Source organism: Elephas maximus, chromosome 4, assembly GCF_024166365.1.
Source record: "Elephas maximus indicus isolate mEleMax1 chromosome 4, mEleMax1 primary haplotype, whole genome shotgun sequence".
In the NCBI taxonomy this organism is placed as follows: Eukaryota; Metazoa; Chordata; class Mammalia; order Proboscidea; family Elephantidae; genus Elephas; species Elephas maximus.
Window position 1 is genome coordinate 73,479,482 of NC_064822.1, and position 144,179 is coordinate 73,623,660.

The window sequence follows — 144,179 nt, forward strand, 5'->3', positions numbered from 1 at the left end:
AACTGGTCTTTCTTGTAGGTGTATGGATATTATCCTATCACTGAGAGCATTGTACTTTATGATGTATCTTGAAATGGTCTTTTTGACGATGAATGCGATGCCATTCCTCTTCAAGTTGTCACTCCTGGCAGAGTAGAGCATATGATTGTCCTATTCAAAATGGCAAATAGAATCCATTTCAGCTCAATAATGCCTAGGATATCGATGTTTATGCATTCAATTTCATTTTTGACAACTTCCAATTTTCCTAAACTCATACTTTGTACATTCTAGGTTCCGATTACTGATGGATGTTTGTAGCTGTTTCTTCTCATTTTGAGCTGTGCCACATCAGCAAATGAAGGTCACAAAAGCTTGACTCCATCCTCGTCATTAAGGTCAGCCCTACTTTGAGGAGGCAGCTCTTCCCCAGTTGTATTTTGAGTGCCTTTCAACCTGAGGAGCTCATCTTCTGGCACTATATCAAACAATGTTCTGCTGCTGTTCATAAGGTTTTCACTGGCTAAATCCTTTCAGAAGTAGACTGCTGGGTCATTCTTCCTAGTCCGTCTTAGTCTGGAAGATCAGCTGAAACCTGCCTGACACGGGTGACCCTGCTGGTAGTTGAATACCAGTGGCATAGCTTCCAGCATCACAGCAACATGCAAGCCCCCACAGTACAACAAACTGACAGACACATGGGGGTATAACCACTATAGGGGTTAGAATTTACAATACATGCTTTTAGGGGACACAATTCAATCCATAGCACATATCTCCTGGGATGTTGTAAGATCTAATGAGTTACTGTATGCAAAAGAGCTTAGAAAATAATAAAATACTCATTATTATGTTAATATGATAATAGTATAAGTTATACAGCACGTATTATTATTATGAATCTTACCATTTCAGAATTGGGTGTTCACTGCCAGGCAGGAATAATCAGTCAGCCTGTTGTTTGGTCAGCTGTGACTGAATACAGTTTATGAGGAGAACACAGTATTAAGGCTATAAAGAGAAAAGAAAAATTGATTTACAATGGCTCTCCTCAAAGGCCTTACTACAGAATATATTAGGCAAGCTAATATACATTAAAAAATTTAATCAAAAATATGAATTGAATAAAATTATTTTACTTCACTCTTTACATAAATGCTTGAGGGGCTGGGTGATGGCTTGAGTAGTGCCTTGAGAGCTAGGTGAGTTTGATCATCACTGTGGTACAGTGGTTAAGAACTATGGCCGTTAGCCAAAAGGTCAACAGTTCAAATCCATCAGCTGCTCCTTGGAAACCACATGGGGCAGACCATGAGTCAGAATCGACTTGACAGCAATGGGTTTTGGTTTTCATAAAGTACATGAGTTTTGCACAGGTTTTTGAAGGAGTAGAAAGATACTACATAAAGGAGATGGAGGCAGTGGGCTTACCAGACGAAATGGATGAAATAGATGGGGATGAATAAGGTATTATGGTAGAAAGGGGCAAGGACTGATTGGGATTGAGAAGTCCTGGGCTATGTCCCTAATTACCAACCATGAAGACTCTTTGAGTCCCATTTTCTCAGAAATCCTGGCCTAAGGGAACTCTAGCATCCTATCTGGCTCCAAAGTCCCATGACTGAATACTTTTTCATCTCTGTTGATTGTGAAGGCACACAGATTTGCTTGGTACAAGTAAGAGTCCAGACTGTGGCATTTAAGAAATGATTGCATTCAGGTGAGGGTGATAAAGTGAATACAGACTCTGGAATCCACAAGGAAGGAATTTAGGGGCTACTTAGAGTTTTTTTTTTTTTTTTTTTAGAGTTTAGGGGTAGAGAAATGATATGATTAGTCATCTATGATGCTTAAAAATCCCAGAAAGCATATAATAGGAAGAGATTATTCATTGATCCCAAGGTAGTGAGGGCCTGGAGCAGTGATGGCTATATGAGTGCCTTCTAAGATTCATGCTTCTACTCAACACTAGATACCCGATTAACAGAATCTCCTATACTGGGTTAGGTGGGCCGTGATTTGAATATCTCAGCATTTTCCCAGAAGAAATCAGACTTACAAAATAAAAGTATTCAATCAGAAGTTTATTATGTAATAATCACACATCTTAACCCCCTCTGCCCTCCACCACACTCCATTTTCCTTACGTATCAAATATTCTGGGGGCTGGGGTGAAACTGGACAAGAGAACATGTAGGAAACAAGCAATGTGTATACTTCTATATGTTTCAGTGATGCAAAGGCAAGGGCATAGTAAACCAGGCCCCAGGCCCCAGAATGAAGGAGGCCTTCTCCAATTTCATTAGGTTCCTCGGCGCTGCCTGAAAAAGCGATTATAGGCAGCATTGTATCCATAAAGCATGGCATAGCGTTCGCAAATCCCAAAGTCCTCACAGGCTTCCCGGTTAAGCTCATGAGCAGGCTTCCTGAGCTCTCGGACCCTAAGAAGTGGAAAAACAGAGAGGTCAAAATTAAGAAGCATAAAGAGAGAGGAGAAATAAGAAAATGTGAAAAAAAAAAGAATATGAAAATATTGAAGAGACCCCCCCCCCACCAAAATAAAACAAAACAAGCAAAAAAATATCAAGAGATATTTGAAGAACAAGGAACAGAGGCAGACCATGAGGGTTTTGTGTGTGTGTGTGTGTGTGTGTGTGTGCTTTTTTTTTCAATTGAACTTTAGATGAAGGTTTACAGAATAAACAAGTTTGTCATCAAACAGTTAGTACACACATTGTTGTATAACATTGATTAACAACTCCACAGCATGTCAACACTTTTTTTTTTAATGAAAATAGAAGCATTCTTTCTACCCTCATCTCCTTCTCTTGTCTAGTCTTTCACAAAATAGTTTTCCAGAAATTCAGTTATTTTCTGTATATTGTTTTTCAATTTTTTGATGTTAGGATACATTTAGAAATAATATATATGATGAAAAACCTATTTCTCACTCCATTCAGATCATGGATGCTACACTGGAGAAAAATTACTTCCCCCATCAAATTTCGTTCCCTACCTCTCCTGGGCTTTAGCTCTCCATCTCTCCTGTGGGGATATAAAGCTGTTAGCGTATCTCCTGTTTAAGAAGGGACCTTAAAACAGAAAATAAAGATACACAGTTTAAGGGAAACAGTAGCTGAAAAGGTTTCCATGACTGTTCTCTGACACAAATGTACTTGAAGGCTCATTTATTCATGCATCTCATAGAACCCAGAGATCTCTGAAAATCAAACAGTTTGCCATCAAGCCAATTCTGACTCATAGCGACCCTATAGGACAGAGTATAACTGCCCCATAGGGTTTCCAAGGAGTGCCTGGTGGATTTGAGCTGCCGGCCTCTTGATTAGCAGCCATAGCACATAACCACTACACCACCAGGGTTTCCCTGTGAAAATCAAAGGGGGGAGGATAAGGCAGATTTCATAAACTGCCTGATCAAAAGAAATCAATAACCCTCATATGGGTCTTAGGGACTTGTCACATGGGCCACAGCATTTTTTGTATCTTGTTTTGCTTCCAGGCAATCGTTTTGCCTTTCTTAATTTTGGTATTGCTACTTGGTGTTTCCTTAATGCCTTTGAGGAGAAATTCTGTCTGTCCCTAGCAATTGTAAAGCATAACTATAGATTGCCAGTGAATGAACAGTTTAAATATTGTAAAAAATAAAGTATGAGTTAAAAATGAGAGTGAGATGTTATTTTCATCTTTGCTTAGTCTCTGTAAGTGCAAATATTCAATAGCATTTGATATAATGTGGCCTACTAGCTGATTTGGCCTCCAATGCTGCATTTTGCCCTTTGTCATTACCTTGTTTTCCATCTCTGTGGTTGATAGGGTGTCAACTTAAAATTTCCAAAAGATTTTATGTATGTAGAATGCAGTATGCAGTTTAAATCTATCACACCACTATTGAGCTTAAACAATTGCTCATTTGGTGATTTTTATAATTATTGGATTTTTAAATTTACTTTAATTTTCCCGAAGAGGCCCTCTTTTTCCTCTTTGCCATGTGCCTTATCGTTTTGTCTGTATAAGAATAAGGGGAGATTCCTTAATGCATGAGATTTAAATATGGAAGACAAATATTCACTTACTAAGTTCATGGGATTCCAGGCTTTCATAAGATTCTGGAATTGAAAAAAAAAAAGATTCATTTTATTGTTACATATCGCACACTATGTTAGTCTAAATATGGGGAGGGAAGGAGAGGGAAGAGTCAAAAAAATGTGAGGAATGTATTTAGCAGTGTTGTTACCGCAAATTTCAGGAATTTAGGATTTACGAGTTGTTTTTCTAGCTCTGCCCTTGATAGGGAGGTCTCTACACTTTTGCTTATCAGATGTCAAAGGAGCTAATGGCCAGTCTCCGCTAAAATTTCCCAAGGGCTGTGAAGTCTTCAGACTAGTGAAAAAAGACAATTTAAGTGCTGCACAGAAGTCCCCAGTGAGGGAGAGAAGCTCTTTTGATTCAGCTGGGGGCTTCCTGAGAGCAGGGTCCAGGAGGAGGGTCCAAAAGACAGCCAGGTTTTCCAGGCAGGCTGGGCAGCTGCTCAGCTGGGCTTTACCAGGACGGGTTTCTAAGAGGTTCCAAAAGCCTCTTAAAAACCTGTGTTAAACTGGCAGCCACAGAAACCACTGGCTCCAGCTGAATGACTCACAGTGGGCACAGTGCCAGTTCAGAAAGCAAACCGAGACAATTTCAAAGCAGATGTTTTCTTCTATCACTCTTCTGAAGGCAGCAGGTAAATTTAAGAATAAGGGACTTAAACATTTGTAAGCCAGTGAATTTGCTTGAAAAGTTAAAAAAGGAGGTGAAGAAATCAATTTTTGTATCCCCTGAGACAGAAATTTTGTGAATAATTTGGAAATCAAGGAGTGTAAGACATACAGTTGTTAATATCATTTAGGCTTAAAAACAACTTAAATTTTTGAATTATTGAAGCATAAGGCCAAATTATTTAAATAATTTTGCTTCAGATTTTCTTTCGTAAGCTTCCAACAGACACAGATACTTAACAACACCTAGAAACAAGCAAATTTCGCCTTTTGGCAATAGAGATCATGCAATAATCTATTTTTCTCTGAAATTTGTTAAATGTAGAAGTTCAAATTAACTCATTCAACAAATGCATTAGGTTCATGAGCTTGTTCTGTCCCTAGAGAGGCTATACTTAACACTTCATATAAAAATGGATTTTCTTAATGGTAAGTAATTCAACCAATACCTTTAAACAATTTATACCAAAGTCAAAATGAACATCCTTAAAAATGTGAATGCAGGGGCTAGAAATTTGGACATCTTTCAGAAATATCTAAGTTCCCTAAAAATGAGAATACAGGGGCTGGGAATTTGGATGTCTTTCTGAAATATCTAAGTTCCCAGGTGTATATCCAATTACCCTGAGTGACTTACCGTTAAAAGAACTTGGTTTTTTAGTTGTATACAAGCATCTGGATATCAAGGATGTAAAAAGCCTTGATGGAAATATCAGTGTCCATGGGAACTGGGAACTGTAAAATTAATGATAATCTAAGGGTATAGCAGAGAAAGGGGAAAAAGGAGGAAAAGGGGGAGAAAAAACCAGAGTAAACTGAAGTTAGAGGTGGAAAAGAAATCTGAGAAACGGGAGGGAGAAACGTTTCTCACCGTAACACAAAATTGCCACTGTGAAGGCAGCCAGAATGGTGAGAAGGAGCAGGCTCTTCATGGTGTCTCTGTGGTGGTTGTCCTGTGGGCAGTCTCACTGTCCTGGCAGCGGTAGGGAGAGAGGTCCTACAGGCTGTTAGTAAAAGGCTGTGGAGCTTTTATAAGACGTGGAGCAGCTGGAAGGGGAGGAACTAGTGGGAGGGGGCCGGAGAAGGTGGGGGCTAGTTGGCACTAAGCTAGCACTGGGACTTTTCCCAAATAGTCATTCCTTCCAGATATTATCTACTCTGGGTGGGCGGTTTTCCCCCACTTCTGGATGTGATCTCTGCTGCAGCAGGATGCTGTCCTGGTACAGAAGTTGTGGGCACCCCGTGTTGGAGGCCAGACTTGGGCAAAAGTTCACAGAGAAGGGAGTTGCCACAAACTCGTGTTTGCCTTTCTAATTCCTTCTCTGATCTCCCCTCCAGGTTCTGGCTGAAGGCCTTACAGTTTGGGTCCACGGACAGAGCCGTAGTGTTTTACTTGTTCATCTGATGGGTGGATGAGAAATTCAAGGGGAGAAAGGGATTTTACATTTCACTTTCTATGCTGGTTAAAATTTAGACTCATCTTCCCAGTGGGGCTGAGATATAAATCCTGAGCCAATCAGGCATTCACCTGGTGATATGCACCCTTTGCATTTTCCCAAGGGCTCCTGAGGGTCAAGATGTCCAGTGACCCCCAGAATTCTGCTTCCTTGCCTGGCTCCCTTGTAACTTGCCCATCCAGTTTTGTGAAGTGAGTCCAAACCTGTGCCATTATGCTCTCTTAGGCTGGGTATCACTGTTCTAAAGTGCAGCAAAGATAAGAGGGCTCTAAGCTCTCATTTTCCAAGTGCAACGTTTTACAAATTAACTAATTCAACAGGTTTTAGTGAGTGGCAGATAAGATGAAAGGTACTATGCTAGGTGCCATGGGGAATCTAGAGACAAATAACACATGTCCCTAAGGAGGTAAATAATAGCTACTTACTATTGACTTGGAGCCCTGGTGGCTCAGTGGTTAAAGTGTTCGGCTGCTAACCAAAAGTTCAGTTGTTCCAATCCATCAGCCACTCGGCAGAAGTAAGACGTGGCAGTCTGCTTCAGTTAAGATTACAGCCTTGGAAACACTATGGAACAGTTCTACTCTGTGCTATAGGATTGCTATGAGTCAAAATTGACTGGATGGCAACAGGTTTGGTTTTGTTTTAGTTTACTCCTCACTTTTTTTTTTCACTTTGCTCTTTAGTGGTAACGTATCCTCAAACACACATTTTCACAAATATCCACTTCTACTATACCTTGATGAAGCACTTACTAATGAAGATCAAAGACCACAGCCTTCAGTATGGAGTGCACCTCAACATAAAGAAAACAAAAATCCTCACAACTGGACCAATGAGCAACATCATGACAAATGGAGAAAAGATTGAAGTCAAGGATTTCATCTTACTTGGATCCACAATCAACAGCCATGGAAGCAGCAGTCAAGAAATCAAAAGATGCATTGCATCGGGTAAATCTGCTGCAAAGTACCTATTTAAAGTGTAGAAGAGCAAAGATGTCAACTTGAAGACTAAGGTGCACCTGACCCAAGCCGTGGTATCTTCAATCACATCATATGCATGTGAAAGCTGGACAATGAATAAGGAAGATGGAAGAAGAATTGATACCTTCGAATTGTGGTGTTGGCAAAGAATATTGAGTATACCATGGACTGCCAAAAGAATGAGCAAATCTGTATTAGAAGAAGTGCAACCAGAATGCTCCTTAAAAGCAAGGATGGCTAGACTGTGTCTTACATACTTTGGACATGTTGTCAGGAGGGATCAGTCCCTGGAGAAGAACATCATGCTTAACAGAGTACAGGGTCAGTGGAAAAGAGGAAGACCCTCAACAAGGTGGGTTGACACAGTGGCTGCAACAACGAGCTCAAGCGTAACAATGATTGTAAGGATGGCTCAGGACCGGGCAGTGTTTCATTCTGTTGTGCATAGGGTCGCTATGAGTTGGAACCAACTTGACAGCACCTAACAACAACAACACTATACCTTGAATATCAGAAGTGCTATTTTTATAGTATTTCCGTTTGGTAGCTCTGATTACTTTGTAGAGAGAGGTCTTTTTGTTCTGCCTCTTAGACAATTAGAAAACCTTTTCTACCGGTTGCTGTGTCTCTGTTGGCTACGTACCCAAGAGTCTTCTCGGCAGGTAAATTGACTTGAGTCTCAGAGTGGCAGATTGCAGAAGAGCTATATTGGCATTGAGTTGGACCCCAACTCATGGCAACCCCATGTGTTACAGAGTAGAAGAGCTCCATAGGGTTTTCTTGGCTGTAAATCTTTGTGTTAGCAGATCACCAGACCTTTCTTCCATGGCACTGCTGGGTGGCTTCAAACTGCCAACCTTTCAGTTAGCAGTCAAGTGCAAACCATTTGTGCCACCCAGAGACCTTGACCCTTGGGCCAGAACAGCAAAAATGCTGGGGTGGTAGTGGGAAGTTGTACTTATCGATACTGATTTATTTCAAGGAGCAATGATGAACAAATAGGTAAGGCCTCATGCCTCATTCTTCTTACGTAATTGGGGTGGAATTTCCCTCACACATCCACCTTTTTGAAGAGATTTATGAATACTAAGGGATTCTCTGTTAAAGGAAATAGTTCAATTGTAATCTGAAAGATGAATGGGTTCTAAGGAACCAAAGAAATCCAGGGTTTCTCTCCAAATTTCTCATATTAAGAGCAAAATTCTTTGTGATAAATCTCACAGAAGACCTCATAAAGAAGACAATGTAAGCTCATCCGTGATAAATTCAACCATCACAATTTCTACCCACAATATTGGTAGTTGTTCTCCTCTTTAAATCACATCTCGCACTTAGTCTGATTTTCTGTGCCCTTTTTCCTGAATGTGTCATCCAGATCATTAGACCGACAATAAATCATTTAAAGTACAAAATCCAGTTTACTATGTTGCTTGGTTTTAGGGGAACAAGCTAGCTATGGGTAGGCATTTTATAGGTACTCAGTCACTAACCACCAATTAATGTGATAACAAACACGTTTATAATTAATACCCAATATGTTTCACCCTTACGGAAATCCTGGTGGCATAGTGGTTAAGTGCTATGGCTATTGACCAAGAGGTCGGCAGTTTGAATCTGCCAGGTGTTCCTTGGAAACTCTATGGGGCAGTTCTACTCTGTCCTATAGGGTAGCTATGAGTCAGAATAGATTTGATGGCAGTGGGTTTGGTTTTTGGTTTGGTTTATGTTTCACCCTTAAGATGTGTAGGTTATTGCCTCCTCCTCCCTTCCACCATCTCCAGAATTAAGGAGAATTCTGTTTTTTTCAGCTCCAAACATATGTGTTGTAACGTATATGAGCTTGGTCTTTCCCAGGCGAGTTCCAGATGTCTCCTCTACTTCCAAGTTCAAATGGTAGCTGTGCCCTTTCAGCCTTCTTATATCAGGATTGTTTGTTTTACAGTCTCTGAATCCAAACTTGAATATCTTATGCTCCTCTTTCCAACTTAAGGTTTACCTTGTTCCACAAGTAGTTTTTCTCCCTGTTTCCACTGGATTCCCTAAATTCTTCAGCATTTCTTCTTATCATCTTGATTTTTGTATGTCTAACACTTTCTGTATAGAGCTGTCTCTCACTGGTCCCTTGTCTTTCCTTTCTACTTCTCTCCACCTATTCCAGGGTTTACCCATGCCAAATCCCAATTTAAATATGGTTCATACAAAAATGATTAATGTGTGAGGACCCACAGCCCTCCTTTTTTTCTTGTCCCAGTTCACGTTTCCTCTCAAAGACAATTTTGCATGTGCCAACTTTAGTCATGTTAACAACAAGAGGACTTGGACTAACTCGTGAAGCAGGGTTAGGGCATTGCATTGAAAAGAGCCAAGACTGACTCACCTGAGAGAGGAGAGAAGAAAAGAATTGAGGCAGAAAAAGACAGACAGGAGAATGAGAAGAGCCTTGCAGATTTGGTTTTCCTGAAGAGTGTTAGATAGAGAGTGAGATGTAGAGAGAAAAACTTTGAGGCAGCTAGAGGATATAATATTTAAAAATCAGACATGGGAAAAGATGAATAAAAGAAGAGTAGCTTTGGGTTATGAGTAGGATTGTTTGAGATTCTAAAACATTGTTTGAGAATTGCCAGTAAATATTCAAACTGTTGCCAATTAATTCCAACTGCTAGTTTTTGTTTTCTTGACTGTGGCATCTTGTAAAGACCAGATCACATGAAGTTCCAAATTATATTTGGATTTTAAATAACTATGAAAGGTATTTATATAGTTTTCCCTCTTAAATAAAGTGTTATTAAAATGGATGTTGTGGGGGGAATATTTCAAGACACTCTCACAAGTGACAACAAAGATATGAGAAAGACAGTGATGTGATTGCCAACGTTTTCAGATTGTAGAGGTGTCTTCTCAAATGAGATACTTTGGCAGTGCGGTAACCCAGACAACAGAAGCCACAGAACAATACATGTTCCGCCTACCCTCAGGAAACAAATAGAAGTATGATCATGCCTTCTGGGTAAGAAGCAGCCTCACAGCTTCAGTCATTTTTTATTCATCTACCCAAGTCCCTGGGTGGTACAAACAGTTAGCATGCTTGACTGCTAACTGAAAGGCTAGAGGTTTGAGTGCCTCAGAAGAAAGGCCTAGTATCTACTTCTAAAAAATTAGCGATCAAAAACCCTATGAAGCTCAGTTCTACTCTGATGCACATAGAGTCACCATGAGTTGAAGGCAACTCATCGACAACTGGTTGTTATTGAGCATCTACTATATGTCAACTGAGGGCTGGAAATACAGTGGGAAAAAAAACAGATATGGGCTGTACACTTTTGAGTCTCATGTGTGCTCTTAGACCACAAATTTAATTAGTGGCTCTTTGTTTTACAATTTTGTTTAGGCAGCCGACTGGTCTTAGAGAAGACCAAGTGACACGCATTCTCGTTGGGCTGACATTTTCATTGGGCATTCAAGAACATTTCTGTTGCCAGAACAATGAGAAAAATGCCAATGTTGAGTCCAGAGAATTCTGAATTCAGAGAGAGTATGTAGGAGAGGAAAGTTTGGCCGAGCTGTGTGGGGAGAAGCTTCTTAGAAATGTATATCACTGGAGGATATACCTCAAGAGTTATCTCCTTCTTATAGTATTTCTGTGACAAAAGTAATGGCACAGTAATGATAAGGTAATGTATTTCCCCATCACTTCTACCTCCTCCTCTCTGTGCCCTTGCCTCTTTTCTAACTCTCTTGTAGACTGCGAGGCATTTGGTCTCTTTAAGGAATTTTCTTGGCTCCAGTTAGATTTTTTTTTCCTGATCCATGGTATTCAGCTCTATTTACAGAATGTTGGTTTTATGAGTTCATATTTATTATTTTACTGGCAGCTCTAAAACCCTTACCCTTTCCAGTAAAGGAAAAGGGCAAAGGAGAGAAGAGTTAGGAAGCAGCAGCCCTGAAGATAAAAACAGGAATCACTTTTTAGGGACATCAAAGGATAAGGAAACAAGAGACAGAAACCCAGCCAATTTCAAGGAAGCGTGCAACCTCTTAGTTCTGTTCTTTTAAGAGAAGCCCCTAGAATGGATTTTAAGTCTCAGATGTCTTAATTGACTTAGCTTCCTGGGCCCAGAAGTCCTCATTCCTTTTATTAATTTGTCTTAGCTAAACTAAATGAAATGTCAACACTCAGGCATGGGAAGATCATCTGGCAATTATAGGTGGAAACTTCTGGGGAAAGGTGGAGGCCTGGGCATTAAGTAAACTGAACTCCTGGTTCGTAACAGCTGTGATTTTTCTTTTCTTCAGGTACCAATAATTTCTTCCACCCTTTTCCATTTCATTAAAAGTTTTGATTTTTAAAATAAGGTAGTAAATATAAAAAAAATCACATAACTATCCAAGCAATGTTATTAATAAGTGCATGCTATATACTAAGTATGACAATAAGTACTTTTTATTCACCGTGTTATTTTCTTCTCACAATAAATCTGCAAACTGGGTATAATTACTCACATCTTATGGATGAGAAAATTGAGGCTCAAAGAGGTTAAATAGTTTATCTGAGGTCACAAAGCAACTAAATGTCATGGCAGGATTCAAGCACAGGGCTATTTGATTTCAAAGAATATGATTTTAACCCCTGATGTACCATGAAATATTCCCCAAGGTTCTAACACTTCCTTAAATAATGCTGTGAGTATATTTGCAGCAATCTGTGCGTCCCCAGTTTCAGAGCTAAAGATGAAACTATACAAAGATATATGTATTTGAAATGATAATTTCTTCAATGTCCTTTGAAGTAGGACAATAGGAACTAAGGATTTATGTATTATCATTTAAGCCCAGAAAGTTAAATGACTTATAAACTCAGAGAAAGGGATGAATTTACTATTGAAATCCAGGTTCTGCATTTCTCTGTCCAGTACTCTGCGAACTAAAGTTTCTGCCCAAACAAACTCCAATTCAAATATGTTGCTTTCCAAAGCCTTTCAGCTTCAGGAATCACCAAGTCTCATCCCAGTTGTCAAACAGTCATGCTTGTTGTCATCTGACACTAACTCTGTTTTGGTATATTGGGATACAGGCTCTCCAGTGTCTACACAGCCAGTTTCTACAGATACTTAACTCCAGGCAAAAAATGGAAATATAGGCTCAATTTACAAAATGCTCTTTCAGCTCAAAGCAAAATAGTGAGCAGGCTCTATGTCTTCTGTCTTGGCCTGGAGATGAAGTTAGGAAAGGCTGGCTGTTTATTCATCAGATTCTGGTTTCTTCTGGATGAGGATGTGCTGAAGATGAAGTCTGGGAAGATTTCTCCCACGGTACCATGACCTTAGCTGGAGAGGAAGGAGCCCTTTCAGAGCTATTCTACTGTCATCCCACACTGTACCACATCCTTGTTTCCTCCATTTATTATTCCAACATACCAAAATAAAAATACTTCTTTCTATATTCAGGAAATTTGCAACCTCAAGAAATGGAGCCAAGTGACTTGTAGGCACTGAAGGAAATATTGGTGACTTTCAGAAACAGGAGACTTGAGTAGGGCTGGTGAGGAGAACAGATATGAGAAGGTTGAAACGGCATCTGTCTGAGTGAGATGGAAGCAGAGCGGAGTTATGTTCAAAACTTGTGAAGACAGGAGGGGGAAGGAGAGGGTGATAGCTTTGTTCACCAAGTCACAGTACACAAGAATTTGAGAGCACAGTTACAAGTTGTAAGAAGTAATTTTATGGAAGATAAAAATAATATTTTAAGCAGTAGAGAGTGAAGGTATAAAGTTTATTACTATAAAGACAAGGTTAAGAAGATAATAAAATCAAAGGTCAAGAATAAGTAAGCATAATAATGATAACATTAGTTATTAAGAGAAGTTAAAAATAGTTGGGAATACTTTCTATTCTTTTAGAGGTGACTTGAGAGATGAAAACATGCTGTTCTTTGAAATCCTCTGGTCAGACGTAGATATCTGGATGGACCTTGTGTCTAATCCAAGAGTACTTCACTTAAGTAGAAATTTAAATCTTTTTTAAGTTGATTTTTTAACTTTAGGCAATAGATTGTTTGGAATAAAATCTGGTAGCTGCATGAATCAAGTTACCAAATTCCTTCTCTGAGCACCTCCCGGCTTCGTTCCATCTTGATATTGCTTCCATACTTTTGGTCCCTTCTCAAACAAACAATCATCATTTTAAGCTAGAAATTTGGGACTCTGAAGGCAGGATCTAAAAAAACTAATGGCCTTTCTGGCAGAGGCCTGTGGTCTTTGGAATAAAAAAGGCTGGATTTGAATTTTGGCTTTGCCACTTACACTTTGAGGGGCATTCAGCAAGTTGTTTGAACTCCTGAGCCTCGCATTTCCCACTGGTACAATTAGGGATTATAAAACCCAACTCACTGAACTGTTGGGTGGGTTAAATGAAACAATGCACTAGAGCCTTGTTTTGGCTGGCATGTGATATCATGGAGTATATACATACACAAAAGATGTTATTTTCAAAAAGATTGGTTTAACACCATTGGTTTAGTGCTACTTCGGTTTTTCCCAATAGCCAGGGAATAGCTCACTGGTGAAAACCAAAACAAAGAATGCAAAAAGTGGGCAGGATAGAATCAGCAATCTCTAATCCAATGAGGACTAAAGTGAGAGTTGGAAGAGCTCAGCTTAGTTCTGATGTTATCACTAAATTGCTGGGTGATTTTGAGAAAATCATTTAATTATCTACGTAAATGAAGGAATTGGGATAAAACCAGTTATTGTCAAGTTGATCCCAATTCACGGTGACCTCATGTATGTCAGAAGAGAACTGTGCTCCACAGGGTTTTCAGTGGCTGATTTTTCAGAACTAGGTCACCAAGCCTTTCTTCTGAGGTGCCTCTGGGTAGACTAGAACCTTCAACCATTCGGTTAGCAGCAGAGTGCTTAACTGTCTGTACCACTTAGGGATAAGCAAGCAAACGAACAAAAAGCACCAAACCCATTGCTGTTGAGTAGATTCTGGCTCACCCTCTATAATTTTGTGCTTCTAGATTATTTCATCCTGGAAATGTACAAACAAGATAGAGAAATTATTATATAATCCTGTGTTTGAAGGAACACTCAGTCCTTAATGTCATTTTGCAAGTGGTGCTCACAGGGCTGACTTGTGTTTGGATGCCACCTCTGGTCCTGCAAAACACTAACAAGATGTCTTGTAAAAGCCCCACCTCAAATCACTGGCTGCCAGTAAGCCTGTCTGCTGTTATTTTCCCATTGTAGCCTAATAGCTTTATTCATTTAAATTGGACTTTGATATGCTTTGAAATTCTTGGAATAAGAAAGGCAATCTTTTCAGCCAGAGTCTGGTCAGTGAGAGAACAATCTCCTCTCATGGAAGAAATTTGAATTTCTGTAATATTCTTCTCCTTTGTTTTCATCATATAGTCATTGCAAACCCTGGAAATAGGGTGGAATTTAGAAAAAGAAAGGTAAGCGAGGACACAAAGCAAATTGTCCAGGGTAACATAAGGGAGACATACCTTCGCAGACCAGCTAAAAAGTGAACAGGCTGTAAAATAAGAGACTCTTTCCACATCTGATTTCTCCATGACAGAACTGTGATGGATAAAAATGCACAGAAATGTGGGTTGGGCTGACCTGCAGAAATTTCGCTCAATTCTGCTTCCTGGCATTTATTTAAGCTGTCCTGTAACCAATACTTGTTTGAATCTTGTTGGCCTCACCCCTGACTCTGATTCTCCCAATTTATCATTCTCTATGTTTCCTGTCACATAATCCTCCATTATTTATTTCCTGCCACTGTGGAATTTTGAAAGAGAATTTTACTTTGTTGAGGGAATAAAAGGACTTTATAATGGGGGCTCTTTGGATAGGAGATAAATGAGTGGGAGTAAGAATTGGATCCAATGGAATGGAAGATAAACTGAAGGGAACCAGATGTAATTTTTGGTTTTGTTTTGTTCTGAGAGAGCAACAGGAGGATAGGTGAAATGGATATGGGAAGGGAGTGCGGGGGTAGTAAGCCTGAGAGTCTGATCTGAACACTTGTTTTTCTTTCTCTTCCACCGATTGAGAGTTCTTTGAGGTTAGCCTCTGGCTCTTATTCTTCCTGAAACATACAACTGCCCATTGGTTACTGAATTAAGACTATATTCCTCCTACAAGCGTTCAAAATTCTCTGGTGACATAATGAGATAGTAGAAAAAAGCTTGGGCTTTGGAGTCGCCAAGACTGAATATGAATTCTGCTCAATCTGGTGCTTACTGATCTCGGCCATTTCTCTAATCCTCATTTTCTTCATCTGAAAAATGGGGATGATAATGGCAAGTAGTTTATAGGGTTGAAGTGAGAATTAAATGAGATTATGCATCTCAAGCACCCAGCTAGAAAAGGGCTGGCAAATAGTAAATGTTTCCTGAAAGCAGCCGTTATTGTTATTAGTATTATTTTTGACTAGCAATGTAACCCTGGATAGGTCATTTCATCACTACAGCATGTGAGTGATGCTAATTGTTTCATAAATTGTTGTAAGAATTTAATGAGATAATTCTTGTAAAATACCCAGCAAGTGCCTGTGGCATAGTACGTACTCATTAAATGTTAGTTTTCTTCCCTCTATTTTCATCTGTCTTTCCCATTCTTTTCTTTTACCATTTCCTTACATGTAACCAATGCTTTAGTCAAACTAAGTAACTTGCTCCTAACATGTTGCTTAATATTTGCCATTATGCCTTTGCTCATTTTATTGTGTCCCTTTTTTTTTCTGCTTTTCATTCTCCTCTCTGTTTATAGCAACCTTGGGCAACTTTTACACTTATCTCAAATACTACCCATCTCATGACGTCTTACTTAGGCTTTCAAAAAGGATATTATTTCCCCTTCCTTTGAAAACTGTCTTAGCACTGTGTTTTATTTTATTTTTTTATTATCGTGCTTTTGGTGAAAGTTTACAGAGCAAATTAGTTTCTCATTAAACAGTTAATACATAAGTCGTTTTGCGACATGGCTTGCTAACCCCTGGATGTGTCAATGCTCTCCCCTTCTCCACCCTGGGTACCCTGTTTCCATTCGTCTAGTTTTCCTGTTCCTTCCTGCCTTCTCGTCTTTGTTTTTGCACTGGTGAGCCCACTTAGTCTCATATGCATGATTGAACTATGAAGCATGTTCCTCACATGTGTTATTGTAGGCCCTATAGACCTATATAATCTTTGGCCGAAGAGTGAGTGACTTCAGTACTGAGTTAAAAGGGAGTCTGGGGCCATACTCTTGGGGTTTCTTCAGTCTGTCAGACCAGCAAGTCTGGGCTTTTTTTTTTTTTTTCTAAGTTTGAATTTTGTTCTACATTTTTCTCTCACTCTGCCCAGGACCTTCTATTGTGATCTGTGATCATTAAGGTTGTGTGTCAAGTTGGCTGATCCTTGTCAGAGCAGTAGGTGGTGATAGCTGGGCACCATCTAATTGTTCCGGGCTCAGGCTGGTGGAAGTTGTGGTAGTTGTGGTTCATTAGTCCTTTGGACTAATCTTTCCCTTGCGTCTTTGGTTTTCTTCATTCTCCTTTGCTCCAGCCAGAATGGGACCAGTAGATATTACATCTTAGATGGCCTCTTGCAGGCTTTTAAGACCCCAGACACTACTCACCAAAGTAAGATATAGAACATTTTCTTTATAAACTATGTTGTGCCAATTGAGCTAGATGTTCCCTGAGACCATGGTCCCCAGTCCTCAGCCCAGTAACTCGGTCCCCCAGGGAGTTTGGATGTGTCTTTGAAGCTTTTATGACTTCTAGGCTGAGTTGTGCTGACTTCCCCAGTATTGTGCCCTGTGTTACCATTCAGCAAAGTTACCATTTATCTCCTATCTAGTTAATGTTTTTCCCTCCTCACCCGTCTCCTTGCATTTTATTTTTTAATCTAATACATATCTTCTTCCTCTTTGAATTACAGGCATTTCTGTCCTTCATCTTGCCACCTACTCTGTCTGCAGCCGTAGATGGTACAATCACTCACTTGTCCCCTCCTCCTCCTTATTCCATACATATTTACCCACTAGACTCTTGATTCATTATCTAGGAAATTTTCATCTCTAAAAAGGCTGCTGAATTTGCATATTGAGGTAAATATCTCTGGTATGGTCTCATAGTAACACTATAGCGCTATTCCATAGATCTTAGTATGTTACAAAATATCAAAATCATCTACTTACATTACTGTGTCCTACAGTGGATTTTAAACTCCTCTAGGGAAGCCAGGGATTGTGTTTTATTCATCTGCATGGTCCCAGGACTTTACACATTGCCAGCTCATTTATGATTCTCAAACTGAACTGCTCTGCAAATTTAGTGCAGTGCTTGAGCACCATAATAGTTCAATGAAGTTGCCTTTAGCAATCCACAACAACAGTCTCATAACTTTTACTGCTGCAAATATCCCTCCTTTTTAATTGAAAGGGAGCCCCGGTGGCACGGGGGTTAAGAGCTACAACGCACTATGGCTGCTAACCAAAATGTTGGCTGTTCGAATCCACCAGCCGCTCCTCAGGAACCATATGGGGCAGTTCTACTCTGTCCATGGGGTTGCTATGAGTTGGAATCGACCTGACAGCAACGGGTTTGGCTTTTTATTGAAATATAAATTCAATTCTTTGTGAAAGTAGGAAGTTGCTGTATTTTTAAATACTAAATAATTACACCTTAGTCTTCAGGGTGACATCTTTGCTCTTCAACACTTTGAAGAGGTCCTTTGCAGCAGATTTGCCCAATGCAATGCGTCTTTTGATTTCTTGACTGCTGCTTCCATGGCTGTTGATTGTGGATCCAAGTAAAATGAAATCCTTGACAACTTCAATCTTTTCTCCTTTTATCATGATGTTCCTCATTGGTCCAGTTGTGAGGATTTTTGTTTTCTTTATGTTGAGGTGCAATCCATACTGAAGGCTGTGGTCTTTGATCTTCATTAGTAAGTGCTTCAAGTCCTCTTCACTTTCAGCAAGCAAGGTTGTGTCCTCTGCATAACGGAGGTTGTTAATGAGCCTTCCTCCAATCTTAATGCTCCGTTCTTCTTCATATAGTCCAGCTTCTTGTATTATTTGTTCAGCATACAGATTAAATAGGTATGGTAAAAGAATACAATCCTGACACACACCTTTCCTGACTTTAAACCAATCAGTATCCCCTTGTTCTATCTGAACAACTGCCTCTTGATCTATGTAAAGGTTCCTCATGAGCACAATTAAGTGTTCTGGAATTCCGATTCTTCGCAGTGTTATCCATAGTTTATTATGATCCACACAGTCAAATGCCTTTGCATAATCAATAAAACACAGGTAAACATCCTTCTGATATTCTCTGCTTTCAGCCAGGATCCATCTGACATCAGCAATGATATCCCTGGTTCCACGTCCTCTTCTGAAATCGGCCTGAATTTCTGGCAGTTCCCTATCGATATACTGCTGCAGCAGTTTTTGAATGATCTTCAGCAGAATTTTGCTTGTGTGTGATATTAATGATATTGTTCTATAATTTCCACATTCGGTTGGATCACCTTTCTTGGGAATAGGCATAATATGGATGTCACCCTGCAGATGAAGGTGCACCTGACCCAAGCCGTGGTATTTTCAATCGCGTCATATGCATGTGAAAGCTGAACAATGAATAAGGAAGACCGAAGAAGAGTTGACGCCTTTGAATTGTGGTGTTTGTGAAGAATATTGAATATACCACAGACTGCCAAAAGGATGAACAAATCTGTCTTGGAAGAAGTGCAGCCAGAATGCTCCTTAGAGGTAAGGATGGCGAGACTGTGTCTTACATGCTTTGGACATGTTGTCAGGAGGGATCAGTCCCTGGAGAAGGACATCATGCTTGACAGAGTACAGGGTCAGTGGAAAAGAGGAAGACCCTCAATGAGGTGGATTGACACAGTGGCTGCAACAATGGGCTCATGCAAAACAATGATTGTAAGGATGGTGCAGGACCGGGCAGTGTTTTGTTCTGTTGTGCATAGGGTCGCTATGAGTCGGAACTGACTCGACGGCACCTAACAACGACAACAACAACAAATAATTACACAATGTACTCAAAGAAGGAAAAAATGCTATTTCGCTCATATTTTTTCTAACTTTGCCTTATGTAGCAATCCAACTATTAAGTTAACTCTTACTGTAATGATATTCTTGAAAAATTTCCAGATAATAATATTGTAAAATTAAATTATAGTATGCTCTTTCCTTTAAGGAAAATCACAGTGAAGCCACTTGAATAGCAAGAATTCCTCTGTAAGAGTTAAAAATAAATGTTCCCTTACTGTGTTTAGGATGAAAAATCTCCTCTTACATGTTTTTCTTTAAATCTAGGTTTTCACATACCTACTACTACAGCAGACCAGTGCCTGCAGCATACAGTTGTATAAAGAAGCTGACTTTATGTAGAACACCAAACTTCTGTAGATTGGGGCATAGAAGAAGTTCAATGGAAAGAAAACAAGAATATACAAAAGCTTGCCAAAGGGACATAATTAATTGATTTTATAATTATCTTTTCATTAAGTTAATATGAATAATTAATATTTATTAAGTAGTGTTTCATTTCTTTTTCATCTCTATTTTTTTTCCTGGCCCACCTAAACAAGGCCCTCACCTATGCCAAATAGCTTAAAACAAAGCACAATTTAGATGGTAAAGGAAAAACAATACAAGTGTATAATCTATAAGTAATACACAAAGTTAATTCATAAAAAGCTTCTCCTCTCTCTATATGTGCCATTTTTTACACTCACCGAATATTTGCTGACAAGCTAAAAAAAAAAACTTTTATATAATTTTCCCTTTTCCCAGAAGCTGTGCTGTATTTGTTGGAATGGATCTCAGTGTTTTCTTCTCATCTTCAGTTGTCAATGACATATGAGCTTTCTCATAAGGTCAGCAACCAGAGCTGGAAGATTTCTGGGGATAAGTGTTTTGAAGCCAAAGATTCTTGGGAACAAGTAGGGACTCAGATATATTGGCTGTTCTTTGTACTGTGGACTCTTGAGAAAAGCAGTGTTTAGACACTTAATTTTTATGCCAGAAATAAATCAAATGGATAGTGCAAAAGTAAAAAATGCTCCTGGAACAACTGGAGGTCGATTTTAACCTTAGCTAATCTGGCAAATTTAACTTGGATTTCTCGGCCCCCACATTTGATCTTCATTTTGTACTTGGTATCTGGACTCACCCCTTCTGGGGCCAGGCACAGTTCATCTGCCTGGGATGTAGGTTCAAAGATAACTAAAGACACTGACTCACCCCTCTTCTTGCCAGTGTGTCTTTCTGTTGCCCAAAGAGAAACCAACAGCATAGGCTGCCACGGATAGGTTTGGCAAGCCTGACTTGTAGGAATGGGTTCCATATGGTGTAAGATTAGAAATAATTACTGAAGCATAGGGCTGTTGGAGAATCCTAACACATTTCAAGTGTCCTGAAAGAAAAGATCAAGAAAAGGAAGGGGACTAAAACATTTCTCTAAATTTACCCTCTCAAGGTAAATTTAGGTCCCTAGGTGGCATTTTTTAGGTGGCATACAGGGAGCTGGTGGTGCAGTGGTTAAGAGCCACAGCTGCTAACTAAAAGGTTGGCTGTTCAAATCCTCCAGCTGCTCCTTGGAAACCCTATGGGGCAGTTCTGCTCTGTCCTATAGGGTCACTATGAGTTGGAATCGACTTGATGGCAATGGGTTTTTTGGGCTTTAGGTGGCATAAATGGCTTGCACTTGGCTACTAGCCTAAAGATCGGCTGTTCACACCCATCCAGAGGTACCACGGAAGAAAGGCCCAGCAATCTGCTTCTGTAAAGATCGCAGCTAAGGAAACCCTATGGAGCAGTTCTACTGTGTAACACATGGAGTGGCCATGAGTTGAAAATGAAGGCAAAAGGTTTGTTTGTTTTGTTTAAGATACATTTAGATCTGCCAGGGCATATGGCCTATTATGTCAATTATCTAGGACTTAAATGCTGCTTTAAGGAAAGAATTCTCACTCACAGTGTGCACTAAAAAACTAGTAATAAGACACATGAGTAAAAAAAATGGCAATTCTTATTACTCTTATATCAAAAATAGGCATCTTTAAAAAGGGCAAGGAATAAAAAGTATGTGAACAACTGAACAAATCTGTAAGAAAATTCACATATGGATTTGAATACAAAATACAGTTTAAAATATGACCTCAGATATAGAAAATATATTTTATTTTTAAAACAATATTCTGGTAGGGAAATGGAGGCTCAGAGACATCAACTTGCTTGTCCAAAGGGACCCCAAGGGCTCGTGTGCCTTGTGCTTTACCTGATAAAGAGCTGTTTTCTGTGTGCATATTTATATGTCTGTGTATATATCACTTGTACTAGATCACATATAATTTATATTGGATTGCAGATATGTAAAGAGTGAAGTTTGTGCTCATTCATACAGGCTACATTTTCTGGATATAATGAAATAAAATTAGAAATTAAAGTCAAAAGGATAGCTAAAAACTCCAAAGTATTTGGAAATAAAATATTATATTACCAAATAATCCCTAGGATAAGATGAAGTAAAGGATAAAAGGAGATAAAGAATAATTAAAAAAAATTTTTTTTAGATATAAATATTAATTAGGAAAATTTGTGGGAGCCAGTTAACTTAGTGTTGTGAGGGAAATGTATAACTTTACATCCATTTATCAGGAAATAAAAGAGTTTCAAAACAAGTGTGCTAAGCCTTCAACTCAAGAAGTTGGAAAAAGAGCAACATAACAACTCAAGAAAAGAAGGAAAGAAATAAGTAATCAGTGAAATAGGAACAAGGTATAGAAAAAAATTTATGGAAACTTATTGTTTAAAAGATTAATAAGAGAGATATCTCTGCAAATACAAAAGTATTAAACCCAAAATGGGTACCAGAAGAAATAGAAAATTTGAACAGTTTGATAAACATTAAAGAAACTAAAATGGTAGCCAAATATCTCTTCTTCAAAATTCCCCAAGTCCAGATGGCTTTACAGTTCAGACCTACAAATCTTTTGAGAAACAGTTCTTATTTTATACAAGTTATCCCACAAAATATTTAAAAAGTTAGAGGTGGGTAGTCCATTTTATGTGACTAGTGAGGTCTTGATTTTTAAACCACATAAGAAGTACTGGAAAAAAACAAAATTATAGACCTAGTTCAATAATGAATGTAGATTCTATAATCTTAAATAAAATAGTAGCCAAAAGAATCTGAAAAAAATATTAAAAATTATACATACTGATGAGGTAGGTTTATCCCAGGAATGCAATAATTTTTAACATCAGAAAATGTATCAATTTATTTACCACATTAATAAAAAAAAATATATAGATCAAAAGAAAAAAATCATATAATTATCTCCATTAATGCAGGAAAAGCATCTGATGATATACAACATCTTTTTGTTTTATATTAAAAAAAAAAAATTAGGAGTAGAAGGGAAATCCCTTAAAATGGCAAAGGTTATATGTCAAAAGCTTGCGGAAAAGAAAAACTTCAACTTAATGGAGAAAGTTAAAGATGCATTTTCTTAAAGGCTAGGGATAAGAAAAGGACACCCACAATTAACACTGTTATTTACCACAGGACAAAAGTCCTGAATGCTGTTCTACAAAGAGAAAAGAAATAAACGCTGTAAGGACAGGCAGGAAAGAGAAAACTAACCAAGAGTTTTTGGAGACAATATGATCTAAAGAACCTTAAAAAATAATCACCCAACTAACAAACTGTTAGAATCATTTAGAGAGTTTAGCATAGTTGACCATACAAGATCAGCTGGCAACAATAACTACCTACTATTATACCAACAATAACTACCTAGAAAATCTAATAAAAATAGGATACATTTCACAATACCAACAAAATTATCAAGTGTCTTTAAATAAGAATGTGTCGAATCTCTATGGAGAAAACTTTGAAACGTATCTTAATGGATGTTAATATCTTTCATGTTTGTGAATAGGATGATTTTATATTATAAAGATATCCATCTTTCTGAAATTAATCTATAAACTCAATAAAATTCTAATAAAAATTCCAGTTTTAAATTTTGAAATGTCACAAAGATAATCCCTTAAATGCTTTGCTGTTCCATTTTTCACATTTATGTCTTTAACCCACCTGGAAATATTTTCATATGGTGTGAGGAAGGGACTAATTTTATCTTTTTCTATATAGATAGCTACTTGTTCCAACACTTTTTAGGGAATAATCCATTCTTTCCTCATTGATTTTAAGTGCCCTCAAGCTCCCGTATAAGAGATCCTCCATCTGCAACCATTACTAGTTAATGCTGGATCTTCTGATTTTATCCTTCATGTGTCTTAATATCTCTTTCATTTCTTCATCTCCTTGCTGAATTCTGGCTAGTTTGCTAGAATCCTTTTTTGTATTCACTAATTTTCTTGTTTTTTTTTATGTCTCTTGATTCATACACTTGATAATAGTTTCCTCATCTTTTGTAATTTTGGATAAATAGCTTATCTTATTTGGGTATTATTTGTGAGAATCCTAAGCACCAAGTTATTACATTATCTTTCCAGAGTTGTTTTATCTTTCCCAGGTGCCGAAGGGACAGAATTTTGTGTCATTTTGTGAATTTGGTAGCTCCTGGACTGCAAATGTAATATGAATTCAGCCTCCAAATCTGTGTGAGGATGAGGCTAACTTTATGATTTCTCATGGGAAACATTTTTTTCTCCAACCTGATATCTACAAATGTCCATGTAATCTCTCTGTGGTGGTGTGTGAATTTTTTTCTTATCATTTATTCAGCAATGTGCATTGTGTATTAACCGTGTGCCATACACTGTGATATGTGATTTCTGCTTGTGATACATAGAGGTATCTGACACAGACCTCAAGAAACTTACAGTGTAAAATAGCTCAGTTAATTACACAAGTGTCAGAGTAGCAAAATTGTAGGAGCTCCTGCATCTGTAGGCATTAGAGCCTCCTCAGGAATTAGCCACGCCCCGTCTGTGCCGATCCAAGCAGGCTGCACTGCATTCTTCAGATGTAAGAACCAGGAAGTGCTCTTTGCTTGGTTACCTCTTCTATGTTACTTCTAATCTTTATGAAAACCCTCCCAGGTATGTGTGTTATCTCCATTTTAGGCTTAGGAAGGTTAACCTGTTCAAAGATAGAATTGGTAAACTCTGGGGTTGGAATCAGAACTCAGATTTGAGCTCACCACTACTCCAGGCTTCTTTGGAATGTCTGTTGATTTGGTTAATCTGAATTGTTAGTTTCATAGTTGTGATTGTTAAGGTTGTGTGTGCCAACTTGGCTGGGCCATGATTCTCAGTGGTTTGGCAGTTATTATATAGTTTGGCAGTCGTGTGATGATGTGATCACTTCATGACGAGATTTAATATAATGTGATCACCTCCATGATGGAATCTGCTGTGAGTATCAAATCAGTTGAGAGGGAGTTTCTGTGGGGGTGTGGCCTACATCCAGTAGAGGTAGACTTTCTGGCAAGGCTCATGGGCTTTTGCTCACTCTGGGTCCTGCAGCTGGCTCCTGTTTGTCTGACCTCCAGTTCTTTGGACTCGAGCCAGCAGCTTACCTACCGTCTTGCCTGCTGATCTTGGGACTCATCAATCTTCACAGCCTGTGAGAAAGGACCCTGCTGTCTGACCCGCTGATCTTGGGTTTACCAGCCCCTGTGGCTATGTGAATCAGGAGAAGCCTCCAGCCTCACCCATGAACCTGGGACGTTCCAGCCTTTACAACCACGTGAGCCATTTCTTTGATATAAATCTCTCTAAATAGATATTAATATGCCTTATTGGTTTTGCTTCTCTAGAGAATACAGCCTAAGACAGTAGTTCATGTCCCCCAACTTGTGGGGCTTTTGTGACTATTTCCAAAGCCAGACTACACAGAAGCCAACTCAGAGTGGGAGAGAGAGAAACTCACTGTGAAGAGGGAGGAGGCCCACATTTTGTGCCTCCTCATTTCACATGGGAAAAGTGCTAGATTCTTTCTTCTTTTTTGTTTTCATTGTTTTTCTTTTTTACCTTTACTATTCTTGGCCTGAAAACCCTGGTTGCAGAGTGGTTAAGTGCTACAGCTGCTAACCAAAAGGTCAACAGTTAGAACCCTCCAGGAGCTCCTTGGAAACTCTATGGGCCAGTTCTACTCTGCCCTATAGGGTCGCTATGAGTCAGAATTGACTCGACGGCAGCGGGTTTGGTTATTCTTGGCCCTAACCTTTTGTCCTAGCCATTTAGTGCTGCTATAACAGAAATACCACAAGTGGATGGCTTTAACAAAGAGAAGTTTATTCTCTCACAGTCCAGTAGGCTAGAAGTCCAAATTCAGGGCGCCGGCTCCAGGGGATGCTTTCTCTCTTTGTCAGCTCTGGAGGAAGGTCCTTGTCATCAGTCTTCTCTTGGTCTGGGAACATCTCAGCCCAGGAACCTCAGGTACAAAGGATGTTCTCTGCTCCCGGCACTGCATTCTTGGTGGTACGAGGCCCCCAACTCTCTGCTTGCTTCTCTTCCCTTTTATTTCTTGTAAGATAAAAGGTGGTGCAGGCCATACCCCAGGGAAACTCCCTTTACATTGGATCAGGGATGTGACCTTAGTAAGGCTGTTACAATCCCACCCTAATCCTCTTTAACATAAAATTAAAAGCATAAAACGGAGGCCAGCCACACAATACTGGGAATCAGCCCTAACCAACTGACAGGTATTTTGGGGGGATGCAATTCAATCCATGACAGCTTTGTTCATAAACATTCATTTATATAAAAGAAAATCTAGGGTTTCTTATATTACACTTTAACCCTTCATCCCACCTTCCTGATGTAATTTCCCATTAGTAAAATGCCTGGTTTAACCTGCACAGTGTGGTTTAAAGTCAGGAAAGTTGTGCGTCAGGGCTGTATCCTTTCACCACGCTTATTCAGTCTGTATGCTGAGCAAATAATCTGAGAAGTTGGACTATATGAAGAAGAATGGGGCATCAGGATTGGAGGAAGACTAACAACCTGCATTATGCAGATGACATAACCTTGCTTGTTGAAAGTGAAGAGAACTTGAAGCACTTACTGATGAAGTTCAAAGACCACAGCCTTCAGTATGGATTACACCTCAACATGTAGAAAACAAAAATCCTCACAACTGGACCAATAAGCTACATCATGATAAATGGAGAAAAGATTGACATTGTCAAGGATTTCATTTTACTTGGATCCACAATCAACAGCCATGAAAGCAGCAGTCAAAAAATCAGATGATACATTGCATTGGGCAAATCTGCTGCAAAAGACCTCCTGAAAGTGTTAAAAAGCAAAAGATGTCACTTTAAAGACTAAGGTGTGCCTGACCCAAGTCATGGTGTTTTTAGTCTCCTCATATGCTTGCAAAAGCTGGACAGTGAATAAGGAAGACAAAAGAAGAACTGATGACTTTGAGTTATGGTGTTGGCGAGGAATATTGAATATACCATGGACTGCCAAAAGAACGAATAAATCTGTCTTGGAAGAAGTACAGCCAGAACGCTCCTTAGAAGCGAGGATGGCAAGACTTTGTCTCACATATTCTGAATATGTTACCAGGAGGAACCAGTCCCTGGAGAAGGATATCATGTTAGATAAAGTGGAGGGTCAGCAAAAGAGAGGAAGACCCTCAATGAGATGGTATGATACAGTGGCCGTGATGGTGGGCTCAGGCGTGGTGGCAGTCGTGAGGATGGCGCTGAACCGGGCAGTGTATCTTCTTTTGTGCATGGGGTCTCTGTGGGCCGGGCTGACTTGGTGGCAGCTAGCAATACAACAACAAGCTACACCTACAATATCTCAAATGCTTCCTAGGCGACTAGCTAAATTTTAAGAGATTAATTTATTCGAAGGGTGCTAATTTTATGGTATTTTCCTAGGGAAAATACACCTTTTCCTAGAGAAAAAAACACAGTAAGTTCCAGCCAGTTTATTACTTGAAGGTAACCAAGCTAATTTTTTAAACTAAAAAGCTAAATCTCTTGAATTGCTCTTATCGAGTCCTGAGGCTTAAGGTCCTCCTTGTGGTCCTCCAACCCTGTGCTTAAAAATTTCTCTATGCCCCAGGAAGCTTCTGTGTTTTCAAATTGGTCACTGTTACATGCCTGCACGCTTTCAGATCAGCATAGACTAGATGGTGGAAAGAAACTATTGAAACAGGGTTTTGAGTCCCCAGTATGTGCTGTAAGTTTTTAAAAAAATTTTAGGCAAATATATAAGTTGGAGCCCTGGTGGTGCAGTGGTTAAGCATTTGGCTGCTCACCAAAAGGTCGGCAGTTCAAATCCACCAGCTGCTCCTTGGAAACCCTATGGGGCAGTTCTATTCTGTCCTACAGGGCACTTAGAGGTAGAACTGACAGAAACAGGTTACTTTTGGTTTTATACAAGTTAATATTGGTAATAAGATATGACCACTGCTATGTTAGTTGAAACCTATACGATGTGCTAGAAGAGTCCAGAGGCCTGAGGAAGTTTTGGATATACCCATTTGAGTGGAGCTTTGATGGTTGATAAGAGGCCGCCAAGTAGAGGAGGTGGGATGGATACTCAAGTAGAATGAACGGAATGAACAGCTAGTACCCCAGCACAGACCAGGACAAAAAAAGAAAAAAAAAAAAACAAAACAAATTCTGTGGAACTGTGTCAACTCTGACCACTTCAGGATATTCTTGAAGTGTAATAACTGATGCCTGCTCTGTGCCAAGTGATAGTCTAGGTGTTTAAATTGTGTTAGTCCATTTAATCTTCAAAAATAAACCTATGAGGTTAGTTCTGTTATTATTCCCATTTTACGTTGTGGAATCCGAGGCACCAAGAAATTAAAGAACTTTCTTAAGTCCACATGTAGCATGTAGTAGAATAAGGCCATCTGACCCCAGAGGCTGTGTGCCACATCACCATGTTATATTGCCTTCTACCATGTTCTTCCAAGAGCTTGTTGAATGGGAAGTGTTTATTTATGCGGCTTCCTTTTACAGGCATGTTATTCCAAGTGTCTGTTGAGGAACCAGAAGTATTTATTCATGCACCTTCCTTTTGCAGGCAACCAATGTGCTTTGGTAATCATAAACCGCTATATTTTAATAGCACTTCACAAACTCCCCTGGGGAGAAAAGGAACAGGCTGACCCAAAAGGGAAGGGGAACCCTAAAAGGTGGAAGGAAGAAGGCTGAAAACAAGCTTCACTCTGAATTTAGTTATAGAGCAGAATACCCTGTTGGGACGGGAAGTGATGAAGGCCATCATGCTTCATTAAATCTAGAAGGGCAGATTGTGCCCAAAATCATGGAATGCAAGATTCAGACAAAACTGTGTCTCATTCACTGAGATTAAAGTGCCAGCTTTTAGAAAAGGAAGACAAAAGATCCTACCAGGGTTCAGGTAATTAATTTTTGTATGTTCAACTTATATTACTGTAAGCTGCCTTTAATAACTTCTTGTATTCTTGGTTTTATTGTTCATGAAGAGGTCAGGTGTCCTACATGGATTTGGGGCAATAATCATATACTGGTGCCCTGGTTCCAAGGACTTCTGGGAGCAGATTGTGAGGAGAGAGTGAAAAGGAAGCTAAAAAGAGGATGTTTATATTTAATAAAAATAAATCCCTAACTTCCTGGGCTAAAACCAGTCTAGACTTGTTTTTTCCATTTTGCACAATGTCCGCAACAACAGAATAAATTTAATAAAACCAAACAAACTGGGGGTTGAGTTTTGGCGTAGAAAGTCAGACAGAAATAGAACGGTCTACTTTTAAGTTGAGCCTAATGACTGATTTACAAACCAGTGGTAGACTAAGGCTGCATTGGCCTTAACTGAACCAAAGTTATTTTCATTATGAGAAGACAATAGAGAGGCAGAGTCTGAGGCCTGGTGCCTGGCACATGAACGAGTCAGCCCATCAGTTTTGCTCTCCTTTTTTTTTAATTTTCAAAACTCAAAATTTTAGAGTTGGAAAGAACGCTTAAGATCATTTTTCCAGCCACCTTAATTTGTTTGGAGAAAAACGAGACTCAGAGGAGTTAAATGTCCTCTCTTTCACTCAGTTAGGTAGAACAATGTATCACTAAATTATGAGACCACCAGTGCAAGTTGCTGATGGAGTGGATCCCGACTCATGGTGACCCCATGTGTGTCAGAGTACAGCTGTGCTCCATAGGGTTTTTAATGGCTGATTTTTCAGAAGTAGATTGCCAGGCCTTTCTTCTGAGGCACCTCTGGGTAAACCCAAACTTCCAAGCTTTTGCTTAGCAGCCAAGTGTGATAACAATTTGCACCACCCAGGTACTCCAATTATGAGACCACATCTTCTAAATGAGGACGTTTAGTTTTAGTGCTATGAGCTGGGAAAATAAATGTGGAAGCAATTCAATTTACACACACTTGAGCATAAATTAACAGCATCAGCTCTTATAAATTGGTGGACTCTGTGTTTGGGGATTAGCTGGTATTCTCCTCTCTCTCTTTTTTATTTTTTACTATTTTAGGCTGCTTTTTGTAGTGCCAAAACATCTAGACAGAGGTAGGGTGTGTTTGTGGCATGCGGCGTGCTTGTTCATAGGAGCATCTGAGTCTAATCCAAAGACTATGTGTATTTTTATATTTCAAATGTTTTCTATTCCTCATCTCATTTTATTTCTATAATATACTTGTGAGGAGATAAATTGAAATACAATAATGTTCCTAAGATTTCATGCTGAGTTTAATGTGGGAAATCAGGATTAGAACTAAAATATCCTCTCTCATTTCAGTTTTTCTTATAACAGGCTGCACTCTACCACTAATCCCCTCTGTTAAAATGAATTAGAGAAGCTGTACAGTAAATGAAATACTGAATGGTACATATGCTTCTATGTTTATTTTTACAAAAGATGCTCCTAGTTAATTTCTTTAGCATGTTGTGCTAATTTTGGAGAGAACATGCCATTTGGAATCGTGACACGTGCGTCTTCCCTGGACCCCATTGTTTTAAAATTTAATTCCCCATGGTGAGACTAAAGAGATGATGGTTCAGTGGTAAAATTCTCACCTTTCATGCAGGCGACCTGTGTTTGATTCCTGGCCAATGCACCTCAAGGAAAGCTGCCACCATCTGTCAGTAGAGGCTGTGATGTTGAACAGGTTTCAGCAGAGCTTCTAGACCAAGATGGGCTAGGAAGAAAGGCCTGGCAATCTACTTCCAAAAAAACCAGTCAATGAGAACTTGAAGATCCCAGCGGTCCAGTCCCCAGCTGGTCATGGGGATGGGGCAGGGCCAGGCAGCATTTTGTTCCTTTGTGCAGGGGGCTTCCATTGGGGTGGGGAGGGTGACTTGAAGGCACCTAACAACAACACTGGGCTCTGGTGGTACAGTGGTTAAGAGCACCACTGCTATCTTAGTCATATAGTGCTGCTATAACAGACATACCCCAAGTGGATGGCTTTAACAAAGAGAAATGTGTTCTCTCATGGTTGACTAGGCTACAAGTCCAAATTCAGGGCATCAGCTCCAGGGGAAGGCTTTCTCTCTCTATCGGCTCTGGAGGAAGGTCCTTGTGATGCATCAGTCTTCCCTTGTTTTGGGGGCATCTCAGCGCAGGAACCTCAGGTCCAAACTACATACTGCGCTCCCGGCGCTGCTTTCTTGGTGGTGTGAAGTCCCTGTGTCTCTCTGCTCGCTTTTCTCTTTTATATCTGAAAGAGATTGGCTTAAGATACTACCTAATCTTGTAGACCTCATCAATATAGCTGCCACTAATCCATCTTATTACATCATAGTGATAGGATTTACAACACATAGGGAAATCACATCAGAAGATAAAATAGTAGAGAATTGTACAAGGGAATCATGACCTAGCCAAGTTGACAGATATTTTTGGGGGACACAATTCAATCCATGACAGCTGCTAACCAAAAGGTTGGCAGTTCGAATCCACCAGCTGCTTCTTGGAAAACTTATGGGGCAGCTCTACTCCGTCCTATAGGGTTGCTATGAGTCAGAATCGACTCGATGGCAACAGGGTTTTTGTTTTTTTTTTTTTTAAAACAACAGACTAAGAAGATGTTTTGCAGGCCTCTTTGTGGTGAACAGCACTCCATGCCTGACTCTTCTCATGGCCAATTATTTTCCTATTTCTTATCAGAAATTAGACAAACCGAACCTTATGACGGTCCTATAAATGCTGAGCCAAGAAATAACTCTGGCAGAGCAAATAGCTGCTTGAAGTTCTGATATTTCCCTTAAGTTTTCTCCTCTTCATCTAACTGTGGCCACTTTGTTCAGGTCTTAGAGGTCAATCTCTTTACGGGAAAAAAATAAACTCTTTTATTGTGAGGAATTCTCGAGTGTTTATTTAATGGGTGTGTCCCTTGCAGAAACACGGTCAGGAATTTGTAGAGGTGCATGAGAAATGAATATGAGCTCCACAAATAAAACAGACTTTGCTGCGGTTTGGGTTCTCTCCAGTTTTTGATTACTAAGGACTGTAACTAATATATGTCCTCTTCCAGATAGATCCCTTTTAAGATCCTGCTTGATGATTATCAGTTTTCCTTCTTCATTCGTCAGTTATCCAACAACAACAAAGCCCTTTTAAGTTTATTCTTCAAATTTCAGTCTCGGCTTGGAATTTGAAAACATTGTACATAAAACCAGACATTTTGAGAACTATGTGGAAATTGTGCTTTGTGAACTTGAGCTTTTTGGAAAAGACTATGTGAAGATACTAAGTAGTAATCACATACCTTATTCTGTCCTATAGGGTTGCTATGAGACTGAATCTACTTGACAGCAATGAGCTTTAATCACATAGGTCGGAATCACTTAGGTTGGAAAATGGTGACTTACTCCTCGAGAGAGCCCTGATGAACTGAATGCATCAGAATGTTATGTCATTTAGCGAATTGGAAAATGAGAAGGTAGAAGGAGCAGTAGAGAATCATAAGCTGATGACAGATCTCCAGACGTAGCCATTAGTAAATTGCCATTTTAACACTTGGTCTGGCTTCAATAATTATGACCACCCTTAAACTTACTGGCTACCATTTTTTTCCAAACGCCTGCTGTCCTCAAAAGAATAATGATTCTCTGACCCTTCAGCTCTCACCTTACAAATCAACATCACATAAGTAGCTATTACCATCCTTGTATTTCACAATCATGTAAATACCCTGCCCACAAACCACCTTGCCCTCCCATGAACACCTAACATTTCTGCTTGTTGACTGACTTAGCCTCTTCCCTTCTCCAGCCCTGATGTATTATTAGTGGTGTTAAGGGTAAAGAGCATGCGGAATGAGCAGAATGAGTCAATCCAAGAGAGTCTGCAGGTCTAAGGAGTTAGATCATAAGTAATTATTTCCCATTTTCATTCTGTGGCATGTTTGCCAAAGTGTGGTGGAATGAAGTTTAGATGGGCTACAAAGGAATATCATTTGGGACCAATACGATTCTGATGATCATGGTGTAGAGCGCAGAGGTTATAGGACAGAGCCAGAACTTCCAACATACTCGTCAATGTATATCCACTTCCCTCCAGGTGCTTCCTTCCCTGATTGTTCCCCTTTGTGCTCAGCCCTGATATTGTAAATCAGTGTGCCTCAAACTTTGCCCCATGTAATGACCTGGAGTCACATCCTAGGAAAAGGAGGAGATGGAGGATGAAGTAGAGACAGAGGCCATGAGTTGGTAGAAGAGTAGTGAAAGATTGATCACGAGGTTGGTAATTATTAGCAAGAAGGTACCACATGGGGTTGCCATGAGTTGAAATCAATTGAACACCAACTAATAACAACAACAACAGTCAGATGAAATAAGGAGCAGCGAGCGGAGACAGGAAGTTAAGGCATTGTTGACTTTGGACATAAAAGGAAAAGATAATTAGCAAAAAATATTATAGGCTCCATGAAATGTAGACGGTATAAGTAAACTTTATGGTCAGAATTTAGAGTTAAATTTACCATCAGTTTTTGTTCACTCACAAATTACTGCTTACCTCTTTGTTTTCTCTTTATTGAAGAATCATTATCGTCATCATCTTAAAATATTTGAATATCCATTAAGTACATTAGGAATTCAGACCATTCCTCAAATCCTCAGTGAACTTCATATTTGTCCTACACGAGGGAACCAGATGGCTGGGGATGGGAAAAGGTGGAGTCAACATTGTGCTATGTGTAGTCTGATATATTTCCTGGTACATCCTCATCTCATGGCAGGTGCTTCACAAGTGGTTGATGAAGGAATGTGTGAGGGCATGACTTGGAGACTTAACACTCTTGTACTGCCCCCAGAAGTCTGCTCTAATCCTTTGTGTGAAGACAACATAGTCATATGTTCGCCCCCAACCTCAACTCAAAGAGGGTGTTGTATATTTTATTGGATAAAATAAATTCACTCTTTCCTTACCCTTTTGCATAGCATTGGTGCAATGATTATGATAACCTGAAAGAAGATGCTGTCCTAGAGCTAGGCATGTGTAGTAGATGCTGTGGTGAGCCATGCAGATTAACAACTCTCCCCCCACCCCCTCAACACACACACTTTAGAACAGAAGCACTCTTCCCCTAGCTATTCAGAGTGATGGCAAATGATAGATCTCATCCACCCAGAGACGGCTCATATTGCATGCCTCTTTCCTGGGTGCAGCACATCCCACAATCAATGTCAGAGTATAAGGGCTGGTTCTCATTCCTTAATTCAGGACCATTCTGCAGTGACACCTTAGCACCAAATCTCCCATGGGATAATATGAGCTTTTGTTATGACTGCATCACAGCCCAACTTCTCCTTTTCCAGTCCTGGTATCTTCATTTCCCCACTTGTCTTGAACCCAAGAACACTACCCAGTAAACTTCCTGCAAAGAAACCCAGTCTCAGAGTGTTCTTTCTGGAAAACATGACCTGTGACATAACTTATTTGTTGACTTTAAATTTCTTACTTCACCACAGCTGGAATTATGTCAAATCTGGTCTACTTTTCGTCCTCAGGACCAGGCTACACTATGTCCCTATATTAAGATCAGAGGGCCTTATGTAGGAATTGAATGCTGCTATATAAGGTTGCTATGAGTCGGAATTGAACTGACCACAATGGGTTTGGGTTTTTATTAAAACTTAGTGCAATTGTTTGAACTATGAAACATTAAAGTTTTGGATTCCATAAAACTTTTCATAGCCCTTGACTTAGTTTAACTCCTATCCCTTTACTCACCTCTATTCCTCCGCTCCTAGTATGACTCAGATATTTGTTTATTGAGCTCACAAAAACAAAGACCTTGGTTTGGGAAAGAAAAGAGTGACATATTGGCCTATCTTAGAAATGATTTGAAGAAGGATGAATCTCCTTCAAATTTACAGATACATGATTTAAAATTTTTTTTTCTTTGATTTCTAGAGTACTTTCCTCCAAAGGTCCAAAGCTCAAAATATGTCAGTGTTTAACTTCCTCCTTTTTCTATTCTCTAGGTCTCTCCATGGAAAAGTTCTGTAGTTAGGACCATGAATCAGATCCATTCCACTTCCTGTTTTATTCTCCTCTGCTTAGAAACCAGATACTTTCAGAAAAGTGAAATAGGACTGGTTCCAGACTCAGTTGTAAACTTAAGTTTGTCTGTGATGAGCCTCGTCCCTTTGCTGGTGGACTTTTTCCTTATGTGGCTCTTCCTCCCCCAACTTTGGGAACTTCTCACCCCACTGTCAGCCTCCTACTCATCCCTCTTCTCATTATACAGGCTTCCCTGCTGTACTGCTCTCTGTCCGTGGCCCAGAACTACTTCAGTGGCTTCATATTGCCTGTTGTCTCTACAGCTTCCCTATTCTGCAGCTTACCTAAGGCCAGGTTTACTCTACTCTTCAGAGAAATTTTTGCCTAGCACATTTGTAGTTGGTTAATAAGTATTTGAATGAATGAATGAATGAGTGAGTGAATAAATAAACTGCTCTCTCATCATACCCCACTTTGTACCTGCTCTACCCTATGCCCTCTACCCCCAAGGTATATGAGTATTAAACAGGGTCATGATGAAGACAGCATGCTTTCCTATATAGCATAATCCAACTAGGTGAGCTGGGAAAGGAACCCCATAATAGGTAGAGGTTAGTTATCTCAAATATTTCTCCAATATCAAGTTTGGGGGCCTCCCATGAAAATTCACTTAAGAAAGACCCGGAAGGAAGCCCTTTCTTTTCCATAAATTATAACAATTGAAGAAATGACTGTTACCCAGAGAAGACAATATAGTATTATATAAAAAAAGGTAATGACCAAAACCCATTGCCGTTGAGTAGATTCCTACTCATAGTGACCCTATAGGACATAGTAGAAGTGCCCCATAGGGTTTCCAAGGCCGTAATCTTTACGGAGGCAATCTGCCACATCTGTCTCCTGCAGAGTAGCTGGTGGGTTCTAACAGCTGACCTTTTGGTTAGCAGCCAAGTGCTTAACCCCTGTGCCACTAGAGCTCCTCCAGCCTTTAGTTAATATGTATTACCACTCTGGGTTCTTAAAATATCCTGTGAACAATTGTATTATTGTCACTGACTTGAAGTTCAAAGATAGAAAGTGGTGGTTTTTCCCAGGTCACAGAGCCACACACACAGAAGTGGAGATTCAAACACTAACTTTCCTGTCATTCCTCTGAGTCCTTCCCTGTTTTCGTTATTTCTTTTTATCACAGTCTTCCACATCTGCCTGTATCTTTTGCGAAGGTCTATTGCACAACATTACTACTTAGCACCTTAAAGAAAAAATATGGCAGTGTTGCCAGTGAGGGCCAATGAATGATTTCACATGAAAAACAGCTGAAATGTATCTAGATAGTACAAGAGTAATATAGCCCTGGGGAAAAACATAGACCCTTCAGAAGAAATTACCCAAAGACAGAGAAAAGTTAGAAACTGCCGAAGTTTGTAATCCTAGGTCTGGTTTTTAGTGAATGCATGAGAATCTGCAGAAATCTCTTCTTTCTGAAGTTTACTCTTTGATGATGAGTCCCTAAAACTACAAGGAACAGATTGGTTGTGAAGAAGATAGGCAAAAAATAGCTGGTGGTTCTGGGAGAGCCACAACTGAGAAGGAATAATTCAATTCAGTACCATAAACACATAAAACAACTAAATAAGCATACAAACTGTACAAACCCTTTGCTGTAGAGTCAATTCTGATTCATAGCGATCCTACAGGACAGAGTAGAACTACCCCATAGGGTTTCCAAGGAGCAGCTGGTGGATTCAAACAGCCGACCTTTTGGTTAGCCGCCAACCTCTTAACCACTGTGCCACCAGGGCTCCAAGCATACAAAAGATAATGCGTAATACATTGCTACTGAATTTCATCAAGCAGCAAACTATAATGTGAAGATATTAAGACTTACATGTTCAATGTTGGCCATAGTTATTGAAACACTTCAAATAAAATAATTGAAAAATTAATCCAATATTGAAAAAAATATATCCCCCCCCCCAAAAAAAAATACCAAGCCAGTTGCTGTCCAGTCAATTCCAACTCATGGTGACCCCATGTATATCAGAGTAGAACTATGTTCCATACAGTTTTCAGTGGCTGATTTTTCAGAAGTAGATCACCAGGCCTTTTTTCTGAAGCATCTCTGGGTGGACTCCAACTGCCAACTTTTTGTTTTGCAGCTGAATGTCTTAACTGTTTGCACCACCCAGGTGCTCCCCGAACAAAATATAACTCATGGGAATTTATTCTTTGGCATTTGCCAAATCCCTACAATAGCTTGGGGGTCCTAACATTTTAAGCAAGAAAAGGAGAAAGTTGAGAAAGAGCAAGATGAATCAAAGAACTTGGAAATAATTGATAAAGAAGTTGGATTGTGAGTATGGAGAAAAGAAGATTGGATAAGGGGGCTTAAGAGTAACCAACAAGGAGTTGAAAGTGTCTTTTGCCAGATAGTGACTGGCAGCTGTTAAGAATTTCCACAGAGAGTTGTCAATTGCCATCAAGTTGGCTCCAACCCAGCATATAACAGAATGAAACATTGCTTGGTCCTGTGCCATCTTCATGACTGTTGGTAATCAGACAGTGTTCTGTGGTGATCCCTAGGGTTTTCATTGACTAATTTTCAGAAGTAGATCACCAGGCCCTTCTTAGTCTATCTTAGCCTGGAAGCTCTGCTGATACTGGCCCACCACTGGGAACCCTGCTTGTATTTGAAATACCAGCGGCATAGCTTCCAGTATCATAGTAACACGCAAGCCACCGTAGTATGATAAACTGACAGATAGTGGTGGTTCATAGACGGTAGATGAGAAGAAATAAGCTTGCGTGGCTGGGGGACCTAGACTAGACATCAGGAAGAATTTCCTGACTTAGAATGTCCAGAACTCTGGCTTACATGACCAAAGAAAGGCTCCTGGGATGTGCCTGCCCTAGCAATATTTTTCAGCCTCAAGCAAAAGACTGTTTGGTGGTTTAGTGCAGCCCTGTGGATGGACTGGGTGACCCCTCAGAAGTTCAGCCTCATGTTTCTGAGAGCTGTGCTGCACACTGCTGCTTTCACAGTGTCGTTGCCAGCGGCTGACTCTCAGCTTCGAGGCTGTGGACTTTTCCCCACAGAAGGGAACAACCATGCCTTTCACTCTGTTCTTTACTTGGACCACTGCTTAGATATACATATGTGGTTTTTCAGCTCTTCAGCACTTAGGCACTTTCCTTCTGAGCCAAGGGCCTCCTGGGTACAATGTAGCATCTGTGTGTTGACAGTAACAGCCTGTGGGCCAGAGACACTTGGGCAAACACTCCCTCTATTCCTTATGGGCTGGATTGCACACCTCACCTGCAATAATCCATGGTTTAGTCAACTCCAGCCCACCACAGCTCCCCTCCCCCTACCCATTCCCCAACCATTTACCTAAATCGATTCCTAACTGTTTTGCTACATTTATGCCAATCTCATGCAGGATGGCCTCTATCCACCTCCAATCCCACCCACAGAATAAACAATAACATGTTAGTGGCATATGGCCTGATACTAAACAGTGGGCATTGAAGGGTGAGGTACATACTGTGTAGTTGGGCAGCTGGGTATTTACTAAAGGTTTGGCCTGCAAAGAGATGCCAGTCTTTTCCTATAACATTATTGCCTTTTATTTATTATGCAAGTTGTTGATTTACACAGGGAGTTGGGAATGCTAAATAAGCATGGAGTTTGCACATGGTCTGTTTCTGCTAAGTTCAGAGTGTTGGAAACCTCATTTAACTTCTGGCAAAAACACATAATTCCCAAATGCTGTTTAAAACCATTCTTTTGTTCTTGGTCCTGAGTCAGAGAGGAGATGTGTGCTTGTGAGGTAAGGTAAAACTTCAGCCCTTAAGTCACCCGAAAACAGCAGAGACTATGTTGTGTCTAAGTCATGCAGTGTACAAACTCAGTGTTAAATGACAAACCAGCACAATCTCTCTAGAAATGTGCCTCCTTTGTAGGCATCACAGTATTTATCTGAAAGCCTTCAACCAGTGATATCACAGATGAAACTACACAGTATGAATGCATAAAAGAAAATTGGGTAGATAGTGAGAGATAAAGAAAATTAAAAAAAAGGAAAGAGCAAATGAGATTTTAAGGAATAAAACAGAGCAGTGGGTGTGTGTATGTGTGTGTCTGTATGTGTGCATATGTGTATGTGTGTGTGCATATGTGTGTGGTTGGAAGGCCTGATGATCCTGTTTAGTGTCTTTAGGGTTTGAGTTGCCTGTTTTTATTCAGCATAAAGTAGATATTTGGTGGTAGGAAGAAGTATCATGGAGAAATCAGAGTTCCACCTTTTGAGCCTTTTCTTCTGATTCATGATTTTCTCTCTGAAAAACATCATGACATGGAGAGTTAGATTTGGGGTTCACTCTTATTTTTGAGCTGAGATTAATAAGCTAAATTGTTTGCGACTCCTAAAGCCATCTTCAGTTTTATCTCATTAACTCTTTTACATGGAGTTTGACTTGTTTCCCATTGATACCATAAATGGAATGGTTGGAAAAAAAGTTCATCTCCTTTGAATATGCAAGGCCATTCCAAAAAGGCTTTTCTAGTCCTATTCCTTGACTGGATCCTAATAAGCATCCTTACTCTGACCACCATTTCCTCATATACCTTTGCTTCTAATCAAATCTAGTAGAGCCTAAAGAATTCCTAATCAACAGGAAATAAACGAGACATAAAAAACAAACAAACCAAAAACCCAAACCAGTTGCTGTCAAGTTGATTCTGACTCATGAGGAACCCATGCGTGTAGAGTAGAACTGTGCATCATAGGGTTTTCAAGCCTGTGACCTTTTGGAAGCAGATTGCCAAGTCTTCCTTCTGAGGTGTGTGGGTGGGTTCAAACCACCAACCTTTTGATTGGCGGCTGAGCACTTTACCATTTGCACCAATCCAACCCAACCGAACCAAACCAAACCCGTGGCCTTTGAGTCGATTCTGACTCACAGTGACCCTGTAGGACAGAGTAGAACTGCCTGCATTGGACTTCCTAGGAGGTAATCGTTACAGAAGCCTACTGCCACATCTTTCTCCATGAAGTGGTTGGTGGGTTTGAACTGCTGACCTTTGGGTTAGCAGGGCACTTTAGCCACTGCACCACCAACGCTCCTTTTGCACCCCCTAGGGTCTCCTAAAAGGGACAAAGAGAGGAAGAAAAGCTGGCTTGCTTTAATGTGTAGTCTCACACTTACCAATCGTTTCCCCTTTAGGAATCCATCACAAAAGTTTTGCACTTGCTCTTCTGAAATCCCTGCTATGGGCAACGTATCCCACTCATCGTCTACAGTCTGGTAAATTGCCAAGGCTGGCAGTTGAGACTTCTTAAGTTTGAAAAATGATATCACCTTCCCATTTCCCTTCATACCACTGTCCACCAGAATAAAAAGAATCTGCAGTTGGAAAAGGTTGAGAGAAAGATTTATTTGAGATCCTGGGGACAAAAAGACATCTTGAAATCACTGCAGTTTAAATCAAAACTGAATTTATGACCTGTGTCACACAATTGAAATCTCAATTGAGCTGAAATCAGTTTTATATTATTTCGTGTTGCTTTGATGTTTTATTCCCATTGATCAAATTCATTTAGTTTGACAACATAGAATTGGAAGACTTTAGCGATTATGTAAGTGAAGAAGTCTAGCCTAACGATTGAAAGCAGAAAACTAGTTTAAAATCCTGCCTCTAGCACTTTCTAGCTGTGTGACTTTAGGTATGTTACTCAACTTCCTTGAGACTCAGTTTTATCATCAGGCTTTTGTTGGGGGAGATTAAGTGAGGTGGTGTATTTAATATTTTTAGCACATAAAAAACTAAACCAGTTGCTGTCAAGTCTATTCTGACTCATGGTGACCTCATGTGTGTCGTAGTAGAACTGTGTTTCATAGGGTTTTCAATGGCTGAGTTTTTGGAAATAGATCAAAGGATTTTTTCTGAAGCACTCTGGGTGGACTCATACTTCCAACCTTTCATTTAACAGCTGAACAGGGAACTCCTTTTGGCATGTAATAAAGGATAAGTGTTAACTATTTTATGTTAACTCAAACCTTCTACCCAAAGAAGTAATTTTTATAAATTCTGAGGATTGTTCACATTCAGTAGCACTCTGATAAAATAAGGTATCTTTAATTCAATGCAGTAGCCTTGAAGTGGTTGAAATCTTACTATTTAAGTGACATTAAGCGGAATGAGACAAAGTAGGGAAGGGGAGGAAATGAGTATTCACTGGACACCTAGTAGGTGTTTGAGGACTAAGGTGTGCCTGACCCAAGACATATTTCCAATTGCCTCATATGCGTGTGAAAGTTTGTGAATAAGGAAGACTGAAGAAGAATTGATGCCTTTGAATTATGACGTTGGTGAAGAATATCAAATATACCATGGACTGCCAGAAGAATGAACAAATCTGCCTTGAAAGAAGTATTGCTAAAATGCTCATTAAAAGTGAGGATGGTGAGACTTTGTCTCATGTACTCTGGACATGTTATCAGGAGGGACTAGTCCCTGGAGAAGGACGTCATGCTTGGTAAAGTAGAGGGTCAATGAAAAACAGGAAGACCTGCAATGAGATGGACTGACACAGTGTCTGCAACAATGGGCTTAAACACAGCAATGATTGCGGGGATGGTACAGGATCAGGCAGTGTTTAATTCTGTTGTACATACGGTTGCTATGAGTTGGAACACTGGATGGCACCTAACAACAACAACAACAACAAGGAGGCCTGAGGCTGTTTTGTATGATAGCTGTTTTGTATGATAGCTGTTTTGTATGATAAATAAGCTCAGAGGTCCAAAACTCTAAGAGATCATGTCAAGGAGTAAATAAATTGTGATTAATAGGTGATTTTTCTTTTCAGTTTCTTTGGGTCTCTACTGTTTCTCCATCTATCAATGAAGAAGAAAAGAAATGGACTCATCACTAAGAGAAGATATGATAATATAGGCCTTTAATAGCACAAATATAACATCTATAGTATCTTTAAGTTCAAATCAGAGTAATGTGATATACTATGTTGTAGCTCTTATTTTGATATATCTTAACCATACTTGTTTTCCTTATTCATCTCTACTTCCCTGGTCCCATCTTCCTTTTTCTCATGTCCTTGTGGTAAGGAGTCAAAAGAGTACCCCTCATCTCAGACTCACCTTCCCCTGGAAGAGCTTAGCTGCCCTCTGGTATCTGTGCATGTTTTCTTCATACCCTGGGGAGGTCTTGTTAATCATCAGGAGAAGATGAATCGGAACCAAGCTGTTGAATAGGCCAACCACAGTCTGGCAAATTGAAATGTATTATCAGGAGAGAGAGAGAAAAAAGAAACTTTACTGGCAACCCAGTGAATGGGTACACTGAAACGTAAATGAGAGCTGTCTACTCTTAACATGAATGGTAATCAGCCTCCAAGATGGCTCTCAATAGGTCTCACTCTGGTTTTCTTATCATCCTTGCACACTAAAGAGGGCTGATCTGAGTAACTAACAGGATATTGCAAAATAGGTGAAGTGTGAGTAGATAATCACACTAGTAATAAAAGGTAACAAAAGACATCATGGCTTCTGCCTTGCTCTTTCCTGTATCACTCATTTTGGGGAGAGTTAGCCCCAGCGTAGGCCACTCAGCAGCCCCATGGAGAGACCTATGTGGTGAAACACTAAGACAGCCAGCACCAACTTGCCAGCTATATAAATGAGCAATCTTGGAAGTAGATCCTCCAGCTCCAGTCAAGTCTTCAGATGCAGCCCTGGCCAACATCTTGACTCTCAAGCTCTTGAGAGAGTCCGGGCCAGAAGCACCAAGTTGAGCCACTCCTAAATTCTAACCTACAGAAAATATTTTAAGATGCTAAGGTTTGGAGTAATTTGTTATGCAGTGATTAATTACTTTACTCTTTTTCAACCCCTGTTAGTATTGCTAGACCGATCTGACAGGCTTACAATGTGGCCTTTGACTGCATACTACTAGTGTATACTTATTGAGTGCTTAGCTTACTATGTGCCAGGTACTGTTTTTAGCATTTTACATATAATAACTAATTTAATCATTAAAGATCCAGTATATTAGGTAACTCACCTGAAGTCACAGAGCTAATAAGTGGTGGACTGGGCTTCACACCCAGACAGTCTGGCTCAGAGTCTGTGCTGTTAACCACCAAGATATACTGACTCCTACAGAGCTAGCTGATGGCAAATCTTCATTTGGTTGAACCAGTCTGCCTCAGTTCAGTAAAAAGGTAGATTCTTCAGGAGGCCAGAAGTGTTGGCCCCTTTTTTCTAACTTAGAGACAGGAATTCCTCATGAATTTGTGAATGACAGGGAGTAGGAGGGAGGCTGAGGGAACCGAGAGAGGAGAGGAGGGAGGGAGTAAAACTATTGTGTTGGCTCTCTACATTTCACTTTCCTGAAATAGTGTTGCAAGTATTTCTATTTTAAACAAATCCTGTTCGTTTTCACTTCTCGCCTCTAAATACAGAAGGCCTTGCTGTAACAGTGCCGTGTACACAGGAGGAAGAGAGAACAGTGGGTTAATGAATCATTGGGCAGAGTCCCAGGAGGGTGGAAAAGGAAACAACCAGGTAGGGTCCTTCCTGAAGCTACATATGTCTCTGTAGCAATCCTCAGTCTCCACTGGCCACAGGGGGCCAACATTTAGGCAAGGCAGCTCTTTGCCACAGATTTCCTCTGGAGCTCTTAGATTTTAAATTTTGGGGACTGGATGGTAAATACCTGACTCTTGTTTTACTAGATCTTCTTACTTAAAATTAGAGCATGTATCCACCTTCCTAGAGAGCACAGATGGAGGATAAAATTTTAGGAAGAGGCAAGAAATAGGAGCTAGGGGTCAAAAGGCACAGTGCTCTTAGCAGAAGGGATTAGGCATAGCAAAAGGGATTAGTTTAATCCTGACACAGCCTGATTCTTCATCCTGAAGCCAAGTACTGAGTGTGTGTACTGAAAGTGCTTAGCAGGCCAAGTACATGGCTATGGTTTTCTGCCCAGTTGCTGCTGGTGTACACCTGTGCACAGCAGCAGATGGGTAGCAGCTATAGTAGTTTGGGTAGGCCATCAAAAGAAAAAAAAAATTGGGGAGATGAAAAGGTCACAATCAGGGTTGAACTTGCTTCTATAAAGAGATTCTTACCTAATTTCCTCTTGATGTGATTTGCCTTCACTACTACTGTTGAAGTTAAAAAAAAAAAAAAAATCATTGCCCTGTAAGATAAGACATGGACAAGTCACCAGAACTCAGGAAGGGTCCGTCCTTGCCCTTGCCTTCACTAGCCTGGAGCGCTGAGGACATCAGAGCTATAAATGCAGAGATCCTGAAATCATCCAGAATGAGATGGTCTAGGAGAAGAATACTTTTCGAAGACTACTGCTGACTGCCCAGAAGTGTGTGTGGTAGTATCTTAGCACAAGTGCAAATGGAGCCACCCCTCCACAGGGACAAACATGTGAGGAGTGGACAGAATTTGTCAACAGGAAAAGTGGTGTGTTCTATCAGAGGCCATGTGGGGAGTAGAAAACCACAGGATTCAGTCAGACACAGGGGTTACAAAGAAACAAAAACAAAAGGCGGGGCAAGTGAATAGGGCTGTTGATGTAGCTGAAATTGTTAGTAGCCATTGGGCCTTGAGGAAGTTAACTCTTTTGCACTTCTATTTCCTCTCTTATGAAATGGAAACAGGCAATGTGAGCTAATACATTATCAGTTAAATTTTCTGCCTTAAATTATGCTTTCTCTACTTATCATGTGACCTTGAATAAGTCACTTGGATCCTGAGTGTTCTCCTATATAAAATGGGTATAATAAGTCTTCTCTTCTAGCTCAAAAAATTGATGTGAGGATCAAATGAGAAAATGGGTGTGAATGTGCTTTGTACGTCCTAAATATCACGAAATACACATAAGTTGTTGGAGAACACACAGCATTTCTGAGCTGACGTAGATCACTAGAAACCAGTACTCTATCATTCTATGATCTTCGTCAGGGAAAATCAAAGGCAGGATATATAAGACAACCCTCTAAACTGTAGAGTATTAGAAAACCAGAAAATAATTGGGATTGATGGTCCCTTCACCCAGTCACCCCAGTAAAAACCAGTTATCCTGGAGTCAGTTCTGAGTCACGGCGATCCCATGTGTGTCAGAGTGGAACTGTGCTCCATAGGGTTTTCAATGGCTGACTTTTTGGAGGTAGATTGGCAGGGCTTTCTTTTGACGTGCCTCTTTGTGGACTTGAACCTACAGCCTTTTGGTTAGCATCCAAGTGTGTTAAGTGTTTGCCACATCCGTGGACTCCTCACCCAGGCACCAAAACCATAAAATCAAACTCATTGCTGTCGAGTCAATTCTGACTCATAGCGACCCCATGGGACAGAGTAGAACTGCCCCAGAGGGTTTCCAAGGAGCCGCTGGTGGATTTGAACTGTCAACCTTTTGGTTAACAGCCAAGCTCATAACCACTGTGACACGAGGGCTCCACCAAGGAACGGCAGCATGCAACACCAGAGGAAGGCAAAACTGGAAAGAAGGCTGAGGAACCCTGAGGGGCTAGGCATGTACTAGTCAACGTGTGGATTGCAGGGAAAGCCAGACTAGGATCTGCTTGTCACTGGTCCACAACAGATAGGCATAGAAAATTGGGAATAGGTGTTTAGAAACTAATAGAAATTTGGCACTGTTGAAACATCCAAGTATGTGATCGGTGGGCTTGATTCTTTAAATTTGTGTAGTGATTTATTTTTATTGCATTTAACAAAAGTATCTGCCACCAATGTGTTAAAAGTTGACCTTCAGCACAGACTCAAATCTAGTTTGAGAAGCCTGGTGTTGCTTAAGTCAAAGTTGTCTTCATGGGGCACTCTCAGTCAGCAAATCCCCAAAGTTTTTGAATCAGTCACTTTAGCTTTTCACCCTGGTTCTTTCTTATTGGTCATGTGATAGGCCATTTAATTTTCTGAGTCTCAGTTTCCTTCTTTGTTGAATAGGGACAAGTCTATCAATCTCGAAGGGCTAATGTAAGGATGGCAACATAAACATATGTTCAAAACATATGTTCAAACAAAGTCTTCAATTAATGACAGCCACTGTTACTATTGATCAAAGAATCAGAACTCCAGGAGAAAAGGATCTCTGCTATGAAGACAAACACCCTCCCTGACACGCGTACTTCAGGGGCTAAAGACAGGGACTGTTGTTTACCATAGGGCTGTACTCTGTCACCAGGCGGAGGTTGTTGACTGTAATGAAACGGCTTAATTTGGTGTCATCAATGCTTTCAATGTCTTTGCTCTCTAAATTCAGCCGTCCGTTATCCACCTGGGTAACACAAAAGAGATGCAATAATCACTGTTCTGGTTTTATTCATTTATTGAAAATTATTGCTAGACTATCTACTACATAGAGCCCTGGTGGCTAACCAAAAGGTTGGCTGTTCGAATCTACCAGTTGCTTCTTGGAAACCCTGTGGGGCAGTTCTACTCTGTCCCATAAGCTTGCTATGAGTCAGAATCGACTCAGTGGTGACGGATTTTTTTTTTTTTTTTTTTTTTTTATCTTCTACATGCCAGGCACTGACTAAAGCTCCATAGATAGAAAGGTAAATAAGAAATGCTCCCTCCCCTTGAGGAACACACTGTCCTGTGGCATATAGACAAGTAAACAGAAACATCTCACATGGTGTGGTGTCACGGATTGAATTATGTCCCCCCAAAAATGTATGTATCAGTTTGGCTGGGCCATGATTCCTGGTGTTGTGTGATTTTCCTATATGTTGTAAACCCTGCCTCTAACGTTAATGAGGGAGGATGGACAGTAGTTGTGTTAGTGAGGCAGGACAAGATTGGATTTTGTCTTGAGGCAACCTCTTGAAATATAAAAGAAAGAAGTGAGCAGAGAGACAGGGGGACATCATACCACCAAGAAAGCAGTGCTGGGAGCAGAGCACATCTTTTGGACCCAGGATCCCTGTGCAGAGAAGCTCCCAGTAAGGGGGGAAGACTGATGAGAGGGCTGAGAGAGAGAAAGCCTTCCCCTGGAGCTGATACCCTGAATTTGGACTTTTAGCCTACTTTACTGTGAGAAAATAATCTTCTCTTTGTTAAATCTATCTACTTGGGGTATTTCTGTTATAGCAGCACTAGATAACTAAGACACATGGCAAGTGTTGTCATGGGGGAATCAGAGGCTGAAATGTCACCTAAGGAAGAGCAGAAAGGCTCCTAGGAGAAGGTAACTCCTGAAAATGGCTAAGAGTAGGTCAGATGAATGAGCCTGGGGAGACAGTTTTAAATAAAGAGCAGTATTTGCAAAGGCAAAAGAAGTGAGCGAGATGTCATGTTTTGGAACCTACAATTCGTTCACTATGACTGTAGCAATGTATGCTGAGTGTGGGTGATAGAGAGAGACAAGGGTAGTGGATTAAGAAGGGGTCAGCTTTCAAAGAGCCTTGAAGCAAAAGTAAGGAGAATGAGCTCTAACTTGAAGGCAAAGGGAGGTATTAAAATGCTCAGATATGTGATCTATTTATGTAATCTTTCAATGTGAAATAAAACACACATAGAGAAAAAAAAAAAAGGCACAAACCAGAAAATATAACCAAGATGCACCACACAGTTAAAGAAACTGAATATCACCACAACCCTAGAAGTCTCCTGTTCTCCCTTCTCATCACTTTTCCTGACTTATACGGTAATGGTTTTTACCCTTTCCTTTTTAGCTTCACCACTTAAAGATGCATTCCTTAATGCTATAGTTTAATTTTATCTAATATTATGTAAATGGAAAAAACAGTATTTTTTTTGTCTATGTATCTCATTTCTTTCACTTAACATTTTGTTTATAAGAATCATTGGTGCTATTGCATGTAGCTGTAGTTTTTATTTTTCTTTGCTGTATAGTATTCCATTGTATAACACAGTTTATTTATTTTTCTATTATTGATAGACATATAGGTTGTTTCCAGTTTCTTGTTATTAAAATAATACTTCAGTGAACATTCCTGTCCATGTCTCTTGGTACACATATCTGCTGGGGATATATTTAGGATTAGACTTTTTGAAAATAGGGTAGATATATCTTCAACTTCAGTATTGTCAAACTGTTTTCCATAGTGGTTAATAAATTTACTCCCACCAGTACAGTTGGAGAGGTCCCATTGCTTCACATCCTTGCCATCATCTCGTATTGTCAGTGTTTTTATTTCTACCACTTTTGGTGGATATATGGCGGAATGTCATTGTGGTTTTCATTGTATTTTCCTGATTGGCCACTTGCATTTGTTCTTTTATGAAGTGTCTATTATGTCACATGCCCATTTTTCTATTGAGTTGACTATCTTTTTCCAGCATTTTGCAGGTCTTTTTATACGTTCCAGACGCAAGCCCTTTGCTGGTTTTATATTGCGTATCTTTTCTCACTGGGGCTTGCATTTTAGTGGTGATTGCTCGTGAACAGGAGGCAATTTCGGTGTACTCAAGGTATCAACCTTTTCCTTTAGGGCTAATGCATACTTTTTCTTTTGTTTGTTTAAAAAATCTTTGACTACTCCAAGGTCATGAAGATATTCTCTTATATTATCTTCTAGAAGCTTTATTATTTTGTCTTTCTCCTTAAAATCCACCAGGAACTTTTCTTACTTATTAAAATGGATTTTAAAGATTTTTTAGCATTCACTCTTCTCTAAAATATGCATTAAAATACATTCATTTCTGCCTCAGAAAGCTGTGCATTCTTCTATAATTTCAATATGTATAACCTTTCCTATCATTCAGTTAAAAATATTTTATAATGTTCGTTATATTAATTTCTTTTTTTTTTAATTTTTATTGTGCTTTAAGTGGAAGTTTACAAATCAAGACAGTCTCTCATACAAAAATTTATATACACCTTTCTATATACTCCTAATTGGTCTCCCCCTAATGAAACAGCACACTCCTTCCCTCTACTGTCTATTTTCGTGTCCATCTGGCCAGCTTCCGACCCACTCTGCCCTCTCATCTCTACTCCAGACAGATGATGCCCACAGAGCCTCATGTGTCTACTTGATCCAAGAAGCTCATTCTTCACCAGTGTTATTTTCTATCTTATAGTCCAGTCCAATCCCTGTCTGAAGAGTTGGCTTTGGGAATGGTTCCTGTCTTGGGCTAACAGAAGGTCTGGGGACCATGACCTCCAGGGTCCTTCTAGTCTCAGTCAGACCATTAAGCCTGGTATTTTTACAAGAATTTGGGGTCTGCATCCCACTGCTCTTCTGCTGCCTCAGGGGTTCTCTGTTGTGTTTCCTGTCAGGGCAGTCATTTGTTGTAGCCTGGCACCATCCGGCTCTTCTGGTCTCAGGCTGAGGTCATCTCTGGTTTATGTGGTCTTTTCTGTCTCTTGGGCTCATAATTACCTTGTGTCTTTGGTGTTCTTCATTCTTCTTTGTTCCAGGTGGGTTGAAACCAATTGATGCATCTAAGATGGCTGCTTGCTAGCATTTAAGACCCCAGAAGCCACTCTCCAAAGTGGGATGCAGAATGTTTTCTTAAAAGATTTTATTATGCCAATTGACTTAGATGTCTCCTGAAACTGTGGTACCCAAACCCCCAGCCCTGCTATGATGGCATTTGAAGCATTCAGTTAATGCAGAAAACTTCTTTGCTTTTAGTTTAGTCCAGTTGTGCTGACCTCGCCTGTATTGCGTGTTGTCTTTCCCTTCACCTAAATGCTTATCTACTATCTGATTAGTGAAAACCCCTCTCCCATCCTCCCTCCCTCCCCACTCTCGTAACCACAAAAGAATGTTTTCTTCTCCATTTAAACTATTTCTCAAGTTCTTATAATAGTGGTCTTATACAATTTTGTCCTTTTGCAACTGACTAATATCACTCAGCATAATGCCTTCCAGATTCCTCCATGTTATGAAATGTTTCATGGATTCATCATTGTTCTTTATCGATGGGTAGTATTCCATTGTGTGAATATACCATAATTTATTTATCCATTCATTCATTGATGGGCACCTTGGTTGCTTCCATCTTTTTACTATTGTAAACAGAGCTGCAATGAATATGGGTGTGCATGTACCTGTTCTTGTAAAGGCTCTTATTTCTCTAGGATATATTCCAAGAAATGGGATGGCTAGATAGTATGTAGTTCTATTTCTAGTTTTTTAAGGAAGTGCCAAATCGATTTCCCAAGTGGTTGTACCATTTAACATTGCCACCAGCAGTGTTTAAGTGTTCCAGTCTCTCCACAACCTCTCCAACATTTATTCTTTTGTGTTTTTTGGATTAATGCCAGCCTTGTTGGAATGAGATGGAATCTCCTTGTAGTTTTGATTTGCATTTCTGTAATGGTTAATGATCATGAGCATTTTCTCATGTATCTGTTAGCTATCTGAATGTCTTCTTTAGTGAAGTGTCAGTTCATATCCTTTGCCCATTTTTTAACTGGGTTATTTGTCTTTTTGTAGTTGAGTTTTTACAGTACCATGTAGATTTTAGAGATAAGACGCTGATGTGAAATGTCATAGCTAAAAACTTTTTCCAGTCTGTAGGTAGTCTTTTCACTTTTTGGATGAAGTCTTTGGATGAGCATAGGTGTTTGATTTTTAGGAGCTTCCAGTTATCTAGTTTCTTTTCTGCATTGTTAATAATGTTTTATATACTGTTTATGCCATGTATTAGGGCTCCTAGCATTGTCCCTATTTTTTCTCCCATGATCTTTATCATTTTAGATTTTATATTTAGGTGTTCGATCCATTTTGTGTTCGTTTTTGTTCATGATGTGAGGTATGGGTTTTGTTTCATTTTTTTGCAGATGGATATCCAGTTCTGCCGGCACAATTTGTTAAACAGACTCTTTTCCCCATTTAGCTGACTTTGGGCCTTTGTCAAAAATCAGCTGCTTATATGTGGATGGATTTATGTCTGGATTCTTAATTCTGTTCCATTGGTCTATGTATCTGTTGTTGTACAAGTACCAGGCTGTTTTGTCTATTGTGGTGGTAAAATAGGTTCTAAAATCAGGTAGACTAAGGCCTCCCATTTTGTTCTGCTTTTTCAGTAATGCTTTACTTGTCTGGGGCCTCTTTCCCTTCCATATGAAGTTGGTGATTTGTTTCTCCATCTCATAAAAAATGTCCTTGGAATTTGGATTGGGATTGCATTGTATCTATATATGGCTTTTAGTAGAATAGACACTTTCACAATGTTAAGTCTTCCTATCCATTAGCAAGGTATGTTTTTCCACTTAAATAGGTCTCTTTTGGTTTCTTGCAGAGGTAACTTGTAGTTTTCTTTGTATAGGCCTTTTACGTCTCTGGTAAGATTTGGTCCTAAGTATTTTATCTTCTTGGGGACTACTGCAAATGGTATTGATTTAGTGATTTCCTCTTCCATGTTCTTTTTGTTGGTGCAGAGGAATCCAACTGATTTTTGTATGTTTATCTTGTATCCTGATAATTTGCTGAACTCTTCTATTAATTTCAGTAGTTTTCTTGAGGATTCTCTAGGGTTTTCTACATATAAGATCGTGTCATCTGCAAATAGAAATACTTTTACTTCTTCCTTACTAATCTGGATGCCTTTTATTTCTTTATCTAGCCTAATTGCTCTGGCTAGGACCTCCAGCACAATATTGAATAAGAGTGGTGATAAAGGGCATCCTTGTCTGGTTCCGAATTTCAAGGGAAATTCTTTCAGGCTCTCTCCATTTAGGATGATGTTGGCTGTTGGCTTCGTATAAATGCCCTTTATTATGTTGAGGAATTTTCCTCCTATTCCTATTTTGCTGAGAGTTTTTATCATGAATGGGTGTTGAACTTTGTCAAATGTGTTTTCTTCATCAATTGATAAAATCATGTGGTTCTTGTCTTTTGTTTTATTTATATGATGGATTGCATTAATTGTTTTTCTAGTGTTGAACATCCCTGCATACCTGGTATGAACCCCACTTGGTCATGGTGAATTATTGAATTCTATTGGCTAGAATTTTGTTGGGAATTTTTGCATCTAAGTTCATGAGGGATATAGGTCTGTAATATTCTTTCTTTGTGGAGTCTTTACCTGGTTTTGATATCAGGGATATGCTGGCTTGATAGAATGAGTTTGGGAGTATTCCGTCCTTTTCTATGCTCTGAAATACCTTCAGTAGTAGTGGTGTTAACTCTTCTTTGCAAGTTTGATAGAAATCTGTAGTGAAGCTGTCTGGACCAGGGCTTTTTTGGGGGGGTGGGGGGGGGTAGTTTTTAGATTACCTTTTCAATCTCTTCTTTTGTTACGGGTCTATTTAGTTTTTATACCTTTGTTTGTGTTAGTTTAGGTAGGTAGTGTGTTTCTAGGAATTCATCCATTTCTTCTAGGTTTTCAAATTTTTTAGAGTACAATTTTTCGTAGTAATCTGATACGAGTCTTTTAATTTCAGTTCGGTCTCTTGTAATATTGCCCATCTCATTTCTTATTCAGGTTATTTGTGTCCTCTCCTGTTTTTCTTTTGTCAGTTTGGCCAGTGGTTTATCAATTTTGTTAATTTTTTCAAAGAACTGGCTTTGGTCTTGTTAACTCTTTCAGTTGTTTTTCTGTTTTCTATTTCATTTAATTCTGCTCTAATTTTTATTATTTACTTTCTTCTGGTGCCTGTGAGTTTCTTTTGTTGCTCTCTTTCTATTTGTTCAAGTTGTAGGGATAATTCTTTGATTTGGGCCCTTTCTTCTTTTTGGATGTGTGCATTTATTGATATAAATTAACCTTTGAGTACTGCTTTTGCTGCGTCCCAAAGATTCTGATAGGAAGTATTTTCATTTTCATTGGATTCTATGAATTTCTTTATTCCATCCTTAATGTCCCCTATGACCCAGTCGTTTCTGAGCAGGGTATTGTTCAGTTTCCAAGTGTTTGATTTCTTTTCCCTGCTTTTTCTGTTATTGATTTCTACTTTTATGGCCTTATGGTCAGAGAAGATGGTTTGTAATATTTTGATGTTTTGTATTCTGCAATGACTTGCTTTATGACCTAGTATGTGGTCTACCTAGAGAATGTTCCATGCAAGCTAGAAAAGAAAGTATACTCGGTTGCTGTTGGGTGGAGTGTTCTATATATATCTATGAGGTCAATTTGGTTGATTGTGGCATTTAGATCTTCCATATCTTTATCGAATTTCTTTCTGGATGTTCTGTCCTTCACCGGAAGTGGTGTGTTGAAGCCTCCTCCTATAATTGTGGAGCTGTCTTTCTCACTTTTCAATGCTGTAAGAGTTTGTTTTATGTATCTTGCTGCCCTGTCATTGGGTGCATAAATATTTAATATGGTTATATCTTCCTGGTATAAAAAAGGTATATTGTCCCTTTAATCATTATATAGTGTCCTTCCTTGTTCTTTGTGGTGGATTTAACTTTAAAGTCTATTTTGTCAGAAATTAATATTGCCACTCCTTCTCTTTTTTGATTGTTGTTTGCTTGATATATTTTTTTCCATCCTTTGTGTTTTAGTTTTTTTGTGTCTCTAAGTCTAAGGTGCGTCTCTTGTAGGCAGCATATAGACAGATCATGTTTTTTTAATCCATTCTGCCACTCCCTGTTTATTTATTGGTACATTAATCCATTTACATTCAGCATAATTATGGATAGGTATGTTTAGTGCTGTCATTTTGATGTCTTTTTTTGTGTGTTGTTGACAGTTTCTTTTTCCCGCTAATTTTTTGTGCTGAGTAGTTTATCTGTATATATTGTCTTTTCCTTTTCTTCATTGTTGTTGATTTTGTTTCTACTGAGTCTCTCTTTTTTCTTGTATTTTATTTTGATGTGTAGGATAGTTAGTCTCCTTTGTGGTTACATTAATATTTACCCCTATTTTTCTAAGCTTGAACCTAACTTTTATTTCTTTATATCACCTTGTCTTCCTCTCCATATGAAAGATCTATGACTACATTTCATAGCCCCTCTTTATTGTTTTAATGTTGTCTCCTTTTACATAATGACATTGCTGTTTCCCTGTTTCAAGCATTTTTTTTTCTTGATTCATTTTTGTGATTTCCCTATCTGGGTTGACCTCTGATTACTCCGTCCAATGTCATAGTCTTGGGTTCATACCTGATATTATTGATTTTCTATCCAAAGAGCTCCCTTTAGTATTTCTTGTAGTTTTGGTTTGGTTTTTACAAACTCCCTAAACTTCTGTTTATCTGGAAATGTCCTAATTTCGCCTTCATATTTGAGAGACAGTTTTGCTGGATATATGATTCTTGGCTGGCAATTTTTTTCCTTGAACACTTTATGTATGTCATCCCATTGCCTTCTAGCCTGCATGGTTTCTTCTGAGTAGTCTGAGTTTATTCTTATTGATTCTCCTTTGAAGGTGACTTTTCATTTATCCCTAGCTTCTCTTAAAATTCTGTTTATCTTTGGTTTTGGCAAGTCTGATTATAATATGTCTTGATGACTTTCATTTAAAATCTACTTTATATGGAGTTTGATGAGCATCTTAGATATCTCTCATCTTTCACGATATCAGGGAAGTTTTCTGCCAACAAATCTTCAACAATTCTCTCTGTATTTTCTGTTATCTCTCCCTATTCTGGTACTCCAATCACTTGTAGGTTATTTCTCTTGATTGAGTTCCACATGATTCTGAAGGTTTCTTTGTTTTTTAAATTCTTTTATCTGATTTTTCTTCAAATGTGTTAGTGCCAAGTGCTTTATCTTCAAGTTCAGAAATTCTGCCTTCCACTTGCTCAATTCTGCTCCTCTGACTTTCTATTGAGTTGTCTAATTCTGTAACTTTATTGTTAATCTTCTGAATTTCTGATTGCTGTCTCTCTATGGGTTCTTGCAGCTTATTAAATTTTTCATTATGTTCTTGAATAACATTTTTAATTTCTTCAAGTACTTTATCTCTGTGTTCCTTGTTCTGTGTATTGCCTGATCTTCTTCTTAATCTCATTCCTGATGTCTTGAAGAGTTCTCTACGTTAATCTTTTGAATTCTGCATGTGGTATTTCCAGGAAAGCACCTTCATCCAGAAGATTCGTTGAGTCTTTGTTTCAAAAAAAAAAAAAAAATTATGTGACTTAAAATTGATTGTTGTTTCCAAGCCATCTGTAAGTTATTGCATTAGTTTATTTTATGTTTGCTTACTGTATCCTAACTTCTTGCTTTGTTTTGTTTTGATATGCCCAGATGGGTTGCTTGAGAGAGCTAGCTTGATTTTTTTCACCTTTGAAACTCTGACATCCTGTCACCTGGTGGCTAGAGCTGTTATCCAGGTATATCAGTCTAGGAGTCCATTCACTTTTCTTGTATGAATTCAGCTTAGGTGTCTGGGTAGGTGATCATCAAGTGTGTGGTACAGACTCTGTCCTATGGTCTTAGAGTGGCAGTAGTGGTTGGTGTAGGTACCGGTATCTGGTTGCAGCAGGGGGACACATTCTGAACAAGTTAGGGGGCTGCGCACTGTCCCCTGAGTGTCTGTGAGGAAAGCACGTCCCTATTCTCTAGAGTGTATAGGCAGGTGGGTTCTGCAGACAGACCTTGGGCACCCAATGCTTTTGGTTGTAAGGACTGGGAGGTACCAGTTATCCTTGGACTCTTGTCGCAGGTGGCTGGGTGACCTGAGTGGAGCCACCAGTCCTTAGGCCCCTGATGTGGGTACTTAAGGACCCAGTTTAATAGGTAAAGCAATGTCAAATATCAAACACCCACCTCTCCACCACATACCTGAAATGGTTGCAGTCTGCCCACAAGGGCCTATTCTCCCAAAATAGGCCCACATAGGTCCATGCAGGGGGAAAGGCATTCAAAGTCCATGGACGTTTATGCCTGAACAGGAGCTGCTTCTGTCCTGAGCTCCCCCAGCTAGTAGAGCTGGCAAATTATCTTTTTGCCAATTGTGAATTTATGCCTACTACAAGGGAGGATGGCTCCGCACGTTCAACAGTTCCTATCATAGTCCCAGGGCAATCAACAGCCACTGAAGCTGGCTTGGGGGCTGGGGGCGTGGTAAAATATACTCAAGTACTAGTTTTTGCCAAGAGCGCCATTCTTCTCTGGTTCCAGAGGTGTTAGTAGGCTGTGGGGCTGGCTGCTTCACCCTGAGGAAACTGTGGCTGGATGCTACAACCAGCCCACTGCAGCCGCTCCCGGGAATGGTGCTTGAGGGATCCTGATGATTCAGGCCTGGTAATTCCTCTTCTCTTCTGAATCGTCTCTCTGTCTCCCTGCTGCTCAGTCTGTTTTTTAACTTTGCCTTTGATGTTCAGGGCTCCTAGCTTGTCATAAATATAATTGATTCACTTGTTTTTTTGGGTCTTTGTTATAAGAAGGATCGCTGGAAGCGTCTGGCTATTCCGCCATCTTTGCCCCGCCCTCATTGTTAATTTCTTGTTTAAACTACTCGTTATTTACAAGTGGATGTCTTAATTTTAAAAGTGACGTTTTCTAATTATATTCTTATTATTGATGTCTAGCTTAATTTCTATACTTTTAGTTAAATCATTTGTGAACTTCTCTATATGTTACATGTGTCCTTGAAAATTCCGTATATTCTGCCGTTTTGAATACAGCATTCTGTATATGTCCGTCAGATTTAGTTTGTTAATTTTATAGTTCCAATTCTGTGTATTCTTATTGTTATTTTATCAGCTTATTCTATCTAGGAAGGAGTGTTAAAATCTCCCTTTATAATTATGGGTTTGGTCATTTTTTTCTTACAATTCTGTCATTTTTTGCTTATACATACTGAGGCCATGTGTTAGATAAATTAAATTTAGAATCGTTAAATCTTCCTGGTGAATTGACATTTTTTTCATTAGAAAGTGTCATTCTTTATGTCTATGGATACTTGTTGTCTAAAAGTCTGCTTGGTCCAATATTAATGTACTTATACCAGCTTTCTTTTGGAAGTCTTTGCATGGAATATCTCCCTCCTTTTTTTTTTTTTTTAAATTAATCTTTATATTTTAGTTGAGGCTCTTAGTGTATTTATGTTTTAAATGCATCCCTCCTAAAGAGCACATGCTCATTGTGTATTTTAATCCAGTCTTCTAATCATTGTCTTTTTAACTGGATGTTTTTGTGATGTAATTAATTACTGATATATTTAATTAAACATGTATTTTTCATTGGTTCTGCTTGTTTCAAATTCAGTTTTCCTTCATTTTTGGCCTACTTTTTAATTGATTGTATGGTTTGTATTATTCCTTTTTCCCTTTATTGGATTAGAAGTTGTTGCTAGGTGTTGTTGAGTCAATTTTCTACTCATAGTAACCCCACGTGACAGAGTAGAACGGTCTCATAGAATTTTCTTTGCTGTAATCTTTATGGAAGCAGATCTCCAGGTGTTTCTAACCCTCAGGGCACTGGGTGGGTTTGAACTGCCAACTTTTTGGTTAGCAACTGTGCGCTTAACGATTGTGCTTCCAGGGCCCCTTGGATTAAAAATTACACAGGCTTTTATTATTCCTTCAGTGATTATACATGCATTACACAACATGCATTCTACACTTATCAGAATCTAATATTAATTGGCTATTTTATCTTCTTCTTGGAAAATGCAGACATTAGAATGTTTTATCAGTTTACCTTACTTTCAACTCCATTCCTTGGCCACCATACTCAAGATTTACAGGTGATTACCATTGTGTATTTTAATTCTAAATCTCAAAAGACATTATTATTATGGAATTATATATTCAATATACATTTACATTTGTATACATATTTACATTTTAGCATCTCTTCATTCCTTCCTACATTCTTTTTTTTCATTTTTTATTATTGTACTTTAGAAGAAGTTTTACAGAACAAAGTAGCTTTTTATTAAACAGTACGCATATTGTTTTATGACACTGGTTAACAACCCCACAACATGTCAAAACTCTGCTTCTCGACCGTGGGTTCCCTATTACCAGCTTTCCTGTTCCCTCCTGCCTTCTAGTCCTTGCCCCTGGGCTGGTATGCCCCTTTAATCTTGTTTTGTTTTATGGGCCTGTCTAATCTTTGGCTGAAGGGTGAGCCTCAGGAGTGACTTCATTACCGAACTAAAAGGATGGCGAGGGGCCACACTCTCAGGGTTTCTCCAGTGTCTGTCAGGCCAGTAAGTCTGGTCTTTTTTTGTGAGTTAGAATTTTGTTCTACATTTTTCTCCAGCTCTGTTTGGGACCCTTTATTGTGATCCCTGTTAGAGCCATAGGTAATGGTAGCTGGGTACCATCTGGTTGTGCTGGACTCAGTCTGGTGGAGGCTGTGGTGGTTGTGATCCATCAGTCCTTTGGACTAATCTCTCCCTTGTGTCTTTAGTTTTCTTCATTCTGCCTTGCTCCTGACAGGGTGAGACCAGTGGAGTATCTGAGATAGCCTCTCGCAAGCTTTTAAGACCCCAGACACTACTTACCAAAGTAGAATGTAGAACATTTTCTTTATGAACTATGTTATGTCAATTGAGCTAGATGTTCTCCAAGACTATGGCCCCCATAGCCCTCAGCCCAGTAATGCGGTCACTCAGGCAGTTTGGGTGTGCCTATGGAGTTTCCACGGCCTTGTCTTGGACAAGTTGTGCAGGCTTCCCCAGTATTGTGTACCGTCTTACTCTTCACAAAAGTTACCACTTATCTATTGTCTATTTAGTGTTTCTCCATTGCCACCCTCCCTCCCCCATAAGCATCAAAGATTGTTTCTTTTTGTGTGTAAACCTTTTCATGAGTTTTTATAGTAGTGGTCTCATACAATATTTGTGCTTTTGTGATTGACTTGTTTCACTCGGTGTAATGCCTTCCAGATTCATCCATGTTGTGAGGTGCTTCACAGATTCATCATTGTTCTTCATTGTTGCGTAGTACTCCATTGTGTGTATGTACCATAGTGTGTTTAGCCATTCATCTGTTGATGGTCATCTAGGTTGTTTCCATCTTCTTGCTATTGTGAATGATGCTGCAATGAATATGGGTGTACATATATCTATTTGTGTGATGGCTCTTATTTCTCTAGGATATATTCCTAGCAGATAGATTGCTGGATCGTACGGTATTTCTATTTCTAGCTTTCCAAGGAAGTGCCATCTCATTTTCCAAAATGGTTGTACCATTTGGCATTCCCACCAGAAGTGCATAAAAGTTCCAATCTCCTTGCACACCCTTCGGCATTTGTTATTTTCTGTTTTTTTTGATTCATGCTGTTAATACCAGGGGTGAGATTGTATCTCATTAAGGTTTTCATTTGGGTTTCTCTAATGGTTAGTGATCATGAGCATTTCCTCATGTGTCTGTTAGCTGCCTGCCTGAATGTCTTCTTTGGTGAAGTGTCTGTTCATTTCCTCTGCCCATTTTTTAATTGGATTATTTGTCATTTTGTTGCAGAGGTGTTGGATTTTCCTGTATATTTGAGAGATTAGACTTTTGTCGGATTTGACATAGCCAATTTTTTTCCCCCAGTTTGTAGGTTCTCTTTTTACTCTTTCGGTGAAGTCTTTTGATGAGCATAAGTGTTTAATTTTTAGATGATCCCAGCTCTCTAGCTTATCTTCTGGAGCTTGTGTGTTTTTACTTATGGTTTGTATCCTGTTAATGCCGTGTATTAGAGCCTCTAGCATTGATACTATTTTTTCTCCTGTGATCTTCAGAGTTTTTGGCTCTATATTTAGGTCTTTAACTATTTTGAATTAGTTTTTGTGTATGGTGTGAGGTATGGGTCTTGCTTCATTTTTTTGCAGATGGACACCCAGTTTTGCCAGCACCATTTGTTAAAAAGATTGATTTTTCCCATTTGATGGACTTTAGGCCCTTGTCGAAGATCATGTGACTGTAGGTAGATGGATTTTCATCTAGATGAACCAGAACTACCTTCTCCCCATAAGGCCCTCATACTTGCTCTATGCTGATTCAGCAAAATCAGAGCTAAGTTTCATTCTGGTTTATATGCGAGGGAGTTCAGGCAGAGGGAAATTAAAGTTTTGAAAAGGTAAGAATCCAAAATTGCTCATTATTGTCATTCTCATGATAAATGCTATGGTCTATTTTTCACTTCTTTTGTTTGAGATGGTCTCCCATTGGTTTCATTAAGACTAATGTGGACCTCCAAGTAGCCCAGTGTGGTCCTTATGGTTAATTTAGCTAATACTAGATGTATCTAATAGGTCACTGAGTGGCACAAATAGCTTGCATTCAACTACTAACATAAAGGTCGGTGGTTCAAGCCCACCCAGAGGTGCTAGGAAGGAAAGGCATGGCGGTCTGCTTCTATAAAGGTTATAGCCATGAAAACCCTATGGAGCAGTTCTACTGTGTAACACATGGGGTTGCCATGGCTTGCAGTTAACTCCACAGCAATGGTAAGGATATACCTAGTCATTTGCTTATGATCCATTTGTTCAAGAATTATTTATGGAGTCCGTGCTGTATGTTAGGCTCTGAGGCACAGAAGTGCTGACCTTCAGATGGTGATTTAAGCACGCTTCATTTTAAGAAGACTAGTTTTACAAAATTTAAATTTCTGAAATAAATAAATGCTGAGGTACAGAAAATCTTTGTATTTCCAAAAAGGGTTTGAAAAAGCACAGGATATTTGAAATTGTGAATTCTAACTTAGTATATTTACTTGTTTTAAAATTCACTAAGTTCTGAATAGGAAGCAAGGAACAGAAATATAAAAGTAAGAGAAAAAGTCTCAGGTGGAATCCTTGCCCAGCTTTCTACACTAGACTCCAAAACAACAACAACAACAAAAAATTGCAGAAATAAAATGGCCACAGAGAATTTGGTATTTGCAGTGTTTTTTTTTTTTTTTTTTTTAGGAATTTACTGCTGCTAAAAAAAAAAAAATGCCTGGTTTGCCAGCTGGTAAGCCTCCTTCATACTTAAGGCTTTGCTATTGCAGACATCAGAGTCATCAAAATTATAATCATAATCAAACCAAAACCAAACCAATCCCTAGTTGCTGTAAATTCCAACTCATACCGACCCTATAGGGCAGAGTGGAACTGCCCCATAGGGTTTCCAAGGAGCACCTGGTGGATTTGAACTGCTGACCTTTGGATTATGAACCGTAGCACTTAACCACCACACCACCAGGGTTTTCATAATCACAACCAGGGCCCTTTCAGGGTCCTTTAAAAATATTTAATATGTGTAAATATTCCTGATTATTTTTCTAGGAATTCTCAGACCTAGAGCCTGTGCCTCCATTGACAAAGCTGTGCTGTAGGCCAGGAGCCCCCTCCTTCTCTATTCTTTCCCAGGCAGTCCCTCAGATTTCCCAGAACAGGGAGAACAGGAAACAGCAATTACTCCTGGAGTTTCTGGATTTAAGGAACGCAGCATGCTGGAGGCATAGGATGTTAGTGGTGATAACATTCTCTAAGAAGCAGAGGGCTTTTATGAAAAACCACCCTCCTGCAGTCTCTACAGTTTGTTGTGCTTCTTTGAATGATCCTTTCGGGATTTCTTAAACTCATAAACTCTGGAACATTCATGTGTAGGGTCCCTGGAAGCAACATTTCAGCAGGAAATCTCCCTACTGTAAAAGGAGTTATTTGTATAATATACTGGAAAGAAAATCTGGCCAGAGCCAGGAATTGAGGAAAAATTTTAAAAAGATACGTTTTTCTAGTTTTTGGAAAGAACTTTACTTAAGGTATTATATTATTTTTTTCCTAATAAAAGAGGCACCAGGAAGAAAAACAGAGCAACAGTAAACCAGAAGCGTTGCCACCTTAAGATATAACGTTAAGGTTTCCGCAAGAACATCTGAAGTACATTATTTTATGTTTTAAATACTATATCATAACCAAGAGATCCACCAGACGCTCCTTGGAAACTCTATGGGGCAGTTCTACTCTGTCCTATAGGGTCGCTAAGAGTCGGAATCGACTCAAGGGACTGGGTTTCTGGGTTAACCACGTGTTCTAATCATGCCTTTCTGTGCATTAGTATTTCAGCAATATTCCATTAGAATTGCTATGACTTTCTCTAATTTACCGCCCAGATTGTCATAAAATATATTAAAATCGTCTCAGTTTGCACCATTTTTACAGTATTGAAATGTCTTGGGTGGCCCTGTGACATAGTTTGTTAAACAAATGCCCCCATATCCCTAGGATTATTTGTTTTTGGAAGTTGATTAACTAATCATATATTCGGTTAATACATACTTTTTTTTTATATAAAAACATATAACTTTAAATATAAAGTTTAGTAAATTGATAGCCTTACTTTTTATATTTCCTATTAGTTTATTCTCACTCATGGATTCATTCTGATTCTCTTTGTCTGGCAGAGCATATTTCTTATAAGGAAAAAAAAAAAAAAAAACAATTCCTACTCATAGCAACCCTATAGGACAGAGTAGAATTGCCCCATAAAGTTTCCAAGAAGCACCTGGTGGATTTGAACTGCCAACCTTTTGGTTAGCAGCTGTAGCTCTTTAACCACCACGCCTCTAGGGCTTTCTTTTTTATAAGAGGCACTCAATAAATAACTGTTAAATGAACAAATGAAATGTCTCCACTTTGTTTCTATTACTATCCATTTGGGTCAAAGTTAGGGTAACTGTATTTCTTAAGATAGAAATGATTGAGAAAACCCAAAGTAGGACAAACATTCAAATAATATCCGAATTTCCCCTTTAGGCCAGGCTCCTGGTTTATTGGATCCAGGACCCCATCTCTGTCAGGGCAACAAGGGTCCTGTTGGATAACGTGGGGGGTCTCCCTGCCATCACACTCACAAAAGGCAGGCTGTGTCCTCAAACCTGGCTAGGTTTTCATAAACAATTTATTTTAGTCCCATGACTTTTACTTAAACTCTTCCTGATTACATTTCTATTGTCAGTTGCCACTAGTTTTGGAGAGTGATGCATTACTTACGTGTAGCGTTTACTAGTCCTGTCATTGCTCCGGCATTTCGAGCATTCAATATCAACTCATTTTAGTCCTATTAGTTGTTTCACGTATCAGTAGCTCAGGCCATCAACAAATATGCTCGTATAACTGAAAGTTCTATAAACCTAAATTCTGAAATGTCTTTGCCAATATATGAAATACCTAGATTAAATTTTAAGAAATAACCCTGAGGTTTAATTACCTAGCGCTGGAGGAATGGAGGGATAGTTTAGGAGAAAGTTTTAAAAAAAAAGGAATAGAAAAAAAGTAAGTTCTGTAATGAAGGAACTTAGAGGAAATAGAATCTAGCAGTAAAAAACAAAGGTTTTCTTTAGGGTTAAGTGCTTTAAAGGAGCCTTGGTGGTGCAATGGTTAAACACTTGGTTGCTAACCAAAAGGCTGACAGTTTGAACCCACTAGGTGCTCTGCGGGAGAAAGATGTGGCAGTCACTTCTGTAAAGATTACTGTATTTTTAGCAAATGACATGCCCACATAAATAATGGAGATATATATATATATATATATATATAAAATGTGCATAGTACACCTAGAAAAATAATGTGCAAGGGGGTTATGCAGTTAGCAAAAACCATATAATATGTGTGTTATTAGTGTAGGAATATGGTACAGCCTTAGAAACCCTTTGGGGCAGTTCTACTGTGTCCTAAAGGGTTGCTATGAATTGGAATTGACCCAATGGCAATGAGTTTAAGTGCTTTAAGCAGCCAAAAGAGTCCTGGTGGTGCAATGGTTAAGCACTTGGGTGCTAAATGAAAGGTGGAATGTTAGAACCCACCAGAGGATCGATCCATGGGAGATCTGCTCCTATAAAGATCACAGCCTAGGAAACTCTAAGGGGCAGTTCTATTCTGTCCTATAAGGCAACTATGAGTTGGAATCGACTCATTGACACATAACAAAAACATAACATACTAGAAAGTATATGCTTTGTGTAAATAATGCTGATGTGAATCAGACATCTGTCACTTACCAGTTGTGAGACTTTGGGTAAATGAATTGGTTTCATGAAACTTCAGTTTCCTCATTTATAATAATAAATATTTCATCAGATTTTTGTGAAAATTAAATGGTAGAATATTATAAGACACCAGCATACTGTCTATCATAAACAAACAAAACAAAACAAATGATAAATCTAAGATGAAATTAGCTACCAGAAAATTTGCAGCAGGTCCATGTTCCTCAACGTATAGCTGAATAGTCTATGAATCTAGACACAGAGCTTACATTTTTTAAAAAAAAACAGACAGTGGATCATAGGCCTAGATATAACATGCAAAACTATTCAACTTCTAGAAGATGAGATAGGAGAAAACCTAGGTGACCTTGGGTTTGGTGATGACTTTTTAGATACAATGCTAAAAACACAATCCATGAAAGAAAAAACTGATAAATTGTACTTCATTAATATTAACATTTGCTCTGTGACAGACAGTGTAAAGAGAATGAAAAGGTAAGCCACGAACTGGGAGAAAATATTTGCTAAACACATATCTGACAAAGGACTTGTATCAAAAATATACAAAGAACTCTTAAAACTCAGAAAAAAGAAAACAAACAACCCAATCATAAAATGAGCAAAAGATCTGAACAGCCACTTCACTAAAGCAGATACACAGATAGCAAAAAGATGCACATGAAAAGATGCTCAGCATTATATGCTATTAAAAAAAAAAAGGGAGTTGCAAATTAAAACAACAATGCGATACCACCACACACCTATTACCCATTGCTGTCGAGTCGATTCCAACTCATAGCGACCCTATGGGACAGAGTAGAACTGCCGCATACGGTTTCCAAGGAGCGCCTGGTGGATTCGAACCGCTGACCTTTTGGTTAGCAGCCATAGCTCTTAAACACTATGCTACCAGGGTTTCCACACACCTATTAGAATAACTAAAATTCAAAATACTGACAACACCAAATGCTAGCAAGGATTTGGAGCAGCAGAATTCTCGTTCATTGCTGGAGAGAATTTAAAGTGGGACAGTCACTATGGAAGACAATCTGAAGCTAAACACAGGTTTACCATACAATTCAGCCACCACACTCTAGGTATTTACCCAAATGAGCTGAAAATGTATATCCACATAAAAACTGGCACACAAATATTTATAGCAGCTTTATTCATAACTGTCAAAAATTAGAAGAAATCAAGATGTCCTTCAGTAGGTGAATGATTAGGCAAATTATGGTACGATATCAATAAAATGAGTATTGTTCAGCGATACAAAGAAATGAGCTATTAAGCTATGAAAAGACATGAAGGAACTTGAAATGCATATTGTTAAGTGAGAGAAGCTAGTCTGAAAAAGCTACATGTTGTATCATTTTGACTATATGACATTATGGCAAATGCAAAACTATAGAGACAATAAAAAGATAGTGGTTAGCAGAGTTCAGGGATGGGGGAGGGTTGAATATGTGGAACACAGGACATTTTTAGAGAAGTGAAACTATTCTGTACGATACTACAATGAGGGACGCCTGACAAGCATTTATCAAAACCCATAGGTATTGTTGTCGTTAGGTGCCATCGAGTCGCACAACAGAATGAGACACTGCCCAGTCCTGCACCATCCTCACAAAAGTTATGCTTAAGCCTATTGTTGCAGCCACTCTGTCAATCCACCTCCTTGAGGGTCTTCCTCTTTTCTGCTGACGGTGTACTTTGCCAAGCATGACAGCCTTCTCCAGTGACGGATCCCTCCTGACCACATGTACAAAGTAAGACGTGGCCTTGCCATTCTTGCTTCTAAGGAGCATTCTGGTTGTACTTCTTCCAAGACAGATTTTTTTGTTCTTTTAGTAGTCCATGGTATATTCAAAATTCTTCGTCAACAGCACAATTCAAAGGCGTGAATTCTTCAGTCCTCCTTATTCATTGTCCAGCTTTCACATGCATACGATGTGATTGGAAATACCATGACTTGGGTCAGGCGCACCTTAGTCTTCAAGGTGACATCTTTGCTTTTCAACACTTTAAAGAGGTCCTTTGCAGCAGATTTGCCCAATGCAATGTGTCTTTTGATTTCTTGACTGCTGCTTCCATGGGTGTTGATTGTGGATCCAAGTAAAATGAAATCCTTGGCAACTTCAATCTTTTCTCCATTTATCATGATGTTGCTCATTGGTCCAGTTGTGAGGATTTTTGTTTTCTTTATGTTGAGATGCAATCCATACTGAAGGCTATGGTCTTTGATCTTCATTAGTAAGTGCTTCAAGTCCTCTTCATGCTCAGCAAGCAAGGTTGTGTCATTTTCATAATGCAGGTTGTTAATGAGTCTTCCTTGAATCCTGATGCTCCATTCTTCTTCATATAGTCCAGCTTCTTGGATTATTTGCTCAGCATACAGATTGAATAGGTATGGTGAAAGGATGCAACCCTGACGCACACCTTTCCTGACTTTAAACCAATCAGTATCCCCTTGTTCTGTCTGAACAACTGCCTCTTGATCTATGTAAAGGTTCCTCATGAGCACAATTAAGTGTTCTGGAATTCCCATTCTTTGCAATGTTATCCATAATTTGTTATGATCCACACAGTCGAATGCTTTTGCATAGTCAATAAAAAACAGGTAAACATCCTTCTGGTATTCTCTGCTTTCAGCCAGGATCCATCTGACATCAGCAATGATATCCCTGGTTCCACATCCTCTTCTGAATCTGGCTTGAATTTCTGGCGGTTCCCTGTCAATATTCTGCTGCAGCTGCTTTTGAATAATCTTCAGCAAAATATTATAATGTACATACCCATAGGAGTATACAACACAAACTGTGAACCCTAATGTAAACGATAGAAATCCTGGGAGGTGCAAATGGTTAAGTGATCGGCTACTGAACAAAAGGTTGGCAGTTTGAACCCACCCAGAGGTGCCTTAGAAGAAAGGCCTGGCAATCTGCTTCCAGAAGGTCACAGCCTTGAAAACTCTATGGAGTACAGTTCTGCTTTGCCACACTTGGGGTTGCCATGAGTAGGAATCCACAGCAACCAGTTGATGTAAACTATAGACTTTAATTAATAATTATGTGTCAATATTGGTTCCTCATTTGTAACAAGAGTACCACAGGAATGCAAGATGTTAATAATGGGAGGAACAGTGGGCAGGGGTGGGGTTATGTGGGAACGCTCTGTACTTTCTGCACAATTTTCCTGTAAACCTTTAACTGTTTTAAAAAATAAAGTTTAATAAATATTGAGAAAAATTTGAATAGTTGATGTGCTCTGTTCAGGAACAAACAAAAGTTATCCCAAACTCTTGAATAATAATCCTATTAAAATATCGGCTACATTTGTGGTAGTGTAAACTGAGAAAAAAATGTTTATCTAAAAGCTGGCAGGACATAAGTTGAGCCCCAAATTCCTGCCAGGAAAGAAGGGCAGGAACCAGTGTGTTTGTTTTTGGTATGGCACATAAGCAGTAGTGTCCACAGAGGTCTCAAGAGTTCATTCAGAGTTGGTCTGTCACTGGTGGTAGGCAAAAACCAAATGCTAAGGACGAGTGAGCAGGGCTGGGAAGTCATCAAAAGGGCTGTATAAAGAATAAATTGTGAGCAAAGCTAACGCTCCCACTGGAGGTTTTTAGGCCTGCAGAGACTTTGAAAGCAACAGTACTTGTTTTTCTTCCCCGTGTGTGTATCTTGGTGTGTGTATCTTGGTAGTACCAAACAAAAAACCAAACCCGTTGCCGTCCAGTCGATTCCGACTCACAGGCACCCTATAGGACAGAGCAGAACTGCCTCAGAGTGTTTCCAAGGAGTGGCTGGTGGATTTGAACTGCTGACCTTTTCGTTAGCAGCCAAGCTCTTGACCTCTGTGCCACTAAGACTTAAATCAGGCCTTCAAAAAATCTGTAAACAAGAAAGAAGCGAAGAAGTACTCATGGAATTGTAGGTGATTAGAATTTTTGTATTGAACAGTTAAGGACCAGACACTGAGTATAAAATAAAACTAAAAAAGGTTTGAATGAGAAGTGAAAGAGGGAGAAAGGGTGGAAGTAGACAGAAATGGACAGTCAGTCCAGAAATCTTGAAAACTTTATCTTCTGCCTCAATTTCTCATTTTCAGTGGACTGTTGACATACCGGTAGTCCCCCACTTACAATGTACTGAAGTTACGAGAACTGCACTTAAAACCATGTTTTTTTTTTTTTAATGATTTGTGTTTTTTTAAATGTATGCATTAAAATATATCCATAAGTTTATATGTAATGTTTCCAATCGCCCTAGACAAATAAAGATCAAATGTATAAAGATACTGATAATAAAAGGCAATAATAATGAAAAAAAAAGAGGTATTAGACTTACCTCAGAACTGACTTAAGATGGAGTCATTGGAACATAACTCCATCTAAGTCTGGGACTACCTGTATTTACTTTGATATTTCACCAATGGCATAAACTCAACAAATAACTAAAGCATCAGAAATCTCTTTTTCTGTAAATGGCCTCACTCTTTCTGGACATCCTGGCTTTAAACTTTGCCTCCTTTCCATAATGTTGATATCTAATTTTTGGGGGTCCTGCCTTTCTTCTGACTTCTACTGCTACCTTTAGTATTTCCCACGTGGCCTATTTTTCCATCCTAACAAAAGTTCTCTCTACTTCTTGTCTTTTTACCTAACAATCCATCCAGCCCATTGGTACCAAAATAACCTCGCTAAACCATATTCCTGTTCATGTTACTCCTCTGATCTAAAGTGTTTAGGGACTTCTAGTGCCAACCAAATTAAGGGCAAACCTATTAAGCTGGTATTCTAACTTCTCCACGATATGGTTCCAATCAAGTTTCCCTGTGTTATTATAATTTTCCCCAACATGTACCCTGGGATCCAGTCAAACTGGCCTGATCATTGTTTCCTTATTAAATTCTATTTTATTTTTCCCCCATCTTAGCTATGAATTCTCCTGCACTGTGTCTAAATCGTATTTATTCCTTAAATCCCAGTTCAGTTCAGTTGTCGCCTTCATAGTTTCTTTTATTTCAGAATTCCCATGCTGCTTCTATCCTTTGATCCTTATCATAGTGATGTTCTTTGTAGGTTTACGGTTAGACATAAGGTCACCATGAGTCAGAGCCAACTCAGCAGCAACTAACAACAACAACTATATTTTAAGATCTGGGAAAGTGGAGCATATATTTAACTTGTCTTTACTGTTAGTAACGTGCATAATGCATGCAGCTGTTGTTTAACAGATGTTTGCTACATGTAAATCGACTTCCAAAGTTAAGAAGGGTATAAAATTTTAGAGCTGAAAATGACCTTATAAATGGTATCACCTGTTTTATTTTATAGATGAAAGAATTGAAGCGAAAAATGTCAAGCAGCCTGCCCAAAGCCACATGACTGGGCAGTGACAAAGCATTGCCTCAAACCCCATCTCCTGTGAGTCCAACTGTCTCTCCACTTCCCTAAAGCACCTGTGTGGGAAGCATGAGTTGAATCATCATCCTTGTCAACAATATCCTTGAGTTTGGCATTATCATTGGTGTCAGAGACAGAGTTTTTTTCAGTCTCTCATTTGTGATTCCACAACCTAAGGGAAAACCGGGAGAAAGCTCAAGATGGCCACCCATCTTACCAGACGGAAGAGGGAAATGGTGTTTCCGGTAATGTTGTAGTGGGTCAGAACCTCAGAACTGGTGCTGATTCCAAATGACACATCTTGGAATTTCTGCACCATGCTGCGAAATACAGACACTGCTGGTATTTCCAAATTCTAAAAACCAGAGAAAAAATAAAAGCACAGAGGTTGTTGTGGAGGGGAGAGACACAAACAGAAACAGAATAGGGGAGAGAAATGTGCTCGCTCATACCAGAAAGCACAGGCTTGATTTGGTGTTCAGTGAAACAACACTTACATCTCTATTGCAGGCTAAATTTGCAGTGGCATTCCTGAATTTTCCAGGCTGTGTGAATTAATATATAAGTACCAAAATAGCGGCCAAGCCTGGGACTCCTGTCTGAGTTTACCATAGAACTTGCAGTTCACCAGTAGCTGAGAGGGACCTCAAAGTCAAGAGGCCTGGAGAATTGGACTGCACTGTCACTGATGTGCCTAAGGTGGCAGATTTTGGGGGAGCAAGTTGTAGTGGAATGAAGAAATGCAAAAATAAGAAACAGGGGCTGTCAAAAAGGGCCATAAAAGGAAGGATAAACACAATGAAGAAATGGAAGCTTAAAGTCTTATTAACAAGGGTTTGTTTGGGATGTGCAGGAATAGTCTCTTTTTTTTCTACTATACATAAATCTGAGGGATCATCCATGGACATACTGTTCACCCATTGCCCAGACTCAACAACCCAGGCTTGTCAGAAGGAGCAAGGAATCCACTTTTGCATGGTGATTTCAGTCCTTATGGAGGAGCTGGGCATCATTGTCCCTGCTGTAACAGGAACTTTGCCCACAGCTGTAGGCAATAAGTGGGAGGGAACATACTCTTTCCTGACATCTCTCTAGGCTGAAGCAGAAGATATGCCAAGAGGAAAGAAGATGGCTAGCCTTGCATCAGAGTCCCTGAGTTGTGCAAATAGTTAATGTGCTCAGCTGCTAACCAAAAGCTTGAATATTTGAGTCCATCCAGAGGTGCCTCAGATGAAAGGCCTGCCTCTCTGCTTCCAAAAAATCAGCCAGCGAAAACCCTGTGGAACACAGTTCTACTCTGACACGTATGGGGTTGCCAGGTGTCAGAACTGACTCCTTGAAAACTGTTAAAAAGTCTTGTGTCCAAGGTGAAGCAGGCTTCCTTGCTCATCTAAAAGCAAGGAGTGTGTGGAGTTCGTTTGAGGCTATGAACAATTGTTAATCAAGGCTTCCTTTTTTTTTTTTTTTATTCTGTTCTTTCAAATGGAATTGTTCACGGATCAAATGATGGCATCTGGTGGCTATTTAAATTATTGCAGACTCGTCCTATCACACCTTGCCTTTCAGAGGGTGGTTGTTTTGTCTATGGCTCAGATTGCTCATCACTGAAAAATGTGCTCCCAGTCTCCCTACCCAACTTGCATCTCAAAGCAGCTATTTCCAGCTGTGTACACAGAATCAATGGCGGATGGTGAGCTGGAATTAATGAATAGAAACAGACAAGGACTTCAATGAGGGAATATGGGCTTGATCAGCTGAGAGAAGGACTGCCAGATGCTACCATAAGGGAAAGCAGAATATGAGGAAATGACACTCTGTCTTCATAGTTGCCCTTATTAACCGTGCAGCCAGTCTGGGAGATGGAGGATAGTACCTTCAATATATAAAATGTCATCCTTTTTCAACATTTCAGAGCAAGCAAAAAGAAAAAGGGACAACCTATTTGGCAGGAGACTGCTGGCTAATGCTTGAGAGGCTTTGGCACACCATGAGAAGTGTTGCCTGAATGATAAAAGTTGGCTCACCCTGGCATATCCAGATACTGATTTAAGCTTCAAAAAAATCCATAGATGAGGAGCCTCAAGTATCAGCCTCAGAGGTCTTGAAGAAAGTACAAAAAAGACAATCCAGAAACTGAGAATGTCCTTAAATAGAGAGGACTTCATTGGCAAGCCAAAAGCGGCTCTGTGCTAATGTACCTTTGCCCAGCTGCTTCTAATGAGGCACCATCTGGTCAGCAAGTGACTGTCAATGCTCCCTTGAGATAGAACATTCTAGCTGTTTGAGGGACTAGCAAGTGGGGCATCTGGACAAACCTGGAAGAAGCCTACGATGGCCACCTCAGCAGCAGCGATGAATTCCTCAGCAGCTGGGACATCTGTGAGCCACGCAGGCTCTTGGGAAGCACTGGGGCCATCTAGAGAGAGAAAAAAGAGTGAAGGAGAAGCAGAAGGTACCAGAGTGCTGAGGGGAAAAGAAACAGGTCTAAGTAATGAGGAGCCAGTGCCTTTCTCCCCCATCCTAAGGCCAAGGAGATCAGTTTCTAAGGGTGCAGCTATCCCTCCATGCTTTTGTGTTTTGCTAACGTATGGAGGTTCGCCTGTCTCTGAAGGGTAATTCCAGTCTTCCCTCCTTTCCACTAGGCAACGTAGGTCTTTATTTAGCATTTCCTGGAATATTTTCTAGTTTTGGAGCAAAAATGTCCAGAGTACTGCCATCTTCCTCCCCTCCCCGCTTCTCCTAACAGCACTCTCACCCAGTGGTCACCCAAGTGCTATTTTCTCTTACCTGAGGATTCCTGAACTTCTGCAGCAACTTTTGGAGGCAGCCCACAGGTGAGGAGAAATAAGAGAAACAGGCAAGTGGACTGGGCAGCCTCCATGTCCTTCTCCTGCTCCTTCCTCAAGCCCTGGACTTTGTGTCTGGGACTCAGGGCAGCCACTCTGTAGTTAATTGGCCTTGATGTTGTTAGTGCTCTGGGAACTTTGCAGCTGACTCTAGGGGAAACTTCAACTTCTGAGATAAAAGACCAAGTTCAGTGACAGGGCCTCAGGATATAACCAACCATATGAAAGTCGAGCCAGCTCATTTAAATGGAAACCTTTTCAGTATCATATGCCAAGTATTGACCTAAGCACTAGGGATACTAAGATAACTATGATCTGATATAGCCTCTCCCAGCGTAGATTTTTAGTGGAAGAGGCAGACAAACAAACAGATTATGTAATTATAAAATGTAAAGACGTAAAAAATACAGAAGCTCATAGAGTGCTATGAGACAACGGACAAAATGCATTTAGGAGAATTGTGGGGTTTAGTGAACGCTTTCTTCCTACAGGGGATACCCAAGCAGAGTTCCAGGGAAATAAGATTTTTCCAGGCAACAAAAGGTGGAAGGGAGTTTTACGTGAAGAGCCTAGCCAAAGCTTAGAGATGCCAATGTAACCTGTGAGAGAATTCTACGTGATTCAGCATTACAAAAAGGAAGGGAACGGTGAAAGGTACCAGAAAGGCACCCTGGGGCCAGATCACAGCAGGCCTTGTATGCTAAGCATAGGAGCTTCAACTTCATTTTGTAGGTTAAGGGAACCTACTGAGAAGTCTGAAGCAGGAGAGAGACAATATGTGATTTGGCCCACAGGTGCATGTGGAAAATCTAAGACAAGATTCCCTGTAGGTAGTGGAATTTATAGGTTTCAAACTTAGGAGAAACCTCTCCATGATAACACTGAAAAAAAAAGAAAATGAGATTTTCCGCCATTCATATCCTGAATGCTCACTGCCCATTGCACTGGAAAGGGGGACTGATATGTTCTCAACAATGAAACTCTCTCTTCTATTGTGTTTCCCCCACTCTCAACCCCTCTAGGGGACTCATGAATGTGAACCATCCAGTTACCATGTTTGAAGGCAGAGAGCAGAGAAATGAGGGTCTCAGTCAGAATATATACTTATTGTTTTATTCTTACTGTCTTGTGCTGTTTACAGTGTCTCCCACAAAAGAAGAGCCCTGACTGACAGAGAACATGATTAGGGACCTTCCTTGAGCCAGCAGCAACCACAAAAGAATGCAAGGATGGGAAGGAGCCACTGGAACCTAAGGCAAAAGGGTTGTTAGTGAGTTTGTCCATTTCCTGGCCTCTAGTTGCTCGAATGGAAACCCTGGTGGTGTAGTGGTTAAGTGCCACAGCCGCTAACCAAAAAAACGTGGAGAGTTTGAATCCACCAGGTGCTCCTTGGAAACCCCATGGGGTAGTTCTGCTCTGTCCTATAGGGTCACTATGAGTCAGAATTGACTCAGTGGCACTGGGTTTGATTTTTTGGTTTTAGTTGCTCTAATGGGATTAAGAAAGGAGAACATTAAATGTGTACTGAGATGGATAACTTTGGGCAGGGTTTAAGCCTGGGTTTTAAGCCTCTTGTGCTAGGGAGTGCTTTGTGAGGTGGTGTGGGATAAGATGCTTCAATAAGATAATAAGGGGAGCATTGGGAAAGGGCCCAGCTGTGAACCATGAGGAGGGATGAGGGATGAACACCGCTGAAAGGATCCTTCTGGGGGAAGGCATAGGGAAAGGGATGGGCAGGTGCTCTCATTCTGTCCAGTCCTTCTTAATGGACAGGTTCCACTCCCAGGTAAGGTGGTTGTGCTTGTCATCATCGGTGAAGAAGGACTTGGTGTGGTAAGTACCCCGGGCCAGCAGGCCCTTCGGAGCCTCCTCTGTGGGAGTCAGGAACTCATACTCCTCAGGTCGAGGCCCGTAGCTGCCAACCATAAATGATGCCTTATCCACTACGAGGAAAAAAAAGTTCATTAGGGCAAGAGTCTGATAGAGGAGAAAGAAACAGTTTCAATGGGAGAATTTGGAGTTCAGCTTAGGGTGATCACAGCCAAGGGCAGTATTTCCAAAGCTGACTAAACATCAGATTTACTTAGAGTACTTTTTTTTAATTGTGGCACCTTTTAATAATAGTTTACTTTTCCCTGTTCCCGGTATGGTTCAGTAATCTGCTGTGGGCATCAAAAATCAGTGTTTTAAAAAAGCACCACAGCTGATTTCGAGTACCAAGAAAACTGAGGACTCAATGTCCTAGATCAGTGGGGATCTTGGCTCTTTTTATACAGGTGTAGCGGTGTAAAATGGTTATGTGCTTGGCTGCTAACCTAAAGGTTGGTAGTTTGAATTCATCCAAAGGTGCCTAGGAAGAAAACCCTGGCAATCTACTTCTGGGAAAAAAATCAGCTATTGCAACTCTATAGGCACAGTTCTATCTGATACACATAGGGCCGCCATGAGTTGGAGCTGACTCGATGGCAGCTGTTTTTTTTTTTTTTGGACAGATTATATCATTAAAAAAAAAAATCAAAATCAGTTGAGACCTGAGTTCTGGGTTCATCTCTGCATCTACCTAAGTTACATAACCAAAAAGGGTCTTGATCTCAATCTCTGTATAATGAACTTTAAGGATCTTCTATCTAGGAAACTATCTTTTTATGTACAAATCAGTGAGGAGAGATAAAGTAACAGCTGACAATCAGGATGGGCAGAATTAATGGAGGGATTAGTTGGATGGAAGGGGAAAATCAATAAGCTGGTAAAAGAAAAAAAAATGGATGAAGAACTGGGACAAATGGTAAAAGTAGCCAACCAAATTTATTTATAAATGAGTAACTAGGATATATATTAAGAATAATGTGGTAATGGCAAGTATAAACAGAGGGAGGTAGGTAGTGCATAAACCAAAAAACCAAACCCAGTGCCATCGAGCTGATTCCGACTCACAGCGACCCTCTAGGACAGAGTAGAATGCCCCATACAGTTTCCAAGGAGCGCCTGGCAGATTCAAACTGCCTACCTTTTGGTTAGCAGCCGTAGCACTTAACCACTACGCCACCAGGGTTTCCGGGTAGTGTATAGGTGGCCTTAATATGTTATTAATAAGTTTGAAGGAAAAGCTATAGACATGTCATCATACTCTTTCCTAAGAAAGGCAATGTATCTCTGTGGTCAAAGGAAAATAGGAGATTAAACCATTTTTCCATGAGACTAAATACTGGGAAGGCCAATTAAGGTCTTTCAGGCCAACAATCTTCTCTGACATTTAAGTACTGGAGTGGCTGTCTATGTTATACAAAATTATCAGACAGTTTTTCCCCTATCCTTTGTTTATTAATTGGGTAGAACTTACCAATGCATTACTGTTTTACAATGTGGGGGAGCCTCTCAGGTAAAAGGGAAGTGTAAAAACACTCCCATTGCCTTCCCACCTCTCAGTTCTCCCTGCTTATGCTAATGGAAGAAAACTGAAGCCAGGTTCCCCTGGCATGTACAGTTAGGTGCTACTTGTAGAGAACAACTGCAAATTAAACAATGTCATTACATTTGTTTCAATTAGACAGCTTTTCTCATTCCTAGGGCAAGTAATTCTTTCTATATCTTTGGTAAGAAATTTAGCACTGCTCTGAACTGCCACCCTTAACACACATACCACTGGACAGGTCTTCCCTGTCTTGGATTTCTCTGACTCTTAGGTTTGATACCTATAAATTGCTCTTTAACTTTTGAAAATATTTTTATGTCATTTAAATTTATCTTGGTTACTCTTCCTCTTTATGAGCAATAAAACTGAATTCCAGAAGCTAAATGCCTAAGGTTAGCAGCTGACCCGAGTCTAAACTAGGTCTCCTGAATGCTGGCCTTGCATCTCTCCATTAACATCTAGATCAAAGGTGTATATGTGCCCTTTCCTTGGTTGGGGGTCCAAAGCTTTGATCAGATTCTTATATGGGTTTATAAATTGTTAATAACCAGAAGTTTGAGTATTACTGAGAAACAGAGTTTGGGACAGTGCAAGTATCGGGTCCCTTACCTTTCATCCCACTCCGGTAGGTGTGCTGAACATATTTCAGGCCTGACACAATATCCTTGTTCACCTGTAGGAGAGAAGGATGCAGGTAATTGAGGTTTCCTCACCTTCTGTGCTGATCCCGCCTTGCTGGGTCTTCTCTGAGGTTGAAAGGACTGAAGATTTAGTTCAGAATAAATGTTCCTATAATCATTTGGAAACCCTGGTGGAGTAGTGGTTAAGAGCTACGGCTGCTAACCATAAAGGTCGGCAGTTCAAATCCACCAGGAGCTGCTTGGAAACCCTATGTGGCAGTTCTACTGTCCTTTAGGGTTTCTGTGAGTCAGAATCGACTCAATGGCAACGAGTTTTACAATCTTTTAGTGTGGTGGTAGAGCAAAGATTACAGAGAGGAAGTCACAAGACCTCAATGTGGCCAATTTGGTTTTAATAATAGGATACTGTGATTTTTATTATTTTGGGGAATGGGTGGTGGTTAATTAAAACCTTTTCTCAATACTCCTCATAGTCTTTCTCCTTTTTGGAATGGTCTTGACTTTGCCTCTCCCATATTACTGGCCAGGAGACTGTCCTTGTCTTAGGAAAGTTTACAATGGTACCAATGGAAAATGTTACGCAAATATCTGAAAACCATAACCTGGGAAATGATCCACCTAGCATATGAAAAGCAAACACCAAGGAGAAAAGCCGTAATGGAAAATCAACCCTAGAAGTTTGTGCCTGCAGAGTAGATTGGAGTCTCGAAGTGAGGAGGTGGGCTCCATGAACATGTCCTTCCCCACATAAAAATAATGGTTGAAATCCACCTTTGTCTGGCAAGTACTTTGGATGCCTGCCTTTTTCAGGCGTTGTGTGAGATCCTGCCTCTTTCTCAAGCCTTTGAAAGAAAACTTAGTAGAACAGAATGAAAATGTAAACATCCCAAACACTTTGTTTTTCTATGATTCATTTTACCTGAGTTTGAACTGAGCTTTCTGTTAATTTTATACAGTGGTCATGTCTATTCAAACAAATTAAAGTGAATATTGTATCATTAGCTGGAGGACTTGGTTAACTGTTCACCAATATGAAGAATTAAATAATCTTCCAGTAATTTCTCCCTAACAATAACTGTCTTTAGCCCCTCCTTTTTTTTTTGACAGAATAATTAAACCAGTCTATTAGTGCTATAAGGTTGCTATGAGTTGGAATCCACTCGATGGCAAAGGGTTATTAGTGCTATACTTTGTTCTGTTGGTAACAAGGCAGGAGAGCAGTGAACACTGCTAGCTTAGATTCTAGACTGCTACTTAGTGAAATCTGTAATACAAACTTATTAAAAGCAGACAGAATGAAAACAGCTTCATTGAAGCAACTGTGATAAAATGAAGACCAAACTTTCTAATTACTTTGACTTTCGGATGTAGTTTCTAAGAATAGAGAAAATGAATGTATCATTTTAGAAATCCCAAGGCTGGTCCCTTGGGCCTAGTGGGAGAAGTAGCCTGAAGGAAAAAAAGACCTATGAACAAGTATTGTAATGGGGTGGCAATAAGGACTTCAAAACAAAGAGCCTCCCATTTTTCTACTATTCAATAGGAGGTCTGTTTAGTATAAACACATTTGGGATGAATTAAAAAAGAAAAGGATATATATTCATAGTATTCTTTTCGTTGGCTTGCTACTCTTTCCCTGATTTCTCTTCCACCCCAGGAGGAAGAAGCCTTAAACATATGCATGAAATAAGAGCTGGGAAGGTGAACAAAGCTATGTTTCCTTGAGAGGCAGAAGAAAAAGAGGAAGAAAACAAAGCAACCATCCCAGGCCAGGTTTTTGGAGAGAGTGCTGTGAAGTTCCTTGGGAGAGAGAGAATGCCAGAAGCAATGAGAGTGACATAAAGAGAGAGGATTTTAGGACATGTTGCTGGTGCTATAAATGTCAACTTTCTGGGGCATTTTTTTGAGATGTCAGTAAAGATTTAAAAAGCTTTTCAATTAGTTTCCATTTTTGTTCTGACATTTCTTCTATCGCTCCTTGCTGGGTCAGGTCACAGGGTGGTTCAACTTGATATGGGTTGCACATAGAGAGAGTGGTCTTTCTCCTGTTAGAAATAAGGCCAAAACCTCTGAAGTAGATGGGACTTGAATGCCCACCTCTTTGCCTTCCTCCCCAATACCTGAATGTGTAACCCTGATGCCCCGGTCACATACTACCACCTTCTGCCCCAGCTTTCCCTCTCATAACGGAAGCCCATGTTTCACAGCTTTCTTTCTCTTCACATTCATAATCACAAATTACATGTCACGTTTTACTTGATAACAACCAGCTTACTAAACTGACAAATTAATGCAGTAGCATTCATGATTAATAACTGGCCTGATACGTAACCCATTCTAGGTATATTGGGACACAATGCCTTACCAAACCTGAGGTGCTTCAGCAATACATAATATGGCAGGAAACAAGTAGGTCAACTGTATATAGCACAGTGCCTAGTAGACAGCAAACCAAAATAAAATCTGTTGCCTTCAAGTTGATTCTGACTCATAGGACAGAGTAGAACTGTCCCATAGGGTTTCCAAGGAGTGGCTGGTAGATTTGAACTGCCAACCTTTTGGTTAGCAGCCTAAGTTCTTAATCTCTCTGCCACCAGGGCAGGCATCAACAAGTAGTTCCAGAATGATATTATTTTGAGGCGTATTTGTATGTGGTGGGAAGCAATTGTCCGTGGACACCGAACCAAACCCTGTACCCAGGGGAAAGGAGGGCCCAGTGTACATATAGAAAAGGTAGGTGGGGTCTGTAGCCCAGACTTCTGGAGAGTATGGCCAAGTGGGACTGAGAGGTAACCAAGGCAAACACAAGTAATTAAGAGCAAACGGTGCATTGCTAACTTCTTTTATTTTCGAAGTCAAGGTTTTCTTTCTCTTTGATTTTGGCTGCTCATGTGCCTATTCATTGTAAGTAATTAGGTGCCAGTTAATTTCCTATCTAGTTTTGCTCTTACTTGGTCACTGCTCCACAACTATAATTGTAATTTCCAGTTATTTACCAAAGACCACAGCCCCTGCATCTATACAATCATTGAAGGAGTAAAGCTAAGGCCCTATCTTTTCTATTTTTCCTCCCCAATTAATTGCTTCATTCACTTGTGCATTTTTCAATATATAGTTGAAACGAAGTATTGTCCATTTGCAAGGTTCTGTGTGAAATATTGGAAAGAAGGGTTGTATAATCTCTCCCTACCTTAAGGAGTTTGGGCTGTACAAGGGAGAAATGATACAAATGGTGCAATACAAAGCAGTGGGTGCTGCCTGGATATGAGTATTAGTAGTTCACAGGGACAGGGATCCCACTGGCTTAAGTGGTCCATGTAGAGTCCAAGGGTAGGGTCCTGGGTGGTAAAAGGCATGAACAAGGTGGTTCTGCAAGAGGTGGAGCTCAGAGTTTGAGAGAAGACACCCCGGAGCCGGGATGTGGGAGGGTGGAGGGTGGGACAAAAAAGCATGCTGATATGATAATGCAAATTTAGTCTGTAATTATAGGAAAAGAGTTATACTTTATAAAGGCAAACACACAGGGCAAGATACTTACTTTGAAGTGAATTTTGACTTTATATTCAACGCCTTCTTTTAGCACAAAGTTTTCTTTTTTGAGGGCTTCAAGATCCCCTGTAGAAGTGGATTTAGAAAGAGTTAATTCTCCTCAGAAGCAGATACACAGGGAGACTAACGAAGCATAAGCTCCAGGACGCCTTCAGGGCCTGTCTGAGCAGCATGGTCCCTGTGATCCTCAATTCGAAGCGCTTGAGATTAGTCCCTGAACACACACAAACTTCAAATGCTTCAAGCTGGAGCCTTCCTTACAGCTCAGCTATGAAAGGAATGCCATAGTTTTTTTAAATTAAATTTCATGACAATCCTGAAAAATATACAAGACATTATCAGTAATAAGTTATGAAGATGAAAGAACGCTTTCTAATTGTCAATAATTAAAAAAAAAATGATCTTCAATCAACCATACTATAGGAAAGTCTAGATTATCTTTCTGTTTTCTCTGTTACATATTTTTGGTCAGGCCAAGAAGTGATTAAAGAATGTGCCACCCCTTGTCCTCACAAAAGAAACATAGGAAAACTACACAGGAGTGCCAGGCATTGGTTTTGCTGGATCTGGTGGTATTTGTGGTATCTTCTAGCTTTTAAAAATTATTTTGATTCCTTTTATCATTATAAGTAAATATTCACTTTCATGCTTATTTTTTTAAATTTGTATTTGTAATTTAGTATTATTTTTCTTAAGGAAGTTCACTCAAATTATAAAACCTTCAGGCTCCATAAAACCTAGAGCTGTCCCTGATGCCTGTACACTTTTTAGGGTGGTAATCACTCTGTTTGTCTCTCAATGTGATCCTGTATAATTTGGCATCGTGTGTGTGTGTGTGTGTGTGTGTGTGTGTTTTGCATAGCTGAGTGCATGGTACTTTCTTTGAAGTGAATTTTGACTCTAATTTAACACCTTCCTTTAGCACAAAGATTTTTTCTGAGGGTTTCAAGTTCCCCTGCACAGCTGGTACCAGCATATATGCATCTAAGATTTACCTCACTAGCTTTTTTTTTTTTTGTGTGTGTGACAAGAAAGCAATTTGGGTTTCTTTCTGCTGGGACAGGGGACAGAGACTAAGTTTTCTCCATAAAATTATCTGGCTTTTCTGAACAAAACAGACTTCCCTTAGTGCAGATTTGGACCTTATCTTGAAAACTGACAGTTGCACCTGGTACCCTTACACAACTTCACACAGGAAGAGGTCTGAGTCCTGGTAAGTGAGAGAGTTTCTCTCCTGGAGAGATGTTAGAATATGGGGTAGTTGAATTTGTGCGCTGCGTCTGCTCTGATGATTTCAGTTGAACAGGAAGTGTGTCTTCTCAGCCTCTGATTTCCTCCCTCTGATAAAAAAGCCTATATAAGGTAAGGAGTGGATGTGTCCAATGAGAGGGGAACTACCTCACATGCTAAGCTGACTGTTCCAGAGTTCTACTTTGCTCTGTCTCACAAGAGTTCAGTATTTCAATCTGGTAACAAACTTTTTTTTTTTTTTCTCTACAGGAGCTGGGTAGATGCCTTTGAAGATCCCCAGCCTCTTTGTTCTGTTCCCAGTTTTTCATTCTCTCTCAGATACCCATATACCCCATAATTTCCATCTTCCCAATTTTTTTCCATCTCTTCAAGACCTAAAGCTCAGGAAAGGATTTGAACTTTTGTCACAATAAGGTGACAATGAATAAAAACATTCTAATTTGTATACTTTCAGTGGGGGAAGTTTCTTATATAACAAGAATTAGAACTTTAAGTTAAAAAAAAAAATAAAGATCTAACAGTGGAATTTCTAGTGATATTCAGGAGGTCTTACATTGCTACTTGTCTTTAGGTAAGTTCTGTGACTCATATAAGAGCAATATATAAACATTAGAATTCCAGGAGCATACTGCTTGCTTCTTAATATTTTCATCAGTAGCCTTTTTACATGAACAGGAATTCTTCTGCTATCATGTGTATATCAAAAATCTGAAGTAAATATCATAGAAGTAAATACATCAAATGCTTACCCCTGTACCCTCTTCAGTTAAATAAAAACAGAAGTGGGGCTCTTCATTAAGCATGGTAAAGTACGGTGTACTCCGAGAGGAATGATTTGTCAACTGGTACCAGCATATATACTACTAGGATTCATCTTACCAGAGTTTCCTTCTGCTGGGACAGGGCATAGAGACCAAGTTTTCACTACAATATCATCAGGCCCAACTGAACAGAACAGATATGCCCACTTACCGGTGAGGTCCATGGTGATTGGTTCTGGGGCACTATCACACACCAGGGTTAGCCGGGTGACCGTAACATTGGGGGCCGCTGGGTCTGCAGGATTCAAAAGGAAATGTAACCACAGGGTATAGACACATCTGTAGTGTGTGTATATGTGTTTTAAGAAGGAGAGAAAGAATATATAAAAAAGAAAAGTGACATCTCTATCTGTAATAGAAGCAGAAACATTATTATGTGCCATTGAGTCAATTCCAACTCATAGCGACCCTATAGGTCAGTGTAGAACTGCCCCTTAGGGTTTCCTAGGCTGTAATCTTTATGGGAGCAGATTGCCAGATCCTTTCTCCCATAGAATGGCTAGTGGGTTTGAAGTGGATACCTTTCAGTTAGCAGCCAAGCACTTATCCATTGTGCCACCAAGGCTCCTTTGAAACAGAAATGGATGTGATTAATTCAACATGTTTGGTAATGATGGCCTTATGAATTATAGAGATGCCACTTGGTCTCAGACGCTTGTTGATCTATGTTAATTATCAACAGCAAATATTTCCTGAGTGGCTATAGGTGAGGTACGCTGCTATGTGGGCACAATCCATTCACATCTTGGGGGCATGTCTTGCTCTGCCATCATGTATGTGAATGAACTGAATGGCCCGTGAAGGAGTGAGGAAACGAAAGAGAGAGAATGTGAGTGATTTTGGGGAGAGGGGACTACAATTATAAGTGTCAGTCCAGAATTCTTTGTAAATTCTCTCTATGTGTTATATCTGGCTATTTCAATGCTAACCTGTACCTTATCTACAAAGGAGACTTAATTATACAGTTGGGAACTTTATTCAGCCTATGTGGATTGTATCTGTCTCCTTAACACTGGGGAAAGTTGGTACCCTTTCCTTTGGACCCGTTCCTGAATGGCTGAAACTTATGCTTCCTTTGTGGCCCTCTACTGTCTCCTGTTTCCAGTACACACATACCTGCTACCACAGGACCATCCCCCAGGAGTGTTTTCTTGTACTTGGCTAGACTTTCGTCATCTTTGTCCATCTCTTGTAGCTCTTTCAGGGACTTCTGAGGTGGGGGCTTGTAATTGAGCTTGCTGTCCAGCTCATCAACATCTTCCTCCAGGTGTGCTTCTGGGTCCTTTTCAGTCATCTTGATCTATTTCAGACAGAGAAGGAAATAGTCCATTAGCCAAAAGCCAGCAGACGTGAAAGATGTTTGTGGAATTGCTGTTATCACTATCCTTGGTTTAGTGAAGTTTCATAATCTTCAGTGATTTTCTGGGAGATTTTCCCTAATTCAACCTCACCACTTTTTCATGAAATGAGAGTATAATGTATTTCAATCATTTATCTGACCTGCCTGAATTTCCTGCACTGTGCCCAGTATCTCCTATTCACTGAGTAAAACTGACAAAAAAGAAATAACTAAGTTGCGAATGGTATAGCACAAGTGAAGAAACATAGCACAAGCAGCTCCTGAGCAATGAACAAATAGCCCCCATTCAAAGAGTTATAGAAATCTTTGGAATCCAGCCAGTCTTGCTAATGTCAAAGTTCTGAGCACGTACAATTACAGTATGATGGTTTAAAGAGAAAAGCAAAGTACCTGCCAAAGGAATGATTTGCTTCTTCCCATTAATTGAATCTTTCCCTGAACTCATGAGAAATTGTAGACCTCTATGATACCTGAGGAAATCCTGGTAGTGTAGTGGTTAAGTGCTACACCTGCTAACTAAAAGGTCAGCAGTTCGAATTCACCAGATGCTGGTTGGAAACTCTATGGGGCAGTTCTACTCTGTCCTATAGGGTCACTATGAGTCGGAAACAACTCGACGGCAATAGATTTGGATGATATCTGAATAAGATGTCAGAATGGTCCACATCCAACTTTGCTAATAACTCCTTAAAGGCAGGTAGTAAATTATATGTTTCTCTTGAATCCCTCGTAACACTTAGCATAGTTCAGGCACTAAAGTGTTCATTGCTTGATTTATTTGGAGTGATCCAAGCCATGGTATTTTCAATTACCTGATATGCATGCAAAAGCTGGACAATGAATAAGGAAACTGAAGAAGAATTGATGCCTTTGAATTATGGTTTTGGTGAAGAATATTAAATAAACCACAGACTGCCAGATGGGTGAACCAATCTGTCTTGGAAGAAGTATAGCCAGAATGCTCCTTAGAAGCGAGAATGGCGAGACTTCATTTCACGTACTTTGGACATGTTATCAGGAGGGACCAGTCCCTGATGAAGAACTTCATGCTTGGTAAAGCAGAGGATCAGCAAAAAATAGGAAGACTCTTAATGAGATGAATTGACACAGTGGTAGAACAGTGGGCTCAAACATAGCAAAAATTGTGAGAATGGCACAGGACTGGGCAGTGTTTCATTCTGTTGTTTATGGGGTGCCTATGAGTCAGAGCTGACTCAACAGCACCTGACAACAACAACACATACCTAAAGATCTTCTATTCTTTTGATATGACAAAAAAAAAAAAAACCAACCAAACTCATTGCCATCAAATCAATTCCGACTCATAGTGACCCTATAGGAAAGAGTAGAACTGCCCCATAGGGTTACCAAGGAGCAACTGGCGGATTTGAGCTTCTGACTTTTTCATTAGCAGCCAAGCTCTTAACTGCTATGCCACCACAGCTCCCAAAATAAAAAAAAAAAAAAAAAAAAGGACCCTTTAAATTCTTAACTCTAGACAAAATTGTGAGTTAGAAGTTTAGTACTCTTCTATCTATCTCCTCTTTCTGGACCCACTTCTCTTTTGGTACTTCCCTCTTTTCCCCAGGCTTCTAATGACCTTATGTTCCAAGATTCCACATGGTCATTCCTTTGAGTCAGCTTTCTTCCATCATCATCTACATTTACTTGTTCTGTGTGAAAATATTAAGGGAAAAATCTAGTAAAATCATCCACACTAAAGTGTTAATGACTGAATAATAGATTCATGAATTATTCCTCTCAGGGCATGTGTAGTCAGAGCTTTTCAGAGATGAAATGAACCTTAAAAACACAAAAACCAACCTGTTGCCGTGGAGTTGATCCTGACTCCTAGCAACCCTATAGGACAGAATAGAATTGCCCCACAGGGTTTCCAAGGCTGTAATCTTTATGGAAGCAGACTACCACATCTTTTCTCCCAAAGAGTTGCCGGTGGGTTTGAACTGTTGACATTTTGGTTAGTAGTGGAGTGCTTAACTACTGCAACATCAGGGGTCCTTGAAATGAACCTTAAAACCCAAAAACCAAACCCACTGCCGTCGAGTCAATTCCGACTCACAGCGACCCTATAGGACAGAGTAGAACTGCCCCATAGTTTCCAAGGAGCGCCTGGCAGATTTGAACTGCCGACCTCTTGGTTAGCAGCTGTAGCACTTAACCACTATGCCACCAGGGTTTCCAAATGATATATTGCAATCCCTCATTTTTTCACTGAGAAAATTGTCCAAGTTCACACAGCTGGTTGAGATGCAGTGTCCTAACCAGAAGAAGACATTTCTACTGGAAGAATTTCAGGCACAGTGGATGGTAAGAATGGAGATACTTCGGGAAGCAACGAAGGACTTGGGCAAGAAGATCATTTTATGATTTCTCTCATTCTACTGCCAGTGTAACTCTTTTCCTGCCTGTGGGCAAAGCTTTCATTGTTCCTAAGTGATACAATTATCAGGCAGTATCTGTCACATCTCTTCCTGAGTGACTCCGGAAACCTCTATAAAGCATTCTATGAGTGAAGCTATCTCTGGCCAGAATCAACTTGCGGTTTGGAGTTGCAATGTTGTTAACAGTGGTAATAGGAATAGAAATAATTTGGAAGTGAAGCCAAACAAGGGCAACTTGAAGAGAACCATAAAAAATAAAAAGATATCCCTGGCTAATCAGTCCTCTTCCAGCTAAATAATAAGCCAAACACTATGAGCCTTGCCCAACTCTGAAAACAGCATTGCAGTGCCCAGGTCCACTTTCTGTACAGGAAGGAAACATGTAGGATTGTTCCTATGGCAACTCTTGCCTCAGCTGCAGAACCACCACCATTCAAAGCTGAGCCTCTAGAGAACAACACAATAAACACAGAGACTTATCTAACTCACATTCCAAACACCTCTTGGCCAAGTGAATGAACTGAATGGAAAAAAAAAAAAAGAAGGATGCGGTAGGTGGATGTTGTAAGTTGTGAGTAGTTTAAGGACAACCATTAAGGGCAAGTTAAGAGCAAACCAAATGAGAATAATCATCTGGTGTTATCCAGGAGCCTGACCAGATACACAAAGTGGAAGCCACGTAACACACCTGCAGACAGAGCATCAAGAAGGTTATCTACACATGAGGGCATCTAGCCCCCATGGACAGGTCTTTCTGGAATCTATCGCTTGGTTAAAATAAGTCACCTGTTTGAAGCCTGGCCACCAGATGATGACATCACATCCAGTCACTAACTCAGGGTGAATTCAATAACCTATAGGAAACTGTGATTCTGCAGCATATAATTTTAATTCTGATAAGAGAGAAAGGGCCGGGGTGGGGTGGGGAAGAGATCTACTTGGCCTAGGACAGAATTTGCCTGGGTGTAACCATTGGCAAGTCAATCTGTCAACTAGGTCTTGGTCTTCTCAGTGATAAATCTGAAGATTTATGTCAATTCTAAATTTCCTTGATTCATTGCAAACAGACGGTCTTGGTTATCCAGTGCTGCTATAACAGAAATACCACAAGTGGATGGCTTTAATGAGAGAGGTTTATTATCTCACAAATTCAGGGCGCCGGCTCCAGGGGAAGGCTTTCTTTCTGTCAACTCTGAAAGAAGGTCCTTGTCATCGTCTTCCCTTGGCCTGGGAGCATTTCAGCGAAGGAACTTCAGGTCCGAAGGACCTGCACTGCTCCCAGCGCTGCTTTCTTGGTGGTATGGGGTCTCTGCTTGCTTCCCTTTCCTTTTATCTCTTGTAAGATAAAAGGTGGTGCAGGGCACACCCCAGAGAAACTGTCTTTACATTGGATCAGGAATGTGACCTTAGTAAGGTTGTTACAAGCCCACCCTAATCCTCTTTAACATAAAATTACAATCACAAAGTGGAGAACCACCACACAATACTAGGAATCATGGCCCAGCCAAATTGATACACACATTTTCTGGGGGACATAATTGAATCCATGACACAGACACAATGAAGCACAAATTTATTCAAATACGTAGAAAAGCAGAGAATAATGTGTGATTGCTATATGAAATTATTTCAGTCAAGAGGAGGAAATTCAGGACCACATTAAATTCTCTTGGTTTAATTATAGTATAAGAAAAAGAGATACCAGGCGAGATGACCCAATCCCAGCTCACTGTGGAAAGATGATTAGAAAAAGGTGAAAATGTAATAATATGAATTATAAAGCAATAGAGGACTGGAAAAGCCATCCCTAGGGAAAGGCCTTTTTAAAACAAAATTAAGTTCACAAATTATTTGGTCAGCACCTACAATGTACAAGACACTATGCTTTCTCACATACTGATGGTTAACTTAATCTGAACAATGCAAAAGGGGGCTAGATGCTGGGTGATTTCACCATACTAAAAAGGCCCAGCTTGTTTAACTGATGGTTCTTAACCTTTTTGGAGGTTAAAGTCCCTTTTAAAATCTGTTAAAAGCTACGGTCCTTTTCCCAAGGAAAAAGTGAACAAGCCCGTGAATTTCACATACAGCCCCAAGGGTTCATGGGTCCCTGAAGTCCTTCATAGACTCTGTTGTGTTTCCAGCTTAAGAACATGACCTAGAAACTGTAACTTCCTGAAACATGAAGCAGAGAGTTGCATGTTAAAGAGGAAGCTTGCTGCTCCCTGAGGCCTGGCTAGATCTGTGACACAATTTAGCCTGAAACTAAGGATCCTGTCCATCAAACCCAAATGTTTGATAAGTAGAAGTAGGAGAGATATCAGGTAATATCTGTACCTGAGGGAGCGTGACCACAAAGCCTGGCAGTGGGGCAAAGGTGTGCAGTGAGCGGCCTTTTAGGAGGAGAATCTTGTGGTCAATTTATTTTATTTTGGTTATTTATCTCTTCACCAAACTAGGAATCAGAACTCATGGGTTGTCATTCTGGGTTTGCCACTAACTAGAAAATCTTTCAACCCCTATGGATCATTCTTTCCTCATCTTAGGTAAGGCAGGAGATTAGAGCAGACTGTGTCTAAAATGTATCCTTTTCTAAGATCTCTAACTGTATATTTCTCCTGCAGTCTTGTGTCAGCTAAGTTGCCAGACATTTGGTTATCTTACTTAGTTCAGCTGTGTATATAACACAATGGAGTCCCTGGACGGTGCAAATGATTAACGAGTTCCACTGCTAGAAAATGTTGGAAACTCAAGTCTACCCAGAGGTGCCTTGGAAGAAAGACCTGGTGATCTTATTTCCAAAAAATCAGCCACTGAAAATCCTATGGAGCACAATTCGACTCTGACACCACATAGGCTTGCCATGCGTTGGAGTTGAATAGACGGCAGATGGTTTATTTTTTATGTAAGAGACTATTTCTCTTTGTGTTTTATTATTCAAAATTTATGTAAATTCCCCAAAGACGCTGCATTTTTAATTTCACAATTTATCTCTACATAACCTCAGGTTCTCTCAAAAGCCTAGCCACGAGTGGTTTATATAGCTTGACAGTGAGTCTCCAAACTCTATGAGTGTATGTATTTAACTGAAAACATCCTGAGCAGTTATTCAGTTTTCTCTTTTTTATGCTCCCACTTCATGGATGCTTGCTGAAGCGAGAATAGGAATTTTATGGGAACTCTAGAGACTATTTTTCAATCCTATTATCTAAAGAACAACAAATTTTATTATTGATAATAATTATAGCACGTAGTACTAAGTGCTTTGATGAGGGTTAGCTCATTGATTCCTCACAATGACCTTATGAGATGGGCATTATAGTCATAATCTTTTCAAATCAGAAAACTAAAGCTCAGGTTAAGTAATTTGCCCAAGAAGACACATGGTATAAGGGACAGATTAATGTCTAAGTCCAGTTTGTCTGGCTTCAAAGCCTAAGCTTGTAGACACCATGCTCTGTTACTTCAGTTGTCTTTATTAAGAAGAAATAGTGACATTATAGAGCTCATTAACCATCCTGGAACTCCACTGGGGGAACACAGGCAGAAGCAAATGCTTCTCTGCAGGCTTTGCAGAGACAGATTTAGCAAAGCAGGAAAGAGGCATACAAGAGGGTTTCGGTGCAACAGTACCCCAACTGTGTCACCTTGCACAAGTTGCTTAACCTCTCTGGGCCCCAGTTTCCTCCTCCGCAAAATGAGGTCCTTGTATTAGAAGATCTCCAACGCTCCTTCTTAATTCAGATTTTTACCCCCCCAGTTGCTGTTGAGTCGATTCTGATTCATGGCAACCCCATGCGTGTTATAGCAGAACTACATTCCATAGGATTTTCATGGCTGTGACCTTTTAGAAGTAGATCATCAGGACTTTTTTCTGAGGTACCTCAGGGTAGGTTCAGACTGCTAACCTTTCAGTTAGTAGTTGAGTGTTTAACTATTATGCTGTCCAAAGACTGTTGTTAACTGCCGTCAAGTCGATTCCAACCCAGGTGACCCCATGCGTGCAGAGTGGAACTGCTCCATAACGGTTTGCAAGGCTGTAAACTTTCAGAAGCAGATCACCAGGCCTGTCTTCTGAGGTGCCTCTGGGTGGGTTCGAACTGCCAACTTTTTGGCCAGCCTTTGAGTGCTTAACCGTTTATGCCACCCAGGGACTCCTACCCAAAGACTAATTGTCCCTAATTAAAAAAAGTCTGTGAATGAGAAAAGAAAAGAGGAAGTGGAGGTGGGGTGGGGAAGAACCCAGCCATCAGCGCAGGCCCTTTTGGTTGGGCTTTTCTCACCTTCCTCTGCTGCTTACCTACTCTGCCACAAAGAGTGATTTTTTTTTTTTTTTTTCTTTTTGACTTGGGTTTTCTCTATACCAGGCAAAGTGAGAGGAGAATTAGCAATTCTAAACTGGAGCTTAATATGGACCCTGTACCTGTCAGGCCCTAAAGCACATCAAAACTTTTTTTTATGTGTTTACTGCTGCAGTTATCTCTATTTTCTGCTTCCCTTTGCCCACACAGATGAATTTTCACAGTGAAACCCTCACACTCCTATGTTGACTATTCACCAAAACAATGTCAAACCTTAGATGTACTAAGACTCAATTTTAAAGGCCAAGTTAAATTAGGAGGATTTGTCATGGCATGTATAGGACTTATCACAAACCAGTGTTTTCGACTACAGATTCAGTGAAATTTGCAAGATTTAAGGATTTGTACCTATTTCAGGATAAAGCATACCTTCCTTGTTCATGAATGCAGTTCCAAATGAGCCGAGGTCAAGGAAAGGGGGGAACTCCTGAGTTTAGATGAAACAAACCTTCTGGCTAATTCAGAGAAAGGTGACCTTCATATTTGACAGAACATGCGCTTTGAAATCAGACAGACCAGGGATTCAAACCTGACTCCGCAACTGACATATTACAGGACTGAAGCAAGTTAATAATTGTTCTTTTTGGGCTTGAAGAAAACATAGGATAAGTGTTAGGACTATGCTGGCCAAGAGTAGATGTTCAATAAGTATTTGTTCCCCTCCTTTTCTGCCTTCCCTGCCCTAATGCTGTCTGTGTTGTGTGCACAGCCTCAGTGAACCTGGGTGACCGATGCCTTCTCGGCACCAATGCTTTCCCCTGGATCGACTTCTTCCTCCTCAAAAATAGATTTTGTTTCTTTGGGGAGTACGGAAGAGGCAAGAAGTTCTGGGAATTGCAAGGATTGTTTACAGACAGAAACAACCTTAAAATGGGAATATATTACATTTCTTAAAAAAAATTTTTAGAAACTATTTATTGCTCCCTTTCCTAATTGAAGCCAGGGGTGAATTATGGGAAATGACAGTAGACACTGACACAGCTAATGGAGACAATTCCCTCTGGCTCTGGAGCAAAAATACTGTGGAGACTTAGCTGATGACCTGCTAGATCATGCACCTAGACACACAGGCAATGAGTATAAGGCAGAGGAGGAAGAGTAGAAAAAGGGAGGGAGAGAGGAGAGGGAGAGAAAGAGAGAAAGAGAGAGAGAGAGAGAGAGATGCGGAAGTACCAGGAGTAGGGAAATTCCATCAGAGAAGAATTTGTTTAAGCGTCAGTATTGTCCCTCCTCCTCGTCATCTACTCTCTGTTGACCAGAATAGATTCTTCTTTCCCCAAATCTGGGGATGCAGGTCTAGTGCAGGTTATGGACAGTTTGAGCCATCTCTGGAAGACTGTGACATTTCAGAGCTAGTCAAGGTTCTGGGTCTGTTTTGCTGCCTGCCTGATGACTGGCTTATTTGGGAATTCTAAATTTATCCCTTAGTTAAGCCTCCTTGGTCCTGGAATCTCTCCTGGTTTCTCAGTATTCTCTAGCAACATGGAGCAACTTGTATTCCCCAAGATCCTCAGGGCTGCTCTCTACTAAGGAAGTCCTCTGTCCTACTACATTGGCCCCATGAAGAACATTCAGACTTCAAAACTGGATCCAAAGACCCAAACCAGTGACTGACAGGAGAGTATCTTGTTAATTACAATAAAAATTAAATCATGTCATCAGTTCAGAGAATGGTGCAAATTGCTAGAAGCCAAGTAACTGTCCATTCAACTTCCCAGAGTGCCTACCATGTGAAGTCACTGTGCTAAATACTTTATCAAATATTATTTTAAATAAACTTCAAGGAAAACTGTACATTAGCAAGGCCACTTTTAGGCAAAAATATACTGTATAACTGAATACATTCACAGAAGTTTGAAATAAAGCACAAATGGAAGACAAAAGTAAATTTTATATTCTTTTGTGTTTAGAACATCAGACTCTATAAGAAAGCCCAAGCGAGTTTTTTGGCTCTGACTGTGGAAACCAAAGAGTGTAACACAGCACGTAGTCATTCAGTAAGTGCTTATTGAGTGGATGAATGCTTTTGGTTTCAGGAGCAACAAGAGACCCATCTCTGGGTATGCCAGTGTTGACTCTAATACAGAAACCCAGGCAGCAGTACTATTGACCCAAGAACAGAAACACTCAGAATGTGAAACTGAAGCAAATTTCCATGGCACATTTCCTAAAATGCTGCACTGAGATGTTGTAACTAACTGTTGTTGTGTGCTGTCAAGTCGATTCTGACCCATAGCAACCCCATATGACAGAGAAGAACTGTCCCATAGGGTTTCCTGGGCAGAAATCTTCATGAAAGAAGACCACCAGGTCTTTTCTCCAGCAGAGCAGCTAGTGGACTCGAACTTCCCACCTTTTGTTTAGCAGCCAAGAGCTTAACCACTGTACCATATCTCTCTTTTTTTTTTTGATACCAATATGTGACTTCAATCATGTCATTTAAAACTTCTAAACCTTAATGTCCTCCTCCCATCTTCTCGGGATTAAAGTTGAAAAGTTTCTTATACCAGGCCTGACACATCAAGGCACTCAACATATGTTGGTTCTCTTTCCCAGTTTGCTTAACTTGACTCACCAGGCTTCTCTCTTCTTGCTAGCTGAAGCTTGCAATATAGTGTGCATCTATGCATTGGCTCCGGCCCTCACCTTTCCCTCAGAACAACTGCTGTGCTGAGCTTCTGCTGAAAACAGAGCCTTCACGTTGCTCAGGACATATTTGGTGGGGGACACATTTATGCCCTCAAAACAATGAGGGGCCACATTCTCACACCAGTTTTTTTTGGGCCATTAGCATGATTATTCTGCATGTATTTGATCTGTGCACATGGATGGAGAATTCACTGCTTTTCTCTAAGAACCCCTCCCATCTCACAAAAGACTTAGGTGATCTTGTTACTGAGTGTTATGGTTTGAATTGTGTCCTCCAAAATTATGTATTATAAATTCTAACCTCTATGCCTGTGGTTATAATTCCATTTGGGAATATGCTGTTTTTGTTATGTTAATGAGACAGGATTAGTTTAGGGTATGCCTTGAGTCAATTTCTTTTGAGATATAACAGAGATTAAACAAAGCAATCCAAGCAGAGATGGGGGATGAGAGATGCCAAGCCACATGAAGACCACCCAGGAGCAGAAGCTCAAAGAGACAAGGACCTTCCTCCAGCGCCGACAGAGAAAGGCTTCCCCTAGAGCTGGCACCCTGAATTTGAACTTCTAGCCCCCTAATTTGAGAGTAAATAAATTTCTCTGTGTTAAAGCCCACTTATGATATTTCTGTTACTAGATAACTAAGACAGTGAGCTTATGCTGTATTTGGGTTTGGGAGGGGAATTTTCTTATACATTTAACAAAACAAAACAATGGAAAGGATTAATGACGCCTGCCCACCAGTTGCCATTCTGACTCATGGGGACACTTTGTGCACAGAATAGAACAGCTCAATAGGGTTTTCAAGGTTGTGACCTTTTGGAAGCAGATTTCTAGCCCCATCTACCACCTCTTGGTGGGTTTGAACTGTCAACCTTTTGGTTAATGGTCAAAAGTTTAATTGTTTGTGCCGCCCAGGGACTTTCAGGTTAACATTGATCTCTTTGATTTTCCTTGCTTGATCATTCCTGCAGTAAGGATGCAATATGCTAACCCTGATTTCAGTGACTCTTGGTCTATATGTAAAGGGATGAGTATGGGGACCTCCACGTGAGAGTCCTCTGCCTTCCCCCTCCTTGAATGGAAGAACTGCCTGAGGCTTATTAGATCCATGCCTCAAGTGACCCTAGGTCTAGAGTTTAATCATAGACTGTGTTTATCAAACATGCTGACTGAGATGTCCTCTAAAAGTAAAGAAGGTTCTTCAGATCATACTTAAAATTCTTCTCCTGTTAGTGGGTGTTGACCTTTCATTGGCTAAATTCAGACCATGACATTTTAAAGGCCCACTGACCAGTTGTTCTAGCTGAGACCACTTGGATTTTTTTAGTACCTGTCTCTTTAATAAGCTAGTTGGTGTCTTCTGTGTTTGGTTTCAGTTCTTTTAGAGGTAAAAAGAGACCCTTTGGCAACAACAGCAATTATCTTTCTGCCAAGTTCACTGCAGGAATTTAATACACGGTTTTTGTTAGTGGCAGAAATTCCATCTTTGTACAACTAATGAGTAAATAATGTGTTCTACCGTATTTCCCCCTTGATCACTAAATCTCATTGTATTCTAAAGGAAGCTTTCATTTTGCCCTTCTCTTGTATCACCAGAAAATTCTTTAGTGAAAAACAGTTTAATGTTTGACAGCTTTGAATCTTTTTTTTTTTTTAACTTTTTTCAACCAGTCTACTTAAAAACAGGAAACCACACATCTCCACCCCAGCCCCAACCCGCCGTCCACCAACATGTTCCATATCAGTATGGATCTATAGTCTTTTTGCTTCTGAGCTTGGCCAAATGCCTGCTCCTACCTTGTAGGAAGCCCCTCCAGGTGCACTCCCAGGTAGTTATCCTCATAGCTCCTCTCCATAGTCATCCCATCTCCTAGACTGCAGTGCATGCTCTCCCCTCCCTTGCTGAGCTGTCTCCCCTGAGTCATTGCTGCCATTCCTGCTCTGACTTCCCCTTCTGTGCAGAACTGTTCCACCAGCCTCTTTAGCACTTTCTTATCATAAACTTTACTGCCCACCACACCCTAAAAAAAAAAAAAAAGAAATCCAGGGTCTCTAGCCTGGTTCAGAGATTCCCTACTTTGCTTTATGCCCATCTGTAGCCTCCCCGACCCGGAGGTATTTCAACTTACATTCAGTGGTTCACGTCTCTGTCCGGGGTGCCTCTCTGTCTCTCAACTCTGACTTCTGAGTACTGGCAGTTAGAACAGGAAGGAAGTTAGTGAGGGGGAAAAAAAAGTTTTAAACCTACTTGAAGAGGAAACCCTGGACCATCTCAAATCCTGTTCCTTTGCACTGCATATCTCCTGATCAGCCAACTCCCAGCAGCATTCTTGTCAATTAATGGCACATGTGGGAACATGACCGCCCATGTGAATGTGGAGACGCATAACTGTGCATGCAAGGGCACGGGGCAGATAGCAGGAGTATTATGAATAATTGTGCGAATATATCTAAAAATCAAGTCATTCCATTGCACAAGCTTATTGAGGCAAACCAAAAAACTAAACCCATTACCGTGGAGTCAATCCCAACTCACAGCGACCCTATAGGACAGGGTAGAACTGCCCCCTAGGGCTTTCAAGGAGTGGCTGGTGGATTTGAACTGCCAGCCTTTTGGTTAGCAGCCAAACTCTTAACCACTACATCACCAGGGTTTCCAAAAGTAGCCTGAAAATCAGTAGCAACCAATTCATGCAGGCTACTTTGTATTACTCACTTCTGTTTCCATTGAGTCGTTGCCGGCTTCTTTATCAACCAGATACGCTGAAAGTTTGCTGGCAGGGAATACAGAGTGCTAAGAAATTATGAATATTAACTGTATATACTTGATCCTAAATTTTAAAATGTGTCCTCAAACAGATTTTTGGAGTTTTGTGACTATCAAGATATACGGTTGCTATGAGTTGGAATCAACTCAATGGCAGTATTTTTTTTAATCAAAGTATATAGCTCCATGTCGCACAACAAATAATCTAGTGTTGTTTTCTTATGTAGCTTCCATTAATTTTTCTTTCAAATTAAAAAAAAAAAGCTAAAGCATTGCCTTTCATTAAACCTAGGATTGTAGAGTAAGAAAGTAAAACTTAATTCATAGTCTTCTAACTCAGAATTTGTGACAATTTAACAAGTGCTAAAATTGAGTTTTTACTCCATTTGAAGAAATGGTTTGCTAAGAAATTTAAATGGCAGCAAGTTGCAAAGGCCATATTAAACTATTTGAAAGAACAAACTCTTTCTAAGCACCCAAGACATATTTATTCTATACATTTCAGAGCTGCTGCCAATAATAAATGCTTATTTACACTAATATTTTGATATGTAAGAAGCTAATTGAACAAATGTATTTGAACAAACTGACAGACTAATTGAGCAAATATATTTGAACAAACTGACATTTATTTTGTTTTCACTAAAATATACAGCTTGTTTTTAAGTTCATTTTGCAAGTTAATGGGCAGGGTTCATCTTATTTTTAGAGTCAGTGGAACTAAAATGACCAAGAGAATGGTGGTCATTCAGTAAGTGGTACACTGAAGAGATTAATCTAGAAAAAAATTGTAAAAACACTAAAAGCCAAATGCAGACCTAGTCTATACATTTCAAAATTATACAAGCAGAAGTCTTGAAAAAGTGTATAATTTTATTATAAATAAAAGCAAATTCTATTTTGTAAAATTTTGTAAATTCTGTAACTCCATACCCTCAAGAGGGTATGTCAACAATATTTATTGAGCACTTCTTTTATTCCAGGTCCTCTTCTAGGCACTGGTGATAGGGCAGTAGACAACAGAAAAGAACTTTGCTCGCCTATGGGACTTACGGTCTAACGGAGACAGCTGATTTAAAAATAACATACCAAAAACCCAAAAAACCAAACCTGCTGCTGTCCAGTCGATTCCGACTCATAGCGACCCTATACAACAGAGTAGAACTGCCCCATAGGGTTTCCAAAGAGGGGCTAGTGGATTCCAACTGCTGATCTCTTGGTTAGCAGCCATAGCTCTTAACTACTGTGCCACAAAGGCTCTAAAAATAACATAACCAAAAAAAAAAAACCCAAACCCACTGCCGTGGAGTCGATTCCGACTCATAGCGACCCTACAGGACAGAGTAGAACTGCCCCATAGAGTTTCCAAGGAATGCCTGGTGAATTTGAGCTGCCAACCTTTTGGTTAGCAGCCGTAGCACTTAACCACTATGCCACCAGGGTTTCAGGCAGGATAAATTAATTGCAACAAGAAAGATTTAAAAAATTGAGAATGGTAAAGGCATGATTTTACATGTCACTACCCATCTCTCATACTCTTAGGGTAAACATCATTAGTCAGACATGGCGCTTTGTTTCTGCTGACTCCAATGTGTTCAAATGCAGCGCTTTAGGCACGGACATTGGAGGGCCTGGAAGACCCTAAAAAAGTGTCTGTAAAATCAGAACATATGTTGCAGTACATGTGTGCTTATCAGGGAGGTGGGAGCATCTACAGCTTTCATCAAACTCTCGGAGGGGCCCATGACCTTATAAGGATTAAGAATCACTAATTTAACCCATCTCCTTGAAAATATGTCTATGGACTTTCAGTAAATTGGAGGGCAATTGCAATGTTCTCCTAAAATATCTTCTAGCATTACAATCAGGGGCAGGGATCTACCCCAAATTACCATTTCTTGTGTTCTTATGTTAGAGTTCACTGTTCACATGTATTTACCAGATGGAAAACTGAGCTTAAGAGGCTCCTTAAAGAGAATTAAAGGCAGAATGGGCAGACACTCTGCTTTAAGCCCATGCTGCAAAGATATATTAGGCACTGAGACTCCCTTCCCCATAGCTAAGCTTCTGTAAATACAAAAAAATGCCTGTCATAGTAATAAGGACACTCTTATTTTAAGGATGTTGATAAAATCAACAGAACTTGGAAACCTGCATAAGAATTTCTAGAAAGATGATCAAACCTTTATTTTCCAGCTTTGCCTTGCTGTTATAAGGATACAGTCAAAGGGCAATTCCAGGCAGATCTACCATGGGGTGGTGCCTTTGCAATGAGACTGAAATGGGGCAAATGGCTTCTGACTGTTGAGACTTCTCATTTTTGCATGGCCCAGAGGGTGGCATGTTCTGAAGTACATCCATGTGGCACAAACAGCAGCCTGTGGTGGAGGGGAGGGCTCTAGTTCTGGAGTTAGGCAGACATCCTGCTCTGCCTCTTCCTAGCAGTGTGTCTGCTAGGGCCAATGGCTTTATTTTTCTCAGCCTGAATGTGCCTATCTGTAAAGAGGGATGATACCCATTTTCAGCGTTCCTGCAAGGTTTGGAAACAATGAACGAAAAGCATCTCACAGAGGGCTTAGCTCAGAGTAAGTGCTCAGTAAATGGTCCAGATTTAAAAAATTATCACCATCATCATCCTCATCCCCACATCACATTTTGATCCTTACTACTGCAGAACAAATATTAGAATTACTGAAGAGATTCATTTTTATCTAAGTGCTCATGATTGGTCCATGTGTATCTCTAATATCACCTCCTCCTTCCCTGGAACTTTCCATCACAGATCCAGGGCCAATGTGCTATTATTATTTTTTTTCTCTCTAGCCTCCTAGAGTGTGCATAATTTATACAATACAATTTAGTGCTTTAGTGCACGGTGTCTTGTACCATTAAGTGATTATTTTCTGGATGTTAGACTTCTTTCTCCACCCAAGTATAAACTCCTTGAAGAAAGGGTTGTGTCTTACATACACTGCATTCTTGGAATCCCTAGTGTGATAGCTGGCTGAATTGTACAGGAATTTAAGTAAAATTCTACAGTAGAAATACATCTGAATTACATTGTTTATTCCTGTTTACAATTGTAAGTGGTTGGTATATATACATGAAATTGATTTTTATGTATTGCTCTGATATCCTGAAACCTTGCTCAACTCACTTATTAGTTTTGGGAGGTTTTTTTAATGTAGACTTCTTAGGATTTTCTATGGTGCACTATTTCTATACATTGCTGGATCTGATTTGCTGGTATTTTATTGAAGATTTTTGTGTCTAAATTCATGAGACAGATAATGGTCTGTATGATTATTATTTTTTATACCTATCTTTGATTTTCCTATTGGGGTAAAATTGACCTCAAAAAATAAAGCTGGGAAGTGTCCCCTCTTCTCTATTGTACAGAAGAAAATAATGTATTTTTTAATTAAGAAGTTATTTTTCAATATTTAACAATATTTCTCTGAAGAATTAGGATGTAGGATATAAAAGAAAAGAAGGGTCAACCTCGTATATTCCCCTTTCACATTTAGTGTGCTCCTCTCTGGTGTCCAGTGTGCATCAATCAGGCAGAGTAGGAAGCTCTATCTAGGAAATTCCTAGAATTCCTACTCCCTGGTATTTTAAGAGGAAACCCTGGTGGTGTAGTGGTTAAGTGCTATGGCTGCTAACCAAAAGGTAGGCAGTTTGAATCTACCAGTCGCTCCTTGGAACCTCTACGGGGCAGTTCTACTCTGTCCTGTACGGTTGCTATCAGTTGGAATTGACTCGACGGCAGGCAATGGGTTTGGTTTTGGTTTTTGGGTATTTTAAGAAGCACCAGGGAAAGATTAGAGATTAGCACCTATATAAGCAGCTTACAGGACAGCTAGAATTTGAATTCCTTTCTAATTACTAAGTACCTGAGGTTTCTTACTCCTTTCCTGTATATAATTAATAATATTTTCCCCATCTCTCAGAAGTCTTCAGGAGCCAGGAATTACAGAGCCATGGAACATAGATTTTTTTAAAACACATTTTACTTCCTTTAGTTTTTAAATTTACACAGGATAAAGCTCATTCTATGTGGTGTCCAGTTCTGTGAATTTTGACAAATTCACAGAGTCGTATTTTCACCAATTTAATCAAGATACAGAATAGTTTCATCACTCCCCTCCCCCCAAATCCCTTGTCCTTTCCCTCTGTAGTCAGCTCCTCCTCTTAACCCTAACATTTGGCAATCACTGATCTATTCTCCAACCCTATAGTTTTGCCTTCCCCAGAACGTCATCGGTAATAAAATCATACAGTATAGAGAGAGTCTTTTGACTCTGGCTTCTTTCACTTAGTAAAGGGGATTTGAAATTCATCTATATCATTACATCTATTATCAATAGTTCATTCTTTTTTTTTATTTTTCCAGTGAGATTCCTGCTGGCTTTATTTCTTATTTCTGTGAGATCTTTGAGCGTGTTGCATACCCAAAGTTCTTTCAGAGGAATTCCTTTGTCATTGGTCACCTTGCTTAAGCTGTGTGGCCTCATTACCTGCTTGATAGGATCAGAGAGAGAAAAGGGGCCAGAAGTCAGCCATCCTTAGGCTAGCCAATGAAATGACCACATAGAAGAGCTCTATCCAACACAGGCAGTGTGTACTGAGTGTTGATTGGTCAACCTACTCCAATCATCTGAGACACAGATAGCAGCAGGAGCAGGAGAGGCAGAGACAGAAATAACAGCTCCTTGGAACAGAGAATACTGGATGCACTTCCTGATGATACAAGATGACCCAATCATTAGAGCTTCACAGTGTCTTAAACAATGTCTCATTCTCCATAAATCCTTTCTGTAGGGAGGCTGAGTTCCCTGTTTTCCTTATTTCCCCCTGCTGCCCATATTTTTTTTTTTTTTTAAATTTTTATTAAGCTTCAAGTGAACATTTACCATTCCAATCAGTCTGTCACATGTAGGTTTACATACATCTTACTCCCTTCTCCCACTTGCTCTCCCCCTATTGAGTCAGCCCTTACAGTCTCTCGTTTCGTGCCAATTTTACCTTCTTCCCTCTCTCTCTATCTTCCCATCCCCCCTCCAGTCAAGAGTTGCCAACACACTCTCCTGTGTCCACCTGATTTAATTAGCTCACTCTTCATCAGTATCTCTCTCCCCCCCACTGACCAGTCCTTTTCATGCCTGATGATTTGTCTTCGGGGATGGTTCCTGTCCTGTGCCATCAGAAGTTCTGGGGAGCATTGTCTCTGGGATTCCTCTAGTCACAATCATACCATTAGGTGTGGTCTTTTAATGAGAATTTGGGGTCTGCATCCCATTGGTCTCCTGCTCCCTCAGGAGTTGTCTGTTGTGTTCCCTGACAGGGCAGACATCAATTGTGGCCGGGCACCAACTAGTTGTTCTGGTCTCAGGATATTGTAGGTCTCTGGTTCAAGTGGCCCTTTCTGTCTCTTGGGTTCTTAGTTGTCGTGTGACCTTGGTGTTCTTCCTTTGCCTTTGCTCCCGGTGGGTTGAGACCAATTAATGTATTTTAGATGGCTGCTTGTTGGCATTTAGGACCCCAGGTGCCACAATTCAGAGTGGGATGCAGAGTGTTTTCATAATAGAATTGTTTTGCCCATTGATTTAGAAGTCCTCTCAAACCAAGTTTCCCAGACCCCAGCCCCTGCTTCGCTATCCTTTGAAGCTTTCATTTTATCTCGGAAACCTCTTTACTTTTAATCCTGTCCAATTAGGCTGACCTTCCTTGTTTTGAGTGTTGTCTTTCCCTTCACCCAAAGCAGTTCCTATCTACAGATTGATCAATAAAAAGCCCTCTCCCTCCCTCCCTCCCTCCCCCCTTTGTAACCACAAAAGTATGTGTTCTTTTCCGTTTTTTCTATTTCTCAAGATCTTATAATAGTGGTCTTATACAATATTTGTCCTTTTGCAACTGACTCATTTCGCTCAGCATAATGCCTTCCAGATTCCTCCATGTTATGAAATGTTTCAGAGATTCGTCACTGTTCTTTATCGATGCGTAGTATTCCATTGTGTGAATATACCACAATTTATTTACCCATTCGTCCATTGATGGACATCTTGGTTGCTTCCAGCTTTTTGCTATTGTAAACAGAGCTGCAATAAACATGGGTGTGCATATATCTGTTTGTGTGAAGGGTCTTGTATTTTTAGGGTATATTCCGAGGAGTGGGATTTCTGGGTTGTATGGTAGTTCTATTTCTAACTGTTTAAGATAACGCCAGATGGATTTCCAAAGTGGTTGTACCATTTTACAACCCCACCAGCAGTGTATGAGAGTTCCAGTCTCTCCGCAGCCTCTCCAACATTTGTTATTTTGTGTTTTTTGAATTAATGCCAGTCTAGTTGGTGTCAGATGGAATCTCATCGTAGTTTTAATTTGCATTTCTCTAATGACTAATGATCGAGAGCATTTTCTCATGTATCTGTTGGCTGCCTGAATATCTTCCTTAGTGAAATGTGTGTTCATATCCTTTGCCCACTTCTTGATTGGGTTGTTTGTCTTTTTGTGGTTGAGTTTTGACAGAATCATGTAGATTTTAGAGATCAGGCGCTGGTCTGAGATGTCATAGCTGAATATTCTTTCCCAGTCTGTAGGTGGTCTTTTTACTCTTTTGGTGAAGTCTTTAGATGAGCATAGGTGTTTGATTTTTAGGAGCTCCCAGTTATCTGGTTTCTCTTCATCATTTTTGGCAATGTTTTGTATTCTGTTTATGCCCTGTATTAGGGCTCCTAGGGTAGATCCTATTTTTTCTTCCATGATTTTTATCATTTTAGTCTTTATGTTTAGGTCTTTGATCCACTTGGAGTTAGTTTTTGTGCATGGTGTGAGGTATGGGTCCTGTTTCATTCTTTTGCAAATGGATATCCAGGTATGCCAGCACCATTTGTTAAAAAGACTATTATTTCCCCAATTGACTGACACTGGTCCTTTGTCAAATATCAGCTGCTCATAAATGGATGGATTTATATCTGGATTCTCAAGTCTGTTCCATTGGTCTATGTGCCTGTTGTTGTACCAGTACCAGGCTGTTTTGACTACTGTAGCTATATAACAGGTTCTGAAATCAGTTAGGGTGAGGCCTCCCACTTTCTTCTTCTTTTTCAGTAATGTTTTGCTTATCCGGGGGTTCTTTCCTTTCCATATGAAATTAGTGATTTGTTTCTCTATTCCCTTAAAGTATGGCATTGGTATTTGGATTGGAAGTGCGTTGTATGTATAAATGGCTTTTGGTAGAATAGACATTTTTACTATGTTAAGTCTTCCTATCCATGAGCAGGGTATGTTTTTCCATTTAAGTGTGTCCTTTTGAATTTCTTGTAGCAGAGTTTTATAGTTTTCTTTGTATAGGTCTTTTACATCCTTGGTAAGATTTATTCCTAAGTATTTTATCTTCTTGGGGGCTACTGTGAATGGTATTGATTTGGTTATTTCCTCTTCGGTGTTCTTTTTGTTGATGTAGAGGAATCCAAGTGATTTTTGTATGTTTATTTTATATCCTGAGACTCTTCCAAACTCTTCTATTAGTTTCAGTAGTTTTCTGGAGGATTTCTTAGGGTTTTCCATGTATACGATCATGTCATCTGCAAATAGTGATAGCTTTACTTCCTCCTTACCAATCTGGATACCCTTTATTTCTTTGTCTAGCCTAATTGCCCTGGCTAGGACTTCAAGTACGATGTTGAATAAGAGCGGTGATAAAGGGCATCCTTGTCTGGTTCCCGTTCTCAAGGGAAATGCTTTCAGGTTCTCTCCATTTAGAGTGATATTGGCCGTCGGCTTTGCATATATGCCCTTTATTATGTTGAGGAATTTTCCTTCAATTCCTATTTTGGTGAGAGTTTTTATCATAAATGGGTGTTGGACTTTGTCAAATGCCTTTTCTGCATCAATTGATAAGATCATGTGGTTTTTGTCTTTTGTTTTATTTATGTGATGGATTACATTAATGGTTTTTCTGATATTAAACCAGCCTTGCATACCTGGTATAAATCCCACTTGATCAGGGTGAATTATTTTTTTGATGTGTTGTTGGATTCTATTGGCTAGAATTTTATTGCTGCCCATATTTTTGTGTTTTAGTTTTTATCTTTCTTTCCTGATGTCCCCAAATTCCTTATTTTATCATTTCCTTCCCATTTCAAGAACTTCTTTCAGTTATTCTTTAAGGATAGATCTTCTGGCGACAAATTTTCTTAGTCTTTGTTTGAGAATATATTTTCGTTTCATTCCTGAAGGATAAATTTGCTGGATATAGAATTCAAGGTTAACAGTTCTGTCTTCCAAGACTTGAAAAATGTGTGTCACTTCTTTCAGTCCCCATGGTTTCTGATGAAAATCCACCATCGTTTAAATTGTATTTCCCCTATTGGTAAGGTAGTTCTTGCAAGCTTTCAAAAAAAGAATTTTTTTTTTTTCTCTTTAGTTTTCTGAAGTTTGATTATGATATATCTTGGTATGGATTCCTTTGGGTTTATCCTGTTGGCATTTGCCCAGTTCCTTTTCAATCTCACCTTTTTCCTCCTCTCCTTCTGGGACTCCGATGGCACAAATGTTAGATCTTCAAGTCTCACAGGTCTCTGAAGTTCTATGTATTTATTTTTTCAGTCTATATTTTTCTCTGTTTTTCAGATGAGATAATTTCTATTGTTCTGTTTTCAAGTTCACTGATTCTTTCCTCTTTCTCTCTGTTTTTTTTTTGTTGAACATGCCCATTGAGTTTTTCATTTCTGCTGTAGTATTTTGCATTTCTAAAATTTTCATTTGGTTCTTCTTTAGATGTCTTGTTACCACTGGATGGTGGTGAAAGTTTCGCTTTCCTACTTGACCTCCTCAGACACCACTCTGGTAGGGAATGGGAGGAGTGCCTCATTATCACTAGTTGGAGATGAAAGTCCAAGATCTCCACATGTTCTCTTCTGAACTCATGGGTAGGAAGACTCTTTACCACTGGGCGTGGATGAAAATTTCAGCCTCACTTGGCCTTCTCTGATACCACCCAGGTGGTGGTGGAAGAGGGAATCTCAGCCCTGCACTCAGCCTTGGAGTCAGGACATGTTTTTTTTTTCTGTGATGTTTGACTGGAGTAAGGTTTTTTTTTTTTTGTTTGTTTGTTTTTAAATGTTTTCTGTCTTGCTATGTTGTCCATTTTCTGATCCTTTGGCTAGAAAGAGCACGCTTTTTGGGAGGTTTTTTGTCTGTTCCTCTTCATGTTTCTGGGATGCTCCAACACCCAGTTCAGGGTATATTAAGCAAAAAGAAAACACAGGAACTTAATACTGGTCATTCCTTGGGTCCTAAGGTTTCTACTCAGTCTGGTTTCTTCTCTCCACCTTTTACAGTATTCTTATGTTTGTTTCATATATTACGCTGAGAGATTTTAGCTATACTTCGTGGGAGGAGATGGAGAAGTACATCTGCTCTATCTTGGTCCGGAACTGAATGGAATATATAGTTTTATGTCTGTAAGTTTTTTGTTTGTTTAATGAAACTTAAGAATTTTTAAATTTTAAACCCTTTAGAGATAAATTAGAATTACTTTAGAAAGAGTTTTTCAAACTGTATGCTTGGCCTTCCCATGCTTCTCACCCCTTGCTCTTCATTCTCCTAGGTCCCCCTTGGAGTAGGTGGGGGCTTTGTGGCACAGCAAATCCTCACTAACATTGAGAATCAGTGAGTTAGAAACCCTGTTACTTATGAATGTAGGTTATAGCTCTCAAGTGTGTTGGGATGGAAAAAGATTGAGAACCCTGACACTTTAAATCATTCATTTCACATATGAGGAAATGGTGACTCAAAGATGTGGCAGTCTCCTCAGATAGCAAAGAGGTGGTAAATCCAGGCCTACACATGGGTAGAGAATAATACTTCTCAAACACTAATGTGCAGACAAATCACTTTGGTATCTTGTTAAAGTGCAGATTATGATTCAGCAAGTCAAGCAGGGCCTGAGATCCTGCATTTTTAACAAGTGCCCCGGTGGTGCTGAAGCTGCTTCACTTTGAGTAGCAACATTCTAGAATACTCAGCTTACTGCTGTTTCCACTGCCCTTATGATTGCAGTCGCCAAGGAGGAGAATATCTGAAGGCTTGACAGATAAGCATTTACTTGTCCACATGTCTGGTGTATAGGAGTTGAGGAAGATGCAATTGGTAATGGGGGCTCAGAGGAGGGAGTGGAGGGACCCATTCATAGACCAAACACCTTGCTGGCTTAGCAAAGTGTTTTCTGCCTTCAAAAATCCTCTAATTTTGGCAAAGACTGGGGAACATCTTATCAACAACCCTTAAGCTATTTAGCTGCCCATGTAATCTTCTTGGGGCTGCAAGTTAAGAATCTTTCCCTGCCTAGGTAGGATAAATTGACCTATTTTCTCTATAATCTTATACAATGCAATTCTCTAACAAGTCACAATTTGGTGAAGGCACATAGTATTCACCAGAAAGGCACAGGAGTGACGTCCAGCACATGCATCTTGGCCATATATGTTTTGGTGTGGTTTAGTAGAAAGACAGCTAAATATGCAAGTGTTCCAAGTCCTGGGTCTTGCTCCTAGTTCACTAACACCTTCATATACAGTCTTGAATAAGTCACTTAATTTCTCTATGACAAATTTGTCAAAAGATCTTAATTGATACTGGCATATGGACTAAGATTTATGAAACCACTTAAAACAGAAATTACTACTAGCGGCTCAAAGCAATTAGAAGGCTGAAGTCAAATGTTCTGGTGAATTGGATTGTATCTTGGGCCCTAAAGCCTGAAGCCTTTGGGTATAGAAGATCCAAAAATTGATTCTCAAATAAATGTCACCAGTTAACAACTCCTAGCTATCACTTGGGCCCTTTCTCTGTCAAATATCGCTGAACTTTATGTCATTCCTGACTTTGTGGTTCCATTTCTTTGAGGAAGAACATACAATACCAGTTAGGGCAAGATACTGTGTGCTGCTCAGTAGCACTGCTCACACTACCAGGGTCCCTGCTGCAGCAGGCAGCAGCATCATGGCTGGCACTCTTTTCTCCAGTTATTGGGAGCCCTGTAAGAATTGTGGCATGGTGTGTGCGTGTGTGTGCGTGTAGGGGAAGGGATAGAGGATAGCAAAGACTAATGTTGGGACTGGAGAAGAAGGATAAAAGCTATCGAATCACAAAGGATATCAACATTTTTTGTGAGTTTGAGAATTCAATACATGTTCTTCAACAGGAGAGAGGCCAAGTCAGTTTTGTATGAGTATCTAATTATAAGAAAACACTGAAGCCTGTCCCAGTCTCACCCCATATTCTTCTATCTCTCCTGCACCTGGGTTTGTGCTCTAAGCTTATGACGGTGGGATTAGGTAGCGTGAGGGTATTTCAGGGAGATAAATCAGGATACAAACATCCTTTATCTATTGCAAAAGGGCAACTGGGCAGTTTATAGGAGCAACTTTCAGCTCTGTGAGTATTTTTCAACTTCTGGGTGTGAGTTTGGACAGGATATACTTGAGGGGGCTGGAGGGTGGTTTGGCTCTAAAACAAAGAGAACGCTCTGGACTTGTGCACCTGGGCTGGGGCTTTGGATGGAAATGGAAGAGAATATGATGGAAATACAACCAAACCTCCTTATAAGGCCATGTGACAAAGTGATAAGTAAAACTGGACTATTGAAAGGTCACTGAAAACCTTGATTACTAAATTCATTTGGAAGGAACTCAAAACAGACCCTCCCTTTTTGCGGCTTCAGAGTAAATAGTTTTCTGGGAAAAGAGGCATCAGGACACTAAATGGCCACAGAGTAAATAGTTCTTTACTCCTACTGTATGCTCGAAAAATTGGCTCAGGCACCAAGAGGCTGATGTGAGTGTGAGGATGAGGAGAAAGCAAGCCGAGAGCAATTCTGGGTGCTTATGTGGGTGGTTTAACCTCCTCCCCCCTCTGAGGTTAAAGTGTTTATTTGCTCCATTCTGAAACAAGGTACTTGCTGGAGTCTTGTTTTGTGTGTGTGTGTGTGTGTGTGTGTGTGTGACTTTGGTCTGGGTCTTCCTTGGCCTCCAAATTATTTGATTATCTCGGCCTCAGCAGGACCCTGGGTGACACCTACATGCCCAACTCCTGTAAATGTCACTGCAGTAAGTGGAGAAGGCTGTATTCCTCCACCTACGCCCCCTTTCTTAGTCAACTGACAGTGGAATTGTCTATCTGCCTAGATCTTTGCTGAGAAAGAGGGAACTGCCATCTAGGGTGATAACTGTAGCATCAGAGATCCTGCCTCAAGAACCTTCTGAAACTGCTTTTCCTCAGCTGGGATTTATGGAGGCTCATTCTCTGTAGCTTCCTACAGCCGGGCTCTGCTGCCCGGGGTCTAAGGTAATGCTAACCCCAATACCCTACAAAACAATGCCTTGGTGTGCTGCTTTGCTGAATCCATGTCTTTCTGCAGAAGAATGGTTTGTAATCTCTAAAAGGGGAAGGGTTATTATTACTTAAAACAGGAAAACATTCTGCTTCACAAAGAAAATGATTACTTGGCACGCTCCTTTTCTAGCTAAAATCATGTCTGATATTAGATTCTGGACTATTCCACTGCAGAGATGCCCTTGGAATTTCCAGGAGAGCATGGTCAGGGTGTGTTTAGCTTATATCTACGGCTGACAGGACTGACTTCCAAGGCAGAGAAGGTCATATGTGTTCTGCATCTCCCAAAGGTTTTGCAGACAGAACTGTCAAATCTATGACGGAAACACTGCAGGGATTGACCAACCGACCTCAGTACTCAAAAATGAAATGTTCTACATGAAATGCATATAGTAGCAATGACTATCTGTAATGCAGATCCTGAGGGCCAACTGAATCCAGGGATTAACTGGGCAACTATTATGTAACTCCTTGTGCGGACTGTTCTTTTGTTTAATGAATCAAACTTATAATTCGACATGAACTCTATCCAAGCCTGGAGGTGCAAATTCCAAATTATATAAAGATGCAGAGGAAACGTGCAAGAAAAAAGGGGAAAGTATAACCAGGGTAATATGGAAGTCAAGTGTGATTTGTAATTTTTTGGGTTTTCTTCGGGGTGTCAAAGGAATCCAAGGAAGACTTCTAAGACAGAATTTTGAGACCAGGAGTAAGGGAATAATCAGTAGGATTGAGGGAAGCAGAGGAAGATTTGGCTGTGTCTATGACAATTGCATCCCTGGTGCCTGACAGAGGCTTTTTAGTAGTTCACCCGGAAGGAAGGAGAGTAGGAGAGTCTAGGCGGATAAGTGTTACAACCAGAGATTTGTTCGCATGGCTTTCCTGACTTCCAGAAGGTCTAGTACATAGTTACTCTTTTTTTGACCACTTTGCACTGTACTTACATTATCTCACTTAACCTTCCCCATAACCCTAAAAAGAAGGTATTATTTGATTCATTTTACAGATGAAATGAGGCCCAGAGAGGTTATGCAATTTAAGCAAGGTCACATAACCAATTTTATGGAGCAGGAATTTGAAACTGAGTCTATCTGATTTTAAGGGCATACTTGTTACAATGTCTTATCCCTACAAAGTAATTTGACTGATTAGGGTCACCTTAGGCACTCATTATAAAACTCTTGACCAAACACAGTATGATCCTGGTTAGGGTTTGAAGGTGAAATAGAAGATACTCAGTTAAATTTAAATATCAGACAAACAACATTTTTTTTTTTTTAGTATAAGTATATCCCTATACATATGTCTACAAAAACATTTTTTATCTGAAAAAATTATTTGTTGTTTATCTGAAGTTCAAATTTAACTGGATGTTCTGTATTTTTATTTGCTACATCTGGCAACCCTAATCCTAGTCAGCTCTCCAGATGAGAGAAAGGCAAGTTGGTGGTTTCTGGCAGATTTGAATTGCTGACTCTTTGGTTAGCAGCCAAACTCTTAACCACTGCCATCAGAGCTCCTTGAAAGAACTGGAAAGTCCAAAAACTAGATCTGAGAGAAATTCTCTACTTTTCCTCTGTGGGTCTGGCAGAGGTGGGATGTGTCAGTTAGTGGTGGTACCCTCTGGCATCATGCTGCTCTTGGCTGCCCACCATGGTCCCAACCACACTGGGGAGTAGACACAAACCTTGCCTGTCGACCGGGGCTGGAGAGGGGGTCATGAGCATGAGAATTGGATTCAGCGAACAAAGGAGCTGGTGGCATATGTACGAAAGCCACCGAGGCTTTGTGAGGTGAAGACCAGCTGGTGCCTTCTCTGGTGTGATAGAGAAATCACAGGGTCAGGATCTCATGGTCCAAGGCTCGAGGTATTAATTTATTCATTCTCTTATTCAAAAAATACATATGAAATTCTATGCTGCCCCAGGTACTGTTCTAGGTTCCAAGGCAACAGAAATGAACAAAAACTGAAAAAGTGCCTTTATGAGGCATATTGCAGTGGGGATAAAGACAAGATCCCTGAAGAAGTCCAACATCCCTGGTTCCAACTCACAGATTAGTACACATCTTTCTAGTGAAAAATATAACACTGCCAGGAGAGAATGGAAATGGTAGGTGGTGGGGAAAAGAAATAAGGAAAAATTATTATCCTTGAAGGAAAAGATAATCTAAACCTGATTTTGAAAGAAATAACAAAATGTTGATGAACTTGAAGTTACACAGTATTAAGATTTGCAGGACATGGAGTGTGGTGGGGAAAGAGAGAGACTGTTAGCACAGGCCAGATTGTCCGGGAGGGCTGAAGCTGAGAATATTAGCGTTTAAGTCTATAATGGATGAAATAAGGAATCCCATGGAAACAAAGCTACCACAAAGTAGATTAGGGAATGGCTTATCTTTGGGGCTTTTCAGAATCTTTCTTCCCAGGGTGAGTATTTTCAGCCATTAAAAAGGAGAAAGAAAAAAATTGCCATTTGTTATATTAGCACATCCCTTAAAAAAAAAACAAAAAACTTTAGCAATCATTTTCTTTGATTTGTACTTGAAGAACAACAGTGTGCATTTCTGCAGCCAAAGTGAAATTCTGGAAAGACCGTACTGGATGATTTGAATAGGAGAAAATGTTGAAAATTTCTGAAAAATGTGAGGCTAAAGAACCTGTGTGTGGATATGGCATTAAAGCACAAACTTATTCTTTAATCATCGTGCACTGATTTTCCTATTTGAATGTGTGTGTCTTGAATATATATATTGAATACACTCATGGGTGTTGGTATCTCTGCTCAGAGCTCCCCCTGTCTAGGTGATGACATTGTCATCCTTGAGAACTAGGAGAGAAGTCTACTGATAATGTGAAGATGAATTAAAGTCTATTAAGAACTGGTGACATAGTAGTTAAGCAGTTGGCTGGTAACTGAAAGTTCAGAGGTTCAAATCCACCAGCTGCTTCACAGGAGAATGATGTGGCAGCCTGCTTCCGTAAAGATTTCAATGTTGGAAACCCTATGGGACTGTTCTCCTCTGTCCTGTAGGGTCTCTGTGAGTCAGAATTGACTTTAAAACAGTGAGTTTATAATAAAAACTGAGCCCATAAAATGTGTTCAAAAAACATTTAAAATTATGTTATTTTGCAGCTGGATGGAAAAATACGTAAAACTTGAAAGCATATCAAAGTCCCTGGTTGGTGTAAATGGTTAATGTGCTCGGCTGCTAACCAAAAGGTTGGAGGCTCAAGTTCACCAGAGGAAGAGGGGCCTGGTTATCTACTTGTGAAAAATCAGCCATTGAAAACCCTGTGGAGCACAGTTTTACTCTGCCACATATGGGGTTGGCATGAGTGGGAGTTGATAAGACAGCAGCTGGTTAAAGAACATATCAGAGCTTTAGAAGACTGTAAAATAATTTTTTTTATTATTTTATAGACACCATTTAGTCTATTTCCCTTCCTTTACAGATGGGAAAACTGCTGATCACAGAGGGGAAGTACATCATTATAATAAATTTGCATAGAGAGTTAGTGGCAGACTTTTTGGAATAGTCTACTTGAATTTTTTGAGTTTTTATAAATTGTCAGTTTACACTCCATTATGCTGAGGGTCTCCATTGATTTATACCATATTTTTCTTTAAAATGCTATTAAAAAATAACTTCTCCACTTTTGTGTCAGCAAAAATACTGAGCTTTTCTATCAAAGTGCTTTTCTTCTCTGGTTTACAGTGACAATGCACAGTGACCATGATAACTAATGGTCCCCCTACCTTAAAGAATCTTCTCTCATTACTGTCTAAGGTGCCTGGAAGGGAAACATCAGCCACACAAGAACCACTGAAATGAGTGACAGTACTACTTTGGTTCCTCCAGCTTCAAGCCAGGGTCCTACCACCCCATGCAAGGGCCCCCCGAAGTTCAAGCAGAGGCAGACCCGCCAATTCAAAAGCAAACCTCCTAAGAAAGGTGTGAAAGGGTAAGACTAAGATGAAAAGGGAAGCTTTCTATTGTCCTTTTCCCTCCCCTCCCCACAAGGCTGCTTTGGTTTGGAGAAATTAATGCTCATAATATTTAACAGATTTACAAAATTTCCAACCTGTCCTCTGTTTTCCTCTCTAACTCAATTTTTGCTGCATCATGTGTTTTTCGGCATTGTTTTGTAAGTCATCTGTCTCAGGTGCTGCCCCAGGCAATGACTCAGACAAAGGCTCTTCAGACAGAGCTGCATTAATGTCATCAGATGTGGGTGAAAGAGCTAATAGTTTTATCTGGGAGGGTGGCCTAGTAGATAAAGATGGAGTAATCTCTTCAGATGTGAGTGAGAGGGCTGGCTCTGTTGGCAGGAGTGATTCAATGGAATTTAGGGGCTCAACGTCCCCAGCTTCCTGATTATCTGCCCATATGCTCCCATCCCAAGTTTTAGGATCCCATTTCTTCCCAAACAATACCCTCACTTTAACTTCAGACACTACTCAAGGTTGGGAATTCGGTTGGTGTTATAATTCAGCTACTCTTACAATAAGACTGTGGGTTTGGCTTTTGGCAGTATCAGCTCTGTTACTACAAGAAATAGGGTTTCTTTCAAGGCACAAGTGAAAACTTTGAGGTTGTTCATGCGGCACTTGAGCTTTGAGTCTGAAGCCCTGAGCTCATCTTTTTCTTTCACTACTTTGGCGAACCAACCAGCTTCCCTATACTTTTCATTATTACAAAACTGTAGAAAGATTTCAAACACGTAATCACCCAAAATCTTGCTTCTCACCAATATCTGATCTATTGGTGATGATATTTTGTGTATTTCTGTTGCCACCTTATGACATGGATTAGCAGTGTCCTCTGAACTACTAGAAACAGTGTCATCAATACCTTTAAAAGACTAACCAGACTGGAGTAACAATTTAGAAAATTCACCCTTAATGGTTTTATTTCTCTAGAGCCACTCTTGGTACCAAATGTCTTAGGCTGGGTTCTCTAGAGAAGCAAGACCATTGCAGCATATCAGTACATATAGAGAGAGATTTATTTATGTCAAGGAAATAGCTCATGTAGTTGTAGAAGCTGGAATGTCCCAAATCTGGGGTCAGGCTGGAGGCTTCTCCTGACTCACACAGCTGCAGGTGCCAATGAATCCAAGATCAGAAGGTTAGATAGCACGCCTCTGGTTCACAGGTTGTGGAGGCTGACAAATCCCCAGATTGGCAGGTAAGCTGCTAGCTTAATTTCCAAGAACCAGAGGTCAGATGAACAAGAGCCAGTTGCAAAATCCAGAGCAAGTAAAAGCCAGTGAGCCTTGCAAGAAAGTCCACCTATATTGGATGCAGGCCACACCCTCAAGGAATTCTTTCAACTGATTGGTCACTTACAACAGATCTCATCATAAAGGTGATCACATTATATCAGATCTCATTATGGATGTGATTACATCATTAAAAAGCTAAACTACATCATAACTGCCAAACCACTGAGAATCATGGCCCAGCCAAGTTGACACACAACATTAACCATCACACCTACACACCTTGTGCTCTAGTCTGGAATACAGAACCACTGCCATTTCCAGCACATACTCTACTTTTATGACTTCAAATCTTATGCCTTCAGTTCTTTGCTTTTTTCTTTCTCTCCTTGGCATAATCCTATCCCTTTTCAACATGTAGCTCATATGTTAATTTCTTTTTGAAGTCGTTACTGACTATCTTAGGCAAACTATATGAGAATTTCTAGGTTTGAATTTTGTACTTTCAGCTATCATAACTCATTTTATATCACATTTACTTATTTATATCCATTTCCTAAGGCTGAGACCCCTCAGACACCATTTGTTTGTTTTTTTCCTTAATTCCCTGTGCCTAACATAATACCTGGTCATTATCAGATATTCAATAAATGCTTTTGAATAAGTGAGTAAATTGATGAATTAATCATTATTTAATATCTTCACGTTTTACTTTCTCAGTCTAATTTCTATTTTAAAAAAGGAATCTTGACTAAATTTTTCCACCAATAATTCTTTTTGTCTCTTGTCTTAGACTACATTTTTAGAGGGGAAAAACATCTCTCCAAGGGGCATATCGTGTAAAACCTGCCTGCATGCCATTTTCTTTGCCCTGGCTCAAGGCAAACAATGGGAGTTTTACAAATATAAAAACTTAAGCCTCTTCTTCTTCCCCCTCGAAACAGGAAATTTTCCAAGTGCATCAATCTAGGGTCCTTTTGCACTGATAGCTAATTTGTCTTTTATTTGTTTATTTATTTTTCATAGGTTCGGAGATGACATCCCAGGCATGGAGGGGCTAGGAACAGGTGAGCCACCCAAGGGATTAAGTAAGAAATTTGTTCTTGGGAAATCTACCTTTTTTGTAATTCAAACTTCAAGGTATAGTTGAAGGTGATAAGAAATACTTAATATAGCAGATTGTTTGAGGACGTAGAAATATAAGGGTATAATTCAACGTCCTAAGAAACAAGTGTGTGCCTAGGTGCAAAGACCCTAAAAAAAAAAAAATCAGACTAGGCTCAAAGTTTAATGAATTGGTCTTGATTTGTTAAACAACTGGTGGGGACATATAATGATGAATTGTAAACCTTTATGGTGGGATGATTCTTGGAGTTAGTCTAGCCCAGCTTCTTTTTTTTTTTTGGTCAGAGGAGAAATCTGAGACATATAGAAATTAAAGTGACAATCTAAGTCCACAGAGTAAGCTGTTGGAAATAAGGATGGGGCCTTGCAGAGCTTTCCACACCACCAGACAAACCACTCCCCCTTCTACCTTCCTCTTTTTACACATCCGCTACCACTCAGAAGGGGGCTGTGCACACTGAATGCATCCAATACACTGTTGATAAATGGTGGCTCTCGAAGTAAACAGTGTCTTACCAGGAAATTCTCCGTGTATTAGTTTTTTGCAGCTGAATGCCACTCCTGGATCTCAAATAAATTGTTCCAACCCCTTTATAAAGCTCATTTCCTATTCTAAATAAACTGCTTCTGTATTTTTCCAGGTCTAGAGAAGGCCAGAAAATTCACTTTAGACTCTGGAAGATATTCTTAACTCTGCCAATATATTTGGAATAGTGAGGAAGTTCACAATGAGAGAAAGTTTGAGGGCTTTTGACATGGATTCTAGTCCCTTCTCTATAACTGTGTGATTTTTAACTAGTTGATAACCTCTCTAAAGAGCCCTGGTGGTGCAGTGGTTAAGCATTTGGTTGCTAACTGGAAGGTTGGCAGTTTGAACCTACCAGTGGCTCTGCCGGAGAAAGATGTGGCAGTCTACTCCTGTAGATTTACAGCCTTAGAAACCCTACGGGGCAGTTCTACTCTGTCCTATAGGGTTGCCGTCAGTTGGTATAGACTCAATGACAGCAGTGGGTTTGTTTAACCTCTCTAGGTGTTAGTGAGCTTCTCTGTAACTCAGGGATAATAATGTCTAATTGCCTGAACCAAGAGGCTGAATTAGATAAAGCCTTAAGATTGCTTCTAAGAATGCACTTGGATGTAACCCAAAAACCAAACATGTTGCTGTTGAGTCAATTCTGACTCACAGCAACCCACTAGGACAGAGTAGAACTGCGTCACAGGGTTTCCAAGGAGCACCTGGTAGATTCAAACTGCCGGCCTTTTGGTTAGCAGCCATAGCTCTTAACCACTACGCTACCAGGGTACCCTGCACTTGGATATAGACATTTCAAAAGGTAAAGTAACTGAAGAGTAAGTCTAAGAAGTTTAAGGAACCTATACGGATTGGGTAAGGGTGTTAGGAGACTGTGGATTTCCAGACCATGGGAATTTTGCAAAGAGCGTCTATTTGTCATTTTAACCCTTGGCCTGACTAGAATTCCCTTCTTAGTGGCTACGCTTTGGGGAACCTCTGTACCATCAATGAGCTGCACTCCTGCAGGATAGTCCTAGTCAAAACCTGGAGGTCAACTCTCCAAAGAGTATGCTGAATGATACCAACTGAGATGCCTAGGGGGCCCTGTTCTGTGGGAGTCAGAGCCACGCAGAGGAATAAATAATTGTCTGACCTTTCCTGGGCTGGATAACTTCCCAGTGACTGGACAATGAATACGAGAGAGCAGAAAGGCATCCCTGCCTGAAGGATGTCTTTTTGAGCAGAAGAGGCTCTTCTAGGGATGAAGTTGGCTTACATGTTCTTCTTCCCTTTCTTGCAGATATCACCGTGATTTGTCCCTGGGAAGCTTTCAGTCACCTGGAATTACACGAGCTGGCTCAGTTTGGTATTATCTGAGGCATCAGAGGTTCTGAGACTCTCAACAGCACCTGCAGTAACTTCAATTATTTTTGCCCTATTGACTTGTCAGAGTATTGAAATTCAGCTGTTCAGAAGTGGTTTCTTTGGCTTACACAGCCATTTCCCATCAGTTACCTCTAAGGTTTCTTCTAGTGTCTTATTCTCTCTTGCAGTATAGTTCAGATCAGAATAGTGGGTGAGAAGCTACTTCTGTTGGGGCATTTCAAATTTTGCTACCTTTTCCTATCAGCTGGTAGAAGCAATGAACATTTCTTACGTTTTGCTTATATAGTCCTGCAAATCTATTTTTGCTAGGCATTCATTAGAATTAGTTGTAGACTTTCAAAAGAACATTCAGGCCACTTCCTTCCCTTTCTCATTTAATAAATGAGATGTTACCTCGAATCTCATTGTGAAGTAGTGTTGAACGCTGTATGTAAACACCTGACTCCCTGTTCTGAGAACCAATTGAACAAAGAAGCATCATACAGGAAATAAGCACAATGTATGCGGAAGAACACAAGATCAAGAGTGAAGCTCTGGTGCTGCTTCATAAATTCGTATATCACACACTTTCTGGGTCTAAACGTTACTGAATTAGGTTATCCCTGTGGTCCCATGAAGTTTTAAATTTTATGGTTCAAAATTGGTGGAAGAATAAGGATTTAACTCAGAACTCTCAGCACTGTGAGCCTTTTTCAGTGACTCGATTCAGGAAAGTTCCCTTTCACAGCATCCCCTCGATGAAATGACTCCATCCAGTGGCTTAATGTGGAAGTCACAGGTTATCTGTGCCTATATTGACTGGCTTTGTGCACATCTGTAAGAAATTGTCTTTAAACCTTCAATTTCAGTGATTTATATACTATAAGGTTTAGACTCGGAGGCATAGAATAGGCAATTGAACCCTCCAGACAAAATGATGATTTGTTTCACTCCTGAAGTTTAGTCAAATGAAGTGTGCAAATAGCTTTCTTTCCCCAATACTTCCAAAGCAATTGGGCAATACAAATACTGCCTCAGTCTGACTCGGATGCTTCAGTACTAGCGGTGTTAATTTCTTCATTTCAGTTTTGTAATCTGTGGTAAAAGAATGTGGTAAACAAACTGAAAAAAGAGACAGGATGATAGATAGGAAAGAGATATGGGTTCTAGTCCTGCCTCTGCCATTAAATTGCTGTATAATCTTGGACAAAATCTCACCTTTTGAACCTTTCCACTACCCAAATTAGATATCTAAGCTCCCTGGTACTTATAATTCTGTGAATTTGAGATCCCCAGAGTCTGAGCATAGGAATTAGAGAAGCTCAGCACTTAAGAAAATTTCTTCTCCTGCAGTACGGTAAGCCAGGCTTTGTGCTAACTATTTTGCGCAAACCACCAACTTACCTGCTGGTCAGAAGACTAGAGGTACAAAAGGAAAAGTAAGGTGCAAATTCAATAGTCGAACCATGACATAAAAGGAAGTGTAGTAGTATGTGGGTTTCCTCTTCTGGCAGGAAATCCTGCCTGTACCAATACACCTGCTTTCACTCCTACCAAAGCTGGCCCTGGCCTTTCACATCCCCTGCCCCAGTTGACAGCCAATGAGTCTGTCTCTCCTTGTTCGTTCCAGTGTGTTTTCAGTTAGGGAGGTCTGGATTCTTCCCTAGCTGAGTAAGACTCTGGACAACATTCAGCTTCCTTTGCAAATGTTTCTTTTATTGAAATAATAATGTTGACAAAACAGTACACGTCCAAAGGAACACAACCAATAGTCAGGATGGAGAAGGATCTAGAAACTATGTCATAGGGGAAATGTTGAAAGAGCTAATAATGGTTAATGATAACTGGTAGCAAATATTTAAAAAGTTATAAAGAAAGAGCAGGATAAAGCAGACCTATTTCATTTAAGATTGCAGTATAGTGGTAAGCTGTAGTAGATATGGCAACCCTGATGGTTGCAAACAGTTAAGCACTTGGCTACTAACCAAAAGGTTGGCAATTCAAACCCATCCAGAGGCACATAAGAAGACTGGCCAGATGATCTGCTTCCAAAAGGTCACAGCCTTGAAAATCCTATGGAGCAGTTCTACTCTGCACACATGGCGTTGCAATGTGTTGGAGTTGACTCAATGCAACTGGTTTGGTTGTTTTGGTAGCAAATATAATTTAAGGTCCCTTCAAACTAATGGGGAGTCCTGATGGCACGGTGATTAAGAGCTCAGCTGCTAACCAAAAGGTTGGCAGTATGAATCAACCAGCCTCTCCTTAGAAACCGTATGGGGCAGTTCTACTCTGCCCTATAAGGTCACTATGAGTTGCAATCAGCTTGATGGCAACAGGTTTAGTTATTTTTTCCCCCCAAACTATAAGATTCTATTATTTTTAAGTACCAGAAGAAACCCCTTAATATATAAACAGCACATATGAAGAGATAAAAGTAAGGCATTGTCCCAGTCAGGATCTTGGCAGCAAAGAGGTGGCATCCTCAAACAGGGTATTTGAGGAAAACTTAATAAAGTGACTATTTACAAAGGCTTGGGAAGGATTAAGAAGGATCTACAAAGCTTGGTGCAGGAACTCAGGGCTAACAACAGCCTGGAAGCCATACCAACTTAGGCCTAAAGGAAGCCAAAGAGAGCACCTCCAACTTTAAGAGGGAGCACCTGGCAGGGCTGTAGCCTTCAGAAGAGGGATGAGCCAACCCGCAGTGATCCTGAAGGTAAGCAGAAGAAAGGGGGCAAGGCTAATAAATACCCCAACATTGTTCTTCCACACTCCATTCTCCTGTCGATGCCTCCCATTGGCTGAACCCCCTGGAAGTCAGAGAGCAAAGGGAACCATTGGTGTAGTCAGCAAAGGACACTCCTGCAGCAGAGAACAGAGAAGGGTGGAGAGTGATGGAAAGGGCAAATGGGAAATATCCAGTGCAACACTAATGCTGAAGAGCAGGTGCAAGGACTGCGGCTTTCAGTGATTCTCAGCCAGAGCTGGAAAATGGGCATGGACGGATAAGCTTAAAACCTCCAAAGGTGATTCTGATGCAAAACACTGAAGTGGAGGAGGGACAATATTAAATAGGAAGAACACATTGGACAAAAGAGAAGAATAGCTAAAGTAAATTTTAGTCATAGAATTTTAGGGCTTGGGTTTTTTTTTTTGAAATCTTTTGAAAGCTTCCTGATAATGAGAACCTCTTATGATCACTTGTTAAAAACACAAATTTTGAACCCTACTCCAGATTTTCTGAATAAGAATCTCCAGGGAAGAGGTCTTGTAATGTGTATTTAAATAAGATGTCCAGGTGATTCTTATATTTGTACCAATTTGAAAACCCAGGTGTAGTCCAAGCCTATATTTTACACATTTGGAATGAACTAATTCTTATCCAACCTGTTCTGCTTGCCACCAACAACACATGTAATATGTGGGAGAACAGGGACTAAGTTTTATGTGTTCTGACTGTTCTCCTGACTGGTAAAATAGACTTGTCTCACCACTTCAGATCTAACCCAATTAAACACTCCTTCAATTGCAGATAACATCAGCAAGTTCAGAATTTAAGAGTTGGACTGAAGCACACACTAAGAAGTGTGGGGCTGAATGAATACCATTATTGTTCAGGGCTGACCTCTTGCCATTGCCTCACACAGCCAACCTCCCTCTACAGCCCTTGTCCCTCCCTGTCCTCAGCTGCCTTTTTTGACTAGAGTAGGGGAGACTAGGGAAGAGCTTTACTCTTGGCCAGTGGAGGCAGAAACCCTCACTTATCCTCCACCCTGGTCTTCTTTCATATTATTGGGTAGAAGTTGGGGCTGATGGTGCTGGTAATCTAGGCACCCACCCTCACTCTAGACTCCAGTGGCATTAGAGTCAGAGTAGGAAATAGTATATAAGGAGAAAATGCCCCTCTGGACTGCTGTAACATAGGTGAACATACACAACTGTTAGTAAACAATCAGTAAACAGTTGACCTCTACTATGAGAAAAGCAAAAATCATCATAAACTGAAGAAAGGAGGGAAATAATTTTCTCAACAACTAAAGAAGAGAAAACACACATACACAATAACAATCAATAAGACCAATATTTAGCGCAGGAGGAAAAACCAACACGTAAGAGCTAAACAACATAAAAACTAATATTATGAGAACTAAGCAAATATGCCACATCAGCAAACATCACTTCATTTGCTGACGTGGCATGACTCAAAATGAGAAGAAACAGCTGCAAACATCCATTAATAATTGGAATATGGAATGTGTGAAATATGAATCAAGGAAAATTGGGAGTTGTCAAAAACTAAATGAAACGCTTGAAGATCAACATTCTACTAATTAGTGAGCTGAAATGGACTGATTTGGGCCATTTTGAATTGGACAATCATATGGAACAAGCTGAAGAGGAATGGAGTTGCATTCATCATCAAAAAGAACATTTCAAGATCTATCCTGAAATATAATGCTGTCAGTGACTAGACAATTTCCATATGCCCACAAGGAAGACCAGTTAATATGATTATTATTCAAATTCATGCTCAAAACACTAATGCCAAAGATGAAGAAATTGAAGATTTTTATCAACTTCTGCAGTCTGAAATTGGTCAAACATGCAATCAAGATGCTTTGATAATTACTGATGATTGGAATGGGAAAGTTGGAAACTAAGAAGGATCGGTAGTTGGAAAATATGGTCTTGGCGGTAGAGACAACACAGGAGAACACATGATAGAATTTTGCAAGCCCAATGACTTGTTGATTGGAAATAATTTTTTCAACAACATAAATGATGACTGTACAAATGGATCTTGCCAGATGGAATACACAGAAATTAAACGGATTATATCTGTGGAGAAAGATGACAAAGAGCCTCAGTATCACCAGTCAGACCAAGTCCAGGGGTCGACTGTGGAACAGACCATCAATTGCTCATATGCAAGTTCAAGCTGAAGCTGAAAAAATTTTAAACAAGCCCATGAGAGCCAAAGTACAATCTCGTGTATATCCCACCTGAATTTAGAGACCATTTCAAGAATAGAGTTGAAGCACTGAACACTAATGAATGAAGACCAGACTAGTTGTGGGATGGCATCATACATGAAGCACAAGGTCATTAAAAAGACAGGAAAGAAAGAAAAGACAAAAATAGATGTCAGAAGAGACTCTGAAACTGGCTCTTGAACATGCAGTAGCTAAAGTGAATAGAAGAAATGATGAAGTAAAAGAACTAAACAGAGGATTCCAAAGGGTGGCATGAGAAAATAAGTATTATAATGAAATGTGCAAAGACCTAGAGTTAGAAAACCAAAAGGGAAGAACAGGCTTAGCATTTCTCAAGCTGAAAGAACTGAAGAAAAAAATCAAGTCTCAAGTTGCAATATTGAAAGATTCTCTGGGCAAAAAAATTGAATGTTGCAGGAAGCATCAAAAGAAGAAGGAAGGAATACAAAGAGTCACTTATACAAAAAGAATTGGTTGATGTTCGATCATTTCAGGAAATAGCATATAATCAAGAACCAATGGTACTGAAGGAAGAAGTCCAAGCTACATTGAAGGCGTTGGCAAAAAGTCTCCAGGAATTGACAGAATACCAATCGAGATGTTTCAACAAAGAGATGCAATGCTGGAAGCACTCACTTGTCTATGCCAAGAAATTTGGAAGACAGCTACCTGGCCAACCCTGGTCAACAGACTGGAAGAGATCAATATACATGCCTATTCCAAGAAAGGTGATCCAATGGAATGTGGATGTTATTGAACAATATCATTAATATCACATGCAAGTAAAATTATGCTGAAGATAATTCAAAAACAATTGCAGCAGTATATCGATGGGGAACTGCCAGAATTTCAAAACAGATTCAGAAGAAGACTTGGAATGAGGAACATCATTGCTGATATCAGATGGACCTTGGCTGAAAGTAGATAATACCAGAAAAATGTTTACCTGTGTTTTATTGACTATGCAAATTATTCAACTGTGTGGATGATAACAAATTATGGATAACATTGCTAAGAATGGGAATTCCAGAACAGTTAATTGTGCTCATGAGGAACCTGTACATAGACCAAGAGGCAATTGTTCGAGAACAAGGGTGTACTGAATGGTTTAAAATCAGGAAAGGTGTGCACCAGGGTTCTATCCTTTCACCATACTTATTCAATCTGTATGCTGAGCAAGTAATCTGAAAAGTTGGACTATATGAAGAAGAACGTGGTATCAGGACTGGAGGAAGATTCATTAATGATCTTTGACATCTTTGAAAGTGACACATCTTTCTTGCTGTAAGTGAAGAGGACTTGAATCACCTACTAATGAAGATCAAAGACTACAGCCTTCAGTATGGATTACACTTCAAAATAAAGAAAACAAAAATCCTCACAACAATAAGCAACATCATGATAAATGCAGAAAAGACTGAAATCGTCAAGGATTTCATTTTACTTGGATCCACAATTAACACTCATGGAAGCAGCAGTCAAGAAACTGAACGACGTATTACATTGGGCAAATCTGCTGCAAAAGACCTCTTTCAAGTGTTCAAAAGCAAACATGTCACTTGGAGGACTAAGGTGCGCCTGATCCATATGACGATATTTTCAATCGCCTCAGCTGGACAGTGAATAAGGAAGAACAAAGAAGAATCCAATGCCTTTGAATTATGGTGTGAAGAATAGTGAATATTCCATGGACTGCCAGAACAAAACAAAGGCATTTTGGAAGACGTACAACCAGAATGCTCCTTAGAAGCAAGGATAGTGAGACTTCATCTTATGTATTTTGGATACCTTATCAGGAGAGATGAGTTCCTGGAGAAAGACGTCATGCTTGGTAAAGTAGAGGGTCAGGGAAAAAGAGGAAGCCCTCCAACGAGATGGATTGACAGACACAGTGGCTGCAACAATGGGCTGAAACATAGCAACAATGGTGAGGATGGCACAGGATAGGGCAGTATTTAGTTCTGTTCTCCATGGGGTGCTATGAGTCAGAAGTCATATTTAAAAATATCTGCATAGATTACATTTGTATGATTATAGTCTAACTTGCTTATTCAGTCTCATATTGACAGAAATTTTGGTTATTTTCAGGCTTTTGCATCTTTGTTGCAATAACTGCACGTATAATCCTCATTTGCACAGGTTTACCTCTAGGATAAACTCCTAGTAGTAGAATGGATGGATTTTGAAGAATATTGCCAAATTGGCTCCCCCAAAATTTGTACTATTTAAAATTCTCACCAACTATGTGCGCTTTCCCTCATATTCTCATATACAGAATATTATTAAAATTTTATTTTGCCTTAGATTGAGCAAATTTTAAGTTTAAAAGTTAATTTTATTTCTTTATTTGGGAATTATCTGTTGATGTACTTTGCCAGTTTTCCTATGGGCTGGTTGATACTTGTATTAAAAGATCTCTCTATGTATCTAGCTATCTATCTATGTATCTGTTTTGATTATCTCTTTATATTTTATCTATGGTGCAAATAACTTCCCCTTTTCAGTTCCCTCTTTTGTGACTTTCATTTATGGTATTGTGTATCGTGTACACAATTCAAATTTTTATATAGTGAAACTTATCAAAATTTTTTTGTACTTCTATTTTCTTTTACTTAAGTTGCTCCCATTCCAATGAAAAAAAGTTTTTCATGTTTTCACCCGGTATTTTTTTTTTTTCTGTCATATTTTACTTTAAATGTTTGGTCTACCTTAAAATTATTTTTGCAGAAATGTTCTTCCCCAAGTAGGTAGCCATATATCCTAACGCAGTGTATTGAATAATCGTTTTTTCCTACCACTTTGTTGAATTGCTACATTTATCACGTTTTTGTGCTTTCCATTAAGTTACACTGATCTATGTTTAAATAATTACACTTTTAGAGTATATTTAAGATTGTACAGAAATAGCATCTCATTATGTTTCCTTTTGCGTATATCTCTTGGATATTATTGCATGGTTATTTTTTTCACTTGAATTTAAAATCAGTTTGTCTAGCTCCCTCTATTCCCATTCCCATTCTCCATCAAAAAGTTCTGTTGGTATGTTTTTGGGAAAGTATTAAGTAAATAATTAAGAAAGAACTGGCATTTTTATATTATCAAAGTTTCCTGTAAAATAACAGAGAAGTGTTCAAGTTTTGGAGCCCTGGTGGTACAGTGGTGAAGAGCTCGTCTGCTAACCAAAAAGTTGGCAGTTTGACTCTATCAGCTTCTCCGTGGAAACCCTACGGGGCAGTTCTACTCTGTCCTATAGGGTCGCTGTGAGTCGGAATCAACTTGACAGCAATGGGTTTTGTCTTGTTTTGGTATTCAAGTATATTCTAATATATCTACCTTTTCAAGTATTTTTAAAAATATTAGTGTTTCGAGGAAGCCCTGGTGGCGTAGTGGCTAAGTGCTACAGCTGCAAACCAAGATGTCGGCAGTTTGAGTCGCCAGGCGCTCCTTGGAAACTGTCTGGGGCAGTTCTACTCTGTCCTCTAGGGTCGCTATGAGTCGGAATCCCCTCGACGGCAGTGGGTTTGGTTTTGGTTTATTAGTGTTTTGAAGTTTTTGTCATGTAGAACTCCTGCATTTATTGTTAATTAATTCCCAGTATAAATAGCAATTATATAAATATAAATAATCAGTGATTGCGCACAGCAAAGCTATTGACATCTGTAGATTAGCTACATACCTGGCTAATTTAATAAAGTCTTAGATTATTTGAAATAATTTTTTTATTATTTTGGGGTTTCTGGATACACTGTCATACATTAATTATTACTTATTCTTTTCTATAGTGTTACACCACTTGAGGTGACATTGAATTGAGAACCAAAAAGTATTATTAATTTAAAGATTGATGTATTAATTTTCTTATAGTATTGATAGCATGGTCATGTATGAGATAACTAGATTGATTAATTGAACGTTATGATGTCTGTCTACAGATATTGAACCAGATGAAGTGCTGACACTGGGCAGAATAAATTATTCTTCTAAATGTAGGAAATGGAACTCGCCAGGGGAAAAAATATATATATATACAATTTTTTTTTTTTATACATATATATTCAGTTATTTTCCAATCCCCTTGAGATTGTTTCCTTTGCCTGAATGGTGTCATGGTAGAGAGTGCGAGACACAAGCAAGGAAGGTAATAATCAGAATAGGAAAAAGAAGCAAGTACTCTTCTTTGGCTATATTTTTAATTTATTGAACCTTCCAGTTGATGTTTTCTAAGGTCTACTATAAGCGAGAGAAGCAGGCTCTGGAGCTACAGAGATAAATAAGTTGAAACTCTCCAAATGTGTTTCCTCATCTATAAAGTGGAGAAAAACATCACCCATTTCATGTGTGTGTGTTTTGACAGTTACATGGGATAAGGTGTGTACTGCCTGGCTCATAATAAGTGCTCCATGGTCATATTATGACTGCTATTGTCTTTCCTATCATGACGAAGCTCCTGCTCTTAAAGTGCCAGCAGCCTAGCACAGGGACACAGTTTGGTATGAGATCACACTGAAGGAAGCCATCAGCTCCATGATGGCACAGATAGTTGCTGTTGAGGGGAGAGGAGACAAAGGTGAGGGACTATGTCAGGAAGAGTAATAATTCAGGTGTATCTATCCACTGCTCTCCATCATATGGGTGAACAACTATAATGGCCTCAAAATAATCTCCCTGTTCTCACCCCTGCCCCCTGCCCCCTGCCCCCTGCCCCCTGCCCCCTGCCAATCCATCCTCTAAGATCACAGCCATACTGTCTCTCTCCCCAGCATTGGGAATGTAAACTGCATGAGAACAGGGACCTTGTGATATTTTTCCTGGCTGTGCACCCAGTGCCTGGCACATAGTAAGCACTTAATAGATATTCGCTGAATGAATGAATAAAATACACTGGGCCTAGCATGGCTATCTCTTACCCTAAAAGCACTCTTCTGTGTATTGGCCTTGTATTCATGAGAGCTCACTTTAGGACTGAGCAAAATGCTATGCAGATCTAGATGTTTGTAGGTTCAGCTGAAACTTCCACATACAATCTCTATCTTCCTGAAAGTCAGGAAACTGTAATTATTTAAACGTAGATCAGTGTAACTTGATGGAAAGCACAAAAATGTGATAAATGTAGCAATTCCACAAAGTGGTAGGAAAAATCAATTATTCAATACACTGTATTAGGATATATGGCTACCTACTTGGGGAAGAATATTTTTGCAAAAATAATTTCATAAGAAATTTCATAAGAAATGTCAATCAAAAACATATCTACTAGCACCTTGCTTGCGTGTTATTTACTGGTTAAGCAGAATCCTATAGCTCCATGCTTTTAAGTATCCTCATATTTTAAATGCAGAGGGTCAGAGAAAAAGAATATCCTCAACGAGATGGATTGACACAGTGGCTACAACAATGGGCTCAAGTATAACAACAATTGTGAGGATGGCACAGGACTGGGCAGTGTTTCTTTCTGTACACAGGGTAGCTATGAATCGGAACCAATTCCTCGGCACCTAAAACAACAACATATTTTAAATGAATCTGTTTGTTTTCTATTAAAGACTCTACAATATAACATACTGCCCAGAGGTGGAGTAAAGGGCATTGGGGATAATTAATTATGACGTTAACTAACAAAGTTCCCATTTTTTACTTCTAATTTTCTATTATTGAAGACTTCTGTTAACACCTTTGAACATGCTTAGGGAAGCATTGTGATGGCCAATTTTATTTCACACTTAAGAATCTGATAGGACTTTAGAGTCTCGATGCTGTGATCATTCTTATGTTTAATTTTGTGATCCTTCACATCAACTCTTTGAAGTGGGATAGTCTTATTTTACAGGTCATTCTTGGAGAGTAAGTGATATCCTCTCGGATCACAGAGCAAGCTAAGGGCAGGGAATGAATTAAAACCCGGGAGAAGACCAAATCCTGGCTCAAAACCTCAGCTCCTCTTGAGGATTTTCCCCTGTTATTTGTAGGAAACATGGCCAGAGCATGTCCATACATATGAAGGCAGTGCTGGCTCAGTGGTAGAATTCTGGCCTTCGGTGTGAGAGACCCACGTTTGATTCTTGGCCAATGCACTACAAGCACAGCCACCACCTACTTGTCTGCCAGTGGAGGCTTGTGTGGTGTTCTGATGCTGAACAGATTTCACTGGAACGTCTAGACTAAGACAGACTAGGAAGAAAGGCCTGGAAATCTACTTCCAAAAATCAGCTAATGAAAACTCTATTCACAATGGTCTGATCATGTTCCCATTGTGCATGAGTCACCATGAGTCAGGGGCCAGTTCCACCAATACTAACAGCAATAATATAAAACCAAACCCAGTGCTGTCAGTCGATTCCGACTTATAGCGACCCTGTAGGACAGAGTAGAACTGCCGCATAGAGTTTCCAAGGAGCGCCTGGTGGATTTGAACTGCCGACCCTTTGGTTAGCAGCCATAGCACTACAACACCAGGGTTTCCAACAACAATATACATATACTATTATATATATATATATTTTATATATATATATATGTATATAGTATATGTTTCTTTATGTATAGTTTAAGGAGCTCTGTTGGCGTAGTGGTTAAGAGCTCAGCTGTTAACCAAAAGGTCAGCAGTTTGAATCCACCAGCCGTTCCACAGGAGGAAGATGTGGCAGTCTCCTTCCTTAACAATTACAGCCTTGGAAATCCTATGGGGCGATTCTTTTCTGTCCAATAGGGTTGCTATAAGTTGGAATTGCCTTGGCCGCAATGTGTTTGGTTTATATGTAGTGTACACGTATGCAACACTGGAGGCACTCACTCACCTATGCCAAGAAATTTGGAAGGCAGCTACATGGTCAACTGACTGGAAGAGATCCATATTTGTGCCCATTCCAAAGAAAGGTGACCCAACAGAATGCAAAAATTATTGAACAGTATCATTAATATCATGTGCAAGTAAAATTTTGCTGAACATAATTTAAAAAAATGGTTGCAGCAATACATTAACAAAGATCTGCCAGACATTCAAGTTGGATTCATAAAAAGATGTGGAGTGAGGGATGTCAGATGGATCTTGGTTAGAAGGAGAGGTTAAAAGCAGAGAATACCAGAAAGATGTTTACCTGTGTTTTATTGATCAACAGTGTACATCATAACAAATTATGGACAACATTACGAGGAATGGAAACTCCAGAGCAGAGCTGTGTTCATGAGGAACCTGTACATAGTTCAAGAGGCAGTTGTTTGAACAGAACAAGTGGATATTGTGTAGTTTAAAATCATGAAACGTGTGTGTCAGGGTTATATCCTTGAATGATACTTATTAAATCTGTATGCTGAGCAAATAATCAGAGAAGCTGGACTATATGAAGAACTCGGCATCAAGACTGGAGGAAGACTCGTTAATAACCTTCGATATGCAAATGACACAAACATGCTTGCTGAAAATGAAGATTAAAGACTACAGCCTTTAGTATGGATTATACCTCAACATAAAGAAAACAAAAGTCCTCAAAACTGGACCAGTAAGCAATATCATGATAAACAACTACAACAAAAAAGTTGTCAAGGATTTCATTTTACTCTGATCCATAATCAATATCCACGGAAGCAGCAGTCAAGAAATCAAATGACGCATTGCATCTAGCTAAGCTATCTCGCTGTCTGCCTTCTCAGATAAGGCAATAATAAAGTTATTTTAAAAGGAAGAAAAGAAATTAATATTTACTTAATATCTCTCATGTGTCAGATGGAAACCCTGGTGGCTAAGTGGTTGAGCTACGGCTGCTAACCAAAGGCTGGCAGTTTGAATCAACCAGGTGCTCCTTGGAAACCCTACGGGGCAGCTCTACTCTGTCCTACAGGGTCGCTATGAGTCGGAACTGACTCGGTGGCAACGGGTATGGATATGTGCCAGATGCTTTACGTTAATTCAGTTTAATTTCCAAAGTAACAAGACAATATATGAATTAGTAATATGATTTTACATTGCAAAGGAATCAGACTTAGTGAAGTTAAGAGAGTAGAGCTAAGATTAAAACCCTGGTCTTTGAACATCAACTTAAAAGCTTTTAGCATTACACCTACTATTTGCAAAAAATAAAAAAAGACTTAATCTAGTGTAAATTATCAGTTCAATGGTAAGGCAAAAAAGTAGTATTGTTTGGAGATATTCTGGAGATAAGATATATGTGAACTCAGTTAAAACATATTCAACTTTATGATGATATTTTTGTTTGAAATTCAAATAAATTCATTAATTTAACAAACTTTTTTTTAGTATCAATTATTTGACTAAGACCCTAAAAAGGATATAAAGGGCAGTTATTTATTCATTCCCCAAATTTTTGGGCACCTGATTTGTGCCGGGTACTCTTGCTAAGTGCTGGAGACAAATGGTGAACCGAAACACACACGGTCCCTGCTGTTATGCACTTACACCCTAGTCAAGGAGAAATATACTAAACAAGAATGACATCTGTAAATATGAAATTTCAACTTTGGTAAGGTCTAGAGTTAATTATGGTACGTAATACTCTAAGTGTATACAATGGGGAAATAACCAGACACAGTGGTCAGGACAGGGATCTTTGAAGAAATGACAACTGAGATCTGAAAGAATAACATAATAAAATATTTAGTAACATATGTAAAAACGTAAGATGGGGTAATGAAGGTGTAGTGTGAACGGGAATACACCAGGCAGAGGGAACAGCGTATGCAAAGGCCCAAGGCAGGAGTGAGCCTGGTAAATTCAAGGAACTGAAGGAAGACTGATGAAGCAGGAGGGTAGGGAAGCCTAAGGAAACCATTGTGAAATGAGGCTGGAGAGCTAGGGGAGGCACAATGTAGGACCTTGTAGGCTGTGCTAAGAATGTGATCTTTTGTCTTCCCTTCTGATACAATGGAAGAAAAAAACCAAAGTAGACTTAGTTCTTGAGTATGTCCTGGTTTCTCCCACTCAGATTATCCTGGGCCCTGAGGCCCAAAGAAGAGAGAGTATAAAGAAAGTCTGTGTCACTGAAATCTGGGGGAAATTTTAAGAGCACAGGGGAACATGAGAAGATTCAACAGCATGGGTTGTACAGCTTCAGTTGCTCGAAGGGTGTGTCCCACAGACATGGACATAAGCAGCATTAGCAACACTGAATTTTGGGCAGTAGTCATTGCCCCAAAGAGCTCAAGCAAGAGAAAAGAAAAACCACAAAGGAAATTGTGATGATCAGTTTTATGTGACAAGTTGGCTAGGCTACATTATTCAAACACCACTCTAGGTGTTGCTGTGAAGGTATTTAGTACATCTAATTGACTTTTACAATCAGGTGGTTTTAAATAAAGATTATCCTTGATAATTTGGGTCGGCTCAACGCAATCAGTTGAAAGGTCTTAGAGCAGAACAGATGTTTCTTTGTTGTTGTTAGATGCCATCCGGGCGGCACCGACTCATAGTAACCTTACTTACAACAAAACAAAATGTTGCCTGGTCCTGCACCATCCTCATAATCGTTGCTATGTTGGAGGCCTTTGTTGCAGCCGCTGTGCCCTGAGAGAGAAAAAAATTCTACCCTTGGACTGCAGCTTCAGCTTCAGCCTCAGTTTCCAGCCTGCCCTTCCTAATAGCTAGCAGCTACCCTTTGGATTTTGGACTTGCCTGCCAACTCTCACGGTTGCGTAAGTCAGTCACTTGCAATAAACCTCTTTATATATATATCTATATCTTTATCATGTATGTATGAATATATGCCTTACTGTTTCTCTGGTGGAATCCTGACTGATACAGAAACTAAGGAGCTAAAATGGGCTATTGATGAAGCAGGCTACCAGGGATTTCAGAAGTAGCTGGAAAGGTTAGAAGAGTGAGCAGCAGACTGAACTTCTCGAAGGTCCAAATCAGAGAATTATGGTTTTGTGATTTTTATTGTGGAAGTTTGTTCACATCTGGACTTTGGCAATTTATCTGTGATGACCTGTGGCAAGGCAATTTACATGTGACCGGAGAGGTTTAGGAAGGACTTGGAGGTTGCAGGTGGGGAGGTGAGCCTGGCCTATGGGTGTTATTTATGGCCTTATGAACTTTTCCTCAAAATATCTAGCTGAGCTCCTTGCGCTGTGTTGTTTCTACCAGCAGGACTAGAAGAATTAAAAAGCAAAAAGCAGAATCTATACAGAACTGTACTGAGACTGCCATCTTGTGGATGTTTAGCTTCATATTCTGGTGCTGATAAAGTGGATATATAAACAAACCATCCATGTACATTCTTAGGGAATTTTGAAACTGGATCAGACTTTAGACTGCTCGCCTCTTGCCTTCATCTTACAGAAGGGGAAAAACATACTGAGGCACAGAGAATTAAATGATTCCTTCATTTTCTCTGTTTTCTGTCTCTGGGAAAGAGTCAAATGATGGGTCACTGAGATAAATCTCTACTTCCCTTGCATTTTCTTTCATGTTTATATTTCTCATTATTTTTTTTGCTGACATTCTGGAACCTTTCCGGGAATTCATTTTTCTATCATTCTATTGATTTTTATTTTATTTTTTGGCAAACCTATTTTTAATCTGGAATCCCTAGGTGGTGCAAACGGTTAACGCACTTGCTGCTAACCAAAAAGTTGGCGTTTGAGTTCACCCAGAGGTGCCTCGGAAGAAAGCCCTGGCGATCTGCTTCCAAAAAATCAGCCGCTGAAAACTTTATGGAACACAGTTCTACTCTGACACGTACGGGGTCGCCGTGAGTACGAATAGACTCAATGACAACTTTTTTTTTTTTAATCTAGAAAAGCTCTTTTTTTTTTTTTATTAACTTTTATTGAGCTTCAAGTGAACGTTTACAAATCAAGTCAGACTGTCACATATAAGTTTATATACACCTTACTCCGTACTCCCACTTGCTCTCCCCCTAATGAGTCAGCCCTTCCAGTCTCGCCTTTCGTGACAATTTTGCCAGCTTCCAACTCTCTCTATCCTCCCATCCCCCCTCCAGACAGGAGATGCCAGCACAGTCTCAAGTGTCCACCTGATACAAATAGCTCACTCTTCATCAGCATCTCTCTCCTACCCACTGTCCAGTCCCTTCCATGTCTGATGAGTTGTCTTCGGGGATGGTTCCCGTCCTGTGCCAACAGAAGGTCTGGGGACCATGGCCGCTGGGATTCCTCTAGTCTCAGTCAGACCATTAAGTCTGGTCTTTTTATGACAATCTGGGGTCTGCATCCCACTGATCTCCTGCTCCCTCAGGAGTTGTCTGTTGTGCTCCCTGACAGGGCAGTCATCGGTTGTGGCCGGGCACCAACTAGTTCTTCTGGTCTCAGGATGATGTAGGTCTCTGGTTCATGTGGCCCTTTCTGTCTCTTGGGCTCTTAGTTATCGTGTGACCTTGGTGTTCTTCATTCTCCTTTGATCCAGGTGGGTTGAGACCAATTGATGCATCTTAGATGGCCGCTTGTTAGCATTTAAGACCTCAGACGCCGCATTTCAAAGTGAGATGCAGAATGTTTTCATAACAGAATTATTTTGCCAATTGACTTAGAAGTCCCCTTAAACCATGGCCCCCAAACCCCCGCCCTTGCTCCGCTGACCTTTGAAGCATTCAGTTTATTCAGGAAACTTCTTTGCTTTTGATCCAGTCCAGTTGAGCTGACCTTCCATGTATTGAGTATTGTCCATCCCTTCATCAAAAGCAGTTCTTACCTACTAACTAATCAGTAAAAAACCCTCTCCCACCCTCTCTCCCTCCCCTCCTCGTAACCACAAAAGTCTGTGTTCTTCTCAGTTTATACTATTTCTCAAGATCTTATAATAGTGGTCTTATACAATATTTGTCCTTTTGCCTCTGACTAATTTCGCTCAGCATAATGCCTTCCAGGTTCCTCCATGTTATGAAATGTTTCACAGATTCGTCGCTGTTCTTTATCGATGCGTAGTATTCCATTGTGTGAATATACCACAGTTTATTTACCCATTCATCCGTTGATGGACACCTTGGTTGCTTCCAGCTTTTTGCTATTGTAAACAGAGCTGCAGTAAACATGGGTGTGCATATATCTGTTTGTGTGAAGGCTCTTATTTCTCTAGGAGTGGGATTTCTGGGTTGTATGGTAGTTCTATTTCTAACTGTTTAAGATAAGGCCAGATAGATTTCCAAAGTGGTTGTCCCATTTGACATTCCCACCAGCAGTGTATAAGAGTTCCAATCTCTCCGCAGCCTCTCCAACATTGATTATTTTGTGTTTTTTGGATTAATGCCAGCCTTGTTGGCGTGAGATGGAATCTCATCGTAGTTTTGATTTGCATTTCTCTAATGGCTAATGATCGAGAGCATTTTCTCATGTATCTGTTAGCTGCCTGAATATCTTCTTTAGTGAAGTGCGTGTTCATATCCTTTGCCCACTGCTTAATTGGGTTGTTTGTCTTTTTGTGGTTGAGTTTTGACAGAATCATATAGATTTTAGAGATCAGGCGCTGGTCGGAGATGTCATAGCTGAAAATTCTTTCCCAGTCTGTAGGTGGTCTTTTTACTCTTTTGGTGAAGTCTTTAGATGAGCATAGGTGTTTGATTTTTAGGAGCTCCCAGTTATCTGGTTTCTCTTCGTCATTTTTGGTAATGTTTTGTATTCTGTTTATGCCTTGTATTAGGGCTCCTAAGGTTGTCCCTATTTTTTCTTCCATGATCTTTATCATTTTAGTCTTTATGTTTAGGTCTTTGATCCACTTGGAGTTAGTTTTTGTGCATGGTGTGAGATATGGGTCCTGTTTCATTTTTTTGCAAATGGATATCCAGTTATGCCAGCACCACTTGTTAAAGAGACTCTCTTTTCCCCAATTAACTGACACTGGGCCTTTGTCAAATATCAGCTGCTCATATGTGGATGGATTTATCTCTGGGTTCTCAATTCTGTTCCACTGGTCTATGTGCCTGTTGTTGTACCAGTACCAGGCTGTTTTGACTACTGTGGCTGTATAATAGGTTCTGAAATCAGGTAGAGTGAGGCCTCCCACTTTCTTCTTCTTTTTCAGTAATGCTTTGCTTATCCGAGGCTTCTTTCCCTTCCATATGAAGTTGGTGATTTGTTTCTCTATCACCTTAAAAAATGACATTGGAATTTGGATCGGAAGTGCATTGTATGTATAGATGGCTTTTGGTAGAATAGACATTTTTACTATGTTAAGTCTTCCTATCCATGAGCAAGGTATGTTTTTCCACTTAAGTATGTCCTTTTTAATTTCTTGTAGTAGTGCTTTGTAGTTTTCTTTGTATAGGTCTTTTACATCCTTGGTAAGATTTATTCCTAAGTATTTTATCTTCTTGGGGGCTACTGTGAATGGTATTGATTTGGTGATTTCCTCTTCGATGTTCTTTTTGTTGATGTAGAGGAATCCAAGTGATTTTTGTATGTTTATCTTATAACCTGAGACTCTGCCAAACTCTTCTATTAGTTTCAGTAGTTTTCTGGTGGATTCGTTGGGGTTTTCTGTGTATAAGGTCATGTCATCTGCAAATAGAGATAATTTTACTTCCTCTTTGCCAATCCGGATGTCCTTTATTTCTTTGTCTAGCCTAATTGTTCTGGCTAGGACTTCTAGCACAATGTCGAATAAGAGCGGTGATAAAGGGCATCCTTGTCTGGTTCCCATTCTCAAGGGAAATGCTTTCAGGCTCTCTCCATTTAGAGTGGTGTTGGCTGTTGGCTTTGCATAGATGCCCTTTATTATGCTGAGGAATTTTCCTTCAGTTCCTATTTTGGGGAGAGTTTTTATCATAAATGGGTGTTGGACTTTGTCAAATGCCTTTTCTGCATCAATTGATAAGATCATGTGGTTTTTGTCTTTTGTTTTATTTATGTGGTGGATTACATTAATGGTTTTTCTAATATTAAACCAGCCTTGCATACCTGGTATAAATCCCACTTGGTCGTGGTGAATTATTTTTTTGATATGTTGTTGAATTCTATTGGCTAGAATTTTGTTGAGGATTTTTGCATCTATGTTCATAAGGGATATAGGTCTGTAATTTTCTTTTTTTGTGATGTCTTTACCTGGTTTTGGTATCAGGGAGATGGTGGCTTCATAGAATGAGTTAGGTAGTATTCCGTCATTTTCTATGCTTTGAAATACCTTTAGTAGTAGTGGTGTTAACTCTTCTCTGAAAGTTTGGTAGAACTCTGCAGTATAGCCATCCGGGCCAGGGCTTTTTTTTATTGGGAGTTTTTTGATTACTGTTTCAATCTCTTTTTTTGTTATGGGTCTATTTAGCTGTTCTACTTCTGATTGTGTTAGTTTAGGTAGGTAGTGTTTTTCCAGGAATTCATCCATTTCTTCTTGGTTTGCAAATTTGTTAGAGTACAATTTTTCGTAATAATCTGATATGATTCTTTTAATTTCAGTTGGGTCTGTTGTGATGTGGCCCTTCTCGTTTCTTATTCGGGTTATTTGTTTCCTTTCCTGTATTTCTTTAGTCAGTCTGGCCAATGGTTTATCAATTTCGTTAATTTTTTCGAAGAACCAGCTTTTGGCTTTGTTAATTCTTTCAATTGTTTTTCTGTTCTCTAATTCATTTAGTTCAGCTCTAATTTTTATTATTTGTTTTCTTCTGGTGCCTGATGGATTCTTTTGTTGCTCACTTTCTGTTTGTTCAAGTTGTAGGGACAGTTCTCTGCTTTTGGCTCTTTCTTCTTTTTGTATGTGTGCATTTATCGATATAAATTGGCCTCTGAGCACTGCTTTTGCTGTGTCCCAGAGGTTTTGATAGGAAGTATTTTCATTCTCGTTGCATTCTATGAATTTCCTTATTCCCTCCTTAATGTCTTCTATAACCCAGTCTGTTTTCAGGAGGGTATTGTTCAGTTTCCAAGTATTTAATTTCTTTTCCCTAGTTTTTCTGTTATTGATTTCCACTTTTATGGCCTTGTGGTCTGAGAAGATGCTTTGTAATATTTCGATGTTTTGGATTCTGCAAAGATTTGTTTTATGACCTAATATGTGGTCTATTCTAGAGAATGTTCCATGTGCGCTAGAAAAAAAAGTATACTTTGCAGCAGCTGGGTGGAGAGTTCTATATAAGTCAATGTGGTCAAGTTGGTTGATTGTTGTGATTAGGTCTTCCGTGTCTCTATTGAGCTTCTTACTGGATGTCCTGTCCTTCTCTGAAAGTGGTGTGTTGAAGTCTCCTACTATAATTGCGGAGGTGTCTATCTCACTTTTCAGTTCTGTTAAAATTTGATTTATGTATCTTGCAGCCCTGTCATTGGGTGCATAAATATTTAATACGGTTATATCTTCCTGGTCATTTGTCCCTTTTATCATTATGTAGTGTCCTTTTTTATCCTTTGTGGTGGATTTAACTTTAAAGTCTATTTTGTCAGAAATTGCTACTCCTCTTCTTTTTTGCTTATTGTTTGCTTGATATATTTTTTTCCATATCCTTTGTGTTTTAGTTTGTTTGTGTCTCTAAGTCTAAGGTGTGTCTCTTGTAGGCAGCATATAGACGGATCGTGTTTCTTTATCCAGCCTGAGACTGTCTGTCTCTTTATTGGTGCATTCAGTCCATTTACATTCAGCGTAAGTATAGATAAGTAAGTGTTTAGTGTTGTCATTTTGATGCCTTTTTATGTGTGTTGTTGACAATTTCAATTTTCCTCTTACTTTTTTGTGCTGAGACGTTTTTCTTTGTAAATTGTGTGATCCTCATTTTCATAGTATTTGACTTTATGTTTGCTGAGTCGTTACTTTTTTTGGTTTTTATTTTGAGTTATGGAGTTGTTATACCTCTTTGTGGCTACCTTAATATTTACCCCTATTTTTCTAAGTAAAAACCTAACTTGTTTTGTCCTATATCGCCTTGTATCCCTCTCCATATGGCAGTTCTATGCCACCTGTATTTAGTCCCTCTTTTTGATTATTGTGATCAAAAAAAAATTTTTTTTTTTTTACATATTGACTTCAATGATTCCCTGTTTTCAGCATTTTTTTTTTAAAGTAATCTTAATTTGTTTTTGTGATTTCCCTATTTGAGTTGATATCAGGATGTTCTGTTCTGTGACCTTGTGTTGTGCTGGTATCTGATATTATTGGTTTTCTGACCAAACAATTTCCTTTAGTATTTCTTGTAGTTTTGGTTTGGTTTTTGCAAATTCTCTAAACTTGTGCTTATCTGTAAATATCTTAATTTTGCCTTCATATTCCAGAGAGAGTTTTGCTGGATATATGATCCTTGGCTGGCAGTTTTTCTCCTTCAGTGCTCTGTATATGTCATCCCATTGCCTTCTTGCCTGCATGGTTTCTGCTGAGTAGTCTGAACTTATTCCTATTGATTCTCCCTTGTAGGAGACCTTTTTTTTATCCCTGGCTGCTTTTAAAATTTTCTCTTTATCTTTGGTTTTGGCAAGTTTGATGATCATATGTCTTGGTGTTTTTCTTTTTGGATCAGTCTTAAATGGGGTTCAATGAGCATCTTGGATAGATATCCTTTCGTCTTTCACGATGTCAGGGAAGTTTTCTGTCAGCAGATCTTCAACTATTCTCTCTGTGTTTTCGGTCCTCCCCCCTGTTCTGGGACTCTAGTCACACTCAAGTTATCCTTCTTGATAGAGTCCCACATGATTCTTAGGGTTTCTTCATTTTTTTTAATTCTTTTATCTGATTTTTTTTCAGCTATGTTGGTGTTAATTCCCTGGTCTTCCAGATTTCCCACTCTGCATTCTAATTGCTCGAGTCTGCTCCTCTGACTTCCTATTGAGTTGTCTAATTCTGTAATTTTATTGTTAATTTTTTGGATTTCTGAATGCTGTCTCTCTATGGATTCTTGCAACTTATTAATTTTTCCACTATGTTCTTGAATAATCTTTTTGAGTTCTTCAACTGTTTTATCAGTGTGTTCCTTGGCTTCTTCTGCAGTTTGCCTTATTTCATTTCTGAGGTCATCCCTGATGTCTTGAAGCATTCTGTAAATTAGTTTTTTATATTCTGTATCTGATAATTCCAGGATTGTATCTTCATTTGGGAAAGTTTTTGATTCTTTTGTTTGGGGGGTTGTAGAAGCTGTCGTGGTCTGCTTCTTTATGTGGTTTGATATCGACTGCTGTCTCTGAGCCATCACTAAGATATTGTAGTGATTTATTCTATATTTGCTCACTGAGTCTTATCTTGTTTTGTTTTCTTTCAATATACGTGCATGGGCTACTAGATTGTGCTGTCTTGATTGTTGTAGCCCTTAACTTACTTATGACCTATTACCAGCTGGTTTGGGCTGTTGCCAGATATATATGCCTGAGTCTATTCACTATTCTTGAGTAGAATCTGATTTTGGGTCATCAAGTGTGTGATACACCCTAACACCTATGCACCTTGAGAAGTAGTGGTGATAGTTGTGTGCACCAGATTCTATTAGCAGCTGGGGTTCACACTCCAGGGGGGCAGGATGCTGGCAGGCTTCCCCCAAGTGTCAGTGAGGTAGGTGTGTCTCTATTCCTAAAGCACCTTGGTGGGAGGGCTCTGCAGCTGTACCTTAGGCCCCCAATGCAAGTACCTCTACAGATTGGTAGGTGTCACTCTCATTAGACCCCTAAGGCAGGAGGCTAGGTAGTCTCGGGGGAGCTTCAGCCCTCAGTTCCCTGTTGTGGGTCAGTTAGGGCTCTGTTGAATATGCAGAGATATCAGACCTGGGAAATTTGTTTTTCCAGTAAATCCGCTAAAAAAAAATGCAGTCAGATCCCTATCAGAAATGCCTTTGCATTATAAGCGCCACCTTGTTCCCTGTAGGGATGAAAGCCCGAGATATGGATCACATATGCTTGGCTGGAGCTGGTTCTGTGTTTTTAGTCCAATTAGGGAAGGATTTTTGGTCCCTGGGTTTTTTGTGGTTGCTTCTCTCAGGCCAGAAGAATGGGTTAGGAAAAGACCAAAAAAAAAGGGAAAAGAAAAGCCGCAGAGCCGTTCTCCCTCTGGCTCAGGAAATTCCAATGTTAATGAAGCCACCTGGGAAGGGCAGGGGAGGGTTCAGAAAAACAGGAGAGAGTAGCACCCCGGAATATAGACAAAGTTGCTTATCCTGCTTGGGATGACTATTTTATCTGAGATTCCCGAGGGGCGTGTCGCCTATGTGTGCTGGCTGGGTAGAGATTGCCCCCTAGGGTCTGGCCCATAGAAGCCGCGGTCAGTTCCTCTGCTGCCAGTCCAAAGCCCAGCGTCAAGGTTCCCCAGCTGGGATGCTGCACTCCTGGCTCCAAAACCAGTCACTGCCTCCCAGCGACTTCTCCTCCCGCCAGCCGCGTCGCTGCTCCACCTGCGTGGAACGGCTGGGCCTCCTCCCAGGGTCAGTTCAGGGGGGTAGGGCTGCGACCCGTGTTTGCACCTTCACAGGATGTCCTGCTCAGCTCCCCTGCGCCCAGTCCAAAGCCCCGCGCCAAGGTTCCCCAGCTGGGATGCTGCACTCCTGGCTCCAAAACCAGTCGCTGGCTCCCGGTGACTTCTCCTCCCGCCAGCCGCGTCGCCGCGTTGCCCGTGCGGACTGGCTGGGCCCCCTCCCAGGGTCAGTTCAGGGGGGTAGGGCTGCGCCCCGTGTTTGCGCTGTCACAGGATGTTGTGTTCACTCCCCTGCACCCAGTCCTGAGCCCGGCGCCAAGGTTACCTGACTGGGACACTGGCTCCAGGCTCCGAAAACAGTCGCTGCTTCCCCGTAGTTGTTCGTTCTCTGTCTCTGTCACTCAGGTCAACTCTTTAAATCTGTGTTTGTTGTTCAGAGTTCATAGATTGTCATGTATGTGATCGATTCACTTGTTTTTCCGAGTCTTTGTTGCAAGAGGGATCCGAGGTAGCGTCTACCTAGACAGCTATCTTGGCCCCCTCTCTCAGAAAACATTTTTAAGTCATTTTTTAGTAGACTTTAGTTTTTAGAGAGGTCCCTATTTGTCGCAAACAGTTTGCCCTCGACTATTAACCTAAAGGTTGGTGGTTCAAACACACCGAGCAGTACAGAGGAAGACAGTCCTAGTAATCTGCTTCCATTAAGATTATAGCCTATAAGGCAAGGTCATGAAAGCTTCATAGACACATTTGAACTCCCAGAGGGAATGAATTACTGGGCTGAGGGCTGAGGACCATGGTTTCTAAGAACATCTAGTGCAATTGGCATAACACAGTTTATAAAGAAAATGTGCTACATTCTACTTCGGTGAGTAACATCTAGGGTCTTAAAAGCTTGTGAGTGACCATCTAAGATACTCCACTGGTCTCACCTCTTCGGGAGCAAGGGAGAATGAAGAAAACTAAAGATGCAAGAAAATGGTTAGTCTAAAGGACTAATGGACCACAACTATGACAGCCTCCACCAGACTGAGTCCAGTACAACTAAATGGTGTCTGGCTGCCACCACTGACTGCTCTAACAGGGATCACAATAGAGAGTCCTGAACAGAGCTGGAGAAAAATGTAAACAAAATTCTAACTCAAAAAAAGACCAGACTTGCTGGCCTGACAGACACTGGAGAAACCCTGAGAGTATGGCCCCTGGAAACCCTTTTATCTCAGTAATGAGGTCACTCCTGAAGTCCACCCTTTAGCCAAAGATTAAACAAGCCCATAAAACAAAACGAGACTAAAGGGGCACACCAGCCCAGGAGCAAGGACTAGAAGGCAGGAGGGGACAGGAAAGCTGGTGATTGGGAAGCCAAAGTCGAGATGGGAGAGTGTTGACATGTCATGGGGTTGTTAACCAATGTCATAAAACAATGTGTATTAACTGTTTATTGAGAAGCTAGTTTGTTCTGTAAACCTTCATCTAAAGTACAATTAAAAAAAGAAAAAGGACAGGAAAGAAAAGAAGAAAGAAACAAAAGGTTACAGCCTATCAAGCAGTTCTACTCTGTAACACATGGGGTCATCGTAAGTCAGAATCGGCTTGACGATAATTTTTTTTTTTTTAAGACAAGCTTTAAGGCTTACAGAAAAATTACTCAGAACATACAGAGTTCCTATGTAGACTCGCTTGCCTGCATTCTCCGCCTGACCTGTTTCTCCTATTATTAACATCTTGCTTTCCTGTGGTAGTTTTGTTACAGCTGATGAACCGATATTAATACATTATCATCCACTAGTGTCTGGGTGGTACGAACAGTTAAGCACTCAGATACTAACTGAAAGGTTGGCAGCTCTAATCCACTCAGAGGCACCTTGAAAGAAAGGCATGGCGATCTGCTCCCAAAAGGTCACAATCATGAAAACGCTATGGAGGGCAGTTCTACTCTACAACATATGGGATCACCATGAGTTGGAGTCGACTAGACAGCAACAGTTTTTTGTTTAATTAAGAAAAGTCCAAGTTTACATTAAGGTTTACTCTTTGTGTTGTACAGTTCTATAGATTTTGATAAATGTACGTCATGTTCCACCATTACAGTATCACGCAGAACAGTTTCACTGCCCTAAAAAATGCCCGTGCTCCGTCTATTCATCGCTCCTCCTCTCTCCCTGAGCTCCTGGCAACCACTGATCTTTGTACTGTTTTTATGATTTTACCGGAAATCCTGGTGGCATAGTGATTAAGAGCTATAGCTGCTAACTAAAAAGCTGGCAGTTCAAATCCACCAGGCACTCCTTGGAAACCCTGTGGGGTAGTTCTACTCTGTCCTTTAGGGCCACTCTGAATCGGAATCGACTCAACGGCAGCAGACTTTTGGTATAGCTTTACCTTTGCCAGACTGTCATATAGTTGGAATTATGGTTTGTAGCTTTTTCAGACTGACTTCTTTTACTTAGTAATGTGCATTTAAGGTTTCTCCATGTTTATAATTCATTTCTTTGTATTGATGAATAATAATCCATTGTATAGACTACCATAATTTATTCACTGATGGAAGGACATCTTGATTGCTTCCATAACTTTGCCATATTTTTACTTTAGGCAAAATGAATATTACAGGTGCCATGACCTGCTTCTTCTGGGCACCATGACTACTGAAATAAGAAGAACCTTAATCAACATCTGTCCATCTGTTTGTGTTTCTTGTGGTGACCTATGTTAGAAAAATACCTGAGGTTTCAGATGGATTTACTGACGCTTAGTTAATTTTTTTTAGTTAATTTAAACTCTGTACAGCATATTCAGATCATATACACTAGCTTTTTTCAAGGCTATGGATGATATAAACTTTGAATATTTTTGGAGGAATTAAAAAAAAAAAAAAACCCTGTCTTGTCACCATATTCCTTCCCATACCTAAGGTTACAAATCCAGATTTCTGACTTCTCTTTTGAGGATTTATTAATACTGGTCTTCAAAAGATAAGTGAATGAATATCATCAATAAACTACCTTGGCAAACACTTGTGTGGGAAAACCATAAGATGAAGAATTTATTTGTTCAAAGTATGAACATGATTTATGCTATAATGGGGCAGACATCGTTGATGGACTACTCAAAACTATTTTCAAACCCTTCAGGCTGTGGTCTCTTTCTAAAGAGGCTAAAAGCCAAACCCTTGCTTTATGACTTCTTGTCATATAGAGATAACCATGTGATTCATTTCTGATCTATGAGCAGAAGTCTGCTGGGGGGGTGGTGGGGGATGGGAAGGCGAAGTGGCTTCTGGCTATTGTGACTCTGCCCTTCTTCACTCATCCTGTCTTAAAGAAGGATGAACTGATTGTTGTTATAGCAGCCATCTTGCAGGCAGGAAGGAAAGGGCATGAGAACCCAGAGGTACCAGCCCTGACATCTTTGAGCCACTTATCTGACACCATCAGGTATATATCCTCAGTCTTCTTTTTATGATTAAAAACAAAATCCCTATTGGTTTAAGCCATTATAGACAGATTTCCTGTTACGTGCAACTGAATAAATTCCTAACCAATAGATACAATAAAATGCCAAAGTTTTGCAATTCTTGATTGCAGTTATGCAATTCTATAGTGAGGATGGACATACAGACATATTTCAGGGCACCTTGGATCTGAAAGAATGGGGCGCTAGAAACCAAAATATGTTTTTAAATTTTCTCTATAGTCTCCAGTCTGTTTCCCTCCTAGGCACAGAACAAGAGTTAACCTACCCTGCTAGAAAATAAGAAAATAGTCTGACAAATTTACCTATTTCTCCTTCATGAGAGAGCTTGAACCCTCTTATTAACCTCCTTTTCACTAAACCCCTGGGTATGATGTCCCTCCCTTTCTCATTTTCCTAATGGCTTTTGCACATGTTTGATCGGCTAAGAATAGTAAGTTCAGCTCTGGCCAAATTCATGTATCTTCACCATAAGACTGCTTTAGTAATAAGTGTTATAATACCGTATTATAATGTTACAAAACAACAAGAAGATTAATCATTATATTACTATCCATTAATATTTATAATTGAAAAACTAATGAATATTGATGAATTCAATTCTGCATGCCCTTGTCATTCATTTCCAGCAGTTTGAAAGCTTCTAGGTCCAAAACCGAATAGCCCAGCAAATTTAGATACTTTTGAATGTGATTATTACGTAACAAGTAAATGTGATTATGAAATAACAAGACATAATCATCAACAGGAGGCATAGAGATTCTATCACCTGATCTACTCTTATTTTACAAATGACAAAACTGAGAAACCTAAAACGGGAGTTCTCTTCACATATATTTTCATGCTTCCATTTGTTGTATCTATTTACATAAACTGATAAGGGACAAAGACTGCTTTCATACCTCTTTTGCCCTGTCCTGCTTCTCATCCATTGTCAAACACCATACCTTGCACTTAGGAGATAAAAAAATTTTAAAAAAAGATAGTCACTGTTAATTGACTAGAGAATTGGTCCAAGCATTCGATTGGGTTTTGTCTCATTCATCCGACCATAATAGGCTGGCCTCCTTGTGGTCCTCATGGTTCTCAGCATATGCATTGATCATTCCCATCTGCCTACTTTCTCTTCAGCTATGCCCTCCATCTGGCTCAGGTCCCATCTCCTCTATGGGTCTTCTACATAGGCTCCAGTCCTCATGGATCTCACTCTGCTAAAATGCAATCAGCCTATTTTATACAATTTAGAATTTAATTATAGACTGTCTTGTATTATTATTTTTCTTAATTTTGTTTCTGCTGCTATCATTTAAACTCCCAGAAGGCAGCAACCATATGTTATATTTTCTATGTATCAAAAGGTATATCACATTCCAGAGTGCATGAAGGTATTCAGCTAGTTCTTGATTTATTGATCAAAAGGATCAGAAACTATCTCCAAGCTCCTTTGTAAATCCCTGCTCTAAAGAGTTTAGATGTGCAATAATTTCCATGTCATGAGGCCAACATCATCAAACACAAATGAAGGAAAGAGTATTTTACTGAGAATCAGAAAGCCACATTAGCACAAATAAAAAAGAACATTTCAACATTAAAGAGGATCTGTCAAAATTGTTCAAGATGCTGGACTGAGTATATGTACTTACTGCTGTACCTACAAAAACACCAATGAAATAATTCAGGAGCACATTAAAAAAAAAAAATCAAGAATACAGCAAGAATGGGGGAAAGAATAACCAAGAGTTGAGAGATTTCAATACATTCTTGTAAGACAGAAAACAGGTGGGAGTATACTGAAGGATCAGAGCAGAGGAAGTCACAGCCTGGAGTATT

The 144,179-nt window shown here is 39.8% G+C and overlaps 4 protein-coding genes across 7 annotated transcripts; 1 reads left to right on the plus strand and 3 right to left on the minus strand.

Moving 5' to 3' along the window:
• Window positions 1-2,048: 2,048 nt before the first annotated feature.
• On the minus strand, window positions 2,049-5,770 carry MGP (matrix Gla protein). Its single transcript, XM_049882543.1, has 4 exons — window positions 5,626-5,770; window positions 4,074-4,106; window positions 2,996-3,071; window positions 2,049-2,420 (listed from the first exon to the last, which is right to left on the minus strand). The coding sequence occupies exons 1-4, from the start codon at window positions 5,684-5,686 to the stop codon at window positions 2,282-2,284; spliced, it is 309 nt and encodes a 102-aa protein (XP_049738500.1). The 5' UTR covers window positions 5,687-5,770; the 3' UTR covers window positions 2,049-2,281.
• Window positions 5,771-24,211: 18,441 nt separating this feature from the next.
• On the plus strand, window positions 24,212-116,012 carry PDE6H (phosphodiesterase 6H). The gene is made up of 5 exons (XM_049882550.1): window positions 24,212-24,292; window positions 24,719-24,941; window positions 111,169-111,343; window positions 113,630-113,670; window positions 115,543-116,012. Exons 3-5 carry the CDS (start codon window positions 111,210-111,212, stop codon window positions 115,617-115,619), a joined length of 252 nt encoding a protein of 83 aa, XP_049738507.1. The 5' UTR covers window positions 24,212-24,292; window positions 24,719-24,941; window positions 111,169-111,209; the 3' UTR covers window positions 115,620-116,012.
• Window positions 38,274-72,770, minus strand: ERP27 (endoplasmic reticulum protein 27). Of its 4 annotated transcripts, XM_049882548.1 has the most exons (7): window positions 71,704-72,770; window positions 71,232-71,332; window positions 69,134-69,271; window positions 45,887-46,003; window positions 41,833-41,958; window positions 39,880-40,077; window positions 38,274-39,009 (listed from the first exon to the last, which is right to left on the minus strand). In XM_049882548.1, the coding sequence occupies exons 1-7, from the start codon at window positions 71,795-71,797 to the stop codon at window positions 38,962-38,964; spliced, it is 822 nt and encodes a 273-aa protein (XP_049738505.1). In that variant the 5' UTR covers window positions 71,798-72,770; the 3' UTR covers window positions 38,274-38,961. The 4 variants fall into 4 exon arrangements, with proteins under 4 accessions (XP_049738505.1, XP_049738503.1, XP_049738502.1 ...); XM_049882546.1 differs by having other exon boundaries at window positions 71,232-72,770; XM_049882545.1 differs by lacking the exon at window positions 38,274-39,009 and having other exon boundaries at window positions 39,719-40,077; window positions 71,232-72,770.
• Window positions 72,862-94,448, minus strand: ARHGDIB (Rho GDP dissociation inhibitor beta). The gene is made up of 6 exons (XM_049882549.1): window positions 94,340-94,448; window positions 82,553-82,736; window positions 81,588-81,671; window positions 79,354-79,430; window positions 75,784-75,847; window positions 72,862-73,705 (listed from the first exon to the last, which is right to left on the minus strand). The coding sequence occupies exons 2-6, from the start codon at window positions 82,728-82,730 to the stop codon at window positions 73,506-73,508; spliced, it is 603 nt and encodes a 200-aa protein (XP_049738506.1). The 5' UTR covers window positions 82,731-82,736; window positions 94,340-94,448; the 3' UTR covers window positions 72,862-73,505.
• Window positions 116,013-144,179: the final 28,167 nt, after the last annotated feature.

Excerpts from the sequence above, each read along its gene's own strand:
- ERP27 (XM_049882545.1), bottom strand. The coding sequence starts at position 71,582 with ATGCTAAATAAAGACCTACGTTGCCTAGTGGAAAGGAGGGAAGACTGG. Across the intron at positions 46,004-69,133 it reads CCATTTCCCTCTTCCGTCTG|GTGGATAACGGACGGCTGAA; the intron begins GTAAGATGGGTG and ends TGTGTTACCCAG. Across the intron at positions 40,078-41,832 it reads CTAAGCTCTTCCAGGGGAAG|ATTCTTTTTATTCTGGTGGA; the intron begins GTGAGTCTGAGA and ends TTCCAACTGCAG.
- PDE6H (XM_049882550.1), top strand. The coding sequence starts at position 111,210 with ATGAGTGACAGTACTACTTTGGTTCCTCCAGCTTCAAGCCAGGGTCCT. Across the intron at positions 111,344-113,629 it reads CCTAAGAAAGGTGTGAAAGG|GTTCGGAGATGACATCCCAG; the intron begins GTAAGACTAAGA and ends TATTTTTCATAG. Across the intron at positions 113,671-115,542 it reads CATGGAGGGGCTAGGAACAG|ATATCACCGTGATTTGTCCC; the intron begins GTGAGCCACCCA and ends CCTTTCTTGCAG.
- MGP (XM_049882543.1), bottom strand. The coding sequence starts at position 5,686 with ATGAAGAGCCTGCTCCTTCTCACCATTCTGGCTGCCTTCACAGTGGCA. Across the intron at positions 4,107-5,625 it reads AGTGGCAATTTTGTGTTACG|AATCTTATGAAAGCCTGGAA; the intron begins GTGAGAAACGTT and ends TTTCAATTCCAG. Across the intron at positions 3,072-4,073 it reads CCTGGAATCCCATGAACTTA|GTCCCTTCTTAAACAGGAGA; the intron begins GTAAGTGAATAT and ends TTCTGTTTTAAG.
- ARHGDIB (XM_049882549.1), bottom strand. The coding sequence starts at position 82,730 with ATGACTGAAAAGGACCCAGAAGCACACCTGGAGGAAGATGTTGATGAG. Across the intron at positions 75,848-79,353 it reads AAGTCAAAATTCACTTCAAA|GTGAACAAGGATATTGTGTC; the intron begins GTAAGTATCTTG and ends TCTCTCCTACAG. Across the intron at positions 73,706-75,783 it reads CTACCGGAGTGGGATGAAAG|TGGATAAGGCATCATTTATG; the intron begins GTAAGGGACCCG and ends TTTTCCTCGTAG.